At 40.6% G+C, this 115,548-nt stretch overlaps 7 protein-coding genes and 1 long non-coding RNA gene across 14 annotated transcripts; 5 read left to right on the forward strand and 3 right to left on the reverse strand.

Annotated features, from left to right (window-relative positions):
- Positions 1-828: 828 nt before the first annotated feature.
- On the reverse strand, positions 829-18,660 carry lnx2b (ligand of numb-protein X 2b). 3 transcript variants are annotated; one of them, XM_044205890.1, is made up of 10 exons: positions 18,369-18,660; positions 12,828-13,364; positions 10,767-10,960; positions 8,804-9,003; positions 6,846-7,277; positions 5,449-5,592; positions 4,345-4,519; positions 2,826-3,069; positions 2,559-2,717; positions 829-2,456 (listed from the first exon to the last, which is right to left on the reverse strand). In XM_044205890.1, exons 2-10 carry the CDS (start codon positions 13,232-13,234, stop codon positions 2,321-2,323), a joined length of 2,091 nt encoding a protein of 696 aa, XP_044061825.1. In that variant the 5' UTR covers positions 13,235-13,364; positions 18,369-18,660; the 3' UTR covers positions 829-2,320. The 3 variants fall into 3 exon arrangements, with proteins under 3 accessions (XP_044061825.1, XP_044061823.1, XP_044061824.1); XM_044205888.1 differs by having other exon boundaries at positions 12,828-13,427; XM_044205889.1 differs by lacking the exon at positions 18,369-18,660 and adding an exon at positions 14,436-14,637 and having other exon boundaries at positions 12,828-13,427.
- Positions 18,661-29,568: 10,908 nt separating this feature from the next.
- Positions 29,569-35,996, forward strand: slc25a43 (solute carrier family 25 member 43). The gene is made up of 5 exons (XM_044205891.1): positions 29,569-30,038; positions 32,467-32,708; positions 32,850-33,022; positions 34,656-34,790; positions 35,335-35,996. Exons 1-5 carry the CDS (start codon positions 29,767-29,769, stop codon positions 35,545-35,547), a joined length of 1,035 nt encoding a protein of 344 aa, XP_044061826.1. The 5' UTR covers positions 29,569-29,766; the 3' UTR covers positions 35,548-35,996.
- On the forward strand, positions 35,344-38,857 carry slc25a5 (solute carrier family 25 member 5). Its single transcript, XM_044205892.1, has 4 exons — positions 35,344-36,900; positions 37,614-38,100; positions 38,208-38,348; positions 38,448-38,857. The coding sequence occupies exons 1-4, from the start codon at positions 36,790-36,792 to the stop codon at positions 38,603-38,605; spliced, it is 897 nt and encodes a 298-aa protein (XP_044061827.1). The 5' UTR covers positions 35,344-36,789; the 3' UTR covers positions 38,606-38,857.
- Positions 38,858-43,656: 4,799 nt separating this feature from the next.
- si:rp71-46j2.7 lies at positions 43,657-54,051 on the forward strand. Of its 3 annotated transcripts, none has more exons than XM_044205894.1 (16): positions 43,657-44,052; positions 44,406-44,514; positions 45,812-46,025; positions 46,336-46,475; positions 47,520-47,694; positions 47,862-47,917; positions 48,816-49,006; positions 49,106-49,213; positions 49,352-49,477; positions 50,416-50,514; positions 50,602-50,760; positions 51,384-52,017; positions 52,703-52,766; positions 52,858-53,042; positions 53,133-53,221; positions 53,372-54,051. In XM_044205894.1, the coding sequence occupies exons 1-16, from the start codon at positions 43,864-43,866 to the stop codon at positions 53,387-53,389; spliced, it is 2,556 nt and encodes an 851-aa protein (XP_044061829.1). In that variant the 5' UTR covers positions 43,657-43,863; the 3' UTR covers positions 53,390-54,051. The 3 variants fall into 3 exon arrangements, with proteins under 3 accessions (XP_044061829.1, XP_044061832.1, XP_044061828.1); XM_044205893.1 differs by having other exon boundaries at positions 43,658-44,052; positions 53,349-54,051; XM_044205897.1 differs by lacking the exons at positions 52,858-53,042; positions 53,133-53,221; positions 53,372-54,051 and having other exon boundaries at positions 52,660-52,759.
- A 1,740-nt stretch (positions 54,052-55,791) lies between these two features.
- mrpl11 (mitochondrial ribosomal protein L11) lies at positions 55,792-90,687 on the forward strand. Its single transcript, XM_044205902.1, has 6 exons — positions 55,792-55,937; positions 65,554-65,732; positions 84,215-84,310; positions 88,140-88,233; positions 88,628-88,787; positions 90,442-90,687. The coding sequence occupies exons 2-6, from the start codon at positions 65,610-65,612 to the stop codon at positions 90,554-90,556; spliced, it is 588 nt and encodes a 195-aa protein (XP_044061837.1). The 5' UTR covers positions 55,792-55,937; positions 65,554-65,609; the 3' UTR covers positions 90,557-90,687.
- On the reverse strand, positions 71,938-84,208 carry tmem265 (transmembrane protein 265). Of its 3 annotated transcripts, none has more exons than XM_044205900.1 (3): positions 82,447-84,208; positions 81,509-82,119; positions 71,938-74,854 (listed from the first exon to the last, which is right to left on the reverse strand). In XM_044205900.1, exons 2-3 carry the CDS (start codon positions 81,516-81,518, stop codon positions 73,788-73,790), a joined length of 1,077 nt encoding a protein of 358 aa, XP_044061835.1. In that variant the 5' UTR covers positions 81,519-82,119; positions 82,447-84,208; the 3' UTR covers positions 71,938-73,787. The 3 variants fall into 3 exon arrangements, with proteins under 3 accessions (XP_044061835.1, XP_044061834.1, XP_044061836.1); XM_044205899.1 differs by having other exon boundaries at positions 81,509-81,568; positions 81,940-84,208; XM_044205901.1 differs by lacking the exons at positions 81,509-82,119; positions 82,447-84,208 and adding an exon at positions 77,741-81,287.
- Positions 90,688-93,191: 2,504 nt separating the features above from the next.
- Positions 93,192-99,234, reverse strand: npas4a (neuronal PAS domain protein 4a). The gene is made up of 8 exons (XM_044205898.1): positions 98,684-99,234; positions 98,101-98,255; positions 97,898-98,000; positions 97,474-97,783; positions 97,230-97,339; positions 96,942-97,077; positions 95,029-96,818; positions 93,192-94,904 (listed from the first exon to the last, which is right to left on the reverse strand). The coding sequence occupies exons 1-8, from the start codon at positions 98,856-98,858 to the stop codon at positions 94,876-94,878; spliced, it is 2,808 nt and encodes a 935-aa protein (XP_044061833.1). The 5' UTR covers positions 98,859-99,234; the 3' UTR covers positions 93,192-94,875.
- A 2,240-nt stretch (positions 99,235-101,474) lies between these two features.
- Positions 101,475-107,677, forward strand: LOC122880604. The gene is made up of 3 exons (XR_006378980.1): positions 101,475-101,625; positions 101,980-102,119; positions 107,113-107,677. It is a non-coding gene; the product is annotated as an uncharacterized LOC122880604 (long non-coding RNA).
- Positions 107,678-115,548: the final 7,871 nt, after the last annotated feature.

Here is a 115,548-nt window from a genome sequence, read left to right on the forward strand (position 1 = left end):
GTATGACACTGCGTTGAATGTCTGTCTGTGTGTGTGACTTGCATATGTACTTTTTGGATTTGGAGCAAGTACTGGTCTTACTGTCTGGTGTGTTTGCAGGCACAAACACAAATGTGTCTGGGTGTGTGAGATAGAGGAAAAGAGGTTGTAAATGAGTGAGAAGGTCGAGAAGTCCCGTGCATGTATGCATTTGCACATAAAGATGTTCACAAACCACCAATTTATTTAATCCAGTACTGTTTCTTTGTACCCAGATGGTGTACAGACTTTATGAAAACATAAGTTTGGTCATCTTTAATTTTGCATGTTACATACCATAACTGCTGATCAACAGTTTCATATGGAAAACATATAAGTGTTTCAGAGAGTCACTTACAGAAGGGTCACTTCTTTATTCTATACAGTTTCTGTCCACTAGGGGTCAGACTGAGCCATGAACAAACTGTACAGGTTATTGGACATTTCTGACTGCGGTAAATGACTTCAATCATTTGCACTCATGCTATTCATTTAAAAATGTATATTCTATCAGGAAATGTGGAACAACTACAAAACCCCTCAGATCTCTGTGACCATTACGGGATTGGAACCAATGGCAGCTTGTGAAGCCCAGTAACATTTACATTCATATTAACGTGTAAGTTGCAGTGATTTGTTACCATTTTCCTGACACTACTAGACTTAAGTGCCTTGCTCTTTGCCACACCTATTAACTTTCTTCCCAAAAGTATTTTCTGTGGGATCTTGCCAGAACTGCTCAGTCTTCATATCACTTTAAGTGCCATCCCAACAGTGCAGTTAGAAGCAATAACAAACAGAAGAACAGTGTGATTTGTTATGATTTTATTGAACATAATAAAACAGTGAACAGGCTAATACACACACTACCTACTGTGTATATATAAGTATATATATCTCTTATTCAAGTCTTGTATCAATTAAGATACAAGAAAGGCCACTGGGAATGTGTTGACACAAAAAGAACGAGGTAACACATTTATTTGAACAAGGCCATTCTCTGAAATTCCTATAAACAGTTTATAATGAGAGGAAAAAATGAAGGGAAACACATTTTGGTACAGTGGAAATTTAAGGCAAGTATACATTCTGGTTTGTCCTTCAATGTCTACAGGGCACCCACTTATCAAAGTCATTTGGTATGAGCCACTGTATCATTTGAAAATAAATACAGAGCACTGGGGTCAATGGACATGTATCAATTAATAAATCAAAAGCTGCTGAATGTCTTATTTATAGATTAACAACACTTCTGATTAAGACCAAACATTCATCACATAATTATTTGCTTCTATATTATAGCTCACAGTTTTAAACAACATAAATGTGTCCAAGCTTATTTCCTTTTGCAGCATTTGCTAATATCAAGAGTTAACAGGAAATAAACCTGGACCCAAGCTGTTTCCTACCAATACAATTCTGATAAAATGGTCTATGCAGGTTTCCTGTTAAGTTTAGGAGTGTGTAAGATTTTACTTATTACTTTTATGGCTTAGATAGGACTGGACCTCAGATATTTCAGACTCTTTAAGCCCCTTTAAACTGAACCTGTGTCAGCATGAAAGTGTCAGACCAAAATCTCTTTTTTTATAATACAATGTAGCTGTTGATTTTATTAGTAACGTCACTTTGTTGTACGTTTTGAAAGTGCAATGTAAATAAAGTTGATAAAATCACACTAGCAGGACAAAAAGGTACAGGACAGGATGATTCCGTCTTTGTCATCGGCCTATACTCTCAGCAGCCACTTTATTACATGTAGTCATCTATAATTCTTCATCACAACTGTCTACATATATTGTAAGCACTACATTTCATCTTTGGATGCTGTTTATGTGAATCACTTGAATCAAGTCACAACTACCAAATGATAACATTATTTAACAGGATAAATACATAAAGTATTCAGAAAAGAATCAAAAAGATGTTTAAAAAACAACAACTATCCTTCCAGTTTGTCCTTTGGATACAATTCACTGATTGTCATCATTTTTGCTCCCTGATTAAACCCATTTCGTGCAACCATCTGTTCTTTGAGTGTGAGAGTGCATTGAAACAAACAGGAACCTGCTGAGGCTATGCTTGGGGGAAGTCATTTCCATTGTACACATGATGGTTCTTAAGCACACACGTTCTGTATTACATAACGGATCAAAAGACTTAACAAGAATGTAATCTGACAGTGAGTTACATATAGAAGGGACAGTGGGTGACCCAGTCCAGAATGCAGCAGAACAGGGCAAAGATCTGTGTGTACATGTGAACAACTAAAAAAAAAGAGCGAATTGGGACGTGTGTTTTGCTACACAAGGCTCCCAGGCCAGGACACCACAGTCAGTGTGACTTTATTCTTCTGCAGCTTCAGCATGGGGATGAGTGAAGAGTTGTTCATCCCCACTGTTGTGGCTCCGTTCACCGCCACTATCTCATCACCGCACCTGGAGAGAAAAACAGACCATTAATGTGGAGTCTGGCGAGTAAGAGTGATGACAGGATACATGAGCTGATTATGTCATTAAGTCAAACTGGGCTTAACTTACTTGAGGCGTCCGTCAAAGTGAGCAGGTGTACCAGGCACAATGGTTTTGATGAAGAAGGGCTGCTGGCCATGGCTCTCCTCATAGCCCCCGACGATACTGAAGCCCCAGCTATCATTGTTGGTCTTCTGCAGGACGATGTCCCGGCACCAGTGCATGTGACTGAAACGAGGGCAGAGTCAGAGCTAACTCTTTCATATAAAAATAAACAGAATACTTGAAGGGGAGGAACAGAATTCAGCTAACTGGTGGTACTGAAGGCGGCCCTACCTTGGTAATCCCAGCCAGCGAGTCCACAGTGGTGTCCAGTTGAGGGTGTCGTCTCGTGGGTCGTCCACAGGGTCCAGTTCGTCCTTGCTGGCATCCTCGGCATCCTCCTCCAAGTCCTCAGAGAGGGTCTGGATGACACGGAGCACCACCTGGGACTGAGCTGTCTGAGCCTTCAGCACAGAAACTGCCTCATTGTAGTTCAGCTGGGTCAGATCAACACCGTTGATGCTTAGCAAAATGTCACCTGAGGAAACACAGATGATGATGTGAACGTGGACAGAGACATTTTAGTTCAGAGGATCTCTGTGTTCAACATGGAAGGAATAGTTTCAATTTGCTGTCAATTCAACCAGATGGGTAAAAAGACTATGTCTACATTAAGCTGTCTAAATTTTAAAATAATTAGCGTCCACATTCCAGGTCGTTTTTGTGGTCTGTCCACAGTGAAACACCTGAGTAACGTGAAAACGGCTGAATCTCTTCTTCTTCGTCCTCTGTTAAGTTGGCAACAACAAAACTGTACATCAAAGTCAACATTTGGTCAGGAATGGGACAGACAGCCGGCTGACGAAATAATTTCATGGTCAGGACGTTGTCTGACATAATCAACAACATCAACATAAATAATGACAACAGCTGTGCTGTATAATCGGCTTTATCATCGTCTATATATTGTTATGTTTCTGTTTCATACTGAATAAGTATGAAATGAACAATGAACACTACATGTTAAGCAGCAGTCATTCCCAAGGAATAGAGGGCTGAAAATGAGAGAAAAAGATGTGTTTAAAAATGTAACCGGCTTAATGTGGACATACTCTAAGGCAAGCACAGTGTTTAGAGACCGCACCTCCCAGATCAGTCAGTGCCAAGCCTTTAGCACACATCTTCTCTGTTTAAGTGTCCTTGAGCAACACATTGCATCCCTGAATAGAAGCAAGTGAAAAGAGAATTTTCCTATTCAGCCAATTGTCACACTGTAATAGATTTGCAAACAGAACTGGAAATTGTTTCTTGCTGTTGTTGGGTTCAGTGTATTTATCCAAATATTCCCCACACTTAAGTTTTTTAATGTTTGAATTGAGCTGCAACGATTAGTCTTTTGACAGAAAATTTATCAGCAACTATTTTGATAATCGAATATTTATTTTAGTCTTTAGGCTTTAGTTTTTAAGCAAAAAAGTGCTGGTTCCAGCTTCTCCAATGTGAGGATTTGAGGCATTTCTTTGTCATATGTGATAGTAAACTCAATATGTTTGGATTTTGGACTTTTAGTGAGACCAAACAAAATATTTGAAGACATCACCTTGGGCTATGGGAAATTATAGATGGACATTTTATGGACAAAATGATTAATCGAGAAAATAATTGGCAAATTAATCGATAATGAAAATAATTATTAGTTGCAGCCATAGCCACAACAAATAACATTACAAAGACACATTGCGAAGCCTAAAGCTTCTAGTACAAATTCCTTATTAAAAGTCAAAATCACAGATCACAAGATGCTGCTTTGTACCTCTTTTGATGGTGCCATCTCGGTGCAGACAGCCGACAGGCTGCACACTCGTGATGTAAACGGGCAGGCGGCTGCGACAGTCCCTCCCCCCGGCAATGGTGATGCCCAGGGAAAGCCGAGGCTCCTTCTTTAAGCTCACAGTTTTCTCCTGGCTGGAAAACCCACCTGGAGGATCCTATATAAACAATGAGACACATTTAATACCAAGCAATGACAAACATATTGATCAACATCATGTATGGATTTTTAAAATAATGCTGACGCCATGTTTCACAAATTCTCAACAAGAATTATTGTTTTATCTTATTTTGTTTGACATAACATACATAAAGTCTGTGCTGCCAATTAAGTTCAGCCTCTCCAGGATCCTTTGACTTAATTGATTCCTCTCACAAAACCACTCGTAGAAACAAATGTGAAACATTTGAGAAGGAGCTGAGAGGTAAGGGTAGAGGTAACGTGTTAGGATCAACACTAAGCTCTCGTAGTGGAAAAGATGTGTGGAAAATGACAGCTTCAGCCAGCCTCCTTGTTTCTCTCTGGAGTCTGTAAACTATCAGAAGGGAAGCTGGGGGAGGTGGGAGCTCTTCCTCCCCCCAGCAGGGAACCCATCCCCCAGCAAGACGAAAAGGCTCAACTCTGCAGGCGAAAGCTAACTGTTACCAGCTTTGATCCTCTGCCACGCAAAGAAACAACCAAAAAACAACAAGACAGTGGCCCCGTAGCAGCAGAGTGAGCAGCACCCCAGGCCTTTTGATCAGGACAGAGGGAGGCCCCAGAGAAGGGCTTTCATCTCTGCTCACCGACGCAGGTGTCTGCTCTCAAAGCTTCTCACCCCCAACTGGGGGGTTGCTATTCTTTCTTCTAACAGTGTATGGTACAACTGAGTGTGACTGACAAAGGAGCTATTATCACAATTACACTGTGTAAACAGAAACATGCAAAGTTTGTAGGATACTGCGATCAACATTGTGGTTGGTGGTGTAAAATGAAGTTAGAAGTTCCAGCAGCTAACAATTGGCAAGGGTCAAAATAAACGTGGAGATAAAATATTTTTATTTAAAAAGTAGTTTGAGCATTGGTTTGTGAGGAAATCCATATTACCTTCATGTAAGTGGACTGGCGCCTGAAGTACTGCAGCTCAGGTCTCCTGGCTGCTCTGCTGTGTTGTCCCTCTCTGCTGCTTCCTCCTTCCTCCTGAGTCTCTGCAGGTCTCATCACCACAAAGTTCACACGCACCTCACTCCCCTAAATGCACACAAAAGAAAAGCAATTAATTCCACAGCAAATAGATATATGACACTCTATTGTGAATTCTATCATCACTGATTGGTGTTTTGGTGTTCATTTTGGTAGTTTTACATGTTTTGTGCAACAACACATGATTTATGTTGCTGCCATTTTCCATGCCATAATTAGCGAGTTGTCAGATTGATTTGCTACCTTCCTGGCAGCCTTTGGTTCATAGTAATTTCAAGATGGAATTCATCTTGCAGAGACTTAAAACGTGCTTGAGATACATAATTCATCACATTTAACATACTTAGACAACTATATTCTAGCACTGGGGCCTGCCTTTGGCAATATTGGCCCATCTATCACTTTTCCTTTAGAGCGAGATGTCTGGACAGAACTAAAAGCCATGATTCTCCCCAGAGCATTTTTTTAGTGAATTTAGGGACCCCTAGACCTTTCCCTTTATTGCCACTATCAGGCCAAAAGATCTTATAATTGGCATATTGTCATTAAATTTATAGGGTGATTCATGATCGAGGAGTAAATCCTGTTAAATTTTTATTGAGACAAAGGCCTTTTCTATTGCGCATTGCTCAGCAATCTTACATGGGCCAAATTAGTAGCCCAACTATTTGTAAGATTCTATTGTCAGCATCTTGTTTGCTCATATTAATCACTTTTGCAGTGTGTGGTGTAATGAAGGCTGCAACTTCTAAGCTAGCGAGGCTTGAGGCTTTTAGACTTGTTTTGTTAATGTTACATCATTGCAGTGATTGCTCTGAAAGTCTTGTGGGAAACGCCAACAACTGATGGAGGGAAACTAACAACCAATAAGAACTGACTGCAGCCTTTTTATGATTAACTAAATAATTCACATTATCCTTTTCAGAATGTCCATGTTTGCATATTGTTTGTTTGTCTTCTTCGTTTTGCAGCCTTTTTTAAAAACATAGTTCATTAGTGCAATACTTTTTGGCAACCATTCCCCAAAACTGTCTGTAATTCCTTAAATGCACCAACACAGAGGAGTTCGAAATAGTCCATGCTCACAACTACATGACTACAATAACATCATTTTGACAAAAAAGGAAAGGTGTCTAAATGTTCAACATACAGAAATGAACTCTGCATTAGCAGCCTGGAAGGAAGGAAATCAATCTTTAAACTTATGGCATGCTTTAGAGAATGGTCAGTGATAATGTAGAGTGTATCACATTTTAATGGGCTAAAGTTTACAAGATCATATATTTGGTCCTTTAATATACCTGTATGATCTGGGCAGCGCTCTCAGGTGTACCATGCCTCAGGTCATGTCCGTTGATGGCCAACACCTTGTCATTGTTCCTCAGTTTTCCGTCTTTGGCTGCCAAACCACCAGACAGCAGGTCCAGGATGAAAACTCCACTCTCATCCGATTTGCGTATGAGTTTGATGCCGAGCGGTTCGGTGCGCTGACTCTTCATTAGCGTCACCTGCAGGACTGTGCCAGGGTTGTGATTGGAGGTAGCGTTGCCATGGGGACTGTGAGAGGGCTGGGAGGCAGTGGAAGTGGTGCAAGAAGAAGGGTGATGATCAGACCGTGGATCCCTTGATTTGAATCCTTTCTCTTGCATAACAGTGAGCCTGAGGAGGGAACGCTGCCGCAGCACTGCGATGGCCCGGGCGTGGGGGACTGAAGCCAAACTGACATCATTCACCTGGAGACACGACACCACAGAGAGAAGAAACAACACAGTCAGTGGTGGAGCAGCCTAACACAAACACTGCAGTACACTGTACATGTATGCTGCCACTGTAGAAAGTTTATTGTTAAGCAGAAAAGTTATGTATGTTACTGTTCCTGCAAGGTAATTGTGTAAACGTCAGCCAAAAAGTGGAACTGTGGACTTGATGTTGTTAAAACTTAAAGTTCTGTTTCAATTTGTGACATCTGACATATCGGACTTTGTCTTTTTCCTGCATTAAAATGATCAGAACCATAGCAAATGCTAGTTACAAGTTATCGTCAGCTTGCCTCTTCTGTTTAAAATAAGAGACTGTCTAAGTGATATTTGCCTTACAAATATGATGTTAAGGTAGACATTCACAAAAATCAATTAATCGATTCAAGTGGAAGAGAAAGATCACTTGTCTTATATATCTCTTTACATCCACCAGCTTTCCACAAAGCCACAAAAAACTGCGGCTAATGTTTCACATCCTGAAGGCAGCCTGTTGCTTGGCAGGTATTTGTTTTCATTTCCAGGTTTGGGATTGGTTGGCTTTAGAGGAAAAGCTGCACTTTGGAGGACACACTGAAGCAGGGGTGCCAGAGCCGAGGCTGAAATAGTCTATAAGCTCGGTTTACTGCAGTACCACATTCCAGGAGAACTGGAGGGTAGAAATCCGAGGAGGACATTGTTGGAAGAGAGGAAACCACAACTTATTAAAATCTCCAGTAAGTCATATTCTGCACTTCCATTCTCCTCTGTGGAAACCGAAAGTGTTACTGCAAATAAAACACTAAACCATACTCAAAATTAGTTCATAAATATTTAGAAAATATTTAAATGTCTATAAAATTGGAATATCATACAAGTGGCACTAGAGCTGCAACAATTAGTCGATTAATCGATTAGCTGATTGAAAGAAAATTAATTGTCAACTATTTTGATAATCAATTTATTGTTTAAGTAATTTTTTTGACATTTGATGGCTCAGGTTCCTACTTTACAGAAAAGATTTTTGGACCGTTGGTCGTACAAAACAAGACATTTGATGAGGTCACATTGGGCTCTAGAATATTGTAATGTAATGTTTACTGTTTTCTGATGTTTTATAGACCAAAATCGAGAAAATAATTGGCAGACTAACTGATAATGAAAATAATTGTTAGATGGAGCCCTAAATGGTGGAATCAAGTATTACCACTAACAGAAAACTCATCACATTGTTTCATAATAACTCTGGTTATATGACTCTTTAGTCAGCAACCAGGTAAAGTTGTTTACACTGACATGATGTGTTTGGCACTCCAATATTAAACACGCCTTGTTACTATGGAGCTAAAACTTGTTTATCTTGAATATCTACTTTCCCTGCTGCAAAGCACAGTGTTTACAATATCATGAGAATGGTATTTATACAAACATGTTGAACTGAACTGTGTCACGCTATGCCACCAGGATACGTCTGTATTCCCATGCTGAAGAGATGAATACTTGACATTATGAGTCTCTCTCACCTCTAAGATATGGTCCCCTGGAGCCAGTCTGCCATCACGAGCTGCTAGCGAGTCCCTGATAATCTCCTGGATGACTATGTTCCCCAGCGGTGTGTCTTTCCCCCCCACGATGCGAAGGCCCAGCTCCTCCTCCGGCTCCTCTCTGAACAGCTCCACCACACTGGCCTCAGCCACTAGACTAGACCGGAGGGGGGTGTTGTCTGGAGGGAACAGGAACAGAGAACCAAGTGGAATAAATATGGCTGTAATCCCTGTTTATGAAACAAATAACTCCTCCACTCTCTTTGGCTGAGTTGCACCTTGTAAAATACCTGATAAACATACAGAATGTGATAATAAAGCTTAAATATCAATGTGCTCGCCATCATTCCTATCAGAAGTTATAGCACGGTACTCTCCAGGTTGATGAACTGAAATCTGAGTCCAACAAGGAAAGAAACATGAGCAATTAGGCAATCATACATGTTAACAAACTCCCAGGTTAGCTAAACTTATGCGGAAGAGAAAACACAGTCAAACAGTAAAATTATTACTTAAATTATCAACATCCATCACAGTTTACAGACCAACTTCCTGGTTCAACTTTGTCCTAACACTGAGGGATGAGGGATTATTTCAGACATTTCAGGTGCCCTAACCTTCGCTTTCACCAACCACATAAAAGTAGTTTAGATCATCTGGCTTCTGTTGGCTTGTTTACATTTTTTTAATTATCTGACCGCTGGTATTTCTGACTTCTTTGTAGTGATGTCACCATGTTCCCAGATCTCAGCTATTACTTAATTGAGTACAATGTTACTATAACTTGTAGAAGTGATGGGCAGAAATATGAAGATACCACCTATGTTATAATTAACTGGAATTATCCTTTAAAACAGCACTAGGGAGATATGATGTTTGTGCTAAAATAAGATAGCATATCTTGTACAAATCTCCTTACTGAATGCATAGAGATAGATATTGATCTTCTCATCTAACTCCCAGGAGAAGCAGCAAGAAACTTTATTTACCAAAACTCTGGATTGTATCTCTACCGGTAGAGACATGCATAAAATTACACAATGCTGTCAAACAATAACCTCTTTTTGAACTTCACTTGCATATGTTTTTACAGTGCACAGTGAACAGAAACATAGATAGGAAACCCAGTGAAGCAGAGTGGACTTCAACTTGTAATCATCCCAATAAAATAGCACAATTTGTAGCACACTGAACAACAGAGAGTATCTCAACTTTAGGATTAATCTGTGCGTACACACAGACCATACAAGTTACCTTTTAGCCCCACAAGCATTACAAAGGCAAGACATTTTTATGCTGAAAAAAATATTCAACAATCAATAACTATAAAATGTAATTGTACATTTAAAAGTGTCAGCTCATTGTATGTCAGATTTTAAGAGCATACAGTAGTAATTTGATTAAAATAGAGACTATAATGACAACGATGCAAACTTCTGTGGACACAGATTACCAGTTGCCTGGCAACTATGTTTTAGTGGACTTTGATCCATGTGTTGGCTTGCAAGTTGCTTTTAGGGTTTTTCCTGTGATGAAACTATTTGGTTAAAACATCTGTGAGCTGGTACATGTTCCTACGACTTGGCTGATGATTCATCTGTGACAGACTCAAGGCTAAAAACATCAGCATTTCGCATCTGTGTTTTGACAACCACCCCCACTGAAGGGGATGGGCACAAGGATTTAGGTTTTGCAATCACCCCAGCAAGGAAACTATTTCCGTTCAACCTGTAAACGTCTATAAACATTATTCAGTGTCACTGCTGGAGTATGACCAACTTCCAAATCATATCCTAAGAAGTGGTGATGCTAATTATCATGTTGGTGTGTATGTGGGTACAAAGAAAACAGAAAAGTCACTGTACTTGTGCTGTGTTATTTGTACAGAAGACTGAACCGCTGATATAATGGTGTTTGTTAGTATGATAAAATAACTCCATACCATCCTCACTTTCTTCATAGGCAGGATTAATCAACCCAGGCTCAGGCTGATCTCGGGGGGGATTTCGGGACAGAGTTACTGAATGTTTAGCATCACCAGACGACTCCCCGTCACCCTTACGTCCCTTTAGCTCATTCCACGAGGGCCTCTTCCTCTTCTCTGCTTCCTCCCTCAGTTTTCTAAAAACAGGACATCTGAGAAAAGATGGGAACAAGGAAAAAACCGGTAAAGAGAATAATATGGCTGATTTTACTCTTTTAGAAACAACACATGTGAATATAAATCTTTATGATGAAAAGGAAAGCGATGTTCTGAAATGTTTCAGGTTATCAAGGAGTGCCAGGGATGGATGAACACAGAAATGGAGAAAAAGAAAATAGACGTTTAAAGTGTTTTGAGAGGGCAAAGAGGAGACAAGAGAGAAGAGTGTGTTTATGCAAAGGATTTAGAAGAGAAGCACTATGCAGATGAGTAGACAATTTCACTGCATTGCAGGGTGTCTGGGTAAGATAGGTGGAGTCTGATTAAGTCAGTCAGAGTGCTGGGACCGCTGCTTGTTCCCCACGCCTGAACTTTGTCTCCTCATTGTTTGCACAGAATGGCTGCAGCAGGACAATCTGCCACCCGCAACTGATGGTGTCATGGCTGGCCAGCAGGATGATAAGCACCGCACTGGCCATGTGAAAAACAAGACGACTGACCTGCACCTCACCATGAGCTCAATAATTACAAGTTTGTGTGTTCATAGAGGAACTGTGCCACCAGGAATAAATGGTACAGCTTCAAAGGGGGAAAACACAGTCTTTGGAAGAGCATGTAGAGGAGAAACAAACAATTTTTACAAGTTATTTTACATTCCTGAGAAGCAGTCAGAATTCTTTTGTCATGACTTAACAAATGTCAGATTATATGTTTACCTTCAAGTAGAGATACGTGCATATATGTATATAGGGGTACAAGACATTCGATACGCATTATTATATAAAACATCCACTTAAGGTATACATTTTGGGAAATATGCTAATTTGCTTTTTTGCCCAGAATTTTGATACCACTCTCATGTCTGTACGATTAACCAAAACAAGATATAACATGTTAATTTGTGAACTTCAGAGGTGCTGGTATGCGAATTTTGTTACCTTGAATGAAGCCAAACAAAGGTAGCTGTTTCCCCATGCTTTCATGCTAAGCTAAGATGAGCTAAGCGGCTGCACCTTATTATTAAACAGACAGATATGAGAGTGATATCAATCTTCTTATCTAACTCTCAAAAAGAAAGATTATTTCCAGAAGTGTCAAACTATTCCTTTAATGACCACATGACCGGGCAGTGGGATTTGTTTTCAGTGGATAGTAGGAAGGGTCAGTTCAACACCTTAGAGCCCCAGAGACAAACATCATCATTCAACTCTGGAAGGAATATGTAATTGTAATCTTTTCTTTATACAGTGTTATATTGCTATGAATTATTATCCTGTGCTCATTGCTTTGTTCATATGCCCACCGCCTTAGATTATGATATACAACTCTTCAAATGTATTCTCTCTGATATGCCTTGGTCTCCATTTGAACCCGTGCCTAGAATCCCTTGAATACCTGCTAAAAGCCTCCCTGTGCCTCTTGAAGTAACAAATTGATGAAATCCAGGACTCTTAATACTGATGTATTGTCTCCCTCTCTCTTACATCATCCATACACTGCCTTTATAATCTGTGTGAAACAGTCCATATGTCACTATATTATGATGTGTGGCTTTCCCCTCCTGCAGAACAATAAACATGACTCTTCTGCTTAAAGCGAGGTCTGCCTCTGCCTCTGATTTTACTTTTCTACAGCAAAGTTTTCTCAGCTCTTACCAGAGGTGACTGAAGGGTCAAATAGTATTTGCAAAACCATTGTACAGGATTACATTACGTAGTACAGCTGTTCGTGATATTGTGAACACCCCTTGTATTTGATAAAGACAGGGAACATGCAGAATAACACACACTGTGACCAATCATTTTAGCCAGGTAAAGGCCTCACAATATCCACTGAAACTGCTGTCATGAACTGTCTTACCTGTTGTGCAGGTGAGGCTGCAGTTCACAGCGCTGCATCAGCTGCTGACACTCTGCATTGTGGGGGCACATCACAGTCAGCTTGTCCAGCAGGTTCCTGACCAGCAGACTAGAGGGACGGCATTGGTGTAACTGCAGCCGCTGGCGGTCCACAGGGCAGAAGTCCTGCTCTTTCAAGAAGTTGCTCAGACAGTGAAAGCAATAGGTGTGACCACAAGGGGTGTCCATAGGTCTGAGGAGGGGCTGCAGACAGATGTGGCAAACCAGTTCATCGTCCACCTCATCCTGGTACTCGTACAGGTGGCTTTCCAGGCCATCGTGCTGCTGTCCACACTCCTTACATACCCGCGCCCACGACAGACCCGCAGTGCTACTGCTGCCTGCAACTTTGGTTTCTGTTGTAGCCATCGGGTGAGAGAGCCCAGTCCAAACTTATGTGTCTCTGGAAAAGATCTGCGTCCTCTTAATCTCCTTAAAAACTGTGTCTGGTATATTTCATAAGTCTATGTCTGCATGTCCAAAGCTGCATCCATTCAAACTGTGAAAGTGAAACAATGATCCAGAGTCAAAAATGTTATCTCCATGTCTTCATTTTGATTTTCTGTTGAGAGAGGGAAACACAGTTCAAGTTCTACTGCAGAAATTGGACTATTTCTACTCATACCGGCCAGCTCCACAGGAAATGACAAATCCACAGAGCAGCAGCAATATGGCAGCAAGCTGCAGCTGCTTCCTCTCAGCTAGTTTCCTGAGGGACAAAAGGAATTCTCATCTCAGCTAAAAGTCACCGTGCTCCACACTGCAAGGGCTAAACAATGTGAAATGAGGCAAGAGAAATCGGACTAAAGCCAAACCCCTGCTAATGGGAAGGAACAAAGCCATGGCACTAGGCGAGAGTAAGAATTTTGAATGAACTGGGCAGAAACACAACCCCCATCACTGATGACCCCTTGCACCCAATCGGCAGCGGTCTCCATCGCTTTGTGCAGCTCCTAATCTCGTTTAATTCCTTCTCATAAGTAGAGTGCTGATTAGCAACACATTCTTTGGAGAAACATTTGGCCGCTTACTCCACATATGAACAATTAAACAAACTGACATATCACAAAGTACACCAAACACATTGAGTTAGATCTCATAAAATCTAGCTTGTAAGATAAATTGCATCCACTAAAACATGCATGTGCATGGATTATGAAAGCATGAAATGTTAAGGTTGAACATTTATTAACTGCTTGTTGTGGTTAGAAGCAAAAAGTGGCATTAAGTTGCACTAAATGGCTTTTGTACGACATAATCAAGCAGTTTTAAGCTGAACACTTTCACAGGCATCATTTCAGAAGACTTCATGCTGTCTGAGGGGCTAAAGTGGCACAGAAATGCACAAAACACCACCAAATACCACCTTAAGATGCATGACACTGTCCTAAGGAAACAAAGGAGTAAAGAAAAATGTTCTGTTGCACATTACCACATATGAAAAAGAAAAACAATAAGCTACCACAATGAACTAACTGCCTTCAGTTCCCTTCTCTTTGTAACCCCAGTCCAAATTTCAGGCACAAAAAGACTGCTTTATCTTGTGTGTTATTGCCTTGGAGCGACTCACCCGAGATGATATCTTTGTTGTCAAGAGCCCAGTAGCCACCGCACGCAAACACAAGACTCAAACCTAGCAGCTGCCTGAAGCCTGAATGAAACCAGAGCCCTGCCTCTCCAGCAGCACACCGTCAGAATAATGTGCGTGGACACACATTTGTGTGCATGGGCATGCATGTGTATGAGCTCTGACTGCACCGGTGTAAGGAATGCAGAGGGGAATTGGTGTAACTAGGCAAAGCGAGGAGAGGGGAAGTGCTCCTTCTACCTCTGTCAATGCCAGTAAATGTATGTGTGTGTGTGTGTGCTTGGGGGCTCAGACTGCTGATGTTGCACTACCACAGGTAAAGTACTCTCAGCAGCTGAATGACTGATTGCAAACACACAAGACTGACTACAAATATGTGTGCACACACCTTTCGACATACATGCACACTGGCTGAGGTCACGCAGGCATTCTTTCTCTCTTTGTCTTTACTTTGTACAAGTGATACCTCGCCCTGTAATGGATAGGCGTCATGGATCCTGTAGCAAAGAGAGGGAAGCACTGTAGAAACCAGGCTGTGCTCCATTTATTTGGAAATCACGTGACAAGGTGCAAGAATGTGAAACAACAGGTAAACAATAACAACACACTTATATTAAATACACTATGCTGCCCTACTGCAAAGGATACAGCGGATTCTCTTATCAATAAAATGTTTACAGTTTCACTCCTATCGCTTTATACCTAAGGTGTATTATTTGTTTTGTGATAAAGTGAGGTGCACTAGCTGGGAGTCACAGCTGGCCACAGAGAGCACTCAGTGGGATTCACTGAGGATGCAGCATGTCTTCATCAGAGCAGTGGTCAGCTTCACAGGAACATAAGCAGCGACCCCGGAGACCCTCCTGATTATTGAGTCTGAAGGTGACTGGCTCTGTAACTATCTATCACTGTCCACTATAACCAAACTGACACAGCAGTATATCTCCGTGTTTCTCAAGGATACAGCATGACATCAATAAAGGTACTTGTCTTTCTCGGGATCCTCCATGTGATCCTCCATGTGAAATGCACAAGCATCATGTAAAAAAGTGTAGTGCTGTAACGATTAGAATTTATTTATTAGTCAATGAATTGATAGTATTAATATTAATTGATAATGGAAATAATTGTTAGTTGTAGTTCTAAACTGAAAATCTTTGGGTTTTGGGTGGTTTGTCAGAGAAAACAGGCAATGTTTTCTGACCAACCACCATGTTTTCTCAGTTTTTATTATTTTCTGACTAAACGATTAATTAATCCAATAAATAAGCAAGTGATAATGAAAATAATCATTAGTTGCAGCCCTAGAAAAGTGTATGTGTAAATTTCATTTCAGTCATCTACAGTTCAAAAAATTATTTCAAAGTCTTGAGTTTATTTGTATCAACATCTATATTAACATATTTACCTCAATATCACAAGTACAGTTTCACAGATATAATCCTAATCCTACACTAGAGCAAGAAAATTATGTTTATATTTAAGAAACAAGAAATTTTTGTAATAGATGGGGTGAAATATGCTTTTACAGGTTTATAGCCAACCAGAGCATATCTGCTCAATACAACCAGTCTTGATGAGGGAACACCTTATCCAAATCAAATGCTTTGTAATCATGTGACAGTCTAAGCTTTCAAGGGAAATTTCTGTGGCCCTACGGTGTCCTACAGTCTCCCAGAGGATTACCCGAGGTGGCGTCTCTTCAAAGCTGAGCCAAATCACTCGCTTTGATGGTTGATATGAGTTAGTCACATGTCCTGCCACACCCTCAGTGAACACAGGTGAGGCCATGTTAGACAAATCATTTCACTATTAGAGTCCATGAGACAGGAGGTGTGTCATGTCTACCTCTACATTACACCAATGTCTGGAATTACCAATAGAAATAACACATAAATGCTGCACATGAAATGGAAAATGAATTAAATTACTACCCAGAGGTGAATGAGTCTTAATCATCAGTGTCTGAGTATGACATAATCAAGTGAAAAGCTCTAACACGTCTAAGATTACACTTTCATGGCTGCATCAATTACACATCACTTATCATTAGAGTTACACGGATATTTTCTCTGAATTTAAAGTTGTATTTCCTTTGTAATTAAAATGCCATCTATTTTGAGCATTTGTTTGAACAATATATAACTTCTATAGCAACAACATCGTGCTTTAGATGCAATGACCAATATTTGCACTGCATATCTATATGCAGGAAATACTCAACAACACCAGAAACCGACAAACCAGCGGAGGGACATTAAAACCATCATTCCCTGAAGTGTTTTGCACTCCAACTTCTTCCCGGTTTGTACATTTATACAACCAAACCAGTTCTCAGCCTCACTGCAGAGACTCACACGGTGTGGTACCAATGTCTCGCCTACAAATCACACATGGAGGTTAAGATTATATTCTCAGGGCTTCTGAGCCTCCCACTGTACAACAGCCTGCCTGCACATACCAAACAAACACAACTTATCATCAGCCAAGGATGTTGCCTTTGTATTCAGCACAAATGGCAGAAGGTAACTGTAATTCATAAACAAAAGCCCTCTGTGCATTTTCTTACAGTGTAAGTCACTGAATCAACCAATGAAAACAGAAATGAGTGATATTACTCAGTTGATGATTGTTTTTACTCAAAAAAGATCGGTCATATATGGCTGGTTGGGATCTGGATTTTCCAAAACGTATTTAGTGACCTTCACATTGTCTCAACGTAACAACTATATTTGTATTCCTTTTTTTCCACAACAACTCAGCTTAAAAACTTATACTCTGTTGTCTGCGTACTTGCAACAACTACTGCAGATTTGAATATTTTGGTCAAACAGAAGTACTGTTACTTGAAGTCGGACTACCCTTGTTCAAAAAACCCTAGCAGCCCTTTTGAACACTAGTCTTTGAAGCAACTGCATTGCTGCACATAATCACACTAAATTAGGCCAATTTTAGCATTTGTGCCACTTTTACATCCTGACCAGTGGTCAAAGAAATACTCAAATCCTTTACTTAAGTAAAAGTAAAATAACTCAATAAGCAGAATGCCTCATTTCAGCATGTTACGTATTTAATTATCCTAATATTACTGATAAAGCACTAATATGTAAGCAGCATGCTGAAGCTGGTGGAGGTGGAGAACATTTAACTCCTACATATACTACTGGATTGTATAATCTATAAGGAGGCATCATATTTTATAAACTGATCATATGTTTTGTATGTAAAATCTTTATCAGCAAGGAAAGGAGTAACTCCAGCAATCAAATAACCAATATACCAAATTCTCAAGTACAGTACACTCAAAATTGTACTTAAGTTCAGTACTTGAGTAAATGTACTTAGTTCCTTTCCATCATTTCAAAATAAATATACAAAGGTAGAAACCAATCCATCTGTAAATCAGTGGTGCTCTCTGCGGAGTTACCATTTGTACATGAAAAACCTCCTCAATAACAGTAACAGGGCATTTGTAATCACTTTCCAGCCCGGCCTGGATGTGTGTTGTCACTGGGACCATAAATAACTCACTGCCCCCCACCTCTCTTGTCAGCCCATGGCTGTTGGTTTGGTCCTAATCACTACACCAGTGTGACAAATCCAACTGACAGAAGGGGTAATAAAAGTTAGGCTTCATAGGTATCAGTTAGACCGACTGTATAATGGTTAATACTCAGCTGAACTGCCATGGCTTCACCTTCAGCGCATAACCTGCTGAGAAAACGCTAACAGCTACACACCTTGAGCACGGAAACTCACTTTTCTATCAACGAGTCAATACGTGCTCTAATACATCTACATTTTACAATTAATCACAGGCTTGGCGAGCCCCTAAAAGTTTGAAACAGCATTGATTCATGTCTGTTTACGTAAACGAACAGAATTAGCTCAAGTCGAGACCGAAACTCGCCTTACCTGTGTGAAGGTTGTTTTCCGGAAGCAGCGGCTAACGTGCCGCTAGCTTAAACAAAGAGACGACTGTGAACTCTGTGGAAAACGAATTTAATTTCAAACAGCCCAAAGACTGGACAGCATCGACACCGCCGAGCTTGTCTGACATTTTCTTTTTACCGCATTGCTGTCGTTGAATTATCACAGCCCGCGGTCCCAGGTGTAGTTCAACCTACAGGCGGAGGCTGGGCGACTTTCCCAGTTTCGGGCAAACATATTTGTACGCCAACAGGGAGAAGTCCACGCAGGTGTAGGCTGCACACAGCGCTGCTCTGCTACAGTAGGTGCACATAAATACACTGGTGCCTTTCTTCACTTATAACACTTATAACAGAAACTGCTTGTCTACAAAGAAATAACCACATATATTTTGTTATATATTATATTATACTATACTACTATATATTATGTTATACTATATTACTACATGTCACCTTATATTGAGATATTAATACGTTATACTGTTTTATTACATTGCTATATAATATTTCAATTATATTTCTATATTGATGCAGACACACCCTAAGTGTCATTACTAAATCATAGGCCTACAGTATATTCTGGTGCAGTGGTGGAAGTGTAGTAGTAAAGTACATTTACTTAAGTACAATTACTGAATATTTTTACTTTTGGTACTTTAAGTATATTTTGATGCCAATACTTTTGTACTCTTACTCAAGTTAAGTTTTGAATGCAGGACCTACATTAAACATGTTACTTCAGCAATAACAAAAGTATTATCACCAAAATGTACTTAAATTATCAAAAATAAAATTATTCATTATGCAGATTATTAATAATGCATTGCATTATTTGATATTTCTGCTGTCAAATAAATGTAGTGGATTAAAAAGTACAATATTTCTGGAGTTTAATTATAAAGTAGCATAAAATCAAAATGCTCAAGTCAAGTAAAAGTAACTCAAAATTGTAAAATACACATTTTACATAGAAATTGTATATATTAACATACAGTTGTTTGTTTGTCCACCAATGTTGATATCCCTGTCATACAGATATATAAATATATTATATTTTGTAAATGGCAGTGTAGTACTACATTTAGTTTTTTATTTGACATGTCATATACAATATACAATACTGTACTGTGTTGCACTGTTTTGCGTACATACTGTAGCATACAGATGTAATAAAGCTGAAATGAGAAAATGAAAGTGGTCAGCCTAGGCTGAGCCAATTAGTCAAATAATTGAATAGTCGATGGACAGAAAACTAACTGGCAACAATTTTGATAATCAATCAATCGTTAAAGTCATTAAATGATTAAGTCAAAAACGTCCATGTTCCAGATTCTCAAATATGTATATTTGCTGGTTTCCTTAGTATGTTATGATAGTAAACTGAATGCCTTTTGGGTTTTGGACTGTTGGACAAAACAAGCAACATGTCAACTTGAGCTCTGGGAAATTGTAATGAAAATAATTGTTGCCGCTGTACTGTCAGGGTTGTCATATGACTTTATAATTGAATTTATATAATTCAGATCTTCAGTCATTTAAACAATGGTGGAATGTAACTAAGTACATTTACTCAAGTACTTAAGTACAAGTTTGAGATACTTGTACTTGAGTATTTCCATTTTATGCTACTTTATACTTCTACCCCAATACATTTTTCATAGGTTTTGTTACTAGTTACTTTGCAGACTTAGATTGTTAATACAACATATAAATCAATTAATAAACTGTGATATATTATTATAGGTTAAACTATCCAGCAGTATATAAAGTAATTAAAATTAGCCACCTTTACCAGCTGCAACATTAAAGTAATGTACACATTCATGCACCACTAATTGTAATCCAGTAAAATAATATATATTATTCTGAAATGGGCCATCATTCGTCAGTACTTTTACTTTTGGTACTTTAAGTATATTTTGATGCTAATACTTTTGTATCTTTACTTGAGTATGATTTTGAATGCAGTCCTTCTAAATGTATTTTTACACTGTAGTTTTGCTACTTTTACTTAAGTAAAAGATCTGATTACAGATTAAAACATTTGCATTTGTTTATATCGTCACCTTTTGCTTGATACTAGCCTACGTTCCAAACTTCCTGTTTTATCAAAACATCTGTCAGTGAACACCTGGATGATGCTGAATGGAAAGATACTACTAGTTTTGGGACTGTGCCAGTTAAAAGGACTGTGACACATGAACACATGGTGTAAAGCACCATACCCCCTGCAGAATGGAAGGGAAGTCTCTGTGCCATAAAACGTGTCTGTGAAAGCCTGTTTTCCCCAGGATTTATAGCTGTGGAAGGAAACCCCATACAAAGTGACATTTGCAGATACTAGGCTCACAGAATGAGACCCTCCATTGTGGCAATACAAATGTCAATTGGTCTGTATTTTATAAAACAGCCAGGGAGTGAAGCTAAGTTTTTTCTTATCAGTATTAACCAAATTACAGGATTAATGGGAAGTGTAATAGTTTATATTAAAAAGCGATTTTCTCACATCTTAACCCACTTTCTTGCCTCCTGCTACGAAAAAGAAATGCACACACTGTATTCATTGTCCATCATACACCAAAAAAGTACCTACAAATTAACCAAAAATGTGTTTTTACAATGGGATAAGTTTTAATGATATTTCCATCAAAATATTTAAAACATGTAAGGTCAGTTTTATTTAAATAAAACCACAAATTTGCCTCAAAGGGCTTTACTATCTGTACAACGTCTAATGACTAACTCTGACAGCCAAAAGTGTCACCATGACATATAAGTGCTTCATGTGATTTGTTTGGAGCACCAAAGTTAAAGTTCTCCAGACTGTTTAGGTCTATAGTTAAAGTTTTTGATATAACCTGCTTTAAAATGCTTAGATAAGCAGTATCAGAATGATGTGCATTGTGCTAAGGTTTTTCCTTATCTGAATTGAGGGTGTAGTATAAAATACTACACACAAATATTGTTTACAACTACTTGACAGCATGATGGTATGTGATACATGTGGACTGAGTAACAGTTGGAGAGCGGTGTGAGGGCTTCCTCCAGTGGCTATCAGCATAGATGAGAAAGAGTGACACCATGTGTTTGGATGAGGTATCATAACTGAGTTGCTTGAAATTGCTCAGACATTTAGAGTTTAAAGGCTATTTGTTGTCAGTTGATTACACATGGCATGGAGTAATGAATGAGTTGGTTATTAGACTGAAGTAAAGCCATCACTTATCATAACTTCATCAGAAATTCTAATGATTATGCCGATTTAAGATATTTTGTAGACATCAGCTGTGTGTAGCTGCCTTTTGGCATGCCTTGGCTACCTTTTTAGGTAAATTGTATTTCACAGCATTGGATTTGGTCAGCTTCTGCTGGGAAACTTGGAAGTGGGGTGAAAACACAGAGACAAGATAAACACAGACCAAACAATACAATACATCCTGAAGCTCTGTCTCGCTCTCTCGCACATACACACACACTCACACACAGAATTGGCCCACAGCTCAGTGTTTGAGCTGCGGTACCTACAAACAAGAAAGAGGCTGTTTGTCTTTCCTGGGATCAGTAAACATCCTCAACACAAACAAGTTCCTCTGGAGTGAAAGAGGAGAAACTCACACCACCAGGGCAGCTGCACTCTCACTCCACCACGGCCTTTGATGTCCTCTATAGAGAGCTGATAATGAAGGCCTCTTACATCTTAATTCTTTTAATTGGAGCGTGGATGTAACAGGTTGCTGATACCTTGTTGCCATTGTCTTGGTTTGATGTGAACTAAGGACAAATTTAAAAGAAATCATTATAACTACAGGCAGCAATGGGCTGGTTCAAACCTTTTTTCACTCAACGGAAGGGAGAAGCTCAATCGGCCAAAAATGAAAGTTGCAGGCAGCAACGAGCAAAGTTACTTCAGCTTACTTAATTCAGTTTGAAAGAAGGAGTGAGACCAATCACACACTTCATCGGATTTGAACGAAACTCAGTATGTATGTTCAAGAGAATCAGGATTGCTCAAAGGCATCTTGAGTTATGGGCAAATCTGTGATAGGCCACGCCCACTCGCACCTATCAATATGAAACTTCAGATTTTGGTTAATGCCTCAAGAGCATGCATACCAAATTTGGTGACATTCTGTTCACCAGAGGTACAGTTTTTTTTACATTTGTGGCACCCCCTATGGGTTGAGCTCAAAATGCTTCGGCAGGCCTATTCCCAAACACGGCCTGAAGATATCTCCCAAGATTTATGATGATTGGAAAAATCGTTTCGTGCTAATCCCCTTCCTTTGCGAAGATATTTTGGTTGATGGCGGCCATGTTTTTTGACCGATCTTGCTCATTTATAATAGAAATGTGTTTCTCAGTCCCACAATGCTGTTTAGAAATTTAAGTGTTGATAGAGTGAAAATTCAAAAAGTTCTATTCATTTTACTGTTTTTCACATTATGCAAATTAACAAAAAAATCTATCATGGCGGACTTTAGAGGCTTTTGTGTAGAGCCCATTGTGCTTGACTTGTGTGAGAAATTTCAAGTCAATCGGAATCATGGTGTGAGGGGCGTGGCCTTTCCAAAATTGCATTTTTGGGCCTTAATTTCAGCGCCACCATGTGGCTGATTGGGCTCAAATTTCTGTGGAAGCTTTTGCACATCATTTCCAGTTATTGAGCCAAGTTTCGTGTTTCTAGCTCATTCCAGCTCACTGCAATTTGAGCCGACAAATAATAATAATAATAAACTGGCACAAACTCAGTAGGTTTCTACCGTTTGAACCCTAATAATCTTTATTTTCAAGTTGTGATTTGAGACTTGGTGCAATTTGTCTAAATAAAGAATGATACATCTCTGGTTGGCTCACACAAAAAATAAAAGCCTGAGTTAAAAAATAGAGCTCAGTGGCTTTGTTGTGGTATCATCTGATTATCTGGAAATAACCCCATTAAATATTGTTATATTGTTATTGTCAACAAATCTCATCGGAAGACCAAAACCAACGTTAGTCCGTCTCTCAATACTTTCTGACTCAGCCTCTCTGTGGCTCTTGGCCTCAAGCCCATTCCTTCGTACCTAAAACTGGTCACGAATATATACTTTCATTTTTTTAAAGGGTTAAGTAGTTTCCTAAAACAGCTGGGCACTATAGTTTATAAACAACATTACTCAAACTGAAGTAAATAGTGCATTTGTTGGGGACTATTTTCAGATGCGGATTAATACACGTTTGGTGCTCTGGTGAGTATTTACTGCAGCAGGAAGGTGTATGTAGGATTGACTCAAAATAAACTAAGATGCCCAATTTCATTTTGATGTCAGCCAGTGCAACGGTGTGGCTCATTTGTGTTTTTGGACAACAATGGAGGTCTGTGGCCAGAGGAATAAGATATATCAGGCTTTGGTTACACAGACAATACTTGTTAGTTTTGATCTTTTTATGGAATTTGTTGACAATTAAAAAAATATATAGAATATCACCAAACCTGTCCCTCAAACCTGTACTACTCCTCACTGCGCCTTATTTTGTAAAAGAGAGAGAGGCCTTCGATACAAGTACATGTGTATCTGCTCTTTTCTTTTTAACTGTTGCTAAGGGGAAATCAAGGACACTTAAACTCTGCAGCAGCTTGCTAACCCCCCCCCCGCCCGGCCACTCCAGGCAAAAAATCCCTCCTCCATCTTGCCCTGGGCGAGACAGCGAGGCATTTGGTTCAGGCCACAGCTTGCACTGCAGCCCCAGGTTCTGTCTGGTCTCCACATGACGGCTTTTAATCAGTGACTTATGACAGAAAACCCACCAGACCACACCATGACATTCAAGCTTCTCTTTAGTGGGCTCACAGTCATTTGTGGGTTTTGAATGTATTGCACGAGCTGCTGCATTATAAAACTGATTTTTCTTTTTTATTATATTATTAGCTAGGAATTGGCTGGTCATTTAACTTTATTAGTCATTATTTGTGCTTTCTTATAGCTAAACATGTTAAGAATGCCACTGTAGTGTGAAATCCAGAGGACAACAAGCTTGTATGTTTGTGTGTGTGCATCAGAAGAGACTTTCCAGTCTTCCCTGTGTAAATATGCTTAGCCCCAGATGATCTTAAAGGGCTCGCTTGTTTGTACCTGCCGTGTCATTCTGCTTGTCTGCCCAGCATGACACCCTGTAGCCCAGGATCAGCCCCTCCGAGATCAAAAGACCTTGGTGATTCTTATCAGATAATATTCTTGTCCGCCTTGCCTGCCCTTTGAGTCCAGCCTCCTCACACTGGTGACCTGAACCATGCACACTGTTCCTTATAGCCCTTTGGCCTTTCCTCTTCTTATCACCATGATGGCCAGGCCATGATAAGGCAGGTCCAGCCTCAGGACAGAAGTACTGTCCACTCTTCTAAAACTTCACAGTTGCATAACTCGGACACTTCAGGGCAGTAAAGAGGTTATCTCAGCTCTGTGCATGTGGTACTGTGTTTTACACACTCGCAAAAGGCACAAGTGAGATATCTCTCGCCATACAAATTATATTGATCATAAATGTGTTCTGACTTGTACATTGTCAATTTAAGCGTCTACTTTATACTATTCTATTTGTAATGTTGTAGGTATCATTTTGGTTTCATGCGTACGTGAATCTGAGTCAGGATTACACCCGATCTTTTTTGTTGAGATCCTCTTAGATCAAAAAGGCTGAAACCTGCTCCAACACAGCTGCATTTTTCAACACTGACATGTGGCAACAGTGCATCTGTCTCAGTGTTGTGTGCATTTATGAGTATGCAGGCTGAGCAGACAGACAGGGAAGACTGGTGTCCAAAGTCACGACCCTGCCCTGACCTGGATGAAGGAAATGGTCACGCTGCTTGAGACAAAGCAGGGCAAAGGAGAGTCTGAGGGGCTGGCTGGTCAGCCTCTAACAATGGGGTCCGTGCTCTAAGACCGTGGGCCACACAAAGGCTAGAGAAACCCCCTCCTTCCCACTCCCACATTGCAATAGAGCTGGCATTTCACACTGGCCTGTGAACAGCCATTCAATCAAACTACTGTTTAACCTGACCCCTGGCCTACACAGAAATCAAGATGAGTCTGGCGGGATGTACTTAGGTACTTAAGTAACTTCACTGGCCTTACTCCGAGCCGGCCATCAGTTACTACACAACTCTGTCTTGCTGCTATCTTTACTTTATTTTAATCTTTAAAGTAAGATGTTTCCTTGTAATTACTTGTTTTGTAATTACTGTTTTAAATTCCTGTGAATATTCCTTAAAAGCATCTAATCAATAGGCCACCCAATAAATAATGTGTCTAGTGATGGGTGTAAGGAGCAATAGCTCCCTGGGGAACAAGAGACACCACCAGACCCTTCGTCTGGGTCAACTACCCTCGAGCCAGGGCTGAGAGAAGCAACCACATGACCCTCTCTCTTTTCAATGGACTGCTCCTCCCCTCTACCTGTACATGGCTCGGATCAAGGTGTGGGGGCTGCATATCAAACAGACTGAGGCCTTTGATGTAAATGGAAACACAATCACTGATTGGAGCAGAGTCGTAACAGCTTATTTGTTCCCTTTAGTCATTCATTGAGCTGCTTGTTGAATGTGTATGTCTTCAAAGGACTGCTGCATGCACTGGTGGTACAGTAGCCGAGGAGGCCCTGAGAGCACCCTGGCCTAGTGGGTTGTGGGAAGGCCATCTGGCTTCCTCTTCCTTAGATTTGATATTGATTTATTGGCTGTACATGGGAAGATAAGGGGGCACCAGCTGCCAGAAGTTCTCCTCTGCATCCTCACAGACAATGGCCCTCCTGGTCATACATCCTGAATAAATAGGTCATGCATCATTCCTTGTTAAGTATTTACAAGGCAAATAGAAATCACATAAAACAATGTGACATTTTTGCACAAATTCCAAATTAAATTGTGTTTTTAAATCACAGATTTTCACTGACACACTCACAGAGGGCTTTTGGGGTATTCCCAACAGCTGTTTTAAAAAAAAGCAACACCAAATGCACAACTCCATTGAAAATATCACTGCAAATGGGGTAATATCAATCCCACAATTTATGAATCAGCACTTGAAATCATCATAACACAAATTTACTACACCTTTACTGGAGATTTTACACTTTATAGACTGTATATAAGCACATTTACTGGTCTGCAGGGCTGAGATAACAGTAGTTTCAATGTTTGTTGTAATAAAGACGGTTGCCAGTAATGAGGTGCAAAATTGCATTTATTATTCCTAACAAACGCTGACAACCTTTCACAGTTTAACCCATCACAGAAACCATTAATTCAAAATTAGGCTCCTATGCATAACAAGTCTCCCATTCCTGTTAAGTGAGCCGGGGAGTGCAGCAGTTTGGCCTGAGCCTTGTTGGTAGAGGTGTCGACATGGTGCCACAGTGAATTGTACTTATGCCTGATTTTTCTCACCAATACACCCCCCACCCTTAAAAAAAAGACACACTCACATACAGACAGACTTTGGTGTCACCCACCCTAGCCTGTTCCCCTTCCCCACCCCCATCCTTTCTTTCCTTTTCCCCTCCCCTGCCAACACAAGCCTGTGATGTGACTGTCTCAGATAATGAGCAGAGAATTTTATTGCACCAGTTTGTTGGAGTGACAGCGACTCAGGCCTCTGTGCTGCCTACCTGATATTTGGCTCCCTCTGCTGACTGCTGTGAGCTCACATCGTATACGCAGACAGATCTCAGGTCCTCCAGCAATGCACTTCAAAGTGGGAGATCAAGGGTTGACTTGCGCATGACATCCAGAGAATGACAATGCCTCAGCCAGCCTACAACTACTGCTACGTGCCAGTCCAAGAGACACAAAGGCACACAGGCTGCTCCCGCAGTACTTTGCTGCATGAAGGAAGTACTCATTTGGGAGGGGGATATACATACAGGAAGAAGGCAGTGCCCTATGTGTATTCTATACAAATACTGGTGGGTAAAGGCAATGTGAGGGGCAGAGGAAGGACAGCAGAGGAGACAGAGTGGCAACAGATTCTTGTTGGTGTTCTGTTTGATTGCTGAAGCATTAATTGATAAGATACAGCATGAGTCCACATCACGCCACTTATCTTTAAAGAAAGTCATCTCATTATCTCGTGTATTACAAACCACACACATATGACCGCGAGATCAAAGAATTTTCAAAGCATTTTCAAAGTGGTGCTCTTTTATTGCTCTGGGGAGCATAAAATGTACTGCTACTTTGACATTCTTCTTTAAGAGCATAGTTATGAAGTAAATTACTCTAGCTCCTCTTACCAGCCCATCATCCTGGCTCTCAAAATTATTATTGATTTGCTAGTAACATGATTCAAATACCTGTGAACTTTAAAATAGTATCCAGGTTGCCTGAATAGCTGAATATGAACTATAACTTCAGTGTCTACACATCACAGGGCAGTAATAAGTTCGGCACTTGTTTTTTAACCACTCTGCAATTATCTGAGTTTTCAGAGGTGAAAGCCAGTATCCCAATCACACACACAGACACACCATTTTCTACCTCCAGTAGGCAGCTAGAGGGGGAGTGAAACCTCTTGTGATCAGGCTGTCATTTCCTCTGCTTGGCTTTGTGAAGGAGCCAAGTGGTTCAGCCGCAGACAGAGCGTGGGCTCCTCGCATGCATCTGTGGTTGTCAGCCCGGCAGGGGATGGAGGCGCTCCTGGCAGGCCAAGACCAGGAGAAAACAAACATGGTGCTGAAACAAGACAGCGACAACAAATCCCTCCTGATGAAATACAGTTATTCAGTAAATCAGACCTGATTTATCTTCTTGGTGCAATAAAGAAAATATAATAAAGAATTTACCTGGCTGGTGCAGACACATGTTGACAGTGTCACTGCAGATGTTGAAACAAAAATAAAAAAATTGATGCTTGCTTTGAACCAAACCTCCAACCCAAAACCTCTCCCCTCTTTCACTCAGAGGAGGTCGGTTGGAAGTGAACTTTCATATTGAAGTAATGTCATGCCATTTTGGCCAGGAATCTCTTGAAAAAGATTTTTCTCTCAATAGACCATCCTAACAAAATAAATAAATATATGAAAATATAAAAGAAAAAAAAGGTCTTTTAACTGTTACTGTCAGTATCCTCCCAAAAACATACTTGTGTACTTTTAGTTGAGCAGTTTATAACCCAAATCCTACCTCTATTTGAGTACGATATTCAGATTTTTCACCCCCAGTTGCAATAAAGACAACTCAAAAAGTTGGAGTATTGCGCCACCTATAGAGACAAAGTCACCCCACCAATCCCTAAAATATGTGGTTCCCAAAGCGCTCTGCAAAGTCCCCCAAAAGGTCAGCTGAAAATATGAGGAATGGTTTAATTCAACTATTTCAACTACGACACTGTTTCTTATTAAGTAAGTCAGTGACAAAAAAATAAAAGAATTACTGCATTGACCAGTTTCAGTTGAGGTGTCTGTGACCCAATAATCATCCACTGTCTTGACTTCACTGCAAGTTTGGCCACAGCTTTTAAACTATAGCACTGCTACTCTGCATGGGGTCACAAGTTAATAATACATGACTGCACAAAAAAAATAACTGTCAAAATACAAAACTGCAACTAAATGCAAACTTCTAAAAAAAATGAATGAACCCAACATTTAGTTAATACTATTTGTACACAATATTGGCAATATTGATCATCATTGTTTAAAAGTTGTCTTACACATTTATAAATCAGGTTTTTGTGTTATTATGTGGATTTATTTCTAAGCAGTAGTGGAAGTATATTTACTTTTGTCCTGTAATTAAGTACAATTTGAGGTAATTGTACTTTACTTGATTATTTTCATTTTAAGCCACTTTATACTTTTACTGCACTACATTTATTTAACAGCTAAAGTTCCGATTTACTTTGTAGTTGCTAATATGATGCAATGCTCTTGGATAAACAACCCAGTAATATATAAAGTAGGCCGACTTAAAATTAGCTCCATCTCATCCAGCTACAAGATTAAAATACTGCTCACATAGTAATGCACCAGTAATAATAATACAATAGTATAACAGGCTATTTATAAATATAACACTCTGAATGGGTCCTCCACCACTGTTTAGAAGTATGAAGACACATCTGGGCCGATGACAATAAACTGTACAGTATATAATAATGGGTTTGAAGGCTTCTCTGAGTTTTGAAACCAGGTCAAAGAGCTCCCTCTAGTCTTACTGAGGCGTTACTCCAGCTCACCTCCAACACTGTCACATAACAGCGCTGGTAAGGCCGGGAGACGGACACCTCCTCGACCTCTATATTTAGATGTCTAACCTGCATTTTTAAACAAATCCTTTCCCGTGCCTCGGACAAAACTGAAATCAGCGCAGGAACCTGACAATTCAGAGGAGAGCCAAAACAGCGATGGCCTCGGTTAAAAAAGACAACAGGCTGACGAGTTCTCAAAGCTTTGTGTGCGTCGGTTTCGCCGGATTTTTCAGTAAAACTGTCACGTCGCCTTTGGAGGTGGTTAAAATCAAGAGTCAGGTGGGCACCTTTCACTGCAAGAAGGGTTTGTGGCAAAGTTTTCTTCTCATCTACCAGAACGAGGGACTTCGAGGATTTTGGAAAGGAAATTTAACCTCTTGTCTCCGGTTGTTCCCGTACACCGCGGTTCATCTCACAACATACAAAAAGTAAGTGAAGTAAATTTGGTCTTTGTTGTTTTGTCACACAGTGTATCGAGCTAAAAGCATCGCTTGTGGTTGTTTTCATCTGAGTTTGGCCCAGTGTTTATGCTAAATTAGCTTGTTTACCAACTGTCAGCTGACGTTGACTTAACAAGTTTGTTTGTTGAACAGTGTAAAAGAGTAACGTTAAATAACACAAATTGACTTCAGTTGAAGAAAATGTGATCATCACGTTAACTGTTTATTGATTGACACGATAAAATAACAAAAAGGGTTCGTTTAAAAGTCTGTTTACTTTCGTCGGTTTAGCTAAAGCTGTACTTCCTGTTTTGCCGTACGAGGCGCACCTTCTATTTTCAGCCAATCAGAGGGCTGCATTTGCTCAGTCGATTTTTGTAAAGGAAGCGGTTGTTCTCACCCTGAGATTTGTCTCACAGGTAGTCTGTGTTCCTAGTCTACCCCCAACACTCAACATTATGTATACTAGAGCTGAAACGATTAGTTTAGAGAGAAAATTAATCGGTAGCTATTTTAGTTGAGGTAAATAGTGAATATTGTCATTGTTGATTATTCTGACGATTATTTTCTCGATTAATCGATTAATAGTTTGGTCTTTTGAAAAGTCAGAAAATAGTGAAAAATGTCCATCACAGTTTCCAGAAGTCTTGTTTTGTCTGACCAACAGTCCAAAACCCAAATATACTCAATTTACTATGACTAGAAGTCAATGAAAAGCAGCAAATCATCACAGTTTAGCTGCTTGTAAAATGGCATGAATGGTTAAGCAATTATCAATAGTTGCTGAGTATTTTTCTATCGATTGGCTAATCATTTAATCAACTAACTGTTCCGTCGTAATTTTGATAGTAGACTAGCCATTTAAGTCATTTATTAAAAGCAAAAATGTCAAAAATTTGCCGGCTCCAGCTTCTCAAATGTTAATAGTTGCTGGTTTTCTTTGTCTTCTATGACAGTAAATTGAATAACTTTTAGTTCATATATATATATATATATATATATATATATATATATATGTTCATACGTAATTATTTATGGTTGATTACAGGGGTTTGACAGTCCTGGGGATAGGACAACATTTGTACTCATCATGAGAGGAAGTGTTGCCTGTGAGGCTGAACTAAGGGCACACAGCTACAGAGCTCTTCTGTTGGGTTACTACAGGACAAAACATACCGCAATGTCGACAGCATGCTTAGTAAATAAACATGCAGGGGCAGTCTATAGACTGTAGACGGTCAGTAAGCACCTTCTCACGCTTCAAGTCACGTGTGCTTGTAAACAACACCGCATCCTGACTCGGGAAACCACAGTCCTGCACTGTACACCGTGTTCCTCTATACCTCACACTCACGCGACCCGAGTTAATCATTTGCTCCTTAAGTGTAGGCGACTGAAAATGTCCGAGATTCTTATTACTCACTCAAACAGCAGGACGTGTTCTTGTAAAGTTCATGTTGATTTATTTGCACATATAAAACAACAAAACATGGACACGGTGCAAGTAACATTAATAAAGAAGGTGCTTATCTATACACTGAACTAGGGCTGCAACTAACATGTTTTTGATTACCAACTTATCTGTTGGTAATGACATTTTTTGGTTATAATATATAATAATTGATTACTCGTTTAGTCTTTAAAAAGCCTGAAAATGGTGATAAATGAACCCAAGGTTACATCTCGTTACAAATATCTTGTTCTGTCTAACCAACATTCCCAAATCCAAAGATATTCAATTTCAGGCTGAAACATTAGTCACTTCACAGAAAATTGATCACCAACAGTTTTGATAATTTATTAAATGTTTAAGTATAAATTCTAAATATTCTGATTCTCAAAATGTGAGGATTTGCTACTTTTTTTCTATTTTATTTCACTGTAAATTGAATAATTTTTCTTTTTGTACTGTTGGTCAGATCAAATAAGTTATCTGAAGACGTCGTCTTGGGCTCTGAGAAATTTTGACGGCATTTTTCACTATTTTTTGACATCTTTTAGACTAAATGATTAATCAATCAATCGCAAACATCATTGTCGGATTAAGAGATAATGAAAATAATAGTTTGTTTCAGCCCGAATTCGGTTGACATCAAACAGAATAATAAGGCGCAAATCCTCAGAGAAGCTTGAACCAGCTTCTTTTTTTTTTGTTCTTCGTTAATTATTTTGATTATTAAAAATGGTTGACAATTAATTTTCTGTCTGTCGACTAATCAATTAAACAGCGAGTTTTCTCAACACTTACATTGAACCAAAATAAAACATTCGCAGAGAGGGACGTGTGCACTTAAAAACCTACATCTGTCAAATAATGCTGTTAAAACTACCAGGACAAATGAGAGAACCATTCACTTTCTGATCAATGCAATCTGTCCAATCAAGTGTTATTAATTTCACCTTCCTCTGTGTCCAGGATAGTCCACCTTCACATGGATGAACTGGGCTTCATCTCTCAGTGGAGAGCCATATTGGCCGGTGGACTGGCTGGCGTTGCTGCTGCCCTGGTCACGTACCCTCTGGAGGTGGCAGAAACCAGGCTCATCGTTCAGAACTGCAGACAGCCCACGTACATCGGCGTAATTCACACTCTCTCAAAGATCTACAGGAGTGAAGGGCTGCTTTCTCTCTACAGGGGCTTTTCCCTCACTTTCTTGGGTGTGTTTGCATATTCATACAAATTAGTTCATTTCCTAGGTATATCAGATGTTAAAATAGCTCGGCTTTTCATTTATTACACTGTGAAAGTTTGAGTTGATTGTTTAACTGTAACTTGCAGTGCATTTAATTTGGCTGCAGGTGCTTTTCCCTTTTCTATCGGATGCTATGCGGTCTACATGAACTTGGACAAGCTCTGGCAGGAGCCTCCATTTCGCTTCACTCCCCTCCAGAACTTCATTAATGGCTGTCTCGCAGCAGGAGTGGCCCAAACCCTCTCCTACCCTTTTGAAACTGTAAAGCGGAAGATGCAGGTAATTTACCACCAGAACACTTCCCTTTCTGCGTGTAGTTTATGGTTTTTAGGAGAAGAGACACAAAGGCATTTTTTAAAAAGGTAGAAGCATACTACCTATCTAAGAATGAAAGAAAAACAAAAATACAGAAGTCAACAAATACAGGAAACATCAGTGTTTAACTAAGTTGCCTGCTCTTAGTCCATTAGTCTAATAATTGGTCAACTAAAAATGTTTGACAATTAGTTATTTTTATTGCCTTTTTAAAGGGATATTAGTTCATATTCATTAGAAAGCACTAGACTGCCAGTTAAAGTCAGTGTTCCTGTATTCAGCTGCATAGGGATAATGCTGAAGAAAATTTGATAGATCGTTCAGACAGATCAATTTATTTTCTTCATATTTATGTATTATTACTATTACTCGTATCTTTTATATATTGTTAGTCATTTATTTTACCTGAAATGTTTTTGGAAATAACTGTAGAAGAAGTTTACAGTGTAGTAGGTTCTGTTTACTCGCTGTATTAGCACCTTTAGTCCATAGGGGGGCAGTGGGAGTTTACTAAATTAAGTTTAGCCTTACTTGGCCTCTCAATTTGGTTTTAGTTTAAATTCTTAAATCAAAGTACTCGTAGTAGTACGTTTTTCAAATCGACCTTAAAATTTAACCTATGGCTATTTATAGAGTCAGGACATTTTCCATATGTGTTATAGGTTCCCATGGGTCATAAGAAAACATACTGGTCTGCACCACATTCACCTTAAATGATGTTTGAGATGCCTTCTGCATGTTAGGAAGGACACATGGGGAACAATGGCACTGCAAAGGACAGAATACTACATCCTGTTTTATCAGCCTATTATTAGCTACCACAAGGTTCAGCAGCAGCTGGGAATGTGAATGTGTCCCAGGTCTGCAAAAGCTATAGATAAGTTCTCTAAAGATAGCCAGTTTCTATCAGACAGCAGCCAAGCTGAGGGTTGTGTATGTCCACTTCGTCAAACCATCACAACCATGTCCCCTTACATTAAAGAATAATATTACATAATTATTTAATTTTGGGTTTCAGCTTTTGTCTGTGTTTCAGAGTTAAACATTAAGAGTCAGGCAGAGAATGGATGATAGTAAAACAGCTGAAGATGTTTGCAGAAGCTTAGGGTAATGATTTAAGCTAAGTATTGTTTAACTCACTGGCTGGCTTGATGTTTCCTCTACAAATGAAGCTGTTTGAATAGTCTAATACCCTTATGGCTGCGTGTTCCCCTTGTGAACCTTGAAACTTCTAAAGATACTTTTCCTCTGTCACATGACAGTCAGCCTAATTGTCGGTTTGGTTAACAAAACAGCACAGGACACAGTGTGACTGTCTCATACAGGAAGAGTCTTGTGAGCTTTAATATACCGTTAACTAACTTAATTATATAACTCTTCTTAAAGCTTCCTTATACTGTTAACCAGGTTTGTAACCACTTATTAGCAAAGCTCCTAATATACATGTATATAACTTAATTACATCTTCCCCAAAATTGCAAAATGTTATATCTTTCTTGTCACGCTTCACTTGACCTTTCTGGTTATTACTTTACAGACACATGGTGACACTTTGCTGATTCACTGCTGTTCATTTTCCCTTTCAATCTTTTCTCAGGCGCAGAGTGCCCGTCTGCCCCATCTTGGTGGAGTTGACGTCCATTTCAGTGGAATGATTGACTGTTTCATACAGGTTGTTAGAAATAAGGGTGTCCTCTCACTGTGGAATGGCCTTACTGCCAACACAATAAAGGTACGGTTTCACTGATATATTATTATATCTATCATATGGACAGAGTACTGGTCTACTTGCGTTGCATACAAGTAAATAGTAACTGAAATAAGTGCAGGTGCTTAGGAACATGAGTGACTTTATGACAGGGGAAGAATTGTGACCCATGGCCTACGCAAAAGGGAGAGTGGGGGGGCGGGGCATGGAAAGCAATGTTCAGTGTGTAATTCTTTGCAGGAATATCACGAGCAAGGTGAGTAAAGTCTGTCTCTGGGACAGCATGCTCCACTCTCCTATTTCAGCTGCAAATGTCATCATATGTTGTTTTACAAACGTAAGGCTGCTGTATCAGCAGCTGAATGAAAATAAAGCAACTTAGCAAGTTGTAGAAACATTAAAGACACTTTTAGTAATACCCAAACCAGACCACAACCTTCTCTCAGTGTGCATCTATGGCTATCTAAGTCTTTAATGATATGATTGAGGTCACTGATTGTTGGCTGTGTTGGCATTACACTGAAATACACTCATCTCTATCTCCCAACCTCTTGTCATTCCTTCGCAGATTATTCCCTACTTTGGCCTTCTTTTCACCTGCTTTGAGATGTGTAAGCAGGTTTGCCTTTACCGCAACGGGTACATCGTCTCACCCCTGAGCTACAAACCTGCACCAGGGGTCGACCAGAGCCTCGGGCCGTACGAGCTGGAGGAGGTGAAGCGCTACTTGAAAAACAGGAACTTTGGGTCGGGGGAGTCATCTTTTGGAAACCGCTGGTGAAACTTCACATGAGAGGATGTCTTGTGAAAAATACTGACAGCTGAACACACTTGACCAGCAAAATGAGTTATTTGCCGGACTGAAATACTTCAGAGGCTTGTGTCTATCACAATTACATAACATTGGGCTTCTTATATGTCCTCATATAAGGTATTAACATTTACATTATGTCAGCAACAGTCTACCTCTTTCAGGATATTTTTATTTTATCTGATATAACAATATCATAGCTCAATATGCCTTGAGCGTTAACTATTTATTTCGGGGCTTATTTCAGTTATATCAAATAGTGCCATAGTTTATTCAAATAGATTCTCCTTTACTCTACTTGTGAGAAAGCTTTTAATGTACAATGAATGGAATGATTCATATGTTTGAGAATGTTATGGATAAACATGTTTGTGAAGCAAGAAATGTGCTTACAACATTAAAATTTCACTGACACATTTTTCATTCTTAAGATGTTCTTTTGTAAATCTTGATTATATAGATTATATATTTATAATCTCAGATGACCTGACCTTCAGGCAGATAAAACTGTGTTATGACTCCACTTAGCCCTGTAGTAAAAATGCAACTTAATGTCTGTACTCTGCTAATAGTGTTACTTGTTTCCAATGAATATTCTTGCATCTAGTGACAATTTCTGATAACGGGCAAAGCATCTGGTAAGATTTCAGACAGGCTGACTTGGTATTTAGTTAATAAAGTTCAGGTTCGCCAGCTGATTCAAACATGTCCTCCTCCTTCACCTCCATACTGTGGGAAACTGAGTGGCAGCCAAAGGACATTAACAGATGGGATGACCTTTACCCACCATAGCCTTTAGGCCTCAGCTGCTTCAAACGTGACATTTGACACGACCTTGACTTGATCCAAAACTTAATTCAACAACATACCAGTATCTCCTGAGTTGTGTGGAGATGTGATTCAATCAGAATATCTAAACAATTTGTCAAGCAGTTAAACTTTAGAAACTCTTGCAGGACAGATAACTGTTGGTCTTGCTATAATTTACTTGAGTGATGAGGGAGAGCGCCAAATCTGAATCAAAGGACATCAGTTAGCCCCGCCCACTTCTCCCACAGCCGACCAATGAGACGCGAGGGTCGATGTTCACTGGTTTTCTCGGGTTCAGTCTTCTTAAATCCCCTCTCTTCTAGGTTGGACTCGGCCATTTCAACTCCGCAGGCAAAACCCACCGGTTCTAAGCAGCGGGACGCTGTCTGATAACATCTGAAGATGACTGAACAAGCTATTTCCTTTGCCAAGGACTTCTTGGCTGGTGGTATTGCCGCTGCCATCTCCAAAACAGCCGTAGCCCCCATCGAGAGAGTCAAGCTTCTTCTCCAGGTAGGTGTCACCGTTATTTTCTAATGACACTTTAATTCGTTAAAGCTGCTAGTTATGCTGCCTGCTCGTGTCTGCAACACAAAACTGGTGGTGTTAATTTGCAGCATTTTCTTGCCGATGTTCTAGGGGTGGAGGGTGAATTTAACCAGATGTGACGAGAGATGTTAATGTAAAAGAAATAATGTAAAGGCGCTGCGTTGTTCAGAGTGGAAGCAGTGAATCGGAGCAGCTCTGTCACAGATTGGCGCAGATGAGAAATGAGCAGAATCGAGGCGCATCAGACCTGTTACGTAATACACCGGCCTGCAAGCTGCAGTCTCACCAAGCAAAAATGCAGTGTGTTATTAAAGGCAGACATGACCATCCACTGTGACTGTGGTGTGCAAAAGTTCTCATTTTCCATTACAGGTCTCTAGTTTGGCTTGACAACAGACAGCTAAGGTCAAGAGCAAGGTTTGCGCCATGGTACTCCACTGCTGCATTGGGCGGGGTGTTGTTGAATGGATGCCATCAGAGTAGTACTCACACATGGCACGTGGATGAATGGCATTTGTGTCCTCACCAAGTATACAAGTTAGAAGGTTAACAGGTTAAAGGTACTGTAGATGCTCATTCACACTGAAGAAATGTCAAACATCTGCTTTTCCTGCTTTCATCCAGCCTTCGTCACTTTATTATCTCTAATGCTCTGCATATCTCTGCTTTGATTACAGGTTCAACATGCCAGCAAACAGATTACAGTTGACAAGCAGTACAAGGGCATCATTGACTGTGTCGTCCGTATCCCAAAAGAGCAGGGCTTCATCTCGTTCTGGAGAGGGAATCTGGCTAACGTCATCCGATACTTCCCCACTCAGGCCCTCAACTTTGCTTTCAAGGACAAGTACAAGAAGGTTTTCCTTGATGGCGTGGACAAGCACACACAGTTCTGGAGATACTTTGCGGGTAACTTGGCGTCTGGCGGTGCCGCCGGAGCCACTTCGCTCTGTTTCGTCTATCCCCTCGACTTCGCCAGAACACGTCTGGCTGCTGATGTCGGCAAAACCGGACAGGGGCGTGAGTTCAAAGGCCTGGGAGACTGCTTGGTGAAGATCTCCAAGTCTGATGGGATCAAGGGTCTGTACCAGGGCTTCAGCGTTTCAGTACAGGGCATTATCATCTACAGAGCTGCTTACTTTGGCGTCTACGACACCGCAAAGGGTGAGTTTACAATATCAGGCATTGCAAAGCTTGATTTATCTCTTCTCAATGGACTTCCTCGCCTTTGAGACTTTAGTTAACCTTCCTGATTGACATTTCTTTTACAGGCATGCTTCCAGACCCCAAGAACACACACATTTTTATTAGCTGGATGATCGCTCAGTCTGTGACTGCGGTCGCTGGTCTTGTGTCCTACCCCTTTGACACTGTCCGTCGTCGTATGATGATGCAGTCTGGACGCAAAGGAGGTAATAAACACAATATATCAAAGTATAACTTTCTGTTTTTGCTACTGTGCTACTAGGATTAAGGTGTAATGTCTTTTATGATTCTGTTTTTCCCCTCAGCCGACATCATGTACACTGGCACCCTTGACTGCTGGAAGAAAATTGTACGTGACGAGGGTGCCAAGGCCTTCTTCAAGGGAGCGTTGTCTAACGTGCTTAGAGGCATGGGTGGTGCCTTCGTGCTTGTCTTGTATGATGAGCTTAAGAAAGTCATCTAAGTTGTTTTTGTATTTCCACTGTTCATGTTGTGAAGTTTAACTGTAACATATCTTGTACATTTGGAAGGACTTAAATGCCGTGCTATATTTATAGGGACCAACTAGTATTTTCTACTAGTTGTACTGGGGGAATCTGTTATGCACTCTTGTCTTGGCCCATGCTTTTTTGTTTTGCCCCTCACCAGAATGTCATTCCCTGAACACAGGAACCTTACAGGAAAAAAAGAGAAATAAACGCAACCTACTGAGTGAGTCTCCTGTCTGGTTTTGAAATGTAATGTCCTATATGAAGGGTACCATTACAGGCAGTGTGACCCGAGTGTCCTGGCAGCGCACGTCCTCAGCCGTGTTGCTTCGGGAAGCCGTTTGGCAGCCTCTTGTGTGAATTGTAAGCTTAGAGCTGCAGAGGTCTCCCAGGTTGTATTTGGGGGTGAGCCAAAATCAGCTGAGAACGATGACTTACTGACAATATTTCAACCAAGGCATGCTTGCAGAAAAGTGATACACAAGACGTCGCAAGCTTTACCAGTGTTATTTTACATATATTGATAGTTCAGCAGAACATTTGCACAAGTGACTTCCTGCAGAGAAACAGCCAGGGTTACCTGTAGCGAGGTGGATTAAGCCAACCTTCTAAATATACTTTTATCTCCTGCCAAACCTCATCTGACTCCAACTGGTGTGACTGAGGACTTCAACCTTGAGCTGTTTGGGCATTCACCAGTATGACACACCCGTTCCAGTTATTTGCTATCACAGTCAAGTGATTTCTAGATCTGTCATTGAAAGTGTGTGAAAACCTAATTCCATATTCTAGCTGTTTATTACAGCAAAGAGGCAAAGGCACAGAGATGGATTCATAGTTGGGTTTAAGGCTGGTGTTGATGTGTATTTTAAGGGGTGTCATAAATTGAATTCCTCCTGATACTTGATCTTGCCAGCTATAAAGGAGCACATGATTGTAGCTGGTCGTGGCCTCACAGGACAGGATAGGACATGGTGTACATCTTGGCGTCTGACAAGGGTGCGTACTGTAATAGCAGATTGTAATGCTGCCTGTCCAAATATAGGACAGTTGTGGTGAACATTTTATTTGTATCAAAACAACTCTCCACACACAGCATTTTCTGTATTTGACATCTATAGTATCTACAGTGGCGTACATTTAAACTATTCCTATCAATATACTGTCACTTTGTATTATGAACTACATGCTGACTATGAGGTCAAAAGGCCACTTGGCAGCTTAGATCAGTCTTCAGCCATTTTCATTGACTAGTTAAAGAGCTGCTGCCCCTCTGGGGACATTATCCATTTCAGGATTATAAAAAATAAATTAAGACACTGTTTCAATTATGAAGCTATTTGACATGTGGTCCAAAATTCTTATTAGCAATAACTTGGAAAAAATGTGTATAACCAAGGTTACAGATTAATGGCAGTACAGACAAGTTCTCTGTCTGCTGCAGACTTTTAACATCACAGAAATCCTCTGAGCATTCGGTCACTGCAGCTGTAATTACTCTTATTGAAAGTGTGACTACACAATTGGAGTCTATGAGAATAAGTTATATTAAGGCCCAAAGTATTAGTCCAGCTTTGAACCATTATTCACTCTTTAAGTTCATCAAAAGTTTAATTCTGTCACTGGAGATGTCCCTGTCTAGTATTTTTCCCCATGTGATTCTTCACTTATGGATCATATGAACATTAGCCTGTTATTGATAATACAAATGAATGTGTTTCTCTCTGTATTTAGCGTGAATTTCGATTAGATTTACTTAGTTTAATGAGAGTAAAATGAACCAGCTGCAGATAATGTGCATGTTTGAAGCTGATATCATACACATTGAGATGAATGTGGTCATCCTGCTTAACAAGTAGTATGTAGACACAATCACTGTGTCTTGGACATTTAACCCAGACTGATCTTGAATGGAGGACATAGCCTCATTTTAGCAACACTAGCAGATTACATTTGATTTACTCCGATGGGTGAAGTATAATCTGCTTTCAGTGATTCAGAAAGTCTTGGGACGTGACCGCTGACCCAAGGGAAATCAGTTTTAAGACTGTTTTGACCACTCCATCCCCAAAAGCCCCTCTCAGCAGGTAGCACAGACTTAATCTGTCATTCAGCACGCCTACAGCTGCTCCATTACAACTTTAACAGGGATTAGTGAAACAGGAGCAATAGGGATCACAGCCATTTACACACTGTCTGTCTGTGTGGCTTTCGATACGCTGTGCCTCCCTGAGGTCAAGTCAGGGTAACAAGTCAGACAACTGTAGTCTGCATGTTTTCAGTGCGACAAACTACACTTCTAGTAGGCTGCAATGATCCTAAATGTGCTTGAATTCATTAATATCTCTCAGTATTTGGAGACAATAACTCCTTAAAACATGTTCTGTTCATGCAATGTAAGATCTTCCTACACATTGTGACTTCATAATTTTAAAATGTATAAATGAGTCTGCATTTCACCATGAAAGCCTATGGATAAGTGCAGACCAAATCAGTGTGACACACACGACTCAAAGATTGCGGTGAGGAAGACTTTTTTTTTCAAATCAACATGGTGAAAAACATTCAAATTTATTTTAGTAAATGTTTCAGCCCTTTCCTCAACATTAAATGTCCCAATATTGCAAATAGAAACTCCTCCTATAACTCCTTTGTGTTTGAGGTTGAGGCGCTGTGGCCCAGTGGTGGAGGAAGTATCCTTTGGTGAAATAAAAGTAGCAATACCACACTGTAAAAAAGTCCCCTATTGAAAATATTACTTAGTATATAAGTATTACTTGCAAAATGTGCTTAAAGTATTCAGAGCAGAAAAAATAGAAAAATGCACCCTGTTAGTTATGCAATTATATTGTTAGATTACTATTACTAATGTGTAAGTAGCATTTTACTGTGCTCCGGAGCTACAAGTTTCTCAGATATTGTTGAGTAAATGTACTTAGTTACATTCCACCACTGCTGTGACCTACTCTTAAAGGGGAGTGAGTGTTTCCACATGGAGGTGCACGGATCACTGAAGCTACCCTTCACACTAAAAGCCTCCTGTCAGGCTGCCTGTTGCGTAATTTCAGCTGTTTGACTGAATTACGTCACGACTCATGACCTCGATGTTTTCCGCTCACGAGGACAAAACACACAGAGACAGATGACTGAGATGATGCAGTTTAAAGGCAGTAGGGTTTTTGATGTTCAGGCAATAACATCAGGCCCTCTAGTAAATGTTTGTTACATGTTGCACAGACTATGTGCTGATTGTATAATAATTAGTATACCAGACATTCTGACAAATGTTTTTAGTTATGATGTCGATCATACGGGTCATTTAATCGGAGCTGAAGGAGATTTGGCCCACTAAAGCTCTGTGTTTAGTTAGAAGGTTTTGTATATCGCATCTTGTTGAGCTATTTTTGAGTTTATTTACTGTATTCTTAATGCGTATATTCATCATTTCCTTTGCAGACGTACATTTTTGACAGTGCTGCGCTGTATGTTGTTGAATTTACACTCAACAGTGAATAATAGACCTATTAATCATATCTCTCTGTGTTCTGATTGATAATGCAAGGTCGATAATATTCAGATCAAGCCATATCATCATATTCTTTGTATAAATCAAAAGCTGTTTGGTCTTCTGCTGTGTATGTAGTTGAAAAGCGTTGTTAGCGCCACCTTGTGGCTTTTAACTGGCTACTGCTGCCTTAATTAATTCATTAATTCAGAACATGTGACAGTGTTTATTAGATTTAGAGTCCCGTATTTTACCAAATAGCTTCAGCAACGCTTAACTGGAAACCCATTTTTGCGCTGACAAAGCTACTTTATATTTGTCATCATCATCGTCAGAGCTTGTATAATTCAGAAGGTAGAAAACAACAATCTGCACCAAAATCATTAAAACTGATTTAATGTAAGACAATTTAGCTAAGGTATTTATTTATTTGTTTGTTTATGTATTTATTAATTTCAATTATCTGTCTAGTGGATACGTGTGACAATGACTGGCTGAATAATTCAATCTGACAATGAAACGTGACAAGTAAGTCTGGAGTAGATAAACCGAATAACTACAGACTTTATCTTTGTTATTATCATTATCTCAAGCTGGACAACTTTATGATAATAAATGCTCTCCTTATCGATGTCCACGCTCTAACTAAGTTTACCTGTTATTTTGAAAAAGGATTTTAGCTGATTATATGATGTCATGATCATAATATAATTGTGTTTTTGTGAGTCAAACTTCTGTGTATCCCTTAACAGTCAATCTCTGTAATCGACGGTGGTGAAAAGTAACTAAATACAATTACTCAAGTACTTTGAGGTACTTGTACTTTACTTGAATATTTCTATTTTATGCTTCTTTATACTTCTACTCTACTACAGTTCATAGGGAAATATTGTGCTCCACTTATTTAACAGCTATAGTTGCGAATTAATTTTCAGATTAAGTCTTTACATGAAAAAGTATTGATAAGCTTATACAATACAAATGGTGATTATTAATTAATATTAATATTTAAGATTAAACCAGTGGTTCCCAACCCTTTTTTGGCTTGAGACCTTTTTACAAAAAACCGTGTCTGAGTTGTTAACACCAAAGAGAGATTTCCCCTCTAAACTTCTCAGATGGTTTCATTCAAATAACAGTTTGAGGTCACATTATCCATTATTTCACAAAAAAGCAGAGATCAGAAAACAGTCCAAAAAAAAAAAAAACATTTCATACTGAACATTTTGTAAATAATAATGCTGTCCGTTTACTTAAGGAGTATTATTATATTCTAGTATTGGTACTTTTATTTAAGCATAGGATCTGAATATTTCCACCACTGGAAATCAAAAAGCACAGATAGATAGATAGATAGATAGATAGATAGATAGATAGATAGATAGATAGATAGATAGATAGATAGATAGATAGATAGATAGATAGATAGATAGATCAACAGCACATCCTCAGAGCTCCTTGCTGTCAGGTACAGCTGTAACCTGTAGATGGCATCCTGTTATAATCAACAGCAGGCTCGAGCGGACTACCTGCAGCCAATCACAGCTCCGCTCCCCCCGAGTTTAATAAAGTTCTCTTTTTCCGCCGTTTGACTTCGTGTTTTGGGGAAACGGCGTCTTCTTCTCTGTGCTAAAGATGTGGGTGGACAAACCAGCTCTGGCTATGTGCGACACACACCGGCTCAAAGTAAGAGATACGAGCAAAAAGAGCGTTTTGTAGGAAAAGAAGATGTATCGATGGCGCTTCTCCATCGCCATAACTCTCGGCTTGGTGTGGTATTTTTCAGACTGCAGCCGCACAGTGACACAGTACTTGTTATGTTTCCTCTTTTGTTTTTCTACCCCGCTGTTATTCGGGAATAGTAGGCGAGAGAGCAGCACTCAAACTTATGAAGAGACGAAGGAAAATCCACTCCAGGTGTTAAGTACATTTTGTATTTCTACATTGCACATTGTCTTTTATTGAAATCATATTAACTACTTTAAACAGCCTTTCTCCCTCGTATGCGTTCATGAGTGAGATAAGTCTATTAATATTAGGATTGTTAATGTTATAATGTCTGTAAGATCCTAATCAGTGTTTAAGTCAGTAATCTAACTTGTTTGCCAGGTAACTTTTTTTGTAGGCCTACTGAGGTCTGAAAAACCTGTTTTCACTCACCACATAGCTCGCTGTGACCCAGAGTTCAGCACTAAATGTTGTTACAGCTTTTACTATGTTCTTAGTTTTCTCAATCCCTGGTAACTGACAAATAATTTTGTGTTTTCCAGGAAACTGTTGAGGAGGAGTTGTTTGGTGACTTGACTGAGGGAGACAGCAGCAAGCAGGCTGAACCACTGGAGTCTCAGTATCCACATGTGAAGAGGTCTCTACAGCAAGGTGAGGCCTGTTTTACACAGAGGAAAAAGTGTTTTTAAGTGGTCTACACACATTTTGTTGTTGCAAGTGTAGATGCTCTTAAAAAAAGAGGTTCTGCACTTGACTTCAGGGCGTTTTTGTCAGCAACATTTAGCTCTGTTTTGACTTGACACAGTTTTCCATAGACACAGCTGCAGCTGGAGCTCATGTTATGAAATGAAGAGGTGGCTTTAAGGAAAGAAAGAAAAAGATGAAAAACACACCCTCCCAGTAGATGGGCTCTATATGGCTGTGATGTGTCAAACAGGAAATAAGAAGATATCTGGTTTTCACGCCCCTATTATCAGTTGTGTTTGCTTTGCATTTGTTTTGTACAGCATTTATGAAATTGGTGTTGGGCTATAAGACTGATATCACAGCTCTGAATGAGCTCAATTTCTTTGAGAATAAGAGTGGCTGTAAACATGTTTTTCATGCTATCTACAGTCAGATTTCTCAAAGTTCAAGTCAGACCTTGAAAACCACTGAAAAATTGTGGGATTGAGAAGGGTAAAATAAGCCTTTTTGCAATGATTAGGCCTTGAAAGCACTTATTTCCTTCAGTCCTAAATATAGCACTCATTCAAATGCATGAGCTGTTATTTTTTTGTCTTTGTTTAACACCTTTTAAACTGTGCATACCACATGCATGGTATCCTTTTTTCAGCACAAACTCGGCTATAAGCCCGACTTCTCATTTTGTCAATTTAGTTTAGTATTAAGTATAAAGCTGCCAGGAACGCAAAAATACATAAAAAATTATACAGGTGCCTATGAAAATGTACATCTTTAGTCAAAAGTCTGTTTACATGTAAAGTGATTTTATTCCAACTTGTTTTTGAGCCTTTTCTTTGAAAGTCTATATAAAATATGAATAATTCATTTTTTTTGTTGAAAAACATGTTTTTTTGGTCTACGTCAGCACTTTCAACTGGGTTTCTCAGCTTTTCTCTTCATGATATATAAATAACGTTATGCTGCTGTAAATAAAACATGCTCAGTGTGTTCACTGATGAATAGACCTGTCTTCATCTCGCCATCAACTCCTCAAGTTCAGAGGAAATCCTGCCTTTCATGGACATTTGTGCTGAGTTTTGAAATAAATAATCTGAATAATATGGACCTAAGGACTTCAAAAGTTTAAAAAATAAATAAATAATTGAGCTTGAATTTCACCAAGCAAGCTTTAAAGTCAGTGTAGTGCTTGAGTTTGATTTTCAGGAGGTGAGCGTGGGAGCTTTTTGTTAATGTGAATTTCCTTTGTGACCGCTCTCCTCAGTGTTTGAGTGCGCCTATGCCCAGCTGGTCCTGCCTTGGTACGGCGTCCTCGAGCCGTGTGAGCACCAGCCTCTGCACCAGGTGCTCAGCAGGGAGTTCAACTTCATTATTGACCAGATCATTGAGAGAGCCAAAGACTTTGATGTTTGCCAGGTGGTTGTGGGCTCCATTCGGATTTTGACCGAGCACTTGCATAATGCGAAGCAGTCTGACAAGTGAGACTTTACACCTACTTTATCTGTAAATGACTCAGAACTCATGCTGCTTCAGTTACTCTTTGCTCTCAGTAATGTGTCTGAACTCTATAAATACCTCCTTTTTTATCACCTATGAATAATTTATCTTCTTTTTACAAGATCATACTTGCAGTGACATCCTAATGGTTGTTCTTATGCTTCAAGAGTAGCACATCCCATCACATTTATGATTTTAGATCAAGCGAGAGATATGTGGTGATAAACATCTATGATCCAGGATAGTACTCGCTAAAGGTTGGAATCACCTCTCTCTTGCTTTCTGTTTCAGGGAGCTCTTGTTCACTTCCAGAGCAGAGATTGCAGTTCTCCGAGAGTTTTCTGACGCTCTGGTACGTAACCTTTTACCCGAATCTCTCTGGGGCCAAGAAGTCAATCGCTGTGCCTTAAATGAGATCGTTGCCTTAAAGGGTAAGAAAGCATTAAATTCTCTCTCTGCAGGAATACAGTCTTGCATAAGGGCTAAGCCTCTCATGACTTCTTTTACAAGTGTGAATTGTATGTAATTCCTTATTGTCAGTGGCATTTTAGAGTTTACGACATGAATTTTGGGTTACATAAGAGGAAGGCGCTTTCCACAACGATTTGCCAATTCCCTTTAGGGTTTTGTCATTTTTAGCAACAGATAAAATGTTTTATCTCGTGGGAGTCTTGCCGTGCTGTAGGTTTTTGCAATTATGCATGTAGCTCAGTTTTAAAAATGATCTGCATGTCCAGATTTTTCTTGATCTTTGCAGCTAGAAACAGCTCATTTCTGACAAAATTGTTTCATTCATAGATAAATAATTGAGTGTTTCCAATAATGTGGAACAGTTGGAAAATTACACAGAGCTTCGCTTTTACAGTAAAAATGATGATCCTGATTTAGCCTAATATTGTGATAGCTGTTATCATTTGCACTCGCATATCATCAGTTGGGATGATGAGGAACACGATTACTTGGCTTCACTTTTTTAAAGATTTGTACCACTTATTCTCAGCTGCAAAAGACAGAAGTCTAAAGAAATGTTTCGAAAGGGCTGAAATGCCAAATTTATAGTAATAGTTTGACATTTTGGGAAATATACATATTTGCTTTCTTGTACGGATTAATCAACCAAGAAACAACGTGTTAATTAGTGAGCTTTATCAGTGAACTTTGTTTCCTTTGGACAGAGACAAGCTAGCTGTTTCCCCCCTAGCTGTTTTCACGCTTAATTCTAAAATAAGCTAACCGGCTGCTGCTAACTGATGGCAAGAAAGCTAATTAGCATATTTCAAAAAAATGTTAAACTATTCCTTTTTATAAAACTTTCAATTGTGGAACCTTATATTACTGACTGCAGCTGCATTAAGATGATTCTAAATCAATAATCCAGTAATATTGTCAAATGTGAATACTGTGCCTCCTGATTTTTGTGTGTGTTTATGTCACGACAGAGTTTGTAGGATTATGGTGTTGGCTGTTTTCCTCAGGTTTGGGCCTCTTGGTGACATGGCTGTCTGACCCCGACAACCTGAACCAGCTGGTGGTGAGCCAGCTCGACAGCGTGACCCCCAAAGGCTCTGTGGAAGAGCTGTGTGGATCAGACCTGGATCAAACCTCTCTGGCTTCACAGGACGGTGAAGGCAAGGCCGAGGGCACTGAAGTGTGAGTGGCTGTCATCTTCTGCACCACACTGGCTCGACCTAGTCATAGTGAGCCTCAAAGCAACGACTGCAGGGGCCACCTTCTGTGTTTGAAATTGGAACTGACCTGGTTTTGTTTGCTGTTTTTTTTTTTTTTTTTTTTTTTTTTTTTATTATTTTTATTTCTAGGAGCTTGGGGGGAGCAAGGATTTCAAACAGCACCAGGATCAAGGCCAAAAGGAAAGGTGTGTGTTTGTGATTGAGTTGTTGTAATTAAAAGGCTGATTTAATTCAACGCTCTGTGACAGCAGTATATGTGATTCTAACCTTTCAGCCTTGAGTGAGAAAACATTTCAGATGAGGATGAAGGAGACTTGAGAAAGGCAGATGGAGTAGCTTGTGGGTGTTTAGAGAATAGAAGACTGTGCTTCTATAACGTCTTGTACAACAGTTTGATGAATAGCAATGTGCTGTCAACTACGTGACATTATAATTTTCTTTACCAGCCTGCCTTTTAGCACATAATTATCCCCCGTTTCTTTTGTTTGTTGGTCCAGACAGCTAATTACACAAACAGCAAGCTGAATGCCAAATAATTTCTGTGCTGTCTTCAAGCAACTCCTATCTCTTTATATTGTAAACAATCCAACAGTAATGATGACTGAGTAAGAATTGATTATGCCATGATAATGAACTCTGTGATATGATAAATCTGTGTATTTTCTGTAATGATCACATCATAAATTCTGTAAGAATAATTGATGTGATGGGATATATTTATTAATTGGTAGGCCACCGCATTAATTATAACATCGAAAGTTTGATTACCATTCATGCTTACGTTGCTTACATGCATAACGAAATGTGGATTATATCAGGTGATTAGTTTTTCTCATTGAATTTCCAACTATAGTGATGCTCAAAAGTTGTTACACTTCCTCACAATACAGAAAAACAAATGCAGATTTACAGTCAAATTGTTGTTAAGGTGAAGATCAAGATCAAAGTAGAATGTATTGTTATTCTCTCCATGTACAGTACTCAGTATTTCCGGAAGGGGAATTGTGTTTCTCCATGCTATGATGTACACAGTAAAGAAAACAGGTACAATATATTATAATATGTGGTTGTTGTAATTTTCAGGTAACAAGTTAAAAGAAGGATGGTCAAAATTTGTGGACAAGATGAAGTCCAAGAAGGCCAAGAAGAAGAAGATGAAAAAGATGGAGCAGGAGCTGAAGATGAGGATCATGGCGATTCAGGGAGACACGTCCAACGAGGACGATGTCAGCAGCAGGGAGAGCTCCGATCACAGCCAGCAGAACTCTGACAGGGTGAGTCTGCTGCAGATAACGCATAAATATATTAAATTGAAGAGGACGATTTGTGAAACATGACAGATTCATTGTCGCTTTTTGGCCAAACACCATCAGGAGGACAATGATCTGAACTACCTGACAAGCGTCCAAGAGGACATGATGGAATTCAAACTGTCGTACGAGATGTGGCGCGTCGGCCGCTGGGCTGTCAGCATCCCTCATGTGAGTTATAAATATCAGTGGCAGTGTGGAATGTCCCGGAGGCTTGTTAGCTGTCTGCCGAGGCTCTGTAAAAGTGTGTCCTTGGATGGTATGTTAATGTTTGAGCTGGAGTTTGAGTAGGAGTTAACTGTGTTGTAGGCCGACTGGAAGGATGAGGAGCTAATCTTCACTGTTCACCTGGAGGAGAAGGACAGCCCCGAGAACCTACAGTGGGACATCAGGAAGACCTACAAGGATGTGATATACTTCTGCAACACATGGCAGGTAAAAGGCAGATGGAAAGCCATGTTTTGTGTTTTTTAAATATATAACTTTCTGCTTTTATTTGATGTAATCCCCTCTGATATACACTCAGTTGCCAGTTTATTAGGTGCAATAAACTCCCAGTGGTATTGTGTGATACAGGTAGGTGTTTCTATTATTTTGTCCACCCCATTTATATCAATGAGGGCAGGCTCGATAACAGAATAATGCCCCTCTGTATAATGCAGTACAGTTCAACAGCACTACTACATCCTCCAAAATGATTAAGTTGAATCAACACCTCTCTAAAACAAAAACATTATAACCTTCATGACGGGAGGATTTATTGCAGGACTGTTGTATTGGATCTGTTGGATAGTCTGCATACTGTAAGTTAAATCAAACCTAGTTGAAGACAAGATGTTTTCTTCCATGTGCTCTGTTGGAGTATGGAGTAAAGGCATTTAATTAAGAAAGGATATACTGCAGACCAAAAGTCTACAGAGCTGAGACTAACTCTAGAAATGGCTTGAATATTGTGAATCATGATACATTAATTTGATGAACCATAATCATGCGGCCCAATGTTATGAATTTCTAATGGACAATTTAACGGATGATTTTCTACAAATAGACAGATATCATGATGTGTACTGACTGAAAGCAGATCTTCTGGTTGACAGGATTTTTTCCTTCGACTTCAGAGAAAAGAGTTATGTTTACTGCTTTCTGTCTACTCAGCATGGGCCAGAGGAAAGTCTTGTTGTGAAAACAAATCACAACTTTTGTTTCACAAGTCTGGAATTCAGCTTTTGTGTACCACAACATTTCTTTGAAATCATATGGGATACAGTTTTAAAACATTTGCCTGAAGTCAAAAACAGTGGGGTTAGACCAAGTACTGTTATGTCTTGAAGCTCTCGTCATAAAACACTGTTATTATTTTTTACCTTTTTCAGGACTCGACCAGGCTGCCCACGATCCTGGTGCTGGAGGAGTCTGAGGTCAATGATGAGGTCAAAGAAGAAGCCAGAGTATCAGTGGAGGGCTTCCTGCAGGTGAAAGACACCAGAAGAACTCTGAAGTGTTGACAGATAAACACTTAAAAACTTCATGACTCAACAGTTTGTCATTTTCTTTTCTAGGAATTTGTTTCTGATAATCTGATCGGCCACACTCAACCGGTTTTTCAGTTCCTCTGCCCACTTGACAAACTTCTGAATGAAGAGGAACATTATGGAGGTGTGTGGGGCCTTCTGAGCGGCTTGGCTTACTTCCTGACTCCAGGTCAAGAGGAAGAAGAGGTAAAGTTTCACATATCGGCTTTTCTTCAAGTTGACATCTTAAAGAATGATTCTGTATTTGTATTTGTAAGATAGAACAAAGGATATTAAAAGTATTACTCAAACTGTGCAGTGTAAACATCCTTTCCAGTTTAAAGACCCTGGTTCAACTTTGACCTACTTTCCATGGTTATGCATGCATACAGTTCTCCCATGCTGAAAGGGATTATCACAGACATCACTCACTTTTGATTTTTACTCCAAATAAAGTGGTTTGAATAATTTTGGATAAACTGTTGGCTTGTTTACAACTTGTCTGGCTGCTTGTGTTTCTTGCCCTTTTGTTGGAGTAATGTTGCCGTGTTGCTCAGATCTCAGCCATTACCTTGTCATAACTTTATTATAACCAATAAAACAATGACCAAAACTACGGACATAAGACTCACGTTGTAATCAACTGGGGCTGAGACTTTTAGCCCCTAGTATGAGTCAAGCTCCAAAAACCATGGATCCTACATTTCCCATAATGCAACTTGATAGCGTCTTTCATTTGACCCTCCCTGCATGATAAATGCTCTGTCCCTTTAAAGGTCTGTGCCTCAGGGTCCACTGTCACAACCTGATTGTTTTGTTTTCCTTTGCAGAACTCTAGCCCTCGGACAGAAGCCCCGAAAGAGATCACAACGCCATCTTTACATCCAGAATCCACAACTCAGCCTTTAGAAAGCCCTGGTGCCTCTACTGAGAAGGGCAATGTTCCTGGTGCTACAATCCCAACTATTGTTATCTCCCAATATCATTCTCCTTCAGATCCGCCTGAGGAAGCAGAAAAAGAAAAGGAGCTGCAGCCTGCAAATGAAAACTGCTCCCAAGACAAAACAGAGGACTCGGATAATCCCTTAACCTCTCACTTTAAAATGATTTTCAAAGGACTGACCCGATCCAGGTCACAAGAGTCCCTGGTCTCAACAAAAACCTCCGGTGATTCGGACGCGCCTGATTCGGACGCACCTGATTCGGACTCCACGCCACACTGCAGCCAAAATAGAGGCTTGCAAGGGGAGAGCGCAGAAAGTCTGCCGTGGCTTCACTTCAGTGCAAGGTCAAATAAAAAGGAGAAAATATGTTTCAAGATGTCAGGTGGCGTGAACAAGGCTAAAGGGAAGGACCAGGACACTTTGCCAAAAGGGGAGGACTCCCACTGTCAGAAGAGCCAAGTCAACCGGGAGCAACCGGAGGCGATCAAAGCCATATTAGATCTGCTGAAAGAAATATCTGGTTTGTTCAGTGTTCAAACTCAGAGGGGATTGTTCACAGCATTAAGAGCTTCGGGATCATACTAGTGTTTTTATATGTTGTAGTCCATTTCCTAGAAATCATGTGTACTTCACTGCCAGTGTTTTTTTTTTTTTTTGTTTTTTTTTTCCCTAGAACCTAGACAGCCAGTTGTTCTAGTTCATTTCTGTTCTATAAGAAAATCAACCTGTAGAGACTTGACACTCGCCTGACAAAGCTAATCCTTTGCCGTGAACATTTAGTCTTATAAATCATCGTGTGGTATCTTTTAAAGTGAAAGCATGGACTGTATTTGTTAAGTTTTTTTTTTTTTTTGTTGTTGTTGTTGTTGTTGTTTTTTTGGGTGGTGCATTCATGTGCTTGTGACGAGTGACTAGCTTTGTGCTTGCACATATACTGTTTGAATTTCAGCCGTTCTCATCTACCCCTGTAAACTGTACTAAACGATAGACAAATCAAGTGGCTGGTGAACATAGTTGAGCATCTAGTTAGCAAAGACCCAGATATTTTTCTTAGGAGTTGGCTGTTTCTCTAGTGGCAAGAATTTAATGCAGAGTTTGTGACAAATAAGCTAAAACATGCAAAAATACTGATATAGTCCTTTTTTTTTTTTTTTTTTTTTAGGATGTTATTGAAGATAAACCCAATACTCTGTCTGTCTTAACAGGAAACTCCATCCTCATAAACATATTTGATGCCATTTTGAAACCTGTTATGCCCATCTTGAAAAAGTGAGTTTGGTGCCGACGTCCAACCCTTACAGATCTTTATAGAGTACTTGGCTCTTTGAGTTACTTCTGCTTGTGTTGGATTCTTCTCCAGAAAAGTGAACTCTTTCCTAAACAAGATGAACCCAACAGAAGCGCAGATGGCCGCATACATTGATACTCTGCGTGACAAACAGTGGCCAGACATTCAACCAGCAGCACCTCCTCCTCCTCCTCCTCGCACCGACGAGGAGAAGAAGGAGACCAGGGACAGAGCGCACAACCTAATCAATGCCAGATGTAGGTGACACCTTTCTGCACTAGTAGGAAATATCCAGTTATTTCTGGCAGTTGATCCATCTAAACTGTATTTTTATGTTCTCTCTGTAGATTCAAACTATCTTGTCTTGAAGAAGACGGACGTGGAGTCTGTTTTTAATATTTTCCAGGACAGTGACGAAAACAAAACGCTTGTATATGTGAGTATCTCAAAATGTACTTTTTCTGTCGCCATCCCCCGTTTATTGTATCTAATTTTCACTTTTTTTTTTTAATAATATAGCATACAAATCCTGTTCTGATTTTGTTGCCTATATTTCATAACAGATGCTCCTGTCATTCCTATTCAGGGAATTTTTTCCCAATGAGCATTTCCTAAATGTGAGCGCTGCTGTCCTACAGAAAGTGACCGACTCCACCAACTGATCTGTGAACCTTTGATTGTGTTTTTAATGGTACTTTGTCGACATTTTAGAATATGAAATTATTTATTAAACATCTTAAAATGCCTTAAAATATTTCTGACCATTTCTGTATCAATGTCAGACACTCCTTTTTGTCGTTTTTACCTCAAACATATCAAACATACTGTGAACATTTTGTGAATTTCCTTTGGTTTTTATTTTGTATAGTTAAGCTGCATTTGTAAGTGATTAACCCTGACTCATTTGTGTGTGAAATCAGAAACATTCTTTGTGGGAACTGGCTTTGAATATTGTATTTTTACAGTCAACCTTAGAGGAGAAAGTAAACTATATTTCATATTTACAGTTTGAATTTCACCCTTCACATTTTACTTACTTACTTTGTACAAGAACTTTAAATTTTCTAAAATATTTTTTCACTTTGAGCACTTATGTATGGTGAGTGTTTGTAAGCTGGTTAATTTGGCATAATGTATTACATAATAGAATATCTCACAATTGCTAATCACCTAAATCTGTCAAAGTGGACACATGAAATAGTGTTAATGTAAATAACTTGAATTTATTCCAAATAAAATATTTTAATAAAGTTTTTTTCAGCTATATTTCTGGCTTCATGTAATCATGTGAGTTTAGACTCTCAGTTAATATAAGATGTAAATGAACAATATTTGAGTAAAAGATGTTTCAGGTGAGTTAAACAAGTAAATCCACCTGGGGAAATCCTAGGTATCCTAGGTAGGTGTGAGATGATCGATCGATCATGCAATCTGCTTTGCTGTTCAGCTGGAAAATGTTTTTCTATAACCTTTAATGGAAATCCCGTCTCTAATACTCACACTATTTCATTATGGAAATTACAGGATTATTTTGTTCCAGGTCACAGGAAGGAGTTTATCTAGTAGCGTAACAACATGAATTAGTTTTTTATTAACTGAGTTCCCAAGAGCCAGGTAGCATATCACACTGAACCAAACACTTTAATTTACAGAAGGAAAGTGGTCGCGTTTCTTCGATCCTATTCCCAGCCTGAGGTGATGACTGTTAACATGAATTCAAAATGACAAACTCATGATGAAAATGTTAAACCTACCTCTTAAACTGAGTTAGATGTAACACTGTTCAGTCTTTACTCATTCATTTTGGTTGTCTAAACATTGACCAAACCTGCAGAATATGAGGGTCAAAGTTCATTCTTGACCTTGTAAATAACACTTGAGAAAACAAGCTCACCACAAGGTCCATTTAGTACCTATTCTTGAGCTTTCAGTAACATCATATGGGCCTTATCAGAAGATGGAGTGGGTCCAGTTGTCATGGGACTGCAGATCTTTGACTTCATTGGCTCATGAAGATCATGTGATTAAGAGTCTGCAAATAGCTTCTAAATGGACCTCTTAATGTTAAAACAGCAGGTGGCAGTTGATAGTGATTGCAAATCAGAATCACAATTATTGTAAAAATGTATTAAGAAAACTGGAATAAAAAATATATACTATAGGGCTGCGTTTCATTAGTCACTCAAAATGCCCTGATAACTTCCCCACCGCCATCATAAGTGTAGTTTATCTGAAAAACTTAAGTAAACTTGGTGAGATCGACCCTCGGAGGGCTGAGGGAGCGAGTCAACAACGATGGTCACTCCAGAAGTGTTTATCACCCACAATGCATTGTAGTTATGCATTTGGTGAAAGAAAATACATGCATGGTTAGGTAACAGTAATGTAGGCCTGTGTAAAACTCTGGTTGCCTAGTTAGCAGATAGTTTAACTGCTCAGCTTGTTATATAAAATTGAGATTGTTTGTTTTCCCAACCACATAACTTTTTTTAAAATTCTGGAGGTTCCAAAGTTTCCAAACATGCCAAATGGCTAAGGTTGAATTTGGGGGAAATGTGTATAAAAAAGATGCACAAAACAACAGTTGATGGAGTGACTCAGCCATAAAAAACATTAATTCTTGGGTTTGATTATGTCTCAAGCCAACCTTAATGAAGAGTTAATACATGTGATAGTGTCCTTAAAGTGCTCATAGGAATAGAAATGGACATGTGGGGAAAATGGGAGGGAAGGGAGGAGATAAATGGAGGAATGTTTCCATTTATTCAAGTACTGTAATAATTAATAACTGAAATGGGCCATTCTGCATAATGAGTACTTTAAGTATGTTTTGATGCTAAAGATCTGAGTACTTCTTCCATCACTGCCATTTACACAGACATTTCCATGACAACTGGGCAATTCCATCTGCTGATGAAGATTATATCTTGTCAACTATGTGATATATTATAAGATGAAATTAAAAGTGTCAGCGGTTAAACATAAACATAAGACTCCCCAGCTCGCAGTTTTATGCTGCAGCTGCTCCTCCACACCAGCAGGTGGCAGCTCTGGGGTTAACAGCAGCGAACAGCCTGCTGTGTGCAGTAATCCAAGATGTCTGCGCCCTGGAGGATGCTGCTAACGGCGTGAAGGTACAGGACAAGTGACAGGTATGATAGCACTGACGTTTATGTCGTTTCTTTGGAGTTTAACACGGTCCTCTTTGACCTATAATAAAGGTTTTAATATGTTTATTGAGATACTCGGAGTGTTAATGGAAGTGACGTGCGTGTAGCTTCTTGCTGTTCAATGTGACTGTGGACACAAAGTGTTGCTGCTGTGCGTCACGCTGTGTGTTTGATTAGTATATTAAAGATACAATTATGCCACACGTTGTATCGGTGTTGTAATTGTTCTTCATCACGTGGTTTGATGAATTAAACCGGTTCTTAAAGGAAAGACTCAAAGAAACAAATCTTTAAAGCTCTGCATTCATGGTGTTCAGACTCAACCTGGAAGCAAAGTCAAAGCTCCCATTGATGCTGAAAAATGTGTTCAGTTTGAGTGTTGTCATTAGTTTCTTATGCCTTTGGAAAAAAGTCCCTGAAAACTTACTTGCTCAATAATTTTGATACTGTGAGCAAAGAGGACATACATAAGTTTGAACAGTTTTGGTTATTTTACCTTTTTATTTGTGTTTTTGGTTTGTGCTTTTTTATGTGTTTGAAGTGGGTAAGGCTCAATTGGAAAAAAAAACATGCTGTGTATATGCATGCACAAATCAGGATTTAGCCGTTTTTTAATCAAAATCTGGTGACATTTGTGGGGTTGTTTTGCTTATGTTACCAGGCCACTGTCAATCAAATCTGATCAAGACACAACCACACAGTCTTAAAGAAGGAGATTACCTGAGATTTTAAACGTTAAACTCTTAATAAACATTACCTAAGGAACCTTTACTTTGGCTGCTGCATATTTTATCTATCATGAATATTTAATGTTATAAAGAAGTACTTAGGATTTGAAACCAAGATTACAGGGCCTTGGCCCAAAAGACACAACAAGGCTCTTCTGCTATTGACCAGGAGCTCGAGAGAAACACAGGCTTCTCCATGTTTTAGATTTGACTGGTGTGTTTGATGAGCAGCAAATACTTTTTCTTTTCTTCTCTGTCGAAAGTCTTACTCTTAACTGTTTTACTGTACTAACCTGAATCTTGATAGCCTTACTAGCATCAAAGCACATTCCCAAATGAATCAGATTCACAAACATTTTTCACAGCAGACTTTTGACTTGTCACAGATGGAAAAACACAGGTGGAACTCGTTCCAGCATTTATTGCACTGCAGTGCAGCAATGAATTATTATTAGTTACACCAGTGTTTGACAAGTCAAATTATCTCCTGTGAAAAAGTTTCCCTCCACCTTTTTCCCCCTGGTCCCCCCCTGCACTCTGCCCTCTGAACTACTAGTGTCAGTCATGCCGTAAACCTGCCAGTTGATACCATATAATTTTTTCTATCTTCCCTAATCATCAGAGAAACGACTGGATGTCCTGTTGGCATGGAACATGTGTGTTATTGGTCAACCAAGATGATTTATACAATAGCCACTGAAAACTCTTGATTCTAATTGGCTGGAAGGTGGGGGTCAACTTTTAGTAACCTGACAGTATAACCAGACATCTATGAAGACAACAACAAAGAAAGAAAGAATAGCTGCTCAGTCAGAACCATACAGATTTCATTTTCAAATGTGTTTGATATTTGCGTGAATCTGGATGTCCAAATCAACAAACAGTAGGTCGAGGAAAGAGAGGACTCTTAAAAATGCTTATAGGTGTGGGGTTTTTCATAGCCCCTGTGTCATCCAGTACAATCATGGTCCACACAACTTGTCAGACATCCTGTACTTAACCCATGAAAAGTTCATAAAGACATTAAAAATGACCCATTTCAACAAGACCAAAACCTGTTCTGTGGAACACTAGTTATGATCTATACCAGTGCGCCTTTTTTATGTAATTGTTTTTGCTTGGGACTCGTTATCACAGGGTGTCTATGAGTTGCGAGCAGTTAAATGGAAGAGTGATTTTCCCCCTCACAGAGTGTTTAATAGTATTTCACAAATAAAGCAAAGATTGGAGAACAGTCAGAAAAAGAAACTACTCGTTTAGGTACTTTGTTCCCCACCTGGGTAATCATCTTGCAACCCCCGGGAGTCCTGACCTCGATGTTGGAAACCACTGGTCTATGCCTGAATGGTTTAAATATTTGAGAGAACATCAGTGACAAAAGATTTGCAGCTCATAGTGTCTAAAAAAGCTGAGTCACTTCCTAACTGCACGTCTTTTGCTGCAACATCGAGGTCTAATTTTAGCTTCATCCAGATTCCTTCATCCTGGAGTGATTCAAGTTTGACCCCTGTTAATTCTGGTGTCTATCTCCACGCTTACTAACCACGCTGTTATATATTAATCATATAAAATATATAATTTTCTGAATGTGACTGCAGCAGAAACTCAGACCCAAGGGGGGGCAGATGGCTCAAGAGAGGGTTTACTGTCACATTCTGGCTGCAGTCACACTTGGCTTGAAGTTTCTGAACTGTAATTCTGAAGACTGGATTTTATAATGTCATGTGTATACACATGTTGCCTAGAGATGGTTTTGATGCTTCCCTTGTGTGTGTGTGTGTGTGTGTGTGTGTGTGTGTGTGTGTGTGTGTGTAAAATCATCTAAATCTGTGACTGGATTGCTTTTCTTCCTCTTCCTCCACTCACATTGATTGTTTATATGCTGTTGTGAGCAATGAAAATGTCTTTTTGTTCCCTTTTGTCATCCAGGCCATATAAATCATGTATCCAGACTTAAAACTTAACATATCCTGTTGTGAATCAGAAGATAAACGTTACAGTTGAGCCTCTAATGTAACTTTAGCCTGTTTCTTGACACTCCAGTCAGTGGTTTTCACGAGCTTTGTATTCAGATACTAGAAAAAAACAGCTATGTAGCCACAACATATAAATCATGCTGCCTGCCTGCAAAATATATCACAAGATGATCTGAACTGAGTGCTTTTTTTCCCTTTTTTATATTCTCATGCACCGTCTCTGCTGCTGATGCTTCATTGTTGCTGTTTGTTGCTTTTTTAGATTTATTCCAAGTACAGGCAGTTTGTAACACATGCTGTCTTGCCATTCAAACACGATGGGGAGAGGGAAATGTAATTCAGGGGAGCCAGTAAAGAAAAGGGCCTCCCTGGGATTTGAATATAGACAAGCAGAGATAATACATGCAGGGAGTTTCAACTGGAAGTCATCGCTATTCAAGTACAAGGTCCTGGTTTGAACGCAAACTGCAGTGATGGGCATGTATGTGCTGCTTCAGTAGTCAACTTTTCACAGCATTAAGTGAAGAGGAAGACTGCTGCCCTCATTAACTTATTTTCTCTTATTTTTGCACGGTGACTGCTTAACAAGAGCAAGACAAGTAAACTGTAAAGCAAACAAGTAAACCACAAGTATATGGACATACCGAACGCTGCAATCACCACATGTGATTGTTGCAGAACTTTTTTTTTTTTTTTTAAGCAAGAAAGGCCAAACAGTTGATGGTTCCATTTGCTGCTTTTCTTGTCTTACATTATAGCAATTTGAATATCATCCGGCATGTTTCACTATTTCTAACGTTTGAGACAAAATTCATTCATAAATCCCAAAACAGGGGTGTCTACCTACTCTTGGCTGTATAGTGTATGTTACGATAGACTCCAAAGTCCAACCAATATAGCCGTTATTTAATCATAGAAGTGTCGCTGAGAGCCAGGCTCTTTGAGTTGTATTTGTCGTCGTATTTTAGCCGATGAGTAACTAGAAATTGCAGTACAGAGATCCCAAAGATATGTTTGACGTTGTTTAGGAACAGTTTCGCTGTTGCATAGTTTGTCTACCAGAAAGTACTGACCAAGTTTATTTTTTAACATTAACATGTGTTGTTCAGTACATATTTTGGTCACAAAGGATCTGTTACAATAAATGTAACAGATAATTTTTAAAAGCAGTTCTTTATATGTGTTCTTATAAGTTTGTTAAAACAGCCTCAAAAATCCATTATTGGCCAGGAAATATTAGACGACAATAATGGCAGATAGATGTCAGTTGAGTGTTCAGTATGTGAAGATTGAAACAAGATGTGATGTTTTAATGAATATTTTGACACCAATTAAATGTCTGTCTGCATAGAAAGAACATCTGATAAATGTAAGATATGAATTTAAAATAGTAATACCTTCATCAGAATATATTTTTCCAAGATAATTGCACACTGAAAATTTGATATGAAGCAGTTCTCGCTGCTTACTGCTTATTTTGTAGTTTAAAACTAATGACATCTTGCATTACATCAGACTATTTGATGTAAAATTTGTTTGTTCCTGAAAGTGTGGAAATGATGAGTTGTTTATTTCTGAAATGCACAGATTAGCTCGGAGAGATGAGACCCGCAGGTTCAGACCTCGGTTAAATCAGGTCATGCAAGTTCCCCTTTTCAGTCTTGTGGGATCATTCAGACTCTTCTTGAGTTCTTCGTTTTATTTGACTGGCCTTTAGCACTTGGCATTCAGCAATCAATAGCTCCAGGGCCGGAGTTTGATGTGTTGAATACTAATGTAGTGGAACAGCATTGGCATATGACTGGCTCTCTATAACTTTATATCTGACGTTATCTCTTAATCTTATCGAGAGCATCTCGTGTGGCTCACTGAATGATCACAGCCCAGTGCATTTGTTCTGTTTGGTCACTGCATTATGCTCATCGATTACAGTTAATCTGTAGCTCCTAATTCATAACGTGGTGCCATCTAAACAAATACTGCATCCCAGAGTTCCCTGCTGCAAGTGAAGATCCTTCCTGTTTATTGTGCTGTCATCAGAGATTTGGTCGTCTTATGTAGCCTATTCAAGGACACCATTCATTTATTGTGGCTCTAATGGTATTCAAACTTTTCTGCAAAGATGGGCAGAAACATGAAATTGCTATTATAATTTTAATATGCCGGGGCTCTTTTTCTGTTAGTATCCAGGGACTTCAGCTTGTCTCCAGGGCCTTTCATCCTGTTTATCTTAAATTTGTTCAGCAGCAGGGTCGTGTAGTGGCGATAAATGCCATCTCAGAAGTTACACACGCATGTGACTGAAGTCTACCACTATCTTAGTGTGAATTAATCTCTCAGCTTAATGTCTTGCATCAAATGTAAAGGTGAATGCCACCACTAGATGGACTGCCACACTAAGAGTTGAATAAAAACCAATTGTCAGAGCTGGTTTTTGTGTCGCTGGAAGATAAGAATGAATTTGGTCCCTTTCCTTGTAATTTCAAAGAAAACTAATCATGGTTTGGCAACGGGCTCTGACAGGTTTTATCTGTTTAAAGAGATGGAAACAGAATGGGATTTACTGTTAAGACTGAGTGATGAGACTGGAATAAGAATACATTAGTTCTTATCAGAGTATCTCAAAATTAGACCCTCGGGACAAGAAATGTGTATCAAGTAATGGATCACACACATTTCAAACCTAGTATAGAAGCTTGCTTGTGTAAATTTATTATATCAACCAAAATTATCCTTATTAGGGCTGGAAACTACCAGCTAAGGTGTAAAGACCATGTTAATCGCGACACATGGGGAACAGTAGGACCGTAAGAAAGGAGGGCTGCACCGGTTCAAAAATAGGGGTGGATGACATGGATAAAATCCTCTTTCACAGGGCATATATTGTGACCGCAACATAAATTCAGAGAGGGACCTGTTGTTGTATGTTGTTCCCATTCTCTCTCGCCTCATTTCCTGTCACCTAGCTACTGTGTCTACCTTTGAATAAAGGCAAAAATACCCCCAAAACTATTTGAAAAAAATATCTCTGTATGTTTGATTTGTAATATTGCCCACAAAGGCCTAATACACCCAGAAATAAAGGGATAAATTAAATGGTATGACAAAATCCCTTATGGTAGACACATCTATATCGTGTCATGGTATATAGTGTCACATTGCCCTCCCCTGTCAAAAAGTTAAAATAAGACTCTACAGCCATGCTGGCAGCAGCTCTGTGAGGCTGTACTTAGGCACAGCAGTGTTTTGACCTAAATGCTAACATGAATGTCTGGACAAAATATCGTGGCAATCGATCCAATAGTTGTTGGACCAAAGTGGTGGACCGACTAACCGACATTGCCATCCCTCAAGCCATGCTGCTAGCGTGGCTAAAAATTATACATACAAAATACTTGAAACTAGGGTGATATAACTTACATCCAAGTTTCCCATAAGCAATATTTTCACTTTTGTTACTTGTTTTTTAAATTCTGACACCACATGACCTAAAGTAACAGGTACCCCTGTTGGTACTAAACCATGGCTCGCACAAGTCAGTACTAGCTCTAGTCTGTTGGGAACGAGCCCCCCAATCCTACAAAGATGGTTTAGGATGGACATAGGAAAAAGCTGTAGAGAAACATAAACCGACCACATAAAGGTGCTCTGATAGAGGTAAAATGTGAAACAGCCTTCACTGAAGCACATTTTACAGGTTAACACATTTACGCTCAATTGAATCTTTATCAGTATTTCTGTGAAAGGATAAAATTCTTTAATTCATGTGGCAACACAGAGTCTGTGTTATTAGAAAATATTTGATTTCATTTTTTTTCACTTATTCACTAATTCCGCAGAGATCTGACAATGAGAAGGCAGATAAAGTGTAACAAAGGTTATTGAACCAGACTTGATTCTGTGTTGTTGCAGGTATAAAGGCTGATCCCACTGAGAAATCAATTAGTATTCAGCTTTTATTTCATCAGACTGCAGTAAAAAGATATAAAATATAGAAGGAGAAGAAGACATGATTTCCTCCAAGCTAATACAATGTCAGTACCATTTACATTGAGGAAGGTCTGGGACTTTGAAAACAAAGTGATCTTTTAGACAATTTCTTCTATTTTTCAAGAATGTCATTTTGTAGAAGATCAATATCTGTAACCTTGACTTGTAAATAAATAACAGATTTAGAGGATTCATTGGTGTTGGCTACTGTTTGGCTTGTCTCCTTAAAGAAGACTAAAGAGAGCCTAATAGCCTAAACAACAAACAGCGGTGGGCTTCGCTGCAATTAAACCCACATTTTTAATAGCAAACTGATTAATTTCTTTAATCAAAGTCAGCTTTATCCTTGAAAGTGCAGTCAGTTTTAATTATGCTGAAACACACCACATAAGCTGTTGTTACTGTTCTGAAAAATCTTCAGAAATTTCAGACACGGTATAATGAATAGGTGATGAAAATATAATGAGTTTTTAATTTCAGATTATCTTTAAACAACAGTTTATCTAGCTGTGCACATTATCATGACAGGTGGGATTTTTCTCCTGCTTTTCTCTAGTGTGCTGAGTTTTATTGACATGTTTACTTCTGTCAAAGATACTGTGTTTCCATCCAAGTACGTTGTCTGTCAGGCAGCAGGAGAGCTTGAAAATTTCCAGATTTCCTAGACAGATAAGTCAAGAAACAGTTTGGATTTTGGTGGCGATCGTCGATTTGTTAAGCAGAACTACCTGAGTTGGTAGCCGGAGACTTGATGCCAAATAAGGGAATAATTGTGAGGACAAGAAATACATTTAACTTGAAATGTCAGGAATAGGAATGCCATTGTTGGGTGCAACAGTAATTTGGACAATTGGAGAATGGTCCAACATTTGCACTGTTTTTTTGCTCTATTATAGCTCACCTCACCTTCCTTTTATTAGGTGGTAATTTAAATGCTGGCTTTGTGGCATGTAATTTATCAAGCATGTTTTAACAAAGTGCTTTTATGCTTCAACTCTACACAGCCTAAACAAATTGCTCTTTCTGTGTACTCCTTGTTATCGACGACGCTGTTGCCAGTAATTGCCGTAGGAATGTAATATTCAGCCTAAAGAGTAGCTCAAAATTGTGTCTGTTCCTTTCAAATTACTGCGGCTTTGATTTGATTATTCACAGCAAAACATTAGCCCAGCTCTGATTGAGGCTTTTTGTACTGCCTTGAACCATGTTTCCTGACACTGCACAGTTAATGCTGCTTTATTCCTTGAATCTAATGTAAATTCATCTGCGTGAAACGTACTGTCAGTGCAGTTGTGATGCCTTATGTAGGTCAATTCTTCAGTGTTAACTGCTTGGTCTTGTGATGACTGATTTCATTTTGCAAGGGAACTGCGGTTTTATTATTCATACTCCAACAGAGATTGGAGTTGTGGTGCATTAAAGCATGACGTTGTCATTTCCCCACTCTCAGAACTGTTTCCCTTTGCCCCAAATTGGAATTAAACCCAATATTTGATGCTGGCCCTAATTGTTTTTCTCTCACAGTCACAAAACTCCAGTTAATCCTCGTCTCTCTGGACGTACAGTATGTCATTTTATTGGTTGATATTTTTTGTAGCGCTTTTTTCCACCTCAAACTGCTGTTTTTCTGCAGTTTGCCAGTTAAGGATTCATGAGTCTTTCTGTCATTGTTTGACAACAGAAGTGGGTTTTCTCACTTCAGATTTAATGCATACTGGTCTCTGCATTTTCTAACTGGCTCCAAAATTGATATATCTGAACTGCAACATGATTTTTCCACAATGAAGTAGCTGAACACATTAGGTGAGCAGCGTGAAATTGACCTCTGAAAAGTAGCAGTGTATGTGAGTTACATTGCAAAGACAGCTATTGAGGGAATTCAAACTAAATGGATTCTATTTGGGACTCTTTCTGCAGTATGCGTATCACCTTAATGCCTTTACAAATATTGCCTCATGGTGGTTGCACTTTAACGGCTGCTGGATAATCAGCAGCCCAGATAGAATTACAACTTTTCTTGGGAGCAGTTTCTCCCTGTTTGTTGCTCTAAAGCAGCATGAGGTCCCATATATCTTTTTGGTACTGTCTCCTTTGTTGATCTAATTGGATACCCACTGTTGCCTACAATGAATCATTGCTGGACCTTTTGTCTCCCCTCAAGTACTTATTTTTATTGAATGCAGGGTTCCCCTGAAACGCAAGGCTCAACCTTAAAACTTCTATTTGTCCCTTGGCTCCAGTCATTGATCTTTTTTTTCTACTTTTTTCTTTTTTACAGCTGTGTCAGTATCACTTTTATTCCAGCAGAGGATTATAGGCCTGCTTTTATGTGTTCTGCCTCCCCAGAGAAAGGCCAGGAGTTCAGGCCATTCTCCACACTCCACTAATTGACTCCTAATTTGGCAAATGCATTTTAAGGTGGAATGAAAAAGCCGACCCCTCTTTGCGTTTACATATGGGGATGACACTTGTTACTTATCCCTCTTCCGCCCTTGGCACTTGACCTCTACTGATGCAGAGAAAGCTCTGCTGCAGCACAGGGAGTTTAGTTGTGACACATCTGAAACAGAGGTGAGGCGATAGAGGTAGTTTGGCATGCACCCCATGATTTTTTGGAGATACGTCTAAATCCTGCCAGTTCTCAGACTCTTCAACATGGCGAGCATCTCACCGCTGATCCACACTGCAAACACCTCCAGGAAAGTGTCTCTCACTGAGCCGATCGAAGGCAAAGATTTTTTTAATTACTCGCCCGCTACAGAATGGAAAAGCACGGGTTTTGCCTGCCGGGTATCGGTATCGATTTGACTGTATGATGTTTTAATGAGCCCGGCGTGTAAATGATCTGTTGCTGTTGTGTATTCTTGAAAGACTAATTTGTTTGTTTTTCTTCTGTGTTTTCAGTGGATGGATTCTCAGTTGACCTGGAGGCAGAATTAAGGATTCCCAGACAGATCAGGATGTCAAAGATCTCCAAGGCAGCCAAGGCTGTGAAGAAATTGGATGCAGGCAATGTAATCCGGGCTATAGTGAGGTCAGGACAAGCAGCCCCAGGACCCCCACTAGGCCCCATCCTGGGACAGGTAAAATTACTTACAATTCCACTTCTTGTTCGATCTTTTCGCTCTGAGTAATCAGGAGTATTAACTTAATTGAAGTAGCAGGGCTTCATTTTATCAACTGACCTTCTGCACATAGCTGTCATTAACCACGAGACAACCTGATCCTTCCCTATTTTCTCTTTGCCAATCACATAGTTGATTCTCTCCCCTCAGTCACCTCATCGTACATCCCCACCACCACCTCCATCTCCTCCCATAGCCCTATTCATATTCCCCATTCTTATTCTAGTCGCACCACTCCATTGTGCAGGTGGATGCCACACTCTGCCTCAGTCTGCAACTATTTTCTCATGGTTTCCAGGCTAAAGATACTAACACCTCCATCCACAGCATCTGTCCATATACATTAGCCTCACTCTTTACAAGCCAGTTGATGAAATGGGATTGAACCTGTGAAGGTTTTGTCTTAAATTCTGGTATACTTCTCTCTGCTTCAATTGCTCCAGAGAGACAGCTGAGGTTGTCTTGGTTTTTTTTATTGCTCAGAGATGCACCACTACAACTTTTTCACCACAGATGCCAATTCCAACTAGAAAAATGTATGTATTGGATGGTACAATAATAAAATAAGTCAGCAGTCCTCATGCATTGAGCAATGAACAAAGACGGTTTGGAGTGAGTGGAAAAGAATAACTGAGGCTGAATTATTTTTCGCTGTAAATAAAATCATCCTTCTGTAACTTAACTGTTAAGTGCTGATGCTCTGTTCATTAACCTCATCTTTGTTTCTGATCACACAAGTGTATTGTTTTAAATCTTTCTTGTAAAATTTATATTTTATTTTACACCATAAAGGCACAATCTGCTCCCGCTTTAATGGCCATTCAGCTATTTAGGTTTGATTGTCCTTTGCAGGATTGAATGAAAGCAACTCTGTGGCTCGTTCTGTACATACAAATGAGATCCAGTTAGCCTCTTTAATGGACAGTGTTCATCAGCCTTGGACGCTGTTGCACACTTGGAAACCAGATAATTTCTCACAGTTCATCCATCTCGGTGACTTAATGACGACACTCAGAGAGGAGAATGTAAAAGTGAACAAAACTGGCAGAAAAGAGCTACACGTGATTAATAATATCAGGAAAAATCAAATGTTGCGATGTCAGAAAGGAGTTAAATGATGTGAAAATATAATTTCTCTTATCTGACATCGACAGTAACAGCGCCATTACTTTACGGTTCTGTTCAAAATTATGTACTCTGCTGTCACCAGCTGCACAACATAAACTATAGCATAAAATCTGTTCATTACTGGAAACCTGAACTCCTTGCCAGACTGGGACTTAAATCTTTTAGATTTAGTGCTCAAAATTACTGTAGTTTTAAGTCATTTACATACTGTTTTGTTTTAACTTTCTTTTTGTTGCTCGACACATCTACTTTATCATTATTGTATTCACATATTGGGGCTGCAATGATCAAATATTTTCTCAATTAATCAATTCATCTTTTGGTCTAGAAAAGTTCAGAAAATAGTGGAAAATGCCCCTCACAATTTCCCAGTGTGACGTCTTCAAACTGCTTTTTCTGCCTGACCGACAGTCCAGATCCCAAAAATAATCAGTCTAGAATGAGATAAAACAGAAAAGAACATCTGAGAAGCTGGAACCATCACATTGTTATTGGAATATTTGCCAATTCATTTTTGTTGATCGGCCATCTGATAATCGTCAACTCTATTACAGATACCTCCGTCCAATAGTTTGTTACCTTCTAGTTTTAATCATTAAGCAATTTAACCTGTCCCACCCCTCCAGCTCAGTCCTTCTTTCCCTCCAAATGTTGCATCATTAACAAACGTAATGTCTGTGTTGGGCTATGCAGATGACACTTCACTTATTCCTTCCCCAAAACCAAATTCCCAACTCAGCAGCTCTCCTCGGCTCTACAGAGCATGTCTTTACTCATTGTTTTGGTTTTCACTCTCACTGCTCTCGTAGCGTTGTTTCGGCAGCAGCAGACAGCTGATTTCAGCAAAAAGCTCTTCAAAACCCGGTGTACACTACCTGCTCAGCACCAAACAGCAGACAGACACAGTTAGCGACTAGCTAAAGAGTCAGATATTTTTCTCAGGAGTTGCTTGAGACCAAAAACAGAGCTAAAAGACAGTGAATTTTCGATTTTATATTCATCAGGTGGCCAGAAACACGACTCTGAATGTTGCTCTGTGACTGCTTGATGTGTAAATAAGCAACTGTTTGCTAACAAGTTCACTTGATCAACTTAAAAGGTGAAAATGTGTCAGATGTTGTGTTTGCAGCTTGTTTTTATGTTAACACAGTATTAACACAGGTTTAAGACATCTTGTTCTCAAGAATCTTGCAGCCACACAAAAAGTGGTCAAAACCTTTGGACTGATGTTTGACAGTGACTTCAATTTTGAACGAATAATACAGTGAGTAGTACAGTAATGATTCCTACAGTTGGAAAACATCCAGACATTTTTATCTACTAACAAAGAGGAGGATCTATGCTTTAATCTCCTCCCATTTCAGCCTCTTTTATTCCTGCTCAAAAATACAGCAGCCAGGATTTTAACTGCTGCTATGTGAAGAGACCGTAATAACCCAATTTTACCGTCTCTGCACTGTTTACCAGTTAGATGTATAATTGATTTTAAGATTTTTACTGATCCCATTTAAAGTTCAGCTAAATCTTCCTCCTCCTCAGCTACACTGTAGACCTCCGAGCTGAAGCTGAGAATTCAGAAACTCGCTCTGTCACTCAACTCTAAAGGTCATTGAGTTTTTCTCTTTGACACTTTTGTAGCACGTCTTGCCTCCAAAACGTATTACTAAAAGTTGACTTCCTTTTTTTACCTTGTTGCTTGATTTTGAATAACAAAAAACATTGTATGCAAAAACATGTTTTTTATAGCAGAATTGCATCACTTAACAGACAGAGGGCATATTTTTAATGACAGCTTCCAATAGGCATATATAAAAAATCCAAACAACAGCAATCATACATTTTTGAACAAACCTCTGTCTCTCTCACATCATATAAAACCTGTCACAGTGACATGAGTGCTGATATGTCAGCATCAGTGGGCGTGTGAGGTATTTTTGGGTGTTCTCCCCCCAAAAAACACTGTTTCCTTTCCCAAAGTTGCTATGGTTGGAATTTGTTCATTTTGAAGAATCTGAAATGTGTGACAGCTCAAGATAACACTCAAGTTAACAATAGTGGTTTCTTTACCAACTTCAACAAGTATGCAGTGTGGTCTTTAATGCCTGTTTTTGTTTGTATCGTCCATTTCATTTGAACTCTTGTCTCTGTGTCCTGTCCAAATATTCTCAGTCAGAAGCATGTTGAATTATGGATGCATGACTCCAATGAAATGCTTTAAACTAATCATTTTGTGATTAGTTTTGATTTTTCCCACATATGTTTCTGTTGTTTGAAACTATTTTCTAGTATTTGTTTCCTTTTTAATTTCCACATTTTAGGTTTTTTACTATTCTTAATTTTTGATTTCACAAGCTCATCTTAGACATAGGTGCAATATATTATCAATTGATTATTTTTTGATTCATCAATCAATCGATTAGACTATAAAATGTCAGAAAATAATGACAAATAGCCCAAGGTGACATCATCAAATTGTATTTTCTGTCAGGCCAACATTAAAAACATATTTCATTTCAGTGGTGGACAGTAGCCAAGAACATCTACTCAAGTACTTGACTTAAAGGGACAGATCACCCCAAAATCATAAATACACATTTTTCCTCTTACCTGTAGTGCTATTTATCCATCTAGATTGTTTTGGTGTGAGTTGCCAAGTTTTGGAGATACAGCTCATAAAATGGTCTGTGGATTATCTTGTGTAACCTGGTCATGATTTCTGTTCACGTTACGTGTAGTCATGTTCGCCAACTTCCTTCCTCACTCTCTGACATGTCCCGTGTTTTCCTGCATGTTATAGCAACTAGAGGGGGTAAAGCATATGATGCCATTGACAATCGACCAAATGAAATGAACCGTTACGTTCTCTGGGTTTGAACATTATTGGAAACATTTGGGATAATGATGCAACAAAATATATAACATAGCTTTAGTTGTTTTTAGACATTTTAATGCCGAAATGTTACATATTATACCTTTTTGTTGTTAAAGATTTGTTCGTAGATCTAGGCCTACCGAACACATCTAATTTACAATGATATAAAATAGAGAAAAGCAGCAAATCCTCATGTTTGAAAAGCTGGAACCAGAAACTGTTTGGCATTTGGGTTTGACAAATAAATTTTAACAACTAAGCGATTCATTTTTTTTTTTTTTTTTTCAGCTAACTGATTCATCAACTAAATGTTTCAACCCACGTTCTTTATTTCATTTCATTTGAGCGTAAGGTAAATTGACCAGTGCTTATCTCCTGACGTCACCCCAACATCTGAGACCAGTATTAGTATGCGTTTGTCTCCAGTACTGCATTGCATATCATAAGAGTCTCAGAGTCTTTTGCATCATTTCTTTCTCATAGTATATACTTTGAAGTTCTCTCCAAAAGCGCTGGTACTGATGGTGTGTGCTATGATGAATGATTTAGACATCTGTCTGTTAAATGTAGCTCTTTCTTCCAGACAAGGTGGGTGTGAGCTCGTAGGCATACTGTAGCTGTCGCCGCGTCAGGGGTAATGAGGTGAGATGGGTTGTAACCAAGTGCTCAACCGAGCAAAACAAAGCCATATGTTTGTCTAGTGGTGCCTCCTTTTGGACTGTTTGGGATGTCATTGTTGTCGGGGCGGCGTGTTGTCTGTGTTTGTCTCTCTCGGTTCCCTTGCTCCATCAAGTTCACACTGTGTGTAGCAAACAGTAAATAAATGGCAGTCGGCAGCCGCTCTGCTTTAGGCTGTGGCCCCAGCCCTTTAATCTTACCCAGCCTCTCCTCTTCAGTTTTTTTCCTCATCTCTGACTAACCACCCTTGACAAGGGAAGTGCAGAGAGGTAGGCTGCCTGTCGGCTGCGGGGCAAATTTAAACAAACGAGTAAAATAAAAGAAGGAACAGGAGACAAAAAAGGGAAAGTGACAGCTTTGGTACAGGAGAATAATTACAGGCTAGAATGAAATTAGCACAGGCGAATGGAGGGGAGCAATAGAGAGCACCGATGAGAGCTGCAAAAGAAGAAAGAAAATAGGAGAGCGGCTCATGCACTTTTCTTCAGGAGCTGGTTCTGAGAGTCGGTGGGAGTTGAGGGGAAAATGCTGAGCATTGTATCTAGAGCTTAACAGGTGTAACAAATTCTAGGAGGTAGTCATTTGCAGAGGCTGCTGCCTATGCAGTCACTGCTTTTAGTATAATAGAAATATGAGAAGTTGCCCAACAGGGAGTGCATGCAGAATGTGTGTGTTTGAAATGTAGCAGGGAGGAGGAGATGAAAGAAACAGAGTAGGCGAGAGTTGGATGCTGTCTACTATACTGGTTATCCCTCTGTGGTTTTTCCTTAAGTCTCTCTGAACTGGAGAAGAATTCCCCATTGAAACTTAAATTCCTTTTTGTGGCTGAGTGTGTACATTAGTCTTCATACATACTGTAAATATAGCCTGTAAATCAAGCATAAGGCAGTGAGAATAAGCGCTTGCATTTTGACAAATAGCCCCAATTTCAATTAATAGGACCATTAAAGCTCAGAGGCAAGGCAGACGGGTGCATTCACAGCCGCTGTGAGCAAAGGAGCCAGTTCACTCCGAAAAAACATCACACACATTTACTACAACTCTTGACATGCATTCCCCATCACATCAAGACATCTCTCCCTTTCAGCATTAAAGGCAGACAACACGACAGCACACTCAAGGATTACTGCGAGAGGATCCGAGCTGATGGGGCCGCTGGCATAATTGTGATAAATGACGGGCTTTTGTCAGGGTGCCGCTCCACGAAGAAAAGAGCACGCTTTTCTAGCTTGAATGTGTGTGTGTGTGGGGGGTTCATTCACTTCACCTGTAAGAAAAACATAAAAACATGTAATTTTCTGTGACTACAGAATTCGAGCTGTTTGACTTTAATATAGTGGAGGTTTTGAAAGTATGAGGCAGTTATTTGTCCCTAAAGCCTCTTGGCCTTGAATAATTTGGACTGACTCCTCCTGTTTTTTCCCTATATGTGGGTGACAGGCTGCCAATAATGCTCCTACATAATAGCCAATAAACTGTCAACACTAGGCGAGTATGAAACACTTTATTAGTTTGCACTCTGTCCTGGAGGTGTAGCTGACAACAGCTGTGGAATAACTTCACAGTATACACATAGTAATATGTCCAAGTTCCACATGGTACACATAATGTGTACAACTCAGAGGCTCGTAGCTCCTTGAGGAAACAAGGCACTTGACTGTACTGTACATCCTCTACACCTGCTGCTCTGACCCACAATCCCATGATGCCACAAATACTACAACACCCACATCATAAAAATTAGTGGATGAAAGGCTCCATCCATAATTCAAATGGAATTTAAAAGTTAACTCTTTCATCTAGAGTGAAAAAAGGGATTTGAGGGTTGGGCAGGCAGCTAGACAGTTGTTTTTTTGTCTTCTTTTTGAAAATGACTAACAGAGACTTTGAGACAAGTACAGACGACAGCAAAACATAAATTTTGAATGTGTTCTGAAACTGTAAAGGGATTACTTACATTGGTATTCTGTCTTTGTAAACAATGTACTAAAATAGACCTGTACTGTAGTTTGTGTTGCAATAGAATTAAGATGATGCAAAATGCTTATTGCCCATCTTTAAGCCCTACCATTGAAAGATTTTATTTCTGGAAACAGTGTCTTTCATAAATAGATGGCATCTTGAGTTGTGCACATTTTGTTGTGTTAAAATCGCTACTGGACGGTTTTAACATTAACAGCAAACGTGGCCCTGAAATATATGTGAAGGGTACAGTATGCATCTCTAAAATCATCTCCAACTGACGTTAAAATTCTGCTTTTAAATCAAATAAAAGACAAAAAAAAAACAGTTTGGCAGGGATGGTGGACCACGAGGCCCATGAGTCTGCAGGTTTTCACTCCAACCAAACAGCACAGTGAGTGATCTCGCTGATTAATATTTTCTGCCAGACAACTAAACTTGTGATATCAGCTGGTGTTCCTTTTGGTTTGAATGAAAATCTGGCACCACCACACTTGTGTTGCCCACCCTTGATGTAGGGGCCCTCCAAGGGATTGCAAGATGAATCTGGGAGGTCATGACATAAAAAGAAAACATCTGCTACACATATTATGTTTATTTTTTCTGACTCTTCTCTAACCTTTGCTTTAAAAAAAAAAAAAAAAATGGATAGCTTTGCCTCTTCAGGCCTCAGATCTGATTTTAATAGGTTTCAAAGAAGAGAACATTGGGGTCGTGAGTAGATTTTGATTTAAAGGCTCACAAGCTAAAAAGGTTTGGATTAGACTCTACATTGAAATACTAGAGCACTGTGTAGAGTGTGAGTTTTACTGGTGGATGGCTTTTTGAATCGTGTCTCTGTGGTACTGAAAGGAAAAAATAAATCGTCACTCCTCTGTATTAAACTTTTATCTGTAAAAGTTCCCTGTAAAGTGACAGAGAAAATGTACACTAAAGGTCACAGTCTGTACTTTGGCATCTAATGGCAGAAGAGTGTTGATCAAATATTACCAACAAATGACATGAAATGAACTCAAATTTAACAAGGTGTCTGGATGCAAAGAAATCAACAAATCTGTGGCAGTTTGGGCAGCTGTGCCCAGATTAATGAAGGGAATAGACACTACTAGACTTCAACATACATTTCTGGAATATTCTTTACAGTCTCATAGATGTGTTCCCAGTGTTCAATTTAAAAATGCATTTTGAGTTATTCTTCAACAAAATGTGCAGAAAGCCAAGCTTGCCAAATGCATTTCCATCGCTCTGCATTATACCCATCACTGTTGGGCTGAAAGTTATCTGTTTGGATGCAATACTGGCTTGGCTGGTCCGAGTTTTGGGTGTGGGCGTGCGTACATGCTTTTGTGCATGCGTACGTGTTCAGAGTGACTCTAGAGTTCATGGGAGATGAAAGACGGTCCTAAGGGAGTCTCTGTGGGCTCCAGGCTGACGTGGGAGAGAGTGTGGCTTTGGGAGCGAGACAGTGTGTGATAATGAGAGGGAGGAGCTTTCCCCTGGGCCTGGCCCTCTCCCTGCCCTGAGCTCTGGCTTGGCAGGGTCGAGTCTCCTGGTTCTGTTCCAGACACAGTCCCAGCTCCCGCAGCACCGCGCTCCTGCTTGTGTCTCTCCCAGGCTGAGCTCAGCTTCACAGCCAGAGCCAACAGGTTCTTCCCCAGGAACACAGTGGACACACGAGGGTCCCTGTACCACAGCATGCCTGTGCCCCTCAGGGCCAGGGTGAATATATTGATAGTCACCAAGCTGAGCCAAGGGTACAAAGCCTCTTTACGGGGCCCCCTCTGTCCTGGCAGGCCGGTGGCTCCCAGCTCTGTAAGGGCCACACACGGCAACAGCAGCAGGAGGGCATAGCAGTAAAAGAACACCAGGCCCTCGGCCCAGATAGGCAGCCTCTGCTCAACAATCCCTCCAGTCCCCGCTGCAGCCCCTCCTTGGGCTTCCCACAGCCCCGCCTGCAGGTCAAGCACATCCAGCAGGTCCACCACCACCCACAGGAGCCGGCCACGCACCTCCTGCTTCCTGCGCTGCGGTGTCATGTGGTCAGCTCCTGTCAGAATGAGAAACAAGGAGGGCAGGCAGATGGACAGCAGCAGCGTCAGCGTCTTCCTTGCCAGCGGGTCGGGCGGCCGGCGCTCCTGCCTGTAGTTATGGCAGACAAAGAAGAGCTTGAGCTGGAGCAGGGACAGGAACAGGAACCAGAGGGCGTTGGCAAAACCACGACGTGGCGACCGTGCCTCTGACACCACCCCAGCCGACACGAAGCGCAGCGCGAGCAGGAAGCCCACATCACCTAGCAACACTGCCGCACACTGCCACACGCTAGGTCCTGGAAGACCACGAGCCCCCAGCATGCTCTGCTCCAGCAGGTAGAGGTCCACCACTGCCATCGTGCTCACCGTGACCAGGGTGGATACGCACACCTGGGGCGTGGGCACCATGCCTGAAAGACACACACACACACACACACACACACACACAGTGGTAAATCTGTTACATCGACAGAATCACATCGCATTACGCGGTGCCATCTGTCCCCAGTAAAACTAACAAATATGCAGGATAAGAAAACATGCTTGATTTTTTTTTTTTCAGCCCTAATTTAAACCAAATATAAAATAGTTTGATGCTTGTTGCTATGGTTAAAGATATTGGCTGCCTAGTAAGCAGTGAGCGTCCTTCATCTTTGGCCAGAGCTACATCTACCCTGGCTGCTCAAGCTGAGAAGCCTGTTAAATTGTTTTTTTTACTCTGCAGCTCTTTGAATTAAATAGTCTTCATTTTCCATAGAGGTCCTAACATTGCTTCTTTTTAATTCTGAGATTTCCCCCAAGTTCTCTGCTGTTACCTTTTTCTGTTTATTGTTGTTGTTTCTGTTCTTTTTTTGTACTCATCTTACTCATTATTAATTAACTGTGCTCAGGCGCAGCTAGGTGCCCTGTCAATGCCTTTTCTCTGCCTCTGTAGTGTGCCATGTTTATTCTCATACTGTGCTGCAGTCTTTAATCATCACAAATTCCCCTCTCATTTCAGATGAATATTGATAACTTGCAGTTTGTTTAGAGATGCGTTTGACTCCTGTCTTTGTGTTCACAATGTGTACGTCTGGGTGAGTACATGCAGGCAATGCTAATCTGGCTGAATATGAGGGTTTTCTTTTTTTGTTGCAGCTCATATCTCAGCCACAGACAGTATAAACCTCAGTACTGACATAGCATGAGAAATGATAATTGACTTTACAGTGTAATCGAACCGACGTCTCTTTATCGTATTTAGCTGTAAAGCACAGCACAGACCAGTGGACTGTCTGTTATCTGCTCAGCACCACTTGGGGGTGTCAACCCCACAACTAGATCGATGACATTATAATATAAAATCATTACCAGCTCAGAAGTGTCGTAATGGCAACAGTTGACCGTGATCGAGCGAGAGATTGTCAGCATGATTGCGGCCTCTGAGAAAAGTGCCAGTGGAAAGTGTGTATTGATATCTTGCCGATGGAAGACGCATCACTTCCCTCACTGTAAGACTAACAGGAGCTCTGCCACCTCCTCGGTGCTGTCTGAATCATTGAAGAGGGCTGAGGAACTCCACTGGGTAAAAAAAGGGGCTAGAGATTGTGTATGTATATGTGTGTGTGTGTGTGGAGAAGGAGAATGAGCATATGACTACAAGTGAAAGATTAATAGGCCTCTTAGCTGTCTACATGCCTAATAAAGTGTTACTGCATGACGGTAATCGTTCATAAATAAGCTCAGGGGGAGAGGAGGTGAAAGTGATGAAGAGGAAAAGGCTTAAATGCAGATAGAAAGTGACTTCCACCCACTTATATGAAGACATGCATTTCATGAGCCAGCTTGGCCTGGATGAATCCAAGTGTATTCATCACCGGGGCTATTGAAATATCACAGACATTAGGATTTGTTCTGAAACAGATGAATCAAAGAGATGAGGAAAGGAACGATCTCGACTGATTAATCTGCTCGGAGGCATGGTGGGAGGACAGGCGTGGATCATGCCAGCATTCGTAATATCAGATTGTCTATAAAGCCTTTTGTCTCACCGCACACTGCAACTTGATTATCATTTCCCCAAAATTGAATGAATTTCACCAAGCCGCAGATTGAGAGGATATTGGAATTCAATTTTGTTTTTTTCTTTCTCAGGAACAAAGCCAATCTGCAGGGAGAGGGAGGGGATGGAGAAGTTTACAGCCACTGTTGCAGCTGGCTTTTTCTCGAGATCGTGCCTCTTAAGTTATTCCACCTGCACCTTAAATTTCACCCTGGAAATCTCCCTGTCAGCCTGTGTTTGTGTTTTGACTCCCTGTCAACGCTGTGTAATTTATTCTGTCCTGAGTGAGGGACCGGAATGACAGCCCGTGTGTCCACTCAGCTCATCAATAATGACCAAATTCATCATTCCCCTGTCTGGGAAATGACACTGCTGTTGACAAGGTGAGGTAACCCATTTTGCTGTGAGCATGAGTAATGGCATGTAATAGTGTGCAGGTGAAAGATTAGTTCTATTTTTTTTTTTCAACTGTGATCTGTTTTGTACTGAAAATCCATTTCTGCCCAGTTTTTTTCCACTTCTTGCCTTTAAGCTTATAATGTGTGACAGTAGTGCACATGGCTCTCCCTCCATTCTGCACTTGTGTCTAAGTAATCATCCAAAAAGAGCTCTCTTTGCAACACAGGGACAAAGATAAAGCAAGGGGTGGAGGCAGAGCGGTTGCCACTTGCATTTGTTTTCTGTTAATGTTGAGTGATTTCCAGGTGGACAGAAATCCATGTAGGGCAAAGATTAATTTGTCTACAGGCACAATTTATCTCCATAATCACGCCTCATAAAGCTCCAAATTACATCAAAGACAAGAATCCTTCACAAGTTATCACAGGTGCCCCCTGAGCACCAAGGGCATCAGGACAACATCTATGCCATTATGTGCAAACTAATTAATTAATAGAGAACCAGGCAGTGTGCAATCCCTGATAATGCATTGCTGAATAAATCCCCTCTTCAGACTTAAAGCCACATGACTAAAACATCTGTTGATTTGTCAGGTAGCAGCCCAAGTGTTGCCTGAGGGGCTTGTTGTTTCGCAAATTTTAAAGAGTTATTACGTTTAGTTTTTTTCTTGAAAATGTGGTTATCATTAGCTGCCCCAGCATGCAGTGCTGTTGTGCGACGTCTTGCATCCTCCGGGCAATTTAACAAGCTCTAATAAACCGCTTCTCTGCAACACCTGTTTCATAACTGCCCTATTAACAGCAGGTATTGTGGCTTTATCCGTGCACGGCTGGTAGTAAAGTGAAGCTTTAGTTACCCAAAACATTCGTCTTGCACTTGGGCTCGATCCTCCTGGCTTGATTTACAGCAAGTAATGTGTTTTTCTCCAAGTAGAAGCGCTGCCGGTGACCAATAAAGTCTCTTTTATTGTCGTTGATGAGCCGGGCTCGGTGATAAAGTCTTATTCTTAGACTCCGGGGGTTTGTTCACAGTCAGGCTCCAGGAGAAGGCTCATCTCGAGGCTGTGAGAGAGGGAAGTCATCGCCACTGCCACACCAAGCAGACCCGAGTTTGTAGGAACAAAAATAAATAAATACTTATCAAGATTTCCCCCTCCGTGCAGATCTGGCGTGGCCGGTATGTCCGACGGTTATTGCAGGGGCTCGATGTGAATCTGGATCTGTCACCTCCCCGCAGCGTCGGGCTTCTGCTGTTTGTCGGTTTATCTTTCGACACAGCAGCGGGGCAGAGAGCCATGCAGGGGCTGCCGCTGCTGCTCGGTGGGGCTCCGGCTGTGCGGAGCGGCCGGGGGAAGTCGGTCAGAAGTGGAGCAGCAGCATCAGCGGCGACGCGGAATCGTTAAAGTGGAGACCGCATACCGATCCAACCGAGAAGATGGCTCATATGAGGGAGACAGAGAGAGAGAGGTGCAACACTGAGAGGAGGACGAGGAGAAACTCACTCACGCTGTCGAGTTTGGTTGTGGTGTTAATTTGTAAGCATGTTACGTGCTCCAGTCCAGACCTCCCACCCTCCTCAGTTTCTCCTCCTCTCCTCCACCATCAGCTGTGGAAGTTTTCAGCTGGAAGATGCCATTAATATTTGAAAGCACCCAGTTACAGTATACTCATTGGTTATGGTAATTATGATGATGCCATTTGCAGAAGATTAGTTGCATTGTTTGAGAGCAGTCTGATACCTTATTTACCCTTCCTTGCTTAAAATAAGAGCGGAGGAAGTGGAGCGAAAGATGCTTGTAGCCTGTAGACACATTTAGAGCTCAGAAGGCAGATGTTACAACTTTAATTAGTCCTCCTTCTGTCTACTTACTGTCTTAGTCACACAAGGAAATCATCCCCCTGTTGTAGATTAACTCATTACAGCCGGCTTACTGAATATTTAAACAGAAGGATTGGGAATTTCTGAGGCAGATCAAAGAAGGCTTGCTGCTTTCCTTGTCCAAGAATTAAATTTTGGTTCCTTTGTCAACCACAGATGTGATTTAAAGGAATTTCCTAGCATCACCTTGTCTTCAAGGTCCTGCTCCTTCAAGTGTATCTGTAGACATTCCAGTCTGCACCTTTAGCAAAGGCTCAAGTCCTCAACTCCCTCGTTTCTGTGACTCTCTGTGTGCCGGGTTCATTTTAGAGTGAGAGGTTTAATCAGACTGGTGAGAAAGGGGATGGAGAGTCATCTTTCTTGTCAGATTCAGCTCTGCGCTCTGCTGGCTTCCAAGAGAAGAGAGATTTTCCATTTTCCTCACTTCAGCGTGGGTTTTTTTTTTGTTCTTTTTCACCCCTCTTCTTCCTCTCCTCCATCCTGCTACTATCCTCTTGTTTTCTTTTCTTCCTTGTTCCCTGTGGGTGTGGTTGAAGGTCATTCTGCACACTGGCTCACTTTCAGAGGGGGGGGTCGAGGCAGGAAAAAGGACAGGACGAACAGTGAGAATAGCAGAGGAGGGCGAGGGGCAGCCATGCGGGCAGGCTGTCCACGGTACTGTGCAGTCATCACTTTTTGCTTTAGACATGATTGGGGATGTTTGGAAGGACACATGGGGATTCAGACTGTCCAAGAATGCTAAAGGCATCAACAGTGAGCACTGCTCCACATCAGACCCAAGGCTGACCTCCACAAACATGGAGGACGCAATCCCCTCGCCTTCCTTCTGTTGGCTCTTACTGTGTCATCTCCGAGTGTGTGGCATGAATTAAAAGGGTACTCCATAGATTTAGCATTGCACTAGATCGGACTGATGATGGAAAAAAAGTATCTAAATCGATGCAGCAGAAACAGAAATATCATCTTTTTTATTCCACAAAATCTTCTTCCTTGTCAAAACATGGTGCCTGCATTACCCACAATGCAACTCAACCACCAACAGTTCAATCTGAGATTTGGGTGTATGCTAGTAGCAGATAATGTAGCCTTGAGCCTCTAGCCTCAAGCAGAGATGAGGAGCGGCTACAGAGTCTGGTAAGCTACTTTCTAACTCCACACCCTCCGATTTTTTTCATTTTTAAACTCGTAGTCCTCAGCCCCAACCGATGCTGACTCACATGACATCACTTGAGGCAATTGTATAGATTTCGCACAGCTCTCTCTGGAGCCACAAAAGCCGTTATGCAACTTTTTTCGCATATGCAACAGACTTTGATGTGTAAAATCGGTGGAGTTCCCAACACCTTTAGTGTGCAAATTTCACTATTATCTCTCTGAATACTCTACAAACACAACACAAGCTTTGTTAAAACATTGCTATCAGTTGTTGTTGCAGTCTGACTTTATTCTAACCCCTGACTCTCTTTCTTTGTGTGTCTCCTCCACTTGTCAGTGTATCTTGTGATTGTTCAGTCATCTCCAGCGTGGAGCCTCAGCTGCCTGCAGTTCAGGCTCCTGTGTTTCTGCTGCAGCCTCCACACATGATTAATCATGTGAAGTGGCAAAAAGCACAACACTGTCAAGACTGTGAGGGGGACCTAATGGAGTTGAAAATGAGAAGTTTTGTCGTGATGCAATCCATTTTGTTCCACCTTCGCCTGCTTGCTTGCTTGCTTTCGCCATGCCCTCAAACAGCAAATTCTTCTTCTTGTGCCAGGTACCAAAAGTGAAGGCTGTGTCTATTTAAAGATCCAGACAGCAAAAATACTGCTGAGAAGTTTTGGCTTGTTTTGGTTGTTATAAAGATGAGTCCCGGAATTTGGTTCGCTCCGTCGGTTCTGCACTCATGTCCGTTTGAGCAGCGCTCCTCAGCTCTTTTATGCGGGGCTGTATATTGGCCTCAGCACAGTTCACTGGAGACTGGGGGGTAAAATCGTTTTCATTTTCCACTTTTAAGACTAATCCACTGATTCCAGGGTGGAAAATCAAGTAAAATGCGTGTCCAGTGTGAACTCAATTTATTTTGTGCTATTTGCTGCGTGTGGCTGTGTCTGTTAGACCTAAACTGACCTGCTGCTCAGCCTCTCGCTCTCTGTTACCCCCTCTGCAGCTGAGGGTTCAACATGAAACCTAATCATCTCTATGATGCCACAATGGGGCTGAATGTGATAAAATGCCAACAGCGGAGCAGATTAAATGAACAAGGTAATGAAGGTAATGAATGAGAGTGTTACACACTGAAGAGTTTAATTAACCTCGCCTCCCACCAGCCTCTCTCCACTGTAACACCTTCATCACCGTATCGCAGCCCTCCTCTGTGTTGACCGCCCGGGGCAATTTATTGCGTGGCCTTGTGTGCCAGGGGCAATTAATCCCACCTTCTGCCCCAAGGCCTTATCCTGCGTCTGTGTCCTTTATCTCCATGTTTGCCACGCTCCCATAAGCACAATACTTCTCTTGACCTACTCTCCCTCTCTTTCTCATCTCCCTCCATCCCCCTCCACTTCCTTTCTCTTTCTCTGTCCCTCATTTTTTTCCCCTGTTCTCTCAGATGCAGAGACACCTGCGACCACACACAGTGAACACTTCCTCACCGTCAGCAGTCCCTGGCAGCTGAATATGCACACACATCCACTCTTCAACTGATAGTCTTGTCAGATTGAAATGAGGCCGAAGTATTCATACATAAACATACACACACACTCACCCATATTCATGAGGACCTCCTGCGGCCTTCACTTTACTTCTCTCCTCTCCCGTTGTTCACCTTGGTAAAAAAAAAAAAAAAAACACCTCTCATTGTTCAAATATTGACTGTGATCGCTGGCCACATCCTGACAACTTCAATACTCCTCAGCTGTCTCTCTCTTTCCCATTCCTGTCTCTCCTCCCCTCCATCCGCACACACCATCCTGCCACACCAGTGCTACATCTTGTTAAAAAGAGTTAGTGAAGCTGAAAGGCCAATCACATTAACACAGAGGGATTGTCAAAAAAGACTGCAGAGAATATGGTGGAAGGGTCAAATCAAATGGACACTTCTCAGATTTTAATTGCAAATGCCTAATTGCTCCCATAATTATGAGTAATAAGACTCTCCCGCGCTGATCTTGAATGGATCATACAGCAATTACTCACCACTGTCGCTGCTGGATTTGACGGCGAGAAATATCTTCGTAGATTAGCGTTTAATCCTGGTGCCCAGGATCTCAGAAGTCTTTGAAGATGTGCGGCTGAATGTCCTCGTCCGCAGCCGGCGTGGAAGGCCCCGCCTTGGGTGATGGGCTGCAGCCATTTTATACTGGAGAGCACCCGGCTCTAATCAGTCATGGTGGAAGAGAGAGGATTTATCCAGCAGCTCGGACTCGAGGATGATTAGATGCTCAGATGCAGTGAGTGGGGTTAGCGATTTGGCCAGGGCATGAATGTTATTGTTCCAGCTCTCTCTCTCTCTCTGATAAATGTCATATGAAGTTGGAGGGGCCAACCTTGAAACTTGCTTTCATGGCAAGCCAGCCCACATTTAAAGACTGTGATTGCAATTACCAACATGGTTACTGCAGTTAAACTATTAAATAGCCTGAAGCCAAAATAAAACTTACAAAATAAGACTCTTGTGGAACAGTTTAATTAAAATATCATTACCTTGTTTCTGGTGCATACTTAATTGTGTGCGGTGCTCAGGGCAAATGGTTATCCAAGTGGGTCGTGTCTCATCCTCAGGCCAGTCTTTGTCTTATTTGCCCTTTTTTTTCATGTTTGTTCAAGCCCTTTTTAGCAGCGACGGACTGTCTGGTCAGGGACGCCATGTGAAGTCTTTGCCTCTGTCTATCTTTAGAACAGTCGCTCCTCTGTCTGCATAATGTCTCACCGTCCGTGCTTAAGCACATTTAAGAAGCATCAGACATTATCTCTGGCTGGTCAGTGAGTCCCTTTCATGGCATTGTGTGGCTTGAAAGGGCCATCTGAGTCGGTGGGAGAGATCATTATCTGACATGGGCTAAACAGAAGGAAAGGAACGGGAGCTGAATGTGTGAGGCAGAGCCCGAGGGTTTGCTTTGACTCATACCCAACATCACAGCCTTTATTCTAATCCATATTTAATTAGACTTCTTTTAGTACTCCCTCCCCGCTTGTTTACCCTTGCTATGTTGTTTTATGGGAGGCGGGAAGGGCACGGGTAGAAGGTAGTGAGGTTGACATGGGATTACTATTAATAAGCACGAGAGGAGGAGGGAAGGTAGAGCCTAGTGAGGGCTCCGGGGACGTAGCTGCATTTCATTTCATTAATAGGATATTGTAATTCAAATAGCTCTGAAACAATAACCTGCCTCAACTCATGTGATGTGTTGAAATTTCAATCAGTTTGTTGTTGTTGTGTTAGCGGATGCATAGAAACGCTGGTGAGTAATGAGTAGCGTTTTAGACACTAATGAAATGATGGAGTTGTGTAGATGAAGCGACTGATTAGCATTCATCGGGTGCTTTTGAAGCCTTTAGTGGAAATGATGTTCACAGAACTTTATGCTCCGTTAAGTTCCAATAAATGTCTTCCCCGTCCTGTCATTGGAGAATGTCTCAGGATGACTGACTTTTCATCAGATCCATTATCAGAATCTGAAAGCTGTGCTCTGCTCTGCTCTGTCGTGGAGCAATAGAAGCTCGCGAGTCCATTAAACTGTATAAAAATCCTTCCCCTCATTTCTGAAATGAACATTTCAATCAGTGTGTTGCCTTTGGGAAGGATGGCGGGTGAAGGTCAGTATAAATTTCAGCAGGAATAATTAGATTCTTTATTAGTCTTTGCCATTGAATTCAGCTCCAAAGAGGAATGGTGCAAAGGAGCAGCGTTGGCCGGGTGTTGACTTAATGTCACCCATCCATTTTGCTTTCGCTCTGGTTGTCCTCGCAGGAGCTGGAAAATGGGAGGCTCATTCATCACTGGGTTTCTCTGGCTCTGGGCACCAACATGCATTCAGTCATAGCTCGAGTGACAAACACACACACACACACTCTGAAACAACAGAGGGCTGCACACACACATGTACACACACAAACACAGATGCATCTCACTGTGAATACAACAAGAATAACAAGTATGAAGTGTAAAAATGTCTCAAGATGTTATGGCACATAAACACTCACACTTGTCATATATATATATATATATATATATATATATATATATATACCGTCACACACTTGTTCCCTGAACCATTCATGTGTGCAAATATAGTCAGACCTCTGACGTTTTGTGATTGATTGACTGACAGCAGCGCAGGCATCTGTATTCTGGCAGCACAGTGTGACACGAGTGACGTTCAGCCGAATGTTTGCGATCTCAGACTTCTCATACATTTTAAAGCGATCCTCCATCATTTTCCCATGTTTATTTCCCTCTTTTCCCATCCAGAGAGGAATCCCCATCGGACAGTTCTGCAAAGACTTCAATGAGAAAACCAAGGAGCTGAAGGAGGGCATCCCTCTCCCAATCAAGATCCATGTGAAGGTGCGTCTGTGAGGCTCGTTGTGGGTCTCTCTAACCCATCCCTGACCCTTAACACATAACCACAATCGTGGGAGGGAGGGGTGCTAATTCCACTAACTGCATAACATTATCAGAGCACTTCCATTATTCATACTCTACCACCGAAGTAAGCCTTTCCATTTGCATTCATTAATGAAGCAATACCCAGAGGATCTTAGAGTCAAGAAGCATTAAGTGCATGCAAGAAATGGGAATTACTCAGAAAAGAGGTGTTATGGGCTTGTAGTTTTCATTTTACACAACCACATATTGTTTGACTCGTCACACACCCCTCCTGCCTCTTTGTGTGTTGTTTCAAATCAGGAGTTGCGTCCTTTCAGCTGAATATGTGTGTGTTGTAATGAGGTTTGTGATGTAAGGAGGGGAAGCCTAATCCTTTAAAAGGCATGAATTTATTTTGACATGCAATATCCAGCAACAGCTTTGCCATCACATCTGGAGCCTCGCAGCTGCCCATCATTGCCATCTGCTGGTGGTTTTTAGTGTTGTGCTTGTTCTGTGCACACTGTACTGCGTCTTCTCTGTAATGTTTAATGTGTGCATGCAACATGTTTCAGCCTCTGAGACGAATGTTTCCCTGTTCAACTTTCCCCTCAGACTTGTCAATAGCTTTGAGCACATCTCGCAGTGCCTTTCATCTTACTTTAAAGGTAGACATTTTGGGAAATCCACTTATTCACTGTCTTGCAGAGAGTTAGATGAGAAGATCGATACCACTCTCATGTCTGTGTGTTAACTAAGGAGCTAGAGCCGGGAGGCAATTAGCTGAACATAAAGACTGGAAATGGGACGGTTGGGGGGCGGGGCAGCAAGCCTGGCTCTGTCCAAAGTAAAAACAAATCAGCCTACCAGCACCTCATTAATTAACATTATGTATCTCATTTGTTTAATCCATACACAAACAGACATGTAACAAGATTAGGAGTCTAAAGCCATGCCAGCGGGCAGCTCTGTGAGGCTGTACTTAGTCATAGCGGCGCTTTCAGCTAAATGCTAACGACAATGGCAATGCTAACATGCTGATTTTTAATTAGAACTAAACATAAAGTGCAATCCCATTAATTTTGCAGGTGTTTGATCATAAACCAAATATTAAACAAATTAAAATTTTGACCTGATGATGGCGCTAGATCAAAAGTCAAGGGATCACCAAAGTTATTACAATTCATCCTGTGGGGGGGCATGAATGTTGGAACCAAATTTCATGGTAAACCATCCAATAGTTGTTGAGATATTTCAGTCTGAAACAAAGTGGTGGACCAACTGATTGACATTGCCATCCATAGAGCAATGCTGCTAGCGTGGCTAAAGTTGTGGTTTTACAGGGAGTTAAGTGCTGGAACTATTTCTTGGCAAACAGTCACTAGGTACAGTGACCTCCTGGTGTCTTGTTGTCATACAGGTTGCCAGGCAACAATTTGTTGAGTTTTAGAGGTTTGAGTCGGTATATTTTGTTTAACTTTGGACAGAGCAGCCTCTATTTCCAGTCTTTATGCTAAGCTAATCGCCTCTCATCTATCTCTGAAGTTCAAAATGTTGCTCCCAAACCTGTTCCTACACCATCACGCCCAGTCTCTCTGTCTTTGAATGTTTTTGTTTTCGCTTTTTGATTTTGCCTGTCAGAAAAAGCCCGGTGCAGTAAATGTTTTTCATTTTATAAAATGGAGGAGGAAACAACTGCTACTCATTGGACCTTTGCAACCAACAGCTTTTCCATAGATAGAGAAAAATTCTGTTCCCTCTGTCGAAAGGTCACTACTGTTAGATTACACGACTCTGATGACAAATCACCTGCTCTGTGGTATCTTCTCAGCTCAGCCTACAGTTTATTGCACCGTGTTTGTTTATTTTATTTTTTATTTTTTGTCGTTATTTTTTTATGTGACAGATAATAGATGATCCAAAATAAACTTTTCTCAGGTGATTTATTGATTAGATCTAGATGTCAGATTTTAATAAATAAAGGTCTTGGGGCTAAGGACTGAATTTGCATTTAAAAGAAAAGGGTCAGAAGGCTGAAGAGATTATTATACTAAAAGGAGAGTGAATATTGGACTTACATTCATCAGGTGGCCAGAAACACAACTTCAAATGAATGATAATGTTGCTCTGTATCTACTGAATATGTAAATAGACCACTGTTAGCTAACACGTTCAGCATATCAACTTTATAAGGTGATAAATGTCTCAGCGTTATGTTCACAGCTTGTTGTGCTGCTCCCAAATGCAGCTTTAAATTATAGTCTCATTTAATACGAACCATTACAAGAAAAGACTAAATGAGAAATAACTTCTTTCTCTTTTTTTAAGAGGTGGGACAGTAACCGACATATCTAACATTATTGAATAAAAAAATACAGGTTGTTTATAGTATATTTTTTGTTTCTGTTACACTAACTATTGCAATGAACACAATAAGCAATTAGGCTCAAGGTATGAAAAAAATGAAGGAAGCACTACTTGAATCTGAGAGGGATGAGAGAAAAAGCAGGTACTCCTGATTCACTTGTATCATAAATACTGTAGATGAGAGGGAATGTTTTCCCCCCAAAAACTCATGTAGCCTCAATTATAAAGGCTTTTTAACTTTAACTTTTTGCAATTTAACGAAGCAATGTGCCTTGAATTTTTGGGGGGAATTCATTCTCTATCTCGTGAATAGCAGGTCCAAGCTCCAGTATGTTGAACTTGTTTTGTATTTTAATTACAATCTGCTAAAAATGTTTCAAAACGCAGGAAAACTCATATCTGTGCTTTTACTCAGTAAAATATTTTAATCATATTAAAGCATAATTAAAACATTTTTATTAATTTCAGTTATTATCAAGTCATAAACTGAGATACAGTGTTTTTGGTCAGGGCTGTAGCTACCATTGAGGACATGAGGACACATTTTCAGTATTGTTTCTTGGAATAATGAGGTTTAATCACTTTTGTTTAGTTACATCCTACAATTACATAGAAGGAACACATGGTGGGTTTTGAAGGCTAATTCTGCTTCTCCTTACATTCAACTGTGGGGGTTTATGAGCAAAACTCTAACCTAAGATGCCGTCGTTAGCATGTCTGGCTAACTGGCTAAGTTTCTGCCTACAGTAGTAATCTGAGCCAGTTTTACTTCCAGGGCTAAGGAGCATTTCATATAACATTATTTTGTGGGGTTATAATAAATAACTGGCTGATCTTACATTTGTCCTATCATACTTATAAAATAGGACTAACTAGCTCTACACTCCAACACAAGAACAATGCTGTTTATTTATTCAGTGTTACATGTTTTCTATATGGATCATTAACTGGTGAGGATGATGACTTTTTTTTTTATCTAAGAGCCATTTTACAAGACTCAGCTGGAAACATTAAAAAGTCAGTCAGCCAGCAAACTCACTTTATTTCCGGCAAAACCGACGAACATCGGCTAGAAATGATGAGCAAGCTTTCATCTACCACTGTCTGAATCAAGGACCCATTGTTCCAAAAATTACTATGAATTTCAGTGGTAATCTGCCAAGTTTGACATGTGTAGCAACAGTAACTAAGGGGGGTGGATTGGTCAATTAAATTAGTGAATAAATGTGGAAAAAAATGAAGTTTTATAGACTTCTTCTGGTGTCTAAGCATACATTCCTTAGGGGCGGTGGTGTTGCGCTGAGAGAAGTATGTCTTTTGTCTCTTATGTCTGTATTTCTTTTAAATCTTTCTGGCTGAGATTATTTATTCCATGAAAATCGCATGTTCTCATTCCCACCTTTGATCACAGGTTTTAATTTGAATTCTTCTGCCTCCTCAGCCTGACAGAACCTATGACCTGAAGATCGGCCAGCCCACAGTGTCTTACTTCCTCAAGCAAGCTGCTGGCATTGCGAAAGGGGCCGGCAAGACAGGTGAGATGTGCTGCTGCACTGATTTATCTGCCCTCACTCCAATTTTCACCCACTGAGCCCATCCTGTAACGGACACACGTCTCTCCCAGGGCTCGGTTTTGAGCTTTGCCGTGATTGATGTTATATTCATGACATGCGGGAGAACTCCAGCAGAGGAAGGAAGTGGCAAAGGTGGTGTGTTAAGAAAAGAGAATTATGGATTTCCTCCTGTTATGCTCCAAGCTATCTCCAGCCTCGTTTCAGTTGTTGACTCCTGATACCTCCCCTTCACAGTCTCCAACACACACATATATTCCCACTTTGTCCTCTTTTGTGCCAAACTTTTGTACGTTTATTGAATTTTTTATTCTTCGACATTTACGCCCTTAAATCTCTTGTGTGTGTGCATGTGAAGGCCACGAGACAGCGGGGATGGTGTCGGTGAGGGCAGTGTATGAGATTGCTCAGGTGAAAGTCCAGGATGAGTGCTTCAAAATGAGGAACGCCTCCCTTGAGACCGTCGTCAAATGCATCATCGGCTCGGCCCGTTCGCTGGGCATCAAGGTTGTCAACGAGTAAGTCCTGATTCTGTGCTCAGTGCACTTATAATTTTAATATGTTATATTGACCTGAGATACCATAAACCTGACCTGTGTGCACGCAAGCAGTGTTGTCAGAAGCTGGTCCTGTCCGTTTATATAGCTCTTTCAATGTTCTTTAAATGAACAAGGACACACAGTGTCACAAACATAAAGCTTCACACACATTCCTGCAGAGTTGCAAAGAAGCAGCAATTTAATGATCCTGCTGTAGATGCTGCTATGCCTCCTAACGGCCACTAGAGGTCAGAAAGGATTACAGTAAATAATACTAATAGCATGAACACCAACAGTAGCGTATTATCAGATGCAATTCAATTAAAGGCCCTTCGGCAAAAACAGTTGTAAGGTCAAAGGGCTCCATCAAAATTGGGATGCCTCCATCACATTTGATCTGTTTATGCTGCTGGTCCCATTCTGCAGTATGCAGTACCTTACCATACTAATACTTATATACTGTATCTACTTTATTTCCACTGTACCAATGTACCTTATATGATCAGGCATTATTCAGTATATATTTAGATTGTGTGTGGTCCTAGTTACTGATGTGATTTGGCTGCTGTAATGATGCAATTTGCCACTTGGTTTAATAAGATACTCTAAATATTCATCGGTCTGTTTGTCTGTCTGTGGTTAAGGCTTTAGTTTACAGCTGTAATACAATACACCATACTGTGTTGTATAATGCACTTACTGTTTTGCAGCCCCTCTCTCCTTATACAAAATAACATGAATAATAACATGAGCAGCTGACAATAACAAGCAGTCCAGTACAACAACACCAGGAATTACAGTCTCAAAAATTGCCGAAGAGGTAAATCAACAATTCTCAGAAAGCATCCTGCTGGACGTTGTGGTTTAAGATGCATAAGATGCATTCTACATAATAACAATGTCCCTTTTAAAAATATAAGAACAGACAAAGCTCTGACACAGTAGCTGTGTCCTGATTCACATAAATCTAAGCAGGTGTGTAGTGTGTTCACACTGGTAAAGTGACAAAATAAAGTATACTCAAAAAAAAGTCAGCATGCAGACTAAAAAACCTTCATTTTGAGTGTACGGTTGATGGACTCTCCCACAATGCAAGGAGCTGCTCACAGCTGTAAAAATGTAAACTAAATGTGGATGATAGTAAAACAGCTTGATGAACACTCCAGAAAATAACTACCAAACCCTTTTAAATTATATAGTTGCTGTTTATTTGTGAGGTTGAATTGGCAGTGACAAGTCACAGTTTGATTGATGTGTATCAAAAATACTTATCATTTATTACGTGCATAGCATTTATTTTGCCATGAACTGTTCTAGTTCAGTATTCTTGCACAATCACACTCCCTTAACCTGCCGCATCTATGTCTTCTTCGGTTAATGATATTGTACTTTTCACAGCGCAGAAGGAAACGTGCATCTACTCATAGACGATGACAAACATCTTGATGTGGTGTTTGTTGTCTACATTTCTCCAATTTTTTTAAATTTTAAATCACCAAACTTCAGAATGATGTAGGAACGCCATCCTTAACATTTTGTACTGTAGTTTCAATTTTCCTGTAACAGTAAATCAGAGTTTGGGGTAAATGAATATAATTTTTCTTTCCTTCTTTCTCTCCCTCCTCCTCTTCAGTCTCTCAGCTGATGAGTACAAAATCTTCTTGGAGCAGAGAGAGGAGAAGTTGAAAGCTGATGCAGCAGCAGCCACAGCTGCTGCCGCTGAAGCTTTGTCGGGCAAAAAGAAGTGAAGACCTGCAACGTCCATTATCGACGCCCCCATTCCTGTTGTTAATGACTCTATACATGAACTGCATTCATACAAAAACACTGTTACTGTTGTGTGTGTCAGACGTTAATAAACAGTCAGTTTTTAATGTGATTTTTCTTCTTCTTTCTCTGTGTCCTTATTCACATTTGTTGTTGAAACATTTCTTTACAGCAAATTGTTTGGTTTCAGTATTTTAGAATGATTTAAGAGCTTTTGCTACAAAAACATCCACTCAAATTTTGAAAATATTTATGACCCTGAGTGTTTCATTTTCTCTGAGCCAAGCTAATGAAACTGTAATTGCTCTGTCTTGGAAGGATTTGTACATGCAGTCTTTGTTATTATCTATTATTAACACACTGGAAGCGATTTGGCTTTTTGTCAGGTTGTGCAGATCACATGGACTGAGGGCAGGGCGATAACTCAGTATTATTGTTTGTTGACTTTAACTGGAATTATAACGTCACAACATGATTACATTTACATTTATTCAAGAACATATGATCTCGCCATGTTATCGTTCTACAAATTTCTAAATAGTTTTCTAAATTCTGAGATTATTTCAAGCAAGTCAAGTAATTAAAAACCAACAAGTTTCAAGTTACGAATTACTGAAGTTTTGTTTTACACATATAAAGGGTTTAGTCTCATGTAATGCATAGAAGTTAAACTAGTGCTGAAACAAGTAATTAATCAAGTCAATAGACAGAAAAACTGTAACCTGTTAATTGTTGGTATTTTTGCTTGATAAATGACTTAAGTGGTTCTAAAAATGGTTGACAATGACTTTTCTGTTTTTTCTGTATAATATCATTGTAAGTTTGGGGTTTTGAAGTGTTGGTCAGACCAAACAAGCAATTTGGAGATTTCACTTTTTTGTTGGACATTTTCCACTATTTTGTGACATTTAAATCAAAACAAATTAATTGAGCAATCGCAAAAATAATTGACTAATCAAAATAATCATTAGTTGCAGCCCTAAATGCAACACAGTTCATTGCCAGGAACATCAGTTTGACTATTTCTATATGTGAGTTTTCCTGCATTTGCCATATCATGATGTAAATTGATTTCAGGAAATATTCTTATTAAAGCATAGGTTCACATTTTTTTCAAATCTGTCTTAAAACAATCCTCACCTTGGTCGCTGTAATTGTTCCTTCTCTCTTTACTGGATGTAAAGAAATCCCTCCCTAAAGCAATTTCAATGTGGTGGGGGATAAAATCCACAGTCCTTTTTCTGTGCAAACTTCTGAAGTTCAGCTGAAACTTGCGTATCTTCCAACATAACAGTCTGGATAAAAGTGTTTGTGTTACTATTCCTCCTCCACAGCTCAGCAAATAAACACTGTCTGGGGAAATACAAAGAGGGCCACTATGGACAGGAGGAACAATTACAACAACCAATAACTACCAGTGAGCCTGTGAGTATTGTTTTAAGTCAGTTTTAAAAATGTGACCCTATCCTTTTTTTTATATATATATATATATATTCATTCTAATAATGTTCTCAAACATATCACCCAGCCCTATATGGACTCTACCTTTTTATATGAGCTTTGAGTAGTGTAATTTTCATCTTCATTGCATCTGTAATATTATTTGGTCCAGTGAACATGAAATCTAAAACTGTCCTTACTCCTGCCCTCTTAATAACCTAACATGCCTTCTTACACAACATACAATATGCTCCTCTCTGGTGCAGTACTTGTGTTTGCCAGGAGAGAGCAGCAGTCAGCTGTGCAGCACTTCCTCCACTGCTCATCTTCACTCCTTCACAGACACTGCAGCAGCTATTGATGGAACAAAATGTTCGTTCGCAGAAAACCAGTATAATGTTTCTGGCTTTGCCTCATTACGTATAATAAATTCTGTATTATCTATTATGTGGCACAGTTGAAGAGATCTGGCAGAAAAGATATTATATTAGGCCTCAATCCATAAAACCTTCTATCTTTTATCTATCATGATTTACAGAAAATGGCTTATCTGTGTATTTTTCTCTGTGGTTTTGATTAGGTTCACCTTTCCATCCTGTGGCGACAGAGCATCAGTTTGTCCCACATCCCTCTTTACTGTACCTCTAATTTTAGCTCCCCTCACTCTTTCTTTGTCTCCCCCCTCTATCCAGCCCTCCCCTCTCTGATCCTTCTGAATGGAGGCTGAGAATAGACGGGAGGCTGTTTCAGTCAGAGCTCTTGAGCAGGAATGCCTATATATGGAGTCTTACACCACGGCGAGCGCTGATAGAGTCGCAGGTACATCGAGTGGGCTACTGTGATTTGTAAAGAGGGGTGGTGGGGGGGTCATATGCCTACTATTTTGTGTGTGTGTGCACATCATCATAAGTGGGAGGCCAACTGTGTGTGCCCGTGTGCACACGCTCGCACGCAAAAACCTCGATGCCAAGTGTGCGTCAGTCTGAGTCAGATAGTGTCTCATTCTGTCTCGTCATGTGTGTGCGTCAGTGCTGTTGCTGAGCGAAACTCGCTCCAGGGGAAGAAATGGAGGAGAGTGTATGGGAGGGAGAGGAAAAGAGGCAGGGATGGTGGGATGATGATGATGAGGCTGAGGGAGGAACAAGGGGCTTGACTATGACGACACAAATGCATCAGCCGCATTAAGTGCACTTTAATATAAATGCATTTGTATGACAATCAAATACACTTATAAGCAACACAATAGAACACTGGTCCACAATGTCCATTCTGCAGTAAGTAAGATGTTTAGAATATATTCCATCTTATGCAATAAAAATCTCTTTCTTATATATACAGACCAATAACTGTTTTCATACAAATGTACAAATGTGTACAACCTTTCTGAAAAGAACATATGCCTATATCCACAGACATAATGCATATGCAATAACATCTTTTTCAAATATCACACATACAATATAGTAATTTTACACATGTATATTAACTTAGCCTTTAATAGCTAGAACGTAGGAATCAATCCTTTACTTGACCGTAGACAACTCTACGTGAGCATGTCGACACCATGGGAATAGTACCATTCTCAACCCGTGTCGCTTAGTAACTGAATAGAAATAGCACCCCATCCCTATTTTCATTTTTTAAAACAAAACTTTTGTATTCTAACCCCTCTCAAAAAAGAAGAATCGCTCATTCACATAGTCAATTGTGCCTCACTACACCGCACTCCAGTGGAGCAACGATGTAAATGTCCATGTTGAATGGACATGATAAAGAGTTCAGAGTTCAGCAGGTCAGGGCCGTTTCAGGCACACAGGAGCCGCTATAAGCTGCCAGCATTGCAAATATTGATGCTGCAACAATATCCAGCTGACTGCCCTCAGGCCAGGAGGGACCTGAAGAGCCCACATTCAGAGTCTAATGTACAGTACAACGTAGCAGTGGATTTGTGGCATGATCAGAGCTCCGGCAAACTTCCAGACAATTTCTTGTTTGTTGTTACATCTTGTAAAAGCAATGGACACCTTCAACATTCTTGAGATCTTCACATGCCAGGATCTCTTCGCATGTTTTTGTTTTTTGTTTGCACATCACATTGATACACAAGATTTTAGATGGAGAGATAAATATGAAATGTTAAAGGTCTGAAGCCGCAAACTCAAAGCTCAAAGTATCTCAGGTTTAAAGTTGATTGCTATTTATGAGTTTTGATGTCGCCTTTAAGGCTGTGAGGAAGAGTGCTATCAAATCAGAGCTGTATTGGCTCTGAAGACCGGATAGAAGAGAAATCTTTCTTAATTTGATGTACGGTTAGTGGTCATCCTAAGGATGTAAAAAAATTGTAAACATTTGACTTCCAATACATTTGAGATTTGGGTTTGCGTTGCTGCATGTCAGGCAAAAGTGCTTTAATTCATCTCCCTATTGAAATAGCAAGAAATGTTTTTTGTTTTTCTTTGTTCACAACAGATTTTTCACTACGAGTGAATACAAATGCGCGTCTGGAAGTTAAACAGCGCTTACAAGTTCAGAGAGGTTTCTCTGTCTGATCATATCTGAAGCTCGTGTTACAGAGAAGCTGAAAGACACCACATGGACTCAAAACCCAGTCAGTTATGAGTCCATGTGGTTGCACCATCATGTAAATGTTGCACCAGTTTTGTAGTAGTATACAGATTAATGACTGAACAAAAATATAAAGCCAATCTTTGTTCTTAGGAGACATGTAGGAGTTAAAGTCCTTAAGTTGTATATACATTATGTATATTTATACACTTAATTATTTTTTACTTTTCAGTAAAAGGGGCTCCACAAAATATGACAATATGCCATACTTAATGAAGTAAGTCACAGACTTATTTTAGAACGGAGGAACACTTCCACTCCCATCTGAAAGACAAAAGAAATGGAAAAGAGAGAAAGAGGAAGTTAGTGATGTATTTTCAGAAATGTTTTTTCATCATTTAACAACAATAAGGTTAAAAAAAGAGAGAGAAATGAGTCAGATTCTTACCTTTGTGGAAGCACTGTGGCGATGGATGACATTGGAGTTGATACAACTCAGGTTGTTGCCCTAAGCCAGGGGCGATCGAGGCACCTGCCCCAAACATGGGTTCCAGGACGGCCAGTTCCTCCAGGAGGGACTGAGTGCGAGACACAGCGGGCGTGGGCGAGACGATGGGCGTGGAGGTGGCGGGGCTGGGGGAGGCAGTGAGGATGAGGGGAGGGGAAGCTGGGATAGAGGAGCAAGAGGACACAGGAGATGAAACCACCTCGATCTCCATTGCTTCCTCCGCTAGCCTCTCCCCTTCCGCCTTTGCCCCGGCCTCAGCAGCCACAGTCGCCCTGCACCCAGCCATGGAGTTACATTGCGCCGATTGGACGCTACAGAAGTGGCCCACTCCCTCAAACTGGGAGGGTTGGCGCCAGCACACTGGGGTTTGAGGAGAGGTTGGGCTGGAGGGATTGGGCATAGGGGAGGTGCAGGGGGAGGGGGTGGAGGAAGAGAGGCCGGTGGACTGAGGAGGAGCGAAGTCGCCTTGGAGAAGGGTTTCTAGGATGCTCTCTTCAAACAGAGAGTCATCATCGTCGAAGAAGATGGGAATGTCCAGACCTCTCCATGCTTTGATGGGATAAAACTCCCTAAGCATGTGGACTGAATCAACATCAGCAGTTTCTATGGTGGGAGACAAGAAGGGGGAGGGAGGGCAGGATGAGGGTGACATGGAGGGAGGAGAGAGTTTGGACAAGAGTGGATCCAGGTAGAATCCCTCTGCCAGTGAGCTGATATGCTGAGCTAAGAGGGAGATTTCTGCCCTCTCCTTCTCCCTCTCTCTCTCCAGGGAGAAGAAGGAGAGGCAGGGCTGTTTACCGGGTGATGCCTCAGGGGTGAGGAGGCCCTCAGGGGGACACTGGAGGGGCCCCAGTGGTACATCTACATATAGTGGACCCCGAACCTCGGGCAGGGTCATCACTGTGCAGTCGCCGTCTCCGGGGCTATCAGGTGTGGGGGGCAGTTTCTCATAAATGGAGCCACTGCAGGGGTCGACAGCGAAGAGAAAGTCAGTGGATGGTGTAGGCAGTGTGAGAGGGAGCTTGGTAGACAGGGTGGTGGGGGGAGTGGGGCTGGAGGCGGTAGTTGGTGGGGCAGAGGAGGAAGCTGAAGGGGCAATTGAGGTGGTGGCGCTGGCTGTTGTAGCAGAGGGCGGAGGAGTGGTAGTGCCAGTAGGGTCGAAGCTGAAGAGGGGTTCACCGAATGGGAAGCTAGCCCCACCAATCTGGGGAGTGTAGGGTGGTGTGCACACAAACTCTTTGCTCTGCTGAGCTTGTGAGGTGGGGACAGGGGGGAGAGGCAGGGGGAGAGCTGGCAGTGGAGGGTCGAGCTGGAAGGAGGGCGGCAGGAGAATGTTCTGGGTTAAAAAGTCTAAGTCTGCTACTGTTTCAACAGTGACTGGAGTGGGGGAGGAGGCAGCTGAGGGGCTTTCTGTAGGGTGCTGCTGAAAGAAGCTTTCTTCTTCCAGAGAGGAGATACTGGAGCGAGGGTCACCCTCCAACTGCATGGCCTCAGCAGCAGAGCTCCCTGGTTCATCAGAGGAGCCCACGCTGCAGCCAGCAGTGCTGAAGTCAAAGGACTGTGCGGACAGGCCGCTGCTGCCTGGAGTGAAGACCTGGTCTGGGCTGGACAGGGTTTCTGGAGACTGGAGGCTCAGACCCTCCTGCTGAGAGGTACCAGCACTCAGAACCAGGGTCAGCTGGGTCTGCTCTGAGCTGAGCTGCTGACGCACTGACCAGGCCTCAGACTCACTGAGAGGGTGAAGAGAAAACAGAGGAGAAACAGGGAGTTAGGATGGTGTTTGTGCCTGTATTACTCAGTCTTTTGTCTCCAAATTGATGAGTGGCGTGTAGTTTAAAAAAGGCTGTAAATACCTGATGATGTAGTTGTTGCTGCTGATGGGGATTTCTCCGGGCTGCAGCTGAAGCACCATGTAGAGCCAAAGCCACGACTGGTCCTGAGCTTGCACACGCACCACCATTTCAGCTCTGCCCTCTCCTCCTTCTCTCACTGTTGAACAACAGTCACAGCACAAGTTGGCATCGGTTTGTAATCCTATTAATCATCATAGTGTTTTTCACTGCGTGGATGTGTCAGTGGGCACAATGTGTGTGTAACTGTGATGGTTGTAACTGGTAGGTATGTGTGAAGAGTACACTTACATAGGCTGCGGTGCTGAGCGGAGGCATGTGACAGATCCTGTGGGTGGAGGAGGCTGTACCAGGAGCGAGAGCGTAAAGCTGTCACATCAAAGCCCAGATAGGCGCTCACACTGCAGGAGAGAGTGGGTGGTGATACGTTAGGAGGATAATGTTTTACCCCTTTAAGTTATCTCATAAACAGATTAATATACCAGTTCATATTAAAGCAACAGGTGGAGGTGAGGTGCTATTCATGTGAACTCACCTGTCTTGGGCAGTCTGCAGCCTCATGTCCCGGCTGTGCTGGGAGTGGAAGCAGGCCAGGAACAAGTTGGTCTCAGCCAGGGGAGGGGCGGAGGTTGACTCCCTCTCTGCCCCGGGGCCGGAGCGGGTCGGGTGGGGCTCCAGAGGGGAGCAGAAACACACCCAGACAGGGTTGGAGGTCCAGTAGGACCCGGCGGCAGGAGAGGTGGAGGGGGGGGAGAGGCAGCGAGCTCGGATCAGAACCAGCTTGTTCCCAGCACTCTGCCTCCTCACGGACTTGGAGGTGTTGAAACGGCAGCGGAAGAGACGGTCTATAGAGGAGAAGATGAGAGGAGGTTCATTAAAAATCATCTTCGGTAGTCAGTCTGCATTAGGCGGAGGGAAAAAATCAAACTTGTGAATTTAATGTGTACATTTTGTCTTACCCATCTCAAGTGACGTCGAGGTTGACAGGTTGGTCCTCATGATAAAGTGGTCTGAGGCGTCGATGATATCATACACACTGTCTCCCTGTGCCACAAGATCCACCTGGAAAATTACGAACAGAAACGTTATTCATCAAACCCAAAAGTAGAGCTTGAATATTCCTTTACTAAACTACGAATAAATCGGTTCTGTGTAGACTCACCATGGAGTGTCCGAGGTGCTCGGAGACGCTGTCTGACAGGTACAGGAGCTTCCCTTCCCCCGTCACCAGCATCAGAAACCCCGGCAGCGCCTGCATCAACTCCGACAGTTCGTGGAAAGACAGAAACCTTGCGCTCTCCTCAAGACTTCCCGCTTCTAGAGGAAAAAATGGTGGAAAGGAAAAGAGCAGAAAGGGGTCACATTTGTTAACAAATCTGAACCTGATAAAAATGAACATATCTGATCTCCGCAATAGGAAAAAAAAAAAACAGTGGCCGCAGTGTGTTTCAGCACCATGGACAGCGGTGCGGCTGTACTTATGGTGCTATGGCATTTCAGCACCACGGACAGCAACAAATTGCCATTTAAAGGCTTTTATCAGCTTCTATGTCGATTATTTCCCATCAATTAAATGACCCACAGCTACAGTATATCCGAAAATGAGATTTATATCAAGACAATTGCCTGCGGTGCCACTGAAACACTTGTTGATTCATTCCACTACTGTGAGAGTCTGTCTTTGCAGCAGTGCTACATGAGATTCATCAACAGGTCGTTTTTATTGAGAGTAAATTCATTCTTACCTTGCGTGAAGAAGACGGATTTCCTGGTGTACATGCAGGCAAGTGACATGATGTGCAGGTATGAGAGCCGCGCTTTATCTGCATCGGATATCGGCAACAGGTCCTTCAGGTTCCGGATCTCGGCGTTGATCTGGTCCCGTCGAGCCTTGGATGCTCCTTTGGTTGAGCGGTACATTGTGGCCGGTAGTTGCGGTGAACTATCGAAATTCCTCCAGTTGTGAGTTGGAGAGCTGTGAGCGGAGTGTTGTTTAACGCCGTGCCTCGGCTGAAGTCGAGGTGCCCTGTCTCCGAGGTGTGTTAAGAGACAGGTTGCAAAAGTGGGAAAGCTCTGAGGTGTGTTATTGGACTTTCATCTCAGCTGTTTTGTTTTGTTTTTTACAGAGCAAGGTTCAAAAACCTTCTCCTGTCCTGTCTCCGTCTGCTTTAGCTCCGCCACAGCGTCCAGCTCGGATGCTGGCTGGCTGCTGGATGTCTGTCCCCCCTTTCAGAGTGCAGGCTGTGGTAGCCGTCTCTCGCACTGAAGTCCGGAACCCGTAAATCTGGTTGAGGGACTCTGCTCGCAGGTCCCTTATATAGCCTGGGACTCCACCGGAGTAGGGGGGCTCCCAACGCACCAACACCGACGTAAAACGGAGAGAGGGGGGTGGAGAAGAAGGGGGCCGAGGGTCATAGATGTGTCTCATATCAGTGTTACCATTGGTGAAACTCTCCCCCCTCCCTCTCCCGTGCCCTCTCCTTTCGGTGACTCTTTCTCGACGTCAGCTCTTCCCTCTACTCGGTGATGACGTCGGGCTGAAATCGGGAGCTCCGGCGACGCAAAAAGCCCGATTTGGACAAAACCGAGTAAGGGGCGGAGCAACCGTAAAACGTAAACGGAGTCACCGGACTCCGGTGTATTGGAGGAGGAGGAGGGGGTGCAAGGGGTGGGGAGGTGGGGGTGGATGGGAATGCTGGGTTGCATACGAAATAGGTCTCTGTGTTTATGTGTCTGGCATCTGAGGTAGCTATAGGCTTTACCCGTCATCGCCTGTTTGCCCCGGACCTGTCAGTAAACAAGGCAGGTGCTTGTTAGGTGCGATTCACCAATTCATTTTGACCACATTTTACTGTCAACACTTTGAACATGTGAGATCGATGGTGCTTGCTGCTCAGCTGTGCCGCAGAGCTGAACACAACAAGCCCAGTCACTGAGCTGCTGTTTACAGGAGGCGGACATGGATGCTGAGGCTGGTTCACATCGCTCCGTCTCTCCGTCGCCTTTTATGAATGGACATCATTCCTGAGCAGCTGAAAACAGGAATGAATGCAGAAACCTGCACAGAATTTGCAGATAGCCGTGCCTTCACTGTAATTTCACATTTTCTTGTTGTTAAGAGGAAATCTTTGGCATTTCGTGAACATGTTTTCTAAATATAGGCGATACGACACTGAAACGCCATGTGTATGTATTTTTTAATTCCATGTGTAGCCTACTGTGTGAGCCACGTCAAAGATTTCCATTGCCTTGCTATGGACAATAAAGTTTTTCCAAATTCTGAGAAAACAGTACACAGACGAGAATAGACCTGTTTGGAAGTGGATTTGTTTTGGAAGTTTTGATTTTGATAGCTTTGTAGAATAAAAACATGGACCAGGCTAATAATCATTGGAAAACAGGGAATGACCAGCTACCCATACTGAAAGAAACAGCACAGCAGCTTGACCAGTAAGACACCAGTATATGACCCTCAAACACCAGCAACCATCATATTATATATCATATTTTCCAGTATTACTGTGCTAAGTTAACTGTTTAACAAATGACGTGTCTGTGTGAATCAGGGTCGGCGCTTTGTTCTCTCTCTGTTTAAAACTTACAAGGACGATCTTCAAAAGAAAAGTGAAGCAATTTTAATGAATGACATTCATGACGCGCGCGCAAACAGCAGCAGGTATTGCGCAACCTGCAAACCCGTCGCCAGTGGCACGTGAGGTAAGCCGTGCTGTATCTAAAAATAGATCTCACAGGTGACCGACACAAGGACCCGCGAGGCAAGGACCAAAATAGACCTGTAGTATGTACTTCACATGTGGAGCCGAGCACACACACACTCACACTCACACTCAGGTTTCATCCGGACAAATCACGCACACATTTGTCACACCTTCTTTAATTATTTTCGGGTTTTGTGTGAAGAGACGGGAGGGGTTTGGGATGGTGGCAAATATGTTCCTTTGAAAACTAAATGGAGAAAATGGCACCATTTTTTCTTTCAGTAGCAGGACTTGATTTGCAGTCACAGTGTGATCTAAAATCTCTTTTTGATGTGTGTGTGTGTGTGTGTGTGTGTGTGTGAAAATGTGCATTACTCATGTTGTGAGGACATCGATCTGTTAAAACTCACTTCCCGTTTGGGGAAATAATGCAGGTCCCCTCAACGTAAATCATCACATTTTAGGGTTAAGACTCGGTTTATGGTTTAAATTGAGAGTTATGGTTGGGGTAAGTCAATGTTTCCTTAAGGGATGGAGACGTGTGTGTGTCTCAGTGTTTATTTTACAAAATATTTATAAAAGCATACAGAACCTGATCTATTATCTACTTCAACTCAACGAATGAAGAGTCATCAGGATAAGGCCGATTTGTTAAGAAAAATCGATTATTTTGCATCATTTGTCAATAATATGCAGAGCTCATTGATGGATCATCCTGCTTCTTGTTGGGGACCTTCAGCTTTACTTGTTTCGGTCCCTCTGTGTGCCTGGTGCTTGTGGGTCTGCCTCTGTGTCTCCTCCTTTGAGGTCTGTTTGTGTCTCACATTTCTTTGGTTTTCTTCTTGGATGACTCATCCATCTCTGCTTCCTCCTCTGTAGTTCCATTACTGGTTCCTGTTTGGTAATGACCCGAAGGTACCAGATTGGTACCAGATTATCAGAGAAGAATGACAGATTTGCATGTAACGGTACTGATGAGTTTTCTCTAGTCCTCATTCTCAATCTATACAGTTCAGCTTCACTCAAGGCCTTGAAGCCGTAGAAATGAGCGCTATGAGTTTGTCATCTCTGCTGCACATCACATGGGGCGAGCAGCTCCACTAGAGCAGAAATACATCGCACACCAGTCTGTTGCTAAAGTGGGGACCATAACGTGTCAGGACAGTGACATCCGTTTTCCTTTTGGCTATTCTGGATGCAGCGTCACACTCGTTCATTAGTGCAGCTCACTCAGAGAAGACATAATTGTACAGAGGTTGTGCAAATCTTTTTTTGACCGACCCTGAAAGGACTAAAGTTGACTCATGTTCTCTTTGTTTCAGGTGCATCTAATAACCTTTCGCTTGGTTTGATGTGGCTCTGTTGTATGAGTTTGGTGTCGAAGATCACCCAGATATTATTTCTCCTTCTGGACGTGATGATTACAATTTGAGGACTGAAGTACAGCGTTCAGGTGTCACAGGTGAGTTTCCTAAGGTGGGGATGTCTGCAGGGCAAAACTGGAAAAGCGCAGTGAGAGTATATATCATGAGTTTATAGTCATATGGTTCGATCTGCCTTCAGGACAAGATTTAAAGTATCTGGTTGAATTCTGTTGGAAAATAGACTTGTTATTTTAATTTTAAAACACCACAAAAATTCTGATAGACACTCATAGAACAGGTCTAACTGGCTAATTCAAGTCAAAGCAAGAAAACAAAGTGATTATTTATAGAGTGCATGGGAAATTGGTTCTTCAGAAAACCTTAAATCTCCATTTGAGCTGAAACTATTGATTAATCAATTAGTCAGTCAACAGGAAATTAATCAGCAATTATTTTGATAATCCATTAATGTGAGGGAAGGTTGTATTATCTCCTGGTTATGGAAGTGGTTAAACATTGATATTACAGTATATTCTTTTAAAAGAAGATGTCAATAACACACATCTTTTGATAGTTATTGGATACAATGCTTCTGCCTGACATTTCACACAATTTACACTTGTTTCCTTTCATGTTATATTGCTTTTCAGCACTGAGTGTGTCTCTCATTGCCTTGCGGTAATTTTCCTACACCCCCTTTGTTTCGATTTTCTTCCTTCACAGGTTTTCTTTTTTGCAAGTTCAGGAGACATGATCACTTATGCTACAGTTGTGACAATCTCAGTCCTTATTTATACAGTCTGATTTCATGTTTCATGGCAGGTAATGACGTTGGATTACATTTTAGACTTGCTACTGTAAAAAGGTTGTTTATTATATCGATCTGCACCACTTCTATCTCTCAGAGCCTCTTTCAGTAAAGCCCCAAGCTCTCAGGAATGGCCTCATACTGCATTATGGCATTTCCTTACCCCTGATTTCTCTTGTTTACACAATCTTCTAACCTTCACCAGTAGTTTGGCTGGAAAAAGTGCCCAAAGTTCTTGTACCTAAAATCTTCAAGTTTTCTGTTTCTTCAGCTGCCACAAGGCAACGAGTCCACAAGTTGTACTCTGTGTTATAACATCGCAAATATGGTCTTGGTGTCATTAGCAATCGTAAAATGTTCAGATTCTTCAACATAACTACTCCAGCATTCTTGTTTCTTGTAAAAAAAAAAAAAAAACAACAACAAAAAAAAACAACAACATTAAACTGAACAGACAACACATTTAGGTCTACTGCATCATTAACTAGCCTATAAGCAAGTCTGTGGCTTCATATTGGCCATCATTAGACTAATTAATGACAGACAACAATCTTTAACTACAAAAAAGTCTTATTTTCCAAAGATGACTGACTACAAAATTACTTTCATCTCTGGTTTGACCTTGTAGTCTGTCACCATCAACCACAAATTAATTTGATAGTGAATTATTTAGATTCCAACTCTCTTTATACTAAAAGGACCATGCCAGTGTTTGTACATGAAAAAAGTTCACTTTATGTAAGAAATCTTTGCATATAACTTATCTTGATATAAGTCATTTGGATCTTGGACACAAGGATGCCTGGTGCCAGGGAGGAAACCATTCTAGCCTGGCAATTTATTTGTTATAGTCATCATTTTTATCTGCATGATGGTGAAGGGGGCGGGTGTCACCACTGGGGTTAAACTTATTTATTCTTTTCTTTTATTCTTGTCGGTTACGTTACCTTTTTGTCCCTTCAGTTCTTACCTTCATGCAGTAATTGAGATGAAAATATTTGATAGTCGTGACCAATGCGGAGACTGAGTTACAGGCTATTAAATAAGTAAGTACAACTTTATTTATGTAGCACTTCTCAAAACAAGGGTTACAAAGTGCTTCAGTGCTTCACAGTTACAAAAAAACAAACAAGATGAACAAGAACAAATCAGGGCAAGAAAACGCCAATAAAAGAGAATAAATAGGTTTTGATATGAGATTTAAAACACTCAGCAGAGTTTGCTGATCTGACCCCCAGAAGGAGACTGTTACATAACCTGGAGTCAGAAAAAGCTCCGTCACCACAAGTATTCAACTTTGAACCTTTGTTCTGATGACCTGAGAGGCCTAGACCTGGACCTGTATGGGATTACTTGTATAAGGTGAAACCACATTGTGTTGTGCCTTAAACGTAATTACAATCCTATCAATGTCAGTCTGTCTGTCCGTCGTTCCACCACTTTGGTCCAGACTGAAATATCTCAACAAATACTAAAATTGTGTACAGACATGGTTCCCAGAAGATGCATCCTAATGACTTTGTTGATCCCCTGACATTTCCTCTAGCGCCATCATGAGGTTAGCATTTATGGTTTTGAAATGTCTCAACAGCTGTTGGATTATCATGAAATTTGGTGCAGACATTCAAGTCTTCCTCAGGATGAATTGTAATAACTTTGGTGATCTCCTAAGTTTGTGTTTATTGCTAATTATCAAATGTTAGTATGCTCACACGATAAACATTATATCTGCATAACATCAGCATTTTAACATTTTCATTGTTAGCATGTTAGCATGCTGTTAGCATTTAGCTCAAAGCACCACTGTGCCTAAGTACAGTCTCACAGAGCAGCTAGCAAGGCTGTAGAGTCTGCGCCTCTGGAAAGCAACTTTGAGTTAGAAGCCTGGGAACCTAAAGTGCTGTTGTAAAATCTCAGCTGTCTGATTTGGGGCAAAGTCAATAACTTTAATAACAATAAGTTTTGTTGTGATTTAACTGCAGGCACTAATCTCCTCAGGACAATTGTGTAAAACGGCCAGATGTGAAAGTTCTCGAGGTTTCACAAATACATAAAGCTGTAAACACAAAATGTTCATACCTTATGATGCCCAGTGTATGTACAGTGGTTCATTGTATAACACAACAATTCTCTGCACTCTAACCTAATAAATAATATGAGCATTTTCAAGCAGATCAATGGTGTTTAGTGTAAAGTAGGAGTGACTGATTCCCTGTTGTTTGAATAGAGCACAACACTGAGTCTGCTGCTGCACATGTGAATCTCATTTTCTCTGGATTTGTGACTAAGCACACATCACTTTCTTCAAGATGTAGTGTTTTCAGAGATTGCCTTAAAAAAAACAGCGCTGGCAGACTTTCTCTTGGCAAAAATAGCACAAATCTTTATGCAGGAGCTCCCAGAACAAAAGCACTCAAAGTTGTTTGTTTTTTTCCACCAAGCAGTCTCGAAGGTACTTAAGCTGTCCCGGTGTCCCACACACTCTCTTGTCTCAAGCGCTGCCATTGTTGCGGTTGTCATTAAAATCCCTGCCATCATGAGACGGGGTTGTGTTGGTATCATAGGTGGGTGGCAGAGAGGAACATGGCTGTGGAGAGGCGGATGGGTGAAGAGCGAGGGGCCGGAGGGATGAGTGCCTCGTCTCCCTGACAGCAAATGGACTCAAATGAATCCAATTAGTGGGCCGTCTTTGTGCCAGAAACTCCTGTTTGTCTCAATATTCATGCGGAGGCTCATTTAGTCTTATAACCCTCTTTATTCTTCACACATCCAGACACATTAAGTCGGGCACTCACTCACTCATTTTTCCACTCATTCAATAACACCCTCACTTCGCCACTTGCTCACTCATTGATTTGTTTACTCAGTCACTCATTCACAGGGGCATGTCTGGTACAAGGCGGGGGGGGGGGCGTATATCTTAGCGTGTTAGCATGCTAACATTTGCTAATTAGTGCTAAACACAAAGTGCAGCTGAGGCTGATGGGAATGTTGTTGGTTTTGCAGATATTTGATCAGAAACCAAAGTATTGGACAAACAGAAATCTTGACCTGATGATGGCGCTAGAAGAAACAAAACCAAAGGGGTGGACCGACCAACACTGCCAACTCCTAACCCACCCGCTCACTCACTGATTCATTCACTCACACCTTCACTTTCTCAGTCATTCACTCACTTGCTTACTCAATCGAGCACTTTTGCTCACATTTGTTCTTTCACTCACTCACTCACTCACTCACTGACACCTACACTTATCACACATTTTCTCTTATCCACACATTCACTCTTTCACTCACTCACTCAATTTCTCACACAATCACCCACTTTCTTTGTTATCCATAGGTTTTACTTTTTCACCCACTCATTCATTCACTTGCTCGCACCTTCACTTGCACACATTGTTATATCTCTCCTAGACAGTCACTGTTTTTATTTCTGCCTTCACCCATTCACACAGATTTCTCACACATTCACTCACTTTCTCTGTTATCCTCACATTCACTCATTTACTCACTCTCTCATCCATACGTTTACTTTGTCATTGATTCACCCAGATTCACTCACTCACTCACATATTACCTTGCCTCAACATCTCAAATTCACTCATTCAATCTCTCATTTAATCTCTCACTGGCCCCCTCATTCGCTCACTTATTCACACAATTACACTTATTCACACTTACTCTCTGTCACTTTCCTCCACACACACACTGAGCAGATGTACAAAGGCAGGATTATTCTGGATCTTTCTGTACACACACACACACACACACACACACACACACACACACACACGTACACATTTTTCAGTAGCAGTCGCCAACAGGTGTGACTTTCACAGCTTTGGTCGTTGGCAGACTGAAACTGCGGATGAGGGACGAGCAGCATGTTCCTCCACAACCTTAGTCATCACATCACAGGGAACAGAGAGTATAGATCATCAGTCTGTGCAGCAGCTCCATCATAGTATGAGTTATGAAGGTTTATTACTGATAAAATGTCAACATTGATTACTGATAAAATGTCAACACTTTTATCGATGATGAGAGATAGATTTAGTGTTTATCTCAAATGTAAATGGGGCCTATAAATAAGTGAATTATTTTTGGACCACTTCAGGGTGAAGAGTGCAGGAGACGAGGAGGTAAAAGAGGCTTGGGGCGGGGGGTGGGTAATTTCAGGGTAAACACAAAGTGTGGTTCTCATGCCAGAGGTGAAAGATACTTGTCCATTTTTCCCTCTAAGACCGTCTTTTCTTTTTTCTGTTTATTTTTACACCCAGAGAGTCAAGGTCTGCGCTCTGCTTCTTGAAAGGAAGGAGCTAATCTGTCGCCTAGCAACACCTCCCACTCCTGCATCGAAGCAGCAGCAAGAGAGAGGATGTGGAGTAAAGAGGAGAGTTGAGGAAAAAAGATAGACATTTAGGGACACAGAGAGGTAGAAGGGGACGACTGGGGAGCTGAAAGATGGACATTAGTGTGTAAGATCTGAATAATCGCGTACTACAAGCTATGAATGAGGAGACTATCATATACATGTACGGCTCGATACTGCATACATATATACTACTTCCATATACACACTCTAGCATTAATATGTGATTGCATACACAGTCATGTACAATACATACATAAATAAACACATGCATATACACATCTACACAGTCTGTTCTATTGTTTTTATCCTGAATCTGTTGTAACTATTTGTTTAACCTGAATTTAAAAGGCTAACAGGGTCGGAGGCTGCAAGTTAGTTTCAGCCAGACGTCCGATATACTGCACATTACATCTGTTGCGTTGTTTCTCCCTATGTAACTATGTTTATCTGCACTCCTCCTGTTAATAAAAAGATTTCAATAGACAATTCAAGGATCCGTACATTATCAAAATGAGGATTTATTTTTGTAAAAATGTAAATCGCCTTAGAAGATACACCTTGATAAGGATGAATTCATATCATCATACAGTCTGCTGCATTGACAGTTAATGAAAAGATACTTTACTTTAGATTTTTATATATATATGTATATATATATATATATGTATATAATATTTTTTGTCATTTTTGCCTTTATTGGAAAGCGACAAAGCAGACACAGACAGTAAACATGGGGAGAAAAAGATGGGGTATGACATGCAACAAAGGTCCAAAGCTGTTTCTGAACCAGGGATACTGTTATATGGTATGAGTTTTAACCACTAGGTCACCAGGACGCCAAATAGACAGATTTTTATGTATGAAAACATCTGTTGTTGTATTGCATTTTTACATAATTACATCAAAGATCGAATCAGATCAAATAACAATATTAATACAACAAAATCAAATACAGTTTGCAGTACAGGCTAGGACTGATTGAAAGTTGATACTTTTATATCATAAAGAGATTTACAGTATTTTATGATAACAGTTCTGAACATGAAAAATAATTAAAGCTAACTTCTCTGTCTTTTTGTTTGTTTGTTTTTATATTTTGTTGGGGGCAGTATTTTGTCTTCATGTCTCATAGTGCAGAGTTGATAAATGGACAGGAAATGAGGGGGAAAGAGAGAAATGGGGATGACATCCAACAAAGATCTAGTTGCGGTTACGTGGTACACATCTTAGACGCCTTGGCCACCATGATGTCCCAGAATTTCTTTTTCCAGAATGTCTTGAGGGAGACCAAAATCATTATGACAGGATCTGTTGGGACTGAGAACTTCTTTAAAACTTAAACAGCAGGTGGGTGCTCCTCCCACACTCTGGGTTACGTGAGGTCAGTGGTTCCCAACCTTTTTGACTTGTGACCATTTAAAACAAAGAAATGTCTACGTGCAACCAGTTCAGAGTGATTTTCCCTTTTATTTTAGTCTATTTAAGTTTATTTAATAAGTAAAAGTATCCAGTAATTTATAAGAAATAAAGCAAAGACTCAAGGAAAGCATAACTTTTAATACCAGGAGTATGTTTTTTTTTCTGCTTTCCTTTTAGTCATCTCGTGACCTCTCAAATGTATCTTGTGACCGAGCCTGCTCTAGGTGAATCCTACCTCTTACCCAATGCATGCTGGGACAGGTTCCAGCCCCTCATGACCTAGGAACAGAATAAGTGGTGTAGAAAATGTAAGGTTCATTAGTTCGAGCCTCAAATTGTGTCTCTAAATATATCAGCAACACCACAAAGGCAGCAACTGTGAAATAAGGCTGTGGATGTAGACAAAATAACTACAATTCAGCCAGAGCAAACGTTCCAGTGTGTAATCATAACATCTACAATATCATTACGACATTTGAACATGCATGTTGTCTGCTGTTCAGCTCACACACCAACAGCTTCTGACTACATGTCACTCTGTCTGATTTGAAGTCTGTCAGATCCGTCGACAGACAGACGCAACCTGTGAATATGAAACCATACAAACACCCACACACACAGCTCCACCTACACTCCTGCTCCTCATTCCCGCCTTTATCCATCACGCCCTACCTCTTTCTCTCGGTTTGGCTTTGTGAGCAGATAGCCTTGTACCTTTTCTCTTCACTTTTCAATATCCAGTTTATTTTTAGCAGCCAGTGTACAGAACAGGGGGCAGAAGTTTTTCACTAGAGCTCTTTAGTTGTGTACCAAGTTCTCTGTCTCCCCAAGGTCCCTGGATTATACTTAGACTCACAGGAGAACATGGGGACAATAACTCTGCAAATAGCCAAGATATTTCTATTGAGGACGAAGTCCGCCATGAGAGGCTTTATTATAATGTGTGAGATTGAACATGTGCCTGTGCTCAAGGATAAAGATCAGTATCAGAATACATTTAACATGCAGTTTTTAAGGTAAAACATGCATCACTCTCACATTTTAATACAAGAAAAACCTGTGATCAGAAAAAGTATTTATTTAACATTTATAATTATGTATTTGTACATAAACTTTGTATTCTTATTATCTAGTAATTTGTACCCATATGTCTCTTTGTTGTTAGTGTTGTTGTTGTGGACGCATGCAGAGCCTTTTTCTCCCAGAGTACTGTACTGTGACATACCAGCACAGACACTGACTCTTTCTCCTCACAGTAAGTTGGTGCTGATGCGGGGTTGCCATGGTGACATGATGTAGATGCGTTACATCATGAGAGACCTCCTAGCAGCAGATCTTCCATTGAATCTCCCTCTACCTTTTCTCTCCCTGTTTCTCTCCGTGTGTCTTGCTCCCCCCACCGATTAACTTGCAGCCTCATTTTCAGACAAAAGGTCAAGCACAGATCAAATCGGGCAAAAGACAAAGACAGTGGACCTGATATGTGGATGCATTTTACATTTGGTGCTGGCTTAAGCGCTAATTTTAATGTATATCATACAGACATATGTTCCAGATAGAGCGAGGTGTTGCATAACAAAAGCAGAGAGTGGGTTGATGAGCGTGAGGGAGGAACAGATGTGCTGAATGGGCTTCATATCAGCCAATAAACCACATTTGTACCTTGTTCTTTTCTTAGACTCGGTCCATTTGTCCTCTTTTCCCTCGCTCAAATTCCATCTCTATTGACCCAACATTTTGATACTGATCACGTGACTCCCCTCACATAACTACCATCACAATTTACTTAATTTTCTTCTCCCCTTCTATGTTGTCTACTGTCCCGAGCAATTTACTGATTAATTCATTCTGAGCTGACTCGTGAATGGAGGGGGTCAATTACTTGTCAGCTGTGGCTTGTTCATTTCTTCTCATTGAGGCTTGTTTTCTATCTATAGAGCTCCAAAAATACAATAACACACAAACAAGACCTGTATGGTGTCAACAAGCTGGAAAACAGGTAACAGGTTATAGACGAGCCTTTTTCCAGGAAAGCAGCTTTTCATTGGCTGTTATTGGTTTGTTAATAAAACACTAAATTAGAAATGCCTATAATAAGCAGGTTGTGAAGAGTTATTGGGCAGATAGGAGGGGTCCTGTGGGCAGTGGTGGGATGTAACATTTACTCGAGTACTCTTGTAATGTACTTGACTATTTCCATTTTCTACTACTAAATTTCAGAGGGAAATATTTTACTGTTTACTACATTTCGGTACTTTGCAGATTAAGACACAACATATGATCAGGTTATTAAATATAATGCATTCATCTGTGACAGCTTAAACTATAATATCAAAACAATAACAAACAATAATAATTTCAAAATCAGCCATTTTATATTTTTTCAAATATATTTTTTAATTTTTTCTGACTGTATTAAAACCAAATGTGTAGAAAAGTAACAAAGTGGTAACTCCTAAAGTATTTTTATTGCACCAAATAGGGAAATATTTAATTTTTTAGTTATAGTTATATTGGCTGTGCCTAAACAAACATATATTTCCTTTGTTTGCCAAAGAGTAATTCACAGAGAAATGTACAGTATGTTGTCTTACATAGTGACATTAGTCATGCTTGGGGTCAATTAAACCTCAGAGGGGTCAAACTTTTAACAAAAGTTCTAAATCTCTAATGAAATAAATCCAAATAGACTTATTTGAGATGTGGGAGTGTTAGTAATGTAGAAAAGGTTCTGTGAACAGCACTCACACATACAGAGCGAATATCGATTGTATTTAACCATGTTTTACAGTTGGACCCTTTCAGTCATTTTCTGCAGTGGAGAACTGAAACATGTCACCAGTTCAAAATCACGTTTAACCCTCTAGAGTCCAGGTTGATTTTGACTTTCTATGCATTTATTTTTGTCCTTGTTTAGCACCTTTTTAAACTGTCCGTAACCCCACATGCAAGGTTCTCATCTTGTCAATTTAACAAAGTGTAAAGCTGCCAGGAACTCAAAAATACAAGAAAAATGATAAAGGTGCCTAAACAAATGTACAACCATTAGTCATATTCACTCAAAATATTATTATATAGGAACAGTTCTAAATTGTAAAAAATATAGTTTCACTATTTATACACACAAATACAGCAGAAGGATGTGAGAAATAAAACTGGTTTTCTCAGCTTGGGGCCTGGGGTCTCCAGGAACCCAAACAAAAGATTAGGGTTAAATTCCTAATATTTTTAATGCAGGACTTTTACTTGTAAGTATTGTTACTTTTAAGTAAATGATCTGAGTACTTCTTCCACCGCTGCCTGTGGGTGTCTTCTCTTCAGACTGACTCTTTATGAAGATGTGACCAGGATGTTTATTTTGCAAACCTCACAGACCGACGACTTTTGGGGCAACAGTCTGTGTTCTGCAGACTGCCTGGTGGATCCGTAGTGAACAAAAAATTCCTCAGCAGCCTGTTTTTTCAGCTAAAAGTCACAGCCCAAATATCTGCTCCCTGTGGTTCACGTACCTTTAAGTTTTTCACTTCTGTTATTTTTCTCAGGGCTGAATGTGTTTTCAGCATAGGTCCCTTTTGCCGCTACACACCCACACACCCATAGCAACACGTTGTCGTTTCTTGGTAACCACATCTACGCAATGAGTAAAAAAATTGAAGGTAGAGTAGGCATGGGTAAGGTCTAGCTTAGAGCCTTATATAAATCTATCCAAGGCCCTCTGTTCCAGTGTCTCAGCTTAAGTTTTGTTTGTTTGAATGGTAAAGATAAATAAAGATGTCATTCAAGTGCTTTTTGGGGGCCTCTGTGAATCTCAACATAGGGAACAGAGTACATGCTGTATGTGCAGTCATCCTCTCAGACACTTGCACAGTCATATTTTTAATTACACTGTTGTTAATCACTGAGATGTGACCCAATATCCTGCTTGCTGCAATACTCCGCACTAAATTCCCAGGGTGTTGGTAGGAGATTACACTGACCCGAGGTAATGAACATGCCCAGCAATTTAACCTGTAATTGGACCAGACTGATAAGCTAATTATTTCCAAAGCTAACAAGAAATGACTCCTGTTGTATTACGGGGGGGGTGGGGGGGCAATTTAGTAAACTTCTGTGTGATATATGTGGAGGTCGCTTCTGGTCTGACAGTTCATATTAAAAATAATAAGAAGAAAATCCCATAGGATTTATTTCTAACTAATAGAAAATCCAATCAAAACTCATTATGTTTGGAAATATATTCATCCTGTTAGACAGTCAAACATTTGAGTCCTTTAAATGTCAATGCCTCCTGTTTTTTAGCTATGCCAGAGAAGTCTGACCACTTTGGTCCATACTTTGGTTTATAACCAAATACCTGCAAAACTAATGGCATTCCCATCAGTCTCAGCTGTACTTTGTATTTAGTGCTAATTAGCAAATATTAGCATGCTAACACACTAAACTAAGATGTTGAACATATTCGACTGCACTGGTTCCACCTGCTTACTTACCTGGTTACTTACTGCTTACAACCTGTTTACATCTCAGTGTATATATTTATTACTACCTGTTTATATGCTGTTTATCCATCACAGTATATATTTAAATGTATACCTGTCTACAACCTGTTTATATTACAGTTTATACATTTTACTCACCAGGCTACCACAGTATTATATTTATTTTATATTATATTATATCCCTATATTTTAGCTGCTGCACTATTTAATGTCTTAGATTCTAATTAGATTTTGTTCCACTTACGTGATTTTTCTTTACACATATCTGTAAGAGCACTGTTGGAGGGAGCCTGAGAACAAAGAATTTCATTGCCAACGACTGCTTCACTGTAATTGTGTATATGACAATAAAGAACTTGAATTCGGTAAATATTACACCTGTGTAGCACAACTATGTCCGCATTGTCATTGTGAGCATGTTAGCATGCTGTTGTTAGCGTTGATCTGTGCCTGAGACTTAGACTTAGTCTTGTTAAATAGTTCTCGCCCATCACAAGACCTGTTTATAAAATATTATACGTTTTACTATAGGTTGGCCTTATACTGTAGGTTTGTAGTAATATAGCAATTAAGATATAAAAACAATAACATTCTCCTATTGGTTTCCTACATTAGTGGTTCCCATCAGATGAGCTCAAGTACCTCATCAGCACCAACCTGTTGTATTCCAAATGTGTTAATTTCAACAGATTTTAAACTGTATGTATTAATACAATTAATTATATAAAAGTGGATATTGTTACTGTCATTTTTCTTCGTCTTTTTTCAGTAGGTTTGGTCAAGTTTGCATTCTTGCCACTACCACTTGGGGAGGCAGACACTGGGTGTTTAACCTTTTTTTCATCTATTTTGACTCTCAGCTTGGTGGAGGTGTGTCCTGTGCAGTCAGTCTGGTGTAGCTGGTAGTTTATTGCTTATTGGGACAGTAAATATACTAAAGATCAACCTTGCACCAATTTGCAATTCAATTTGTGTTGATTTTCCTTTTAAACACAAATATGTGGACATGTACTTTTTTTTGTCCTTACACATACATATACATATACATATATACATACATATACATTCTTCTTCTTCAAATTAAGTGATCTAATCAACTACCTTTCCAATTAACCCCCTGGCAACTGCAGTGGTAACCTTTGTAGTGGTTGGGAATCACTGTCCAAGTGGATGACAAAAAGTGCAAATATTAGGCCAGTAATCCAAAGACATTCAGTAAGATTTTGATTTACAACCAATATAACATTTTTATTCAAGGCAGACTCTCTTTTTCTGTCTCTGTGTTTCATTTATTCTGTATGTTTCATTTTGGTTTAGTGGGAGGAGTTGGAGTCCACGTATAGTTTACATACAGAGCCTTTTCTATTTTTCTTACTGTTAGAGTTTGAAACATTATTTGCAACACACATTGTTTATAATAATGTGTCTGTAAAAGCCAGTGGGAATACAAACTCAGATGTATCATGGTTGTTGGTTGTTGTTTAAATTGGTCACTGATGTGATTGTTTATGTAGTATTGTGTAATTGTCCTCCCCCTCTGATCACCCTCTCTCCATATATCTATATACAGCATGCAGATATCCAGAAGAGAGAGCCATTTCCTGCCTCATGCCCTTACTAATTTACACTCCCTCATCACCCGGCCCTCTTTGTATTGTGCAGCCTATTTTTGATGTCCTACAGATTCCACTGCCCGCTCTTTTCGTTAATTAACTAATCTCAGTGCTCGTGGGTGTGGGTGGAGGAAAATGACACTCCACCTTGCTCTTTCATTCATAAATATAATACCTGCATTGTGGTGTAGTGGAGGGGGGAGGCATTGAGAGCTTTTTGTAATGCAATAGGAGGAGATCAAAGCGTCAGACCTGGGGAACAGATTGCTCCTCCATCATGGCAGCATGTCTCAAACTAAGGCACAGAACAGGATTGTATAACATGGAAAGGTGTCCCTTCTGTCCACCATGTTTGTTCCATCGTACTGGAGTAGTTCGTGCACTCTGCCCCGCATTGGCTTTCATTTCTCCTCTTCCGGTCCCACGCTGTCCCCCCACTGTGGCCTACAGGGCACGGCTTGCCCAGAAATGAGATCATACTCAAGTGAAGGTGCCAAAAAAAAATGAGGCCCAGGTGCTCCAGCACTCCCCTCTTCCACCCCAAACACTCCTCCTACTCGTCTGTGTGGGCAATGCCACTCTCAAACACATGCTCTCCTATGTAAACACCCACACCATACACACACACACACACACACACACAGAAGCATTGACACAGATACAAGCAGAAGCATGCAGATACTAAATGCAAACACAGACCTGCAGCACAAATGCTTTATTTGAATCTTCCAGTTACATTACTGCACTCACTCATGCACACACTCTCCTCTGTGCCCACTGTGCTAATACAGTGTCCATGGGCGGATTGTG

This window comes from Siniperca chuatsi, linkage group LG8, assembly GCF_020085105.1.
Source record: "Siniperca chuatsi isolate FFG_IHB_CAS linkage group LG8, ASM2008510v1, whole genome shotgun sequence".
Taxonomy (NCBI): Eukaryota; Metazoa; Chordata; class Actinopteri; order Centrarchiformes; family Sinipercidae; genus Siniperca; species Siniperca chuatsi.

Bases quoted from the DNA above. Each gene is read 5' to 3' on its own strand.
- lnx2b (XM_044205890.1), bottom strand. From the start codon at position 13,234: ATGGCTACAACAGAAACCAAAGTTGCAGGCAGCAGTAGCACTGCGGGT. The intron at 3,070-4,344 runs GTACAAAGCAGC...GTGTTTCCTCAG, and splicing joins AGATGGCACCATCAAAAGAG to GTGACATTTTGCTAAGCATC. The intron at 2,718-2,825 runs GTAGGGCCGCCT...CCCTCGTTTCAG, and splicing joins CGCTGGCTGGGATTACCAAG to TCACATGCACTGGTGCCGGG.
- slc25a43 (XM_044205891.1), top strand. From the start codon at position 29,767: ATGGCCTCGGTTAAAAAAGACAACAGGCTGACGAGTTCTCAAAGCTTT. The intron at 30,039-32,466 runs GTAAGTGAAGTA...CTCTGTGTCCAG, and splicing joins CATCTCACAACATACAAAAA to GATAGTCCACCTTCACATGG. The intron at 33,023-34,655 runs GTAATTTACCAC...ATCTTTTCTCAG, and splicing joins CTGTAAAGCGGAAGATGCAG to GCGCAGAGTGCCCGTCTGCC.
- slc25a5 (XM_044205892.1), top strand. From the start codon at position 36,790: ATGACTGAACAAGCTATTTCCTTTGCCAAGGACTTCTTGGCTGGTGGT. The intron at 36,901-37,613 runs GTAGGTGTCACC...CTTTGATTACAG, and splicing joins GAGTCAAGCTTCTTCTCCAG to GTTCAACATGCCAGCAAACA. The intron at 38,349-38,447 runs GTAATAAACACA...TTTTCCCCTCAG, and splicing joins GCAGTCTGGACGCAAAGGAG to CCGACATCATGTACACTGGC.
- si:rp71-46j2.7 (XM_044205893.1), top strand. From the start codon at position 43,864: ATGTATCGATGGCGCTTCTCCATCGCCATAACTCTCGGCTTGGTGTGG. The intron at 50,761-51,383 runs GTAAAGTTTCAC...TTTCCTTTGCAG, and splicing joins CAGGTCAAGAGGAAGAAGAG to AACTCTAGCCCTCGGACAGA. The intron at 53,043-53,132 runs GTAGGTGACACC...TTCTCTCTGTAG, and splicing joins CAACCTAATCAATGCCAGAT to ATTCAAACTATCTTGTCTTG.
- mrpl11 (XM_044205902.1), top strand. From the start codon at position 65,610: ATGTCAAAGATCTCCAAGGCAGCCAAGGCTGTGAAGAAATTGGATGCA. The intron at 65,733-84,214 runs GTAAAATTACTT...TTTCCCATCCAG, and splicing joins TAGGCCCCATCCTGGGACAG to AGAGGAATCCCCATCGGACA. The intron at 88,234-88,627 runs GTGAGATGTGCT...GTGCATGTGAAG, and splicing joins GAAAGGGGCCGGCAAGACAG to GCCACGAGACAGCGGGGATG.
- npas4a (XM_044205898.1), bottom strand. From the start codon at position 98,858: ATGTACCGCTCAACCAAAGGAGCATCCAAGGCTCGACGGGACCAGATC. The intron at 98,256-98,683 runs GTAAGAATGAAT...TTTTTCCTCTAG, and splicing joins ATCCGTCTTCTTCACGCAAG to AAGCGGGAAGTCTTGAGGAG. The intron at 98,001-98,100 runs GTGAGTCTACAC...GTAATTTTCCAG, and splicing joins AGCACCTCGGACACTCCATG to GTGGATCTTGTGGCACAGGG.